Source organism: Pinus tabuliformis, chromosome Q, assembly GCF_031772625.1.
Source record: "Pinus tabuliformis cultivar Carrire ecotype Pingquan chromosome Q, CPIR1, whole genome shotgun sequence".
Taxonomy (NCBI): Eukaryota; Viridiplantae; Streptophyta; class Pinopsida; order Pinales; family Pinaceae; genus Pinus; species Pinus tabuliformis.
In genome coordinates, this window is record NC_142296.1 from 80,425,068 (window position 1) to 80,569,246 (window position 144,179).

A 144,179-nucleotide genomic window follows, 5' to 3' on the forward strand; every position below is an offset into this window, starting at 1 on the left:
CTCATTAAACTATTAAACGACATCGGATTTGTCATCATGATGAACATGAGCTTCTCCTTCCTAGGGCTCGTTAAACTTACCAGGTCAAATCCGTCTGAAGGATGAACTTACAGTGAAAGCTAATGCTATCCCCTTCAAGCTTATGATAAAAAATAATTGGGGTACTCGCCAGGAATGGTGGGGGGAAATTTGGAAATCTATCGAGTCGTGTCAGAAGCTCACTCTTGAACATGACACTCTTTGCTTCGTATCGGGTTGGGACATCCTCCTTTGCATCGTTGACCTTCCTGGGTTTGGGACGTTTGTTTTTTGCCTCGCATCTGATCCATGCTATGTCACCATGACCACCGATCCTATGGATCCAAAAGCTGCCAAACTTCCAGTTGTGTCGCTGATATGTTCAAGAGTTGTCCTTCTGTAGTTACACTTACCTCTGATTCTTTGTATCATCCAAAATCATTTTGCATCCTCTCGTCTCACGTCGATGATGTGGGATTCATTATGGCCCTCCTTTGACACAGTCACTTTCCATCGACATCAGCTCATTATCCGGGAAGTTGATCAAGAGACTCCCTTCCAGTACCTTAGAGCTTGCATGCCTCAATGGCAGGTTCTTCGCACTCGACGGCAAGTTCACATCATTGGCTTTCGATTGAGTGATTTCACGGATGTTCGACTTCAGTTCCTGTATTCACATTCCGTGAATTGTGCTAATAGTACCTTGAGGGCCATTGTCATTATTGGTGGTTTCTCTCGCGCTTGTTAACAGTTTACATCATTGACTGGTAATCAAGCGACTTTCTAGCATGTTCGACGTCAACACATCTATTCACATGTTAGGATCTGTACTTTGATCGGGTTGTGTTGGAGCGCAATACCCTGGACTCAGATTACAAAAGTTCAGGTTGCAAAGTGGTATGACATGGATTATGATGATATGCATGTCTCTATCAGATGGTTGGCTGCGACCAGACCATGAGTTACCATATGTGATCCTTCTCATTATTGGATGGTTGCGCCCATACCTGGATCCATTTACATGATCATTCTCTGGATGATTGCGTCCATGCCATGATTCATGTATCATTTGACAGATATCTCAGTGTATGTATATGTATCTATACTTTCTTGGAGGTTTTCCGACGGCAGACCGGTTCCCCGCACTGATTTATAAAGCATTTCACCCCTCCCTCTGGTTCAGCCTTCACACTTTAGGGGGCATCTATTACACAACATTTTGTCACTGTCCCTATACTCCCCATTCCTTGATCCTGGAGGACCTCTACAGTGAACCCCGCATGCTTTGCCTTCATGGAGAAACTCCCATTATGTCCCTCTTCATGAGCAGATCATTTCCCTTTTGTACCATTTCCCCTGAAACTTCTATTTTGCCCAATTTACAAGACCAGCGCTAATGGCCTTTGTCTCCCCCACACTGATGTGTAGAGATTAGCACTATTCCCCACGCTGATCAGTGCGACTGAGCTATGTCTTAGTCACGCCAGTCCTATTATGGAAAGTTTTTTAAATTAGAGCTGAAGCTTCCATCTCTAGAAGCTCCGTAACAGAAGTCTGGTAAATGGTTTGGCCGAATGGGGTCGAGGATGACAGTTTGGGCTCCTTTCCCCTATAATGATGGAACTACCTCAAGGGATAAGTCCTTCTCCCATGAGAAGAGGATCCATCTCCCATCCATCTTTCCTATATAAACCTCCCTTCTTCCCAAGCACAAACTAGTCACAGTGACATAGTTAGAGTGTTGGTTGAGTGTGAGTATGCTTTGATTTGACAAGAAAGATATTACTAGTTGTAGCCATCTAGTTGTGTGAGGGAGAAGTGTGTTTGGTTTGGAGTGAAGCCTAAAGGGAAGAGTCTTTAAACTATTGTTGTTTGAAGCCATCATGAAGTGCTAGCAGAAGTGTGTGGGAACCTGGTCTTGTCAGAGGAAGACTGCGACATCAAGACGAATGGTTGTAATCTCTCTTTGATATTAATATATGCAACTATCGATTGATTTCCTACATGTTTTGTAATATTACATATTCATGTCTTGATGCTTCTTGACTCATTAAGTAGGTTGGATTTCAATTTGTCTATTATTATGTTTATGTGTTGTTGTTGTTTACTTGTTTCAGGAGCTTGAATAAAGAAGCGAGAGATTGATGGAGTGCGCAAGCGAGGACATCATCAAGAAAGATAAGCGACTAAGAGGTAGGACCTCTTGATTGATCCTAACATAAGGAAATATTCCATAGAATGTAATTGTTGTGGCTAGACCCATTATTGGGCTAGAGGAATTCGTTCGTGTCCGCACTTATAATTTTACTTCACCACAGAGTACCGATCTCTTATTTCTGCTCATTCGATGTATTTATTAAGTTTATTGCCTATGGATTCTAAGGATTTAGGGTTCCAGCAGTGCAGAGGTAGATGGGGAAATTGCACCCAGACTGGAACAACTAAGGGCACATCTTGATTCAAATCGAATTGTGGTGTCCAATGATTCAGATACAGACCTTGAGGCCCCATGAAGTACGGGTCATTTCTGAATATGAGTTTCCTGTCTTCTTTTGCTTCAAATACGAATACAAAGAAGCCTTTACCGACGAAATGGCTTTTTATTCCTTCCTTGACCAGAGATCGCCAGTTCCTTTGCACCGAGGCATCTATAGCTTTAGGCGAGGACCATAAGCTTGTGAATTGTACAATAAGCCCTCGTTCTGCTAGGTTTAATCTCGCTTTGCAGGGTTCTTCAGTCAGCAGAGCAATTGTGGGGATGGATTCCATTTTTTTTACAAACTTCTACTGGTTTTTGAATGTTGGCCATTTATTACAGGCCGCAACCAGATCCCAGAATGTAGCTAGCTCAGGTGGAAAGGGCGGGTCCTTTTCACGACCCCCTCCTGGGGCCATGGCTTTGAAGTTGTGCGCAGTCTCATGGTTGAATGTGGCTCCTCTCGTGCTCCCCGAGCTTCCTCCTACCGGCCGAGGAGGCTACACTGGACTCCCGCTGTCTGGTTCCTGTTTGGACGCCCCTTGGTGCGTCTTAGTCGAGAAAAAATTCTTCATATAATTTATCTTATAGACATTTATTCACTTAAAAACCTTAATTCAGTATCAATTTCGTTTTTAATTCGCTATGAATTGTAATTTAATTAAGAGACTAAATCACAGAGTTGTTTGCCTCTACTATTTCCTCTTGAAAGTTAAATTGCATTAGGTTTCTATTATAATTTAGCTATATTATGTTGATCATTAAAACACAGTTTTAATGATTTCCTCTTGCAAATTATTAAGTATTATGTCTGAGTATATGATCATTTACATTTCCTTTTTCTTCTAAAATCCATCACACATAAAATTTTAAACTACTATGTGCAAATAAAAAAAATCCCTTCATTTATATTTAAGATATGTCTAAGTTTTGAAACACCTGATTTAATTAACTGTTCTTGGGTCATCCACAAAATCAAAAACTCTAAAACATTTTAGATTCTTTGGCATAACCAACTGACCTAGGTTTATCTCAAAGGACAACATCAGATTGGCGTCGTTGCCGGGGAGACGAGATTTTCCCTGGGACAACGAAATTCCTATTCCTTTAAGGTGACTAAAGGTTTAGGTAGGTCAAAATATTTCATCTGGCGACTCCATGGTACCAAACTGTCACCTTTTAAGCACACTAGATCCCATTCTGAATTTGACACAGTTAGTCCTTTGTCAGATCCAGAAAGACTTGTGAGAAAGGCCAGTTCTAGAAGAAGACATCAACCATCTTCTTCTACTTCAGCCTTGCAGTCCGAAAATATATTACAATTTGATCCCTATAGTAACATTCCATCCAATCCAGAGTACACTCACTTATCACCAAGGGTTGCTGAACTTTTAGATAGAGGAGTTGATTTCAAATCAACTGTCCTTATTCATTCACTTGAATCTCATCCAAAACCCCCACTTCAACCAGGATCACCTAAATCTGAGTCTGATCTCGGTGTTCATTTACCTGAATACAAACTTACAGAATTTATATCCCCCACCACTTATTCATTTCATTCCACTTCTGAACAACCTGAATCTTCTACTTCTAAACAACCTAAAGGAACCTTTGCTATATATTCAAATCCACTTTTTGAAACTGAAGAGGATATAAATTCTAAGGTCCACAAGTTGGTTATTAAGACTCCTTTAAAATCATTCAGGACATCTCCACCCTCTTTATCTCCTCCTTCTTCACCCCCACATAGTAATTCACCCCTACTATCACCATCTTCCTCTTCTCTATCATCATCTTCATTATCCACTCATACACCCCATACTCCTCCTGCTATCATGGCTTTTCAGTCTATTGCACAGGCAAGGTATGATGCACTAGTCCTTCCTTAGAATTTGGGTAATTTTCCTGATGGTTACCTTAAACATTTACCCAGGTTCAATGGAGAAACAGGCCCCTCAGCTGAAGATCACATTTCAACTTTCCTAGACTTCGCTGACAATATGAACATAGAGGAAGAAAATGTCTACATGAGACTTTTTGTACAATCCTTAGAGGGAAATTTTAGAGTTTGGTTTAGACAACTTGCTGCTAATTCTATTAGGAATTGGAATGAACTCATTTCCATCTTTAAAAAATGGGGGGTAAAGAAAGATGTTGTCTATTTTCTCACTGAATTTGAAGAACTAAAGAGGAATCCTGGTGAACCAGTTGCCGAATTTATTAAAATATTTAATAAACTCTACCACAAAATGCCTGCTGACTGCAAACCACCAGTAGCAGCTGCAAAAGTTAGATTTTCCAAAGCATTTGATGATGACTTTGCAGTTATGCTGAGGGAAATAGTTCTAATACATTCCAGGACATGCGGACAAATTCCATTGAGGTAGAAGCCAATATGTCAGCTTTTGGTAAAATTAAAGCTAAAGAAGAGAAAGAAAAGAGAAAATTAAAAGCTAAACTTGATGAATCATCCTCTTCTAAATCCAAACTTGAAGATTAGAAAATTGATGAAATTACATATTTACTTAGAAATTTGTCTAACAGGATCTCCAAAATTATAACACAACCCAAAACTTCTCAACAAGTAGCTGTCAGACCTCAAAATCAAAATCAAAATCAGCAGCGGAGATCCCCTCAACTTCAAATTCTTCAAAGACCAGATTCAAATATTCAGCCTCCTTTGTTGATTGATGACCAATAGCCACAGGATACAAGCCCTGTAATCACTGAAGATATCAATATTGTTTATTCTTCACTAGTACAAATGGCCATTGTCCCTTCATCTTCATCTCAATCTTTGGAACAAGAACAAGAAGGCACTCAACTCTCCAAATATCAAGCTTTCTCTGAATTCCTTATTGCAGAGTTAAATAAAATATATGATCTCAGACCAAGAGCAAGCCCTGGTAGAAATCCTAAGGTTGTTGCCACCATTGAACCTGCAGTAAAGTCAATTCAGACTCAAACCCCAACACCTCAAACTACATAATCCTCAACTGAAATTTTTCCATCTAATAAAACTATTTTGACTACTTTCAATATTGAAAAAGAATTGGAAAGAGTCAAGATTCCCATTCCCCTGGCTGAACTTTCTAAGAATCCTGGTTACAAAAATCAAGTGTCAAAATGGATCCAGTCTTCCAGTGTTGATGCTGAAGGAGATGTTATTAGTTTGCAGGATGAAAAACCTTCTGTGGTTTTTGGTCCTAGTTCTGACATAATTGATGAGATTGTTCCACCATTCTATGTGACTGTGAAAGCTCATGATTATTTTTTATATAACTATATGTTGGATTCTGGTGCATCACACAAACTTATGCCTAAGGTAATTATGGACCAGCTACAGTTACGGTCACACATTCTTATCATGACCTTTACACATTCAATTCCAAGAAAGTTCCTTGCTTAGGCTTGATTAAAGACCTAGTTGTCACCTTAGCTCAAATTCTTGTTAACAGTATAGTACTAGACATTGTTGTCACTAACATCCCACCCAAATTTTGCATGCTTCTTTCTAGATCATGTTGTTCCAAATTGGAGGATCTCTACAGATGGACATGTCTTATGCAACTATTCCAATTTTTGGTGGTGAACAATTAAGGTTATATAAGGAAGTTAGATTCCTTCATAATGTTTGTAGAGCTGATCAAGCAAGGAATTCCCCTATTTACGTTGTTGATCAAGACTTAAGTTGTTTTTTATTATCCTCACAAAATGCATCAAACTCTCAACTTGCTATTGAAAATATTGTTTCCAAACTAGAAATTGAAAAATCATATATTTTGAAACTTTACTTTGATGGTTCTTGCTCAAAGGATGGGGCAAGAGCAGGAATTGTTTTGATATCACCAAATAAAGAGAATATTACTCAGTCATGTAAACTAGAATTTGAAGTAACTAATAACGTGGCTAAGTATGAAGCTTTTCTGCTTGGTCTTCAGATGGCTAAAGATTTAAAGGTGAAAAACTTGGTTGTGTTTTCAGATTCTGAACTTATTGTAAAACAAGTTAGAAACCTTTGTCAAACCAAACACCCAAGACTAAGAGCCTATAGGAATGAAGTTTGGGATGTCATTGAACAATTTTTCTTTGGTTTTAACATTACTGCAATTCCTAGAGATCGAAACATGCATGCTGATTCACTTGTTGTTTCAGCTAGCTCTTTTAAAACTCCTCAGCCAACACTGTTAGAATATCAAACCCAAGTTAAATATAGACCATCAATACCTGACAATTTAAAATATTGGCAGATTTTTGAAGATGATGAGCAACTAAAATCCTTTCTGCAAGTCATTGAAGAATTTTCAAACATGCAGATTGAGGAAGATCAGAAAGAGGTCCATGAAACAATTCATCAAAATTCTGATAAACCATTTGAGTAAAAAATTCTTGATCATGAAATCATACAACTGTCTAATAATTTTATTCCTAAAGGATTGATTCCATTAGAGAATATTTTTGATGATAATGATGTGTTTAAGAAACCTATGTCTAAAACACTTAATGAAGAAATTGAAGAATGTAATATTGGGACAACAGATGATGTTAGAAATATCCAGCTATCATCAACCTTACCTTTGGATGTAAAAGCTAAATATCTTAATCTTCTTAAAAACTATAAAGATGTGTTTGCCTGGTCTTACAGTGAATTAAAAACCTATGACACAACCTTGATTGAACATAAAATTCCCTTAAAACCAGAGGCAAAACCCTTTCAGCAAAAATTAAGAAGAATCAATCCCATATTACTCCCAACTATTGAGAAAGAACTTAAGAAGCTACTTGATGCTCACATTATTCTACCTCTGAGGTATTCAAATTGGGTAGCTAACTTAGTTCCAGTCCGAAAGAAAAACAGTGAGATTAGGTTGTGTGTAGATTTCCGGAATCTGAATAAATCATCCCTAAAAGATAATTATCCATTACCCAAAATGGATCATTTACTTCAAAAAGTTTCAGGATCTAGTAGGATATCTATGCTTGATGGTTTTTTAGGTTATAACCAGATCATGGTGAGCAAAGCTGATCAAGATAAAACTGCATTCATCACTCCTTGGGGTACATTTATGTATGCCTGGATGCCATTTGGATTGACCAATGTTGGGGCCACTTTTCAAAGAGCCATGGACCTAGCATTTATGGGTAAGACTTTTGAATTCATTGTTATATATTTAGATGATTTAACTGTCTTTTCTGATTCTGATGAAAATCATCTAAAGCACTTGAGCAAGGTTTTTGACAGATGCAGGAAATTTAGTATCTCCCTTAATCCTAAGAAATCCTTATTTGCTATCAAGGAAGGAAAATTACTAGGGCATATAATCTCCAAGGATGGAGTTATAATTGACCCAAAAAGAGTATCAGCCATTCAAACATTGTCTCTACCAAGAAATAAGAAGGAAATACAGACTTTCCTTGGAAAAATTAATTTCCTTAGAAGGTTTATTCCTAATTATGCAAAGATAGTAAAGGATATAACTGACATGCTTAAGAAAAATAATGAAGTAAAATGGACAGTTTCTGCTAGGTTTTCTTTTGACCAAATCAAAAAGGCCATCTCTGAAGCCCCTACATTAGCTAGTCTTGATTATTCTCTACCTTTCAACATATTCTCTTTTGCATCCAAAACCACTTTAGCTATTGTGCTCCTATAGAAAAACATTAATGGTGATGATCAGCCCATAGCATTCTTTTCCAAAGTCATGAGGGATGTTGAACTTAAATATGATATCATGGAGAAACAAGCCTATGCCCTCATTCAAGCCCTCAAAGCTTTCAAAACTTATGTGTTGCATTCACACATTACTGCATATGTCCCTAATCATGTTGTAAAAACCGTTTTAACTCAGCCAAATACTGATGGGAAAAGGGGGAGATGGATTGCCAAAATCCTTGAATTTGACCTTGACATCAAAACCACAAAGCTTGTGAAGGGCCAAGGTTTAGCCAAACTGTTGGCTGAATCTAATTGCAAAGTACTGGGAATTAATTTGGTTGTTGAAATGTCACCTAGGAAGAATCCACAAGAACCTTCCTTCATATTAGAAGAGAATCCACAAGAACCTCCTTCTTACATAGAAAGGGAGAATCCACAAGAACCTCCTTCTCATATAGAAAGGGAGAATCCACAGGAACCTCCTTCTCATATAGAAATAGAAAATCCACAAGAACCTCTTCCTTCAGACCAGAATATTCTTGTTCATATAGATCAGAAATATCTTCTTTCTTATTGATATTCTAATATTGTTCAATTCCTCAGATATTTTCAATGTCCAGCTGATATTAGTTTGAAACAATGTAAAGCTTTAAAGCTGAAATCAATTAAACATTGCATCATCAATGCAAACCTGTATTGGAAAGATCCTTTAAACATCCCCCCTCTCTGTCTAACTGAAAATGAAACATAAGGAATAATAGATCAGTTCCATGCAGGGTTTTGTGGTGGACATTATGCTTGGAGAGCAACAGCCTACAAGATTTTGAAGGCAGGTTTTTATTGGCCTTCACTTTTCAAAGAAGTTGTAGCAAGGGTAAGAAGTTGTGTGCCATGCCAAATTTTTGTAGGAAAACAAAAGTTGTCATCACTTCCTTTAGTTCCAATATTAGTTGAAGCTCCTTTCCTACAATGGGGGTTATACTTCATTGGGGAAATCCATCCTCCATCAAGCAACCAACATAGATGGATTTTAACTGCTATTGATTACTTTACCAAGTGGGTAGAACCCATACCTGTAAAGAATGCTACTGATACTGTTGTAATTAAGTTTCTTGAGGAAAATATTTTATCAAGGTTTGGATGTCCTCAGCAAATTGTAACAGATAATGCAGCAGCTTTCAACAGTATAAAAATGATTGAATTTTGTCAAAAATATTCAATTTTATTGCATCATTCTTCACCATACTATCCACAGGGTAATGGGTTGGCAGAATCTTCCAACAAGAGCTTAGTCAAGGTTATAAAGAAGACTCTTGAAGATCACAAAAGGAGTTGGAACACACATTTGATCCATGCTATTTGGGCAAACAAAGTTTCTCCTAAAAGGTCAACAAGCAAGTCTCCTTTTCAGTTGGTTTATGGTAAGGAAGTTGTTTTTCCCACTCATTTAGCTTTACCTGTAATGAAATTTCTTCAAGAATCTTATGAGGAAAAGGATGATTTTTCAAGGAGAATTAATCAAATCATTGAGCTAAATGAAGATAGAGATGAAATTCATTATCGGCTGAAGAAGTATAAAAACAAGATGAAGGAGATTTTTGACAGAAAGGCAAGAGAAAGAAACTTCAGAAAGGGGGATCTTGTGCTTAGATGAGCTTCAAGGAGAGAAGACAAAGGCAAACATCAAAAATTTGAAAATCTTTGGTTTGGTCCATTCAACATTACAGAAGTAAAAGGAAACAACACATTTGCCTTCCAGAATCTAGAAGGAGAGTATTCTTCATTGCCAGTCAATGGGAAATACTTGAAACACTACATTCAGTATTAATTTTTCATTTTATTCGCCATCTATAAATATTCAGAAAGTTTATTTTCAAATCTATAAGTGAGTATCTTTTGCAGCAAAGACTCCATAGCCCGAGGTGAAGGGACTTGGATCTACTTGTTCTCTGCATCCCACAGGGGGAAGCAGTCCCCAGATGGAGTCGATGTTGTAACATATCTAGTTTTGATAAGTTATAATATTAGATATATAAATTTTAAAAAATGTTAAGGTAGGATATGGATGCAAAAGAAATAAAAATTTGTTTAAAAAATGTTAGAAAAAATTGATTATGATAGGCATCCATATCAATAAATTGTTAGGTGTTAGTTGCTTTAAACAAAGAAGGCAGAACAAAATGTTAGGGAAGCTAAAAGAAAAATGAAAAAACTTCATTTAAAGGTTTTGGAATGCATAAGGTTCCTGGCTCAAATATGCCATTATTATGTTGATCCTATGTTGCATGTGTTGATCCTTACATTATAATCCCCTATATATTCATTTCCCTAATTTGCCCCTTCATTACACACTCCCCTCATACTTGTTATCCTAAGTCTTAATTCCCAACACCCCATTCCGACCACACTTTATTTTTTTCCCTACCACCCTACCATATAACTTCCCTATGTTATATTCCTCACATTATTATTTTACCCCTAATATCCCGATTCATGTAAACATTGGATTAAAAGTGTTATGCGATTTCGGGCCCCACCATTAAACATTGACCATCTTTCCGCTTATCCCAGGCCGTTAATTTTAAATCGACACCTCTTATATGATTTTGGGCCCCCTCCGTTGTCTGACCTTTATCATCAGGGAGGTTTGAAATGGGTTGTATAACCATACCACCCGCCCACTACATGTCACCATCACATGATTTCGGAACACCCTCCATCAAAACCGTAAACAGTCTTAACCCCTCTCCGAAAGTTGTTTCCTAAAAACCACTTACCATTCACTGTTGATTACTCTGCCACCCTGTTGTTGCCATGTAGCCTCCCATTAACGAATTAAATCACCTCCCTCCATATTCTCATTATCCATTTCAACAGTTAAAATACTTTCTTATAAACTCATTTCAAACCCTCCGCCAACTTCCTGTTTTCATTCCACAGTCAGAAGAGCTTGAATTACTGTCAATCTTCAATCGCAGGATTCTTAAAGTACCATCGCCTGTCCAAGCAGCATCCAAAACTTCCCATCTTCATATATCGGTCAAAGAACCTTCTTTCCATTATAAACCCATGTTCTTCTATTTATAATTTAAAATATACTGTCAAATTATTGCTTGTATGCCTCCTAAAGAAAAGAAGACATAGGAAGATGTTAACCCTCTCATTTTTCCCTCTGTTGACATTCACCATACGCCTTTAGCCGATAGAGACTATATGATTCATGAAACCAATTGTGATATTGATATGTTTGAATTATATTTTTGGCTAGAAGATAAGAAAATTGACCACATCGATGAACTTCAACGATGGAAATCAAACCTTCCCTATTACATCTTACCTCTCACCTTCAGTGCTCTAGATTTTATCAGAAGATGTCAAGCTTATTATCTCCCAAATAAGAGAACTACTTTCAATCCTCAGGGCCAAATTCTGTTTACTATAACTCCTGAATCCATTGACCAGATGATGCAATCTCCAACTGTCAAAGATACCACCCCATTTTTTCATGAAGCCTTAGTTGACTTATATCAAAAACTAGATTTTGCCAAGCGAACTGAAACCCTCAAGTTATTCCTTTCAAAATATGCCCCCATGCCTAAAAAGAATCCTCCCTATCCTTCATCCATTTTTCCTGAAAGAGCCAAGCAAATTATCACTTTGATTTCTTACTTACTTGGCTATTACTCTGATTAATGGGTTACTGATGCCATTATTAGATTCTTGTCAATATTTTATAATGATGTCTAGCCCACCATTGTGTTTAATTTCAGTCAGTTTTTCGCAGAGTCCATTCACCAGCAGTTTTCGAACTTTGACACCCAAGATGTTTTTAAATATACTTCTGTTCTAATCTATATGTTCATATACTTCCAAGGAGATAATCTAAATCTCTCATTGTATAAGTTATATGATAAAGGAGAACAACAGTCAGTAATATTTTGGACTACCATGGTCAGGAAAGAACAAAATGAATATTCATTTAAACAATTCATAGACATATTTGTTCATCATGCCATGAATCTTTTGAGTGGCAGCAATGAGACCAGAATAAGTGAAGAAATTCAGAAAATTTTTCACCTTACATAGCAGGCATAGACTGGAGATTGGTATCTATATGAGAACTACACTGAGATTAGAGTTTTTGGTTGTGAATTACCACCTTTTAAGCTGCCTAAATACCTCTTGTTGGGTGTGGAGCCTGATTATCTTCTTTATTTAGAGGTATTGCCACATTGGACCCCAGTTCGTAATGTGGCACCAATGCCGCCCGTAAAATATACGCTGCAGGGGGGTCCGAGGGGGCGGCTGCAAACTTTGGGAGCCCCCCCCCTGGCTAGGGGAGCAGGGGCAGCGCCCCCAAAGCTAAAAATAGATGTAAAATTGCCTTGTAAAATTTTGTAATTTCGTAGTCATTCTGGGCCATTCATTAGGTGGAGATCTGACAGTAGAAGTTATGTTTAATTTAGGGTTTTTTTCCCTAGAAGGAAACCCCTCGCTGTATATGAGGGAATTGTATTGTGTCTATGGATATTTGTATTCTAAGTGAGGAAGAGAGAGGAGATTAAGAGCGAAGAGGGAATTACAGCGGATTTGTTGTAGGTTGTATCTCTTCAGTTTGTTGGATTATATAAAAGGAAGGATTGGCTGTTTCTCCGTGGACGTAGCCCAAATTGGGTGAACCACGTATATATGTGTCTCTCTTGTTCTATGTGTTTTCTATGTTTGTATTTTTGCAATATATTTAATGTGTTCCATTGCTCTATAATATATAATTTTCTAACAACTGGTATCAGAGCAAGGTTTATTTCGCTAATAAACTCGCAGGAGAGAAGGGTTCCTGGTTCGAGTGGGAGCAATGGCGGAAGATGGTAGGTTTAGCGTCAAAAAATTTAACGGCCAAAACTACCAGTTGTGGAAGATGCAGATGCAAGGTTATTTGTACCACAGAGATCTGTACCAACCATTGAGCGGAAAGGCAAAGAAGCCGACGAGTATGACAAACATAGAATGGGATATTCTCGACAGAAAAGCACTTGGAACAATACGGTTTTGCCTAGCGGCATCGGTAGTGTTTAATATTTCGAACGAAACAACAACAAAGGGTTTAATGTCGAAATTGGCCAAACTATATGAAAAACCCTCGGCCTCAAATAAGGTATTTCTTATGAAGCGTTTATTTAATATGAAAATGTCAGAAGGTGGATCTGTTGTTGATCATTTAAATGAATTTAATACAATTACCAGTCAGTTAAGTTCTATTGGGGTAACTTTTGATGATGAAGTCAGGGATCTGTTATTTTTGTGCTCATTGCCAGAACGTTGGAATGGTTTAGTTATGGCCATTAGTAACTTTGTCTCTGGATCTAGTACTTTAAAGTTTGATGATGTTGTTGTTGCAATCCTTAGCGAGGAAATGTGACGAAAAAGCTCTGGTGAGACATCAGGTAACACTTTGATTGCAGAGACTAGGGGAAGAAAAATTGAAAGAGGAAAGAGCCCAGGATATCGTAGTAAGTCAAGGAAAGGCAGATCCAAGTCCAGATCGGGGATAGTGTGCTAGAAATGCGGGAAAAAAGGACACCTTAAGAAAGACTACAAGTCTCGGAAGGGAAAAGAAGGAGACAAGAAACAAGAAAACAATCATGAAGCAAATGTGACAGGTGATGTGTTGCAAGATGCTTTGATTCTTTCTTTAGAAAATATTATTGATGCCTGGGTGGTAGATTCAAGGGCCTCATTCCATACCACACCTGATAGGAAACATTTTCATGATTATGTTCAAGGAGATTTTGGACATGTTCGATTGGGTGATGATAAACCCTGTAAAATCATTGGAATGGGTACAGTTTTCATAAAATAGTAGAATGGAAATCAATGGCTATTGAAGGAGGTAAGGCATGTTCCAGATCTGAAGAAAAATCTTATTTCAACAGGGCAGTTGGGAGGTGAAGGTTGTGTGACTACTTTTACAGATAAAACCTAGAAGGTCACTAAAGGATCCTTGGTAATAGCAAAAGGAGGGAAGGTTGGTACATTGTATTTATGCAATGGTATTTCTAATTCTGTTAATGCTTTAACCTCTACAGGAGAAGATATGGAATTGTGGCATCATAGGCTCGGGCACATGAGTGAGAAGGGGATGTAGATTCTTCACTCAAGAAATTTGTTGCCAGGTTTGAAGCATGTTGATTTAAAATACTGTGAGAATTGTGTTTATGGAAAACAGAAGAGAGTCAGATTCCTCAGAGTTAGGAAACAAAACAAGAGCGAAAAATTAGAGCTTGTGCATACAGATGTATGGGGACCTGCTCAGGTATCATCTCTTGGTGGCTCTCGTTATTATGTTACTTGTATTGATGATTCAACCAGAAAAACCTGGATTTATTGTATTCGAAATAAATCTGATGTATTTGATACTTTCAAGAAATGGAAAGATTTGGTTGAAAATGAGACAGGAAAAAGGTTGAAGTGTCTCAGATCAGACAATGGAGGTAAATATTGCAGCAAAGAGTTTGATAGGTATTGTTCAGAGAATGGAATTCGCAGAGAGAAGACAATTCCAGGAACACCACAAGAAAATGGGTGCTGCAAAACAAATCCTTGGTATGAGAATAACTAGAGATAGGAAGAATCACAAATTAACATTATCTCAAAGTGAGTACATAGAAAACGTGTTGAAAAGGTTTAATATGCAGAATGAAAAACCAGTTAGTATACCTTTGGCTAGCCATTTCAAATTAAGTAAGGAGGAGTGTCCCAAGGCTCAGGAAGAAATGGCTCATATGTCTAAAGTTCCATATGCATCAGCAGTTGGAAGCTTAATGTATGCAATGGTTTGCACAAGGCCTGATATTGCACATGCAGTGGGAGTTGTAAGTAGGTACATGAACAATCCAGGAAAAGAACATTGGATGGCGGTGAAGTGGATTCTTAGGTATTTGAGAGGTACCACAAATCAAGCATTATGCTTTGGTGGTTCAAACATTGTTGTACAAGGATATGTTGATGCAGATATGGCGGGTGATAGAGATAACAGGAGGAGCACAACAGGATATGTGTTTACTGTAGGTGGAACAGCTGTCAGTTGGGTCTCAAAACTGCAAAGTGTTGTTGCACTCTCAACAACAGAAGCAGAGTATGTTGCTGCTACAGAGCCTAGAAAAGAAATGATTTGGTTACAAAGGTTTCTGGATGAATTGGGTAAGAAGCGGGAGTTGGGCAGATTATACAGTGACAGCTAGAGTGCCATACATCTTGAAAACAACTCTACATTTCATTCCAAGACTAAACATATACAGCTCAAGTACCATTTCATACGGTCAGCATTGGAAGATGGACAGTTGAAGATGGAAAAGATACACACAAGCCAGAATCCTGCAGATATGTGAACAAAAGTTGTAACCAGGGAGAAACTGAGAGTCTGCACAATTTCAATTTGTCTTCAAGTATGATGAAGAAGATGAGAAACAGCTAGGTCCAAAGTGGAGTCATTTTCCAGCAAATGAAGCAGTGGTGGAGTTGCTATAATCAGTCTCCAAGTGGGAGATTGTTGGGTGTGGAGCTTGATTATCTTCTTTATTTAGAGGTATTGCCACATTGGACCCCAGTTCGTTTTGTGGCGGCAACGCCGCCCGTAAAATATATGCTGCAGGGGGGTCCAGGGGGGTGGCTGCGACCTTTGGGAGCCCCCCCCCTAGCGGGGGGATCGGGGACAGCACCCCCGAAGCTAAAAATAGATGTAAAATTTCCTTGTAAAATGTTGTAATTTCGTAGTCAATCTAGGTCATTCATTATGTAGAAATTTTGAATAATATGACACATATTCATAGAGAGTATCCTGATTATACACTTATAAGCGAAACATGCATAATACATAACCTCCTCTACGTTGATCATCAATTTACAGAAGCAGAAACATTCACAGGCGTACATAGAAGCACAATCACACATATCAACACAGTATTTTCCCGGGGAAAGCATCTCGCTAAAAACCCCAACTATCTATATATTATAGTGATTGAATCATGTAACAATACATAGTACAATACTCCTCACAAGTACTCAATACTATCTCCACATGCTACACACAGTACAGCTCAGATCTGATCTCCAAATCTCCCCCGCTGCTTGCCTGCCTCCACAGCTCAATACCTGCTCAAGAACTGATGAGAATGGTTTACCAAACTCGTATTTGACCTGCAAATAATCACTCACACTGTTTTGGACATGAGCATAGGCTACAATTCTTGGTATTGGCAAATTCATTGGCATACTCAATCCCTCTGATTGTGCAAATCATCATGCACAGTTATAGTCACAATTGATAGCAATCTGATCCTCTAACACCTGTCCCTGCTGAACTGAACATGCACTGACATGCAACTAAGTTAACTGATGTATTCTATAGTTGCATTATGAGTTAATAACTTGTGAATTTATTAATAACTAATTCACCCAACTCATCTCTAGTCTATTAATCAATTAGACTAAATACAACTAGTTTAACAAAGTTAAACTGAACACAACTCCATCAACTGCACCTCCAGTCCACTAAACTCAACTCACTTGAGTTCTAACTGAAGTCTTACATGCAAATATTAGTCATACCATAGGTAACCACGTATTTCCTTATGGGATCTGCATGTACCACATCCGTAGCTCATCCTGAAGTGCTCCAAGAGAATAAGACAAGGTTTATAGTCTAAATATTATTATGAGCTAATAATATTTGACTTTTCTATTTTTGACAACCAGTCTAAAAATATACTTTTATCACTCATACTGTGATCACTCATACTGTGATCACCCATACTGTGATCACCCATACTGTGATCACTCATACTGTGATCACCCATACTGTGATCATCCCTGCTGGGATCAAAAAATAGAACTTGCGCCATAATTTGCCTACGGGCCCACTTAGTGAAGGCGACTCCTTTCCACTAAGCTCCATCATCTTGTTGCAATCTCAACAAGAATTTCTTGTTGCACACTTTTCAACACATTAGGCGGAGATCTAACGATAGAAGTTATGTTTAATTTAGGGGCTTTTTCCCTAGAAGGCAACCCCTCGCTATATATGAGGGAATTGTATTGCGTCTATGGATATTTGTATTTTGAGTGAGGAAGAGAGAGGAGATTAAGAGCGAAGAGGGAATTACAGTGGATCTGTTGTAGGTTGTATCTCTTCAGTTTGTTGGATAATATAAAAGGAAGGACTGGTTGTTTCTCCGTTGATGTAGCCCAAATTGGGTGAAACACGTATATATGTGTCTCTCTTGTTTTATGCATTTTCTGTGTTTGTATTTATGCAATATATTTTATATGTTCCATTGCTCTGTAATATATAATTTTCTAACACCTCCCAATGAGAATTTTCGCACTTGAATATATCAGACAGATGATAAACACGGACTAGATTCACTTTACATCTACCAAAAAGAAATCACAATTCAGAATAAAGACACATGTTGGTCAGTTTATTTGTAATAACAGGGCAACGGGAGAAGAAGCAGAGAATATTTTGAAAACCATGCAATTTGATTTGAGTTTTATTTCGTCTTATGACCCATTAGGAATCATTTCTAAGTTAAGGGTAGACACCAAATCTACACCTTACTTTCATACAACAAGGCCAGAGATTGAACAATACAAAAATCAAATAGAGTGGCTACCAAATACTCTACAGGAACCAGAAGAGCAGCAAGTGTCTACTTCTGCAGTGCATACACCTTCCCTACAAGAAAAGAAGTCAGCAAAGAGAAACAGAGAGGAAGTCTCTCCCATGGAAACTGACATCATCAACTCAGGTTTTAAACTTATGTATAGGAAAAAGGCAAAACACAGTTCAAGGCTGAACCTCAACAAATATTCAGAATAGCAGTAGCCTAACACTTCAAAGGAAATTCCTGAAACTACATTAGGAGAAGAGAAATCAACAGATCCTCCTAATACTTCAGCACCTTCTCAAAATCAGCAGTTGCAGATCACACAGAAAGAAGCATCTTCATCAAGCGAGCCTGAGAAAAGCACAATGGACATCTACAAAGAAATCAAGCTAAAGAATGAAGCTTTAAAAATCAATATCTATAATCAATTCTAGAAGCAGACATCTAGCACACAGAGCAGATTGTTAACTGCCTTTGATTCAGAGAAAGGAAGAATGCACATGGCATTTCTCCAAGCTCAAGTACCTCAGCCTAAAGGAGAGGCAGATTACAAGAAAGCCACTCTTGAGTTTGATATTAAGGATGTGCATTTAATTGATCAAATGGAAATGCACAAACAGTCAGGAGAGATGATATTTTCCTCTGCTACTAATACTGCCATGACATTGTCTAGATTGCAGGCCACATTTTCCACCATTCGATCACAACTCAACATGGAGAAGATTTCTTCTCATGCCAAAGACTCTAGGATTAAAACACTAGAAGACTTGGTAATCAGATTGGGTTATGACCCTGCAAATGTTAAAGCTGCAGAGGAATTAATCAAAAAGAAGAATGCAGACATTGTTGCATTAAGGAAACAACTCAAACTCCTAGCAACTGAAGATCCTTTGGCTAAGGAAATGAATGAGACAGAGAACCAAAAGGCAGATATGATGAAGCTCATTATTGAGAAAAATTCACAAATAAGACAAATGGAAATCCAAGTAGAAAGACTCATTGAAGAAGCCAAGAAATCAGTTGTTCCTCTATAAGCACTTCCAATCATTGCTATTCCTTTAGCTATACCTACCACAGTCACTAAAGGAGATGCTATAGAACTGGCCCAAGCAGTTCAGAAGATGACAATTCAATCCGAAGAAATCCAAAAGTTGGAGAAAAAAGTGAAGCAACTGGAAGACATTAAAAGCAGGTCTGACACCAATCATTCAGTAGAACTCCAGAGAGCCCAAACTCAGATTGAGAATTGGAAGAAGTCAGCAAATGAAAATGCCATTGGCACTCCCCTTGCTCAGGTTAAACAAATCATTTGGGATAACATCATCAATGAAATGAAAGAAATTTGGCCCTGCATCCAGATTATGTTTGAATAGAAAGAACTGGTAGAAAAAGCCAACAAAGCTATTTCTGAAATAAAAGATCAGTTAGGAACAATGCCTACAACAGCAAACAAAATCATTAGATTTCTGAATTCCAAGGATAAATATGAGCTGGAAGAATTGGGAGTAGAAGACAGAACTGAAACAATCCTTGAAGTAAAAAAGGTTCTTACTAAGAAGAACTTAGTAACACAGCTAGAAGAAAAATGCCACACTCTAGAATTTGGCATTAACAGGTTTCTGTCAAGAATTGATGCATTGATTAAGAAAGGACTGCCTTCTATTTTTGTGTTGAATGACAAGTTGATGGACAGAACATATTATATTCAAAGACTGTAGGAAAAGATGAAAACCTCCATTGCTGCATCATCTTCAATCAAAGGATCAATCACTAGCAAAGCTTTGTATGAAGCAATTGAAAATATTTTTTTATTCAAAATGAGATTCAGCATGTTTTTCCAGTAAAACCTACCTTTACTAAACACACTGAGGTAGATGAAATCTACCGAAAGGCTATAAAGGTAATAATTCCAAATTCAGAACGTTGGGGGAAATTGGAAGAATACCAAAATGAATGAAGCTTGCTAGCATATTATTCCAGCACCTCCAGCACATCACTCAAGCACAACAGTCAATTGCCAGCATACCCAGGAAAAAGGGTGACTCAACAACAGATTTCAACAAAACAAGGCCAGAACGTAGATGCATTCTTCCTAGATCAAATTCATTAATTATGTTTTAGTTTTAGATATTTTAGCATGCCTAGTCAACGAGGCATTAATTGTAAAATTCTTTTTGTATAAATACCTCATTCTGATAGAGAATTAGGGGTTGCACCTTCTAATTAGTTTTTGAACAGAATTATACTAAGCTGGAGCTTTTTGAATGTCAATAAACGATTCTGACTTATCTGCACATGGCTTGTCTTCTAGTGAGTTATTCTTTGTGTTTATCATAATTGTTTTCTTCACATAATTTATCTTATAGACAGTTATCCAATTAAAAACCTTAATTAAGTATCAATTTCGTTTTTAATTCATTGTGAATTGTAATTTAATTAAGAGACTAAATCACGGAGATGTTTGCCTCTACCATTTCCTCTTGAAAGTTAAATTGCATTAGGTTTCTGTTATAATTTAGTTATATTATGTTGATCATTAAAACACAGTTTTAATGGTTTCCTCTTGCAAATGATTAAGTATTCTGTCTGAGTATATGATCATTTACATTTCCTTTTTCTTCTAAAATCCATCACACATAAAATTTTAAACTACTATGTGCAAATAAAAAATAGCCCTTCATTTATATTTAAGATCTTTCTAAGTTTTTGAAACACTTGATTTAATTAACTGTTCTTGGGTCACCCACAAAATAAAAAAACTCCAAAATAGTTTAGATGCTTTGGAATAACCAACTGACATAGGGTTATCTCAAAGGACAACAGGCTCCACCATAAATGAACTAAGTTGGTTCACTACAAAACAAATATCGAGCCTTGTGTTCACCAAGTACATCAAGGACCCCACCAACTATCTGTAGATAGTGCCATATACTGCCTCACCTATAGAAGCATCCTCTTTCCTCTAGTTAGTACCAAGAGGAGTGTCCATGGGTTTGCAATCTTGCATATGGAATCTTTGAAGGATTTCAGAGGTGTACTTCCCTTGTCCAAAAAATATCTCTCCATCTCCCTGCCACACCTCCAAGCCAAGGAAGTAGTGCATCAAACCCATATCCTTCATCTCAAACTCTCTTGCAAGGTCCTCCTTGCAAGACTGGATCAACCTGTCATCTCCTGTCAATATCAAATCATCCACATAAAGGACTAAGATGAGAAAATAACCATCTACCATAATGTAGTAGAGATTGGCATCTACTTCACTCTTAGTGAAGCCCAATCCATTGAGATAAGAATATATGCGAGTGTACCAAGCACGAGGTGTCTACTTGAGACCATAGAGGGCTCTCTTGAGCCTACACACATGTGTCCCTGCTAAAGGTCTTGAACCCCTCAGGTTGCTCAATGTAGATCTCTTCCTCAACCACTCCATTGAGGAAGGTAGTCTTAACATCCATTTGGTGGATCCTCCACCCAAACTGTGCTACCAATGCAAGTATGGTCCTAATAGATGAGTATCTTTCCACAAGGGAAAATGTCTCCTCATAATAATCCCCTCCACCTGTGAGAAGCCTTTGGCCACAAATATGGCCTTGTACTTCTCAACACTGTCATCAGTTGCATGTTTCACCTTATACACCCACCTGGAGCCAATAATATATTTTCCCTCAGGTATAGGCACAACCTCCCAAACTTCATTCTTCATGATGGAGTGATATTCCCTCGCCATGGAATCTACCCACACTTGGCGGGAAACAACCTCCTCAAAGGAAGATGTCCCAGAATCAATCAACTCTAACATGATTGAAATATATCCAATGTATCTTTCTAGTGATCTCCTCTATCTGTGTGAGGAACTAGGAGCTCCAACCTGCTTCTGATCTTCCTGCACCAACCTGTCAACCATCCTAGTCCTCTTCCTCCCTTCTCTGGAAGGCTCTGTGTCAGTGGGTGCTTCCACTTGGGCTGCTCTTTGCTCCTCCACATGTGGATACTCCACATCATCCTCCTGGAATTTCCTCTTTCCTTTGAGTAAGATCTAACTCTATGAATCTAATTGAGGCTCCTCCTTTGGAACTAGAAGGTCCTCCTCTAGTGGTATGCTAAACTTTCTCTCTAGAGAGCTCCTCGTGAATTCCTCCTCATCAAATCTCATATCCCTCCTCATCAAAATCATCCTGAGTGAGGGCATGTACACTTTGTAAATATGAGGTGTCTATGTGTATCCTACAAAGATCCCCCTCTTTGCATTGGGCTCCAACTTTTTCCTGCTATCTTTGGAGAAATGAAAATAGAATATGGATCCAAAAATACAAAAGTGGGAGACATATGGATTCCTCCTAGAGAAAGCCTCTTTAGGTGTAATCATTCCAATAATTTTTTGATGGCTCTCATTCTGCAAATAAACAATTGCGTTGAAAGCTTCTACCCACAAGGATAGTGGCAATCCCTGGTCATGCAACATTTCTCTAGCAACTCCTACAATACTTCTATTTTTCCTCTCTGCAACCCCATTTTGTTGTGGGTTGTGGGGTGCAATCAACTCCCTTCTAATACCCTCCTTGGCACATAATTCTTTGAAGGCATTAGACACATACTCTCCTCCATTATCACTTCTTAGGGATTTAATTTTCTTTCTAGTCTCATTTTTAACTAAGGCTTTAAATTCAACAAACTTTGAATAAACCTCATCTTTCTTGTTCATGAAATAGATCCAACATTTGTGGGAAAAAATATCAATTAAGATCACATAATACCCATGCTTTGGAGTTGAGACTATAGAAAATGGTTCACACACACTGAGTGAACTCACTCCAATATGGTTCCAGCTATGTTATCTCAACATTGGAATGTGGATTTAACATCTTTTCCAAGAGTGCATCCCTTGCAAACATCATGTTGATCAAGGATGCATTTTGGAAGTCCAGTGTCAATCTGCTACATTATTTTCAAAGCTCCATGGTGTAGGTGTCCCATGTGTCGATGCCAGAGCTCTCCAACATCTCAAACTTGAACATGGTCTGCCTTGCTATTCAATGCAACACATGCATCGACCTCTAGCTTGTAGATATTTTTAACTCTAACGCTAATTTGTTTTACTTTTCCAATAGCAACATGCTTCAGATATGCCTTCCCTCTACTAAACACAACATCAATCCTCTGTCTTCAAGTACAACTAGAAAAACTAGATTTTCTTCAGACCAGACACATACATTACATTATTTAGGTGAAGATGGAAGCTTGACTCCCTCTTAAAGGTGACAGTGCCAATCCCTTTGGTACTATACCTTCCATCATCTTCAATCTCTATGTGTAATTGTAGATCCTTCTCCTCTAAGCTACTGAATAAATCCTTATTTCCTGTCATAGGAAATGAAGCACTAGAGTCTAAGTATCATACACTACTTTGTATAATAATTTCCATGCAAGAAATGAGCGTGAAATCCAACTAAAATTATGATGTTATATCATCTCCTCCTACTCTTTATGCACACTTCTTATTGGATTTCTTGTGTGTACAATTGGTTTCATAGTTTCCATACTCATGTAGTGAAAGTAATTAATTTTACTGAGGTATTTCTTTTTGACATGGTTCTGGCTAGATTCTTCCTTGCCTTTTGCTTTCTTTCCTTTGCCATCTAAGGAAAAAATTTCCTCCTCATCAGTTATGGATGAGACTCCATCTATAGTGTTTCTTCAAATCTCCTCCCGCACCAAGTCAGAACAAAGTATCTCCCAATCTATGAGCTTGTCTCTTCCATTAACTGAATCCTAATAGCTATGCCAGGAAATTGGAAGACCAAGGAGTGCTAAGCTCACAAGTTTATATGGTGGCACAATCTCTCCATCTCCTCCAAGTTAATCTCTCACTTTAGTGAATCTAGATAGTTATTGAACAATAGTTTCATTTTTATTCATTCGAATGTTCCTGAGCTTATCTCTCAACTCCAACTTCCTGGAATCACTGTTTCATTTGAATAGGTATATGAGAGTTTTCCACATTGCAAAAGCAGTCTCCTTTCCATGAAAATTTGAAACCACATGGTCTCTGACTTCCTCTAGGATAATCCTCCTGGCTTTTGTAGTATCTTTCATCCACTAAGCCGACTGCTGTGCATTTGATGTTGTTGGTTTTGGAATATATGTTTTTTGTGTATTCTAATATTCCATTGTCATCCAACACAACTTTTGTTCTGTCTTTCCAAGCATAAAAATTTTAAGTTCCCTCCAATGCATACTCAAGTCTCAATCCATTGAAAGGCATTGTTGCCGCACTGAAGAAATACCTACACCACAAATCTGTTATTCGAAATTTATTTGAGAGATGATCAAGAACTTGGTTTCTATGTAGTTTTCAATAGCTCTGATATCATGTAGAAATAACTCAAAATTTGCAGTTGTTAATGAATTCAAGCTGAAAAAAAATAGACACAAATTTCTTCTACTTAATCCGTGGAAGGGGAAAAAATATAATAGAAACACATGCAATCATTCAATCACAATGAAAATAATTTTTACTAGGAAACCCAACTGGGAAAAACCCCTCCTCTATTTGTATTATATCAGATAGGATAAATGATATATTACAATGACAACTTCAATGCTTGAAGCTCAACCTACACTGCAATACTAATCTCCTCCTTAGTATGCTCTGGCCAATACTTAGCCAAAATAGGCCACTTGCTTCCTCCTATTTCCTTGCACAATTCCTACTCCTAAAGAATAGGTAAAATCCTATTTCCTTGCACAAATCCCAAGAGAAATGACTCACATGCTACGTGAAAACCCTATACACTCACTAGTATACAATAATGATTAGAATTATGCCTTTTTCCTCCACTTCACTAGGAAACTCGATTTGTGTGCATGCTTATGGATATTTCTAGTAAATTGACTAGTTAACTGAGAGATCAATGAGTTAACAATAGTTACAACTACTGAACTGAACTCATACTGAATCTATTCCAAACTATATCTCAAATAATTGACTTTCACTAAAAATAACACCTCTCGTTAGCTAGATCTTAGCCACCAACTTTCACACAACTCTACTTCTAGCCCATAAAATCGATTTGACTGACTTAACTAAGTGATTTAGCCATGTCACTCCTACTAACTTCCTTCCAACTCATCCTGCTGAAGTGGAAATTTGAATTTCCTCATTTGACTAAGGCATAAGTCAAATGAATCCTTTTCTTGCTACAATTTAACATTGAAGTAGAAGTTGTTTTCAAGAATAATAATTATAATAATTTAATTTTAAGGTCATGACCAAGCCAAACACCAAATATGTGTATGATACCCCCTTAATTGTGGGACAAAGGACCCCCTCTGCGTAATGATTTCACTGCTAAAGTCTACAGATTTGTACACATGATCTTGACTACTAAAGTTAAGCTCATAACCATTGATTATTGATAAAATTCCATTCCTCATTCATGGAAATTGTGTGAAGCTATAAGAGAATCCCAAATCCAAAAAATAGTTCATTTTAAATTACAATGTCACCAAGCTCTATGTGTGATTGAAGGCCTTTACATGAAAAGGTCTCTTTACCTTACATAAAGTGTAGAAATTATGGTGTACATTTGCAAATACTCATGAAGTTTTAATAAAAATCACAAGACACAAACCTAATCTATTTCTCTGCAGAATTCAATTCACAATTTATAATATCAATCACAAACATGCAATGAGAAATAACAGACATGCACACAATTTTTTTTTCTGGGGAAAGCAATCTGCTAAAAGCCCTAATGCCTACTTGCATTAATCTGATGAATAGAGATGTATTACAATTGCTTTGCTCAACTAAGCACAACCTGCAAGTGAATAACCTATGTCTCTGCTCACTAAGAATCTCTGACCTAGACTTAGTCAATTTCTTCCTCTACTTGAGCCCCTATTTCCTTGCGCAATTCCTTGAGAAATTAGGCCCCTATTATTTAGGAATTTCTCCAAAATGGATTGTGTAATTCCTAAGGTTGATCATCTAACTGTATGCAACACTTATATACTCAAGACTAGTCTACAACTGATGTTACATTTCCTTGGAGTCTCCACCACAACTGGGGAACTCGAATTCTTTGCATGCACTAGTTATTTTGGGATGATTTATCAGTTAACTAAATGAGCATTGAGTTTGAATGAAGTCCCACTGCACAACTCACCTTCCACCAGTTCCTCCAATAGTTGGAACTAGTTTAACTTAAACCAACTTGAGATAATTGACCTTGATTGCTACAAATTAATAATCACACATGCTTAACTGAACTCTAACTCCTCCAACTCGAATTTACTGAGTAAATTGGGTGACACAAGCCATGTCACATAATTTAACTGCATCCAAGTTTTTTGTTGATGTGGAAATTTGAATTTTCTCAATTTAATCAAGGCAAAATAAAATTGATAATTTCTTGCTGCATTTTTTGACACTCCCTCTCAGCAAGAAAGGGATTATCAACCAACGCTATCTTGCACCTTGGAACTCGAACTCCCCTCTTGACAATTCCTTTTTCAAAATGTCAGTATCTTGTTCCTCTGTCAGAATGTAGTATAGCAACATTATCTGCCTCTACACACAATCTCGTAAATGGTGATATTGAATATTTATATGCTTGGATCGATCGTGAAATATAAGATTCTCGGAGAGCTTGATGCAACTTTGATTAACATAGTAGACCAAATTTGGATCCATCATCTAACCAAATAGTCCAACAAGTATCTTTCTCATCCAGATCGCCTCACTTGCTACTTGACTTGTAGCCATGTATTCTGCTTCTACCGAGCTAAGCGCCACATATCTTTGCTTCCTGTTGTACCAGGAAAAAACTGCGGACACAATACTGGAAATTCCACATGATGCACTCTTTCGACTTGATGGACTTCCCGCCCATTCTGCATCTATGAATCCACACAACTTCACTCCTTCTATCATTTTGTACCATATTCTAAACTGGGTAGTTCCTATGAGGTACCATATAACATGCTTAGTTTCCTTCCAAAATAATTTGGTTGGCCTAACCATAGCTTGGCTTAGCCAGTTTACTGCATAGCACATATCTGGTTGTGTGTTCACAAGATACATGAGTGAACCCACTAACTACCAATAAATGGTAGCATCCACTTCTTCACCTGAAGTGGCATCCTCGTTCCACCAGTTAGTCGCTAGAGGTGTCTCCATGGGTTTACAATTCTCCATGTAGAATCTCTATAGTATGTCATTTGCATACTTTCCTTGAGACACAAATAGTTCCCCATCGCCTTTCCATACTTCTAACCTGAGGAAGTAGTGCATGAGACCCATGTCCTTCATTTCAAATTCCCTTGCAAGGTCCTCTTCGCAAGATATGATCAACTGATCATCACCAGTTAAAATCAAATCATCAACATATAAGACAATAATAAGAAATTTACCTTCTACCAAGATATGATATAGGTTTGCATCCGCTTCACTTTTGGTGAAGCCCAAACCAATGAGATAATTGTCAATCCTGGTGTACCAAGCATGGGTTGCTTGTTTGAAACCGTACATCACTTACTTGAGTATGCACACATGAGACTCTCGATCAAAGGTCTCAAAACCTTCTGGTTGCTCGTTGTACGCCTCCTCCTCAATAAATCCATTAATAAATGTTTTTTTTACATCCATTTGGTGGATATTCCACCCCATCTGCGCAACCAGTGAAATAATTTATCTAATGGATGAGTACCTTGCTACAGGAGTAAAGGTATCCTCATAGTCAATTCCCTAACCCTTGAGAGTACCCCTTGGTCAAAAATATGGCCTTATACTTCTCTATGCTTTTGTCTGTTGCCCACTTCACCTTGAATATCCATATTGAATCCACTACTGATTTATTGGAACACTTAGTTTGTTCACTCACGTTCACAATGCTCATAAACATTGATCTTTTTCTAAACACATATATGTATAAATTTTATTCAATAATGGATGATGGTTTACAAGGATATGGTGGTTATCCTTTATAGGGGTTGATTAGCCATGAGCCCAAAAGACATGTCCCTTTGGACTAATGCCTCCTCAAAACTAATTAACTTAGATTAATTTAAATTATCAACTTAATTATTAATTGATATTTATTTATTAGTATTTTATCATTTTATTATATATATAGTTATAAAATATTTAATTCATAACATGGCCTCTCCCTTAAAAATGCTTTGTCCTCAAAGCATAGGCAATATTGGGTGTTGCTGAAGAAAATGTTTTGTCTCCCATGATGAGTCTTCCTCAGGTAATTTTTACCATTTGATAAGGTACTCCTTAATAACCTTGGATCGTAGTACCTTCTCTCTGGTAACGAGTATGCCTTCAGGTTCTAAGATGATCCTTCCTTCTTCATCAATCTTGAGTATCTCTGTTTGAGCTGTTTGATTTTGCCCTAGTAATTTTTTTAGACTTGATATATGGAATGTGTTGTGGATTCGATAATTGTCTGGTAGCTTCAATCCATAGGCCATGCTACTTATTTTTATTATTATTTGGTATGGTCCATAATATTTAAGAGATAACTTATTCTTCCCTTGTTGTTTTAATGATAACTGCTTATAGGGTTGAAGTCTAACAAAGACCCAATCTCCTTCTTCGAACTCTCTTTCGGTGTAGTGCTAGTCAACTTGTTATTTCATTCTATTAGGTGCTACTGTTAGATTTTCTTTTAATAAGTTAATAATTATTTGGTTTTCTTCTAAGTGGTACTGTACTGCTTGTACCTTAGAATCAAGTAGTGCAAAATCCTTCTACCTGGGTGGTTCATAGCCATATAGGGCTTGGAAAGGAGTCATTTATGCTGAAGTATGATAGGTGGTATTGTACCACCATTCTGCCAGGTGTAGCCACTGAGACCATTTGTTTTGTTTGTCGGTGACGCAACAACGAAGATATGTTTCCAAAAGTTTATTTACAACTTCAGTTTGACCATCTGTCTAGGGGTGATAAGCCGAACTCATGTAGAGAGATATTCCTTCTTTGTGGAAGAAATCTTTCCAAAAATTTCCTTTAAATTTTGCATCTCTATCACTGACAATAACCATGGGAAAACAATGTAGGTTGTAATGTTTTTACAAAACACATCTTCAATTTGCTTAGTTGTGTCAGTTTTTTTTATTGTCATGAAGTGGGCATATTTGACGAGTCTCTTGACTACAACAAATATCTTGTCCTTACCATCAGACATAGGTAGTCCTTCAATGAAATCCATGGAGATTTCCTCCCATTTTTTATTTGGAATATGTAATGGGTGTAGTAAACTAGGGGTTGGGATATTTTCACTCTTATTTCTTTGAAAAACATCACATTTCATGACATATTTTTGGATTTCCTTACTCATACCCTTCTAATAGAATGATTGTCGAATGTTGTAGTAAGTTTTGAATAATCTAACATGCCCAACGACAAGAGAACTGTGAGATTCCCTTAGAATTTTCATTCTAAATTTGGATGATGGGATTAGGTAAATTCTACCTTTGTACCATAATATGTCATTTGTCCATTCAAAATTGGCATATTGACTGATATTTTCAATCATAAAGCCACATTCCAAATTTTTGGCATACTCAGCTCATATTTTGTCCATGAGAGTGCATCATCTATGACATTTTCCTTTCCTTTTTTGTGTATTATTTCTAGGTTGAATGCTGAAAGTTTCTCCATCCACTTTTGTTGTTGTGTTGACAATGTTTTTTTTTTATGTAGGAACTGAAGACTATTGTGATCAGTTCAGATTGAGAACTTACTTTGGAGAAGGTATTGTCTTCATTTAGTTAAATCATGCATGATGGAAAGCATCTCCTTTTGATAAGTTGATTAATATATTTCCCATTTGTTAAGTTTCCTGCTCTCGAAGGCTATAGGGTGGTTGTTTTTAACTAATACTGCTCCAATTCCAAACCATGAAGCATCACATTTGAATATGAATGGTTTGGAGAAGTCTTGAGTTTCAAGTACTGGTGCAGTTGGCATCACTTCTTTTAGATTTTCAAAGCATTCATCTGCCTGGTTATTCCATTGAAAAGCATTCTTTTTTAACAAGTTGGTCAGGGGTGTCGTCAAATGTGCATAGCTTTTTGTGAATCTTATGTAATACCCAATTAAACCTAGAAATCCTCTTAGTTTTGATATGTTCTTGGGTTTGGGCCATTCTTTAATTTATTTGATTTTGTTGGGGTCCACTTTGACTCCTTCCCTGGATATACCGTGTCCTAGGTATTCAAATTCTCTTTGCCCAAAGGTACATTTTGATAACTTGGCATAAAATTTATTCTTCTCTAATACGAAAAGCACTTCCTCCAGATGCTTGAGGTGCTCCTTCCACGTCTCACTGCAAATGATAATATCGCCAAAGAAGACTAATACAAATTTTCACAAGTATGGATGGAAGAGTCCATTCATGGTTGCCTGGAAGGTGGCTAGCTCATTTGTTAAACCAAATGGCATTACCTTAAATTCATAGTGCCCTTTGTGAGTTCTGAATACCATATTTTCGACATCTTCTAATCTCACTCGAATTTGATAGTAACATGATCTCATATCTAATTTTGAGAAATATTATGTGCCATGGAGCTTGTCTAGTATCTCATCAATGAATGGAATCAGAATTATTTATGTTTAATAGTAATTTTGTTTAATCCTATGTAATCTATACACAACTAGAAGGATCCATCTATGTTCCAAACTAATATTATTGGTGCAACGTATGGACTTCTAATTTTTGTAACGACAACATGCTTTAACAGATCTTGTATTAATTGTTCTATTTCATTTTATGATGATGGGGGTAGAGATATGGATTTACATTTACTAGTGTTGAATCTGGTTTTACTTCAATGATATGTTCAATTTTCCTTTCAAGGGGCAATTTCATCGATAGATCTTGAAAAAACCTTCTCATATTTATGGATTAGGGATGAAACTTCAGACTGTTGGTGAACCCCTTCCATCGATAATAACTCTAACTGTTGACATTGTGCAACAAATACTAGGGCTCCCTTGCGAATAATCTTTTTCATTTGTTGAGAAAAAATGACTTGGGTAGGTGGGGCTTGGAACCCAAACAACTTATACTTCCTTCCATCCATTTTGAACTTGATGAATTATTTTTGGTGATTTTCCAAATACGTCCCGAGTGTTTGCAACCATTTTATTCCTAAGATGGTGTCTACTCCTCCTAAAGGGACCGTATAAAAGTTGGACTCCATTTCGTATTCATTCAGTTGCATTTTAACTTTATGGCACTTTCTTACTCCATCTATTTGTTTTCCATCTGCCACCATAACTTTTAAATCTGCTACGGGGTAGGCAAAAATGTTCAGTCTTTTTGCGACATTGACATCTATAAAGTTGTGCGTACTTCTTGAATCTATTAAAACGATAACATTTTGTTTCTTGATATGTCCTTTAAGCTTCAGTGTTTGTGGTTGAGCTATCCCTGTGATGGCTGCCAGAGAAATTCTTGGCATATTCTCTTCTTTTGGATCTGGATTAGGGGTCTCGTTTTCTTCATTGTTTTCTTCGTTGGAGCTATCCTATGAAGATTCTTCTTCTTCTTATGCTTCCCAATTGTAAAAAAATTACATAGTGCCTCTGCACCCTCGGGAATATTTGTCTCCACATGTCCAACACTTTCCAACCCTTTTTCTCTCGACATTTGGTTGTTGTTTTCCTCAATTGAACATCGGTGGTGGAACATACTTATGAGTGTTTTTTTAAGACGATTTACTAGACTTCCCTTTTGGGTAGTTGTTTGATTTTTCATTACTGGCATATGGCGCTTTATGGAGTTTATATTTTTGCTCAATAATTATTGTTGCATGTCTATATTCTTCAATGGTTTGGGGTTTATATAGTTTTAGTTTTTCCCGAATATAATCCTTAAGGCCACATCGACACATTTTTAGCAGCTCTTTATCTGATAGTCCCCTTTGCCTTATAGCTGATACTTCCCACTTGTGGGTGTATTCTCTTACTGATCCTTTCTGTTTGAGGTGAACAATTTTTTCATAAAAATCGTCTTCTTCTTCATCATGGAACCTTTTTAGCAGGGCGTTTTTAAAATTTTCCTAATTGAACAAGCGAGCTGCACATTTGTTGGACCACCATAGGAACCAATCATATGCCTCCGCTTCCAGGTTGTTGGATGAAGTCATGACCTTCTCTTGTTCACCTATTCGCGAGTTTTCTCCGAAAATGGAGTCCATTTTATTTACCCATGCAATGGCACCTTTATGGTCCTTACCATCATATTTAGGTAATTCTATTTTAATTTTAAGGTAGTCTCTGTTGGGAAAATTTGTATGGTACTGAATTCCTTCGAACTGTATATGCAGTAGTCATGGATTTTTGTGCATCAACGAAAATTCATGACTTGGAAAAATTTCTCCTTCCAGATTCTTTGGACTTTGCATAGCTGAGGGATTAAAAGGTGGATTGGCTCCTCCCATAAACTGACTCATCATGCTCTTTATTGATTTGATATTCTCTTCCATTTGGTCTTGGCTCTTCCCGAATTCATCTTGCTTTCTTTTGACATTTTCAAGGAGCTTGCACATTTTGTCGAGTTGTTCTTGAAATTTCTTCAAATTGGAATCATTACTCCCCATGTTGTTCTTCTTTTCCTAGTAGACCCAAATTGTTTTTTGTTTTTTTTAATTAATTAGTTAGTTAATTAATTACTTTAAATAATAATGATATATATATATATATATATATAGCTATTTAATTAATTAAATTAATTAAACTTAGTTTATAATATAGCTACAATGTAACGAGTCGTATGTTTTTCACTCAATGTATACGTGTATTGAGCCCTGTTGTATATATGTTGATCATGGTGTATCCACGTATACATATATATATATATCGAGCCCACACTATATACGGTGTATCGCCACTTATATACATATCGAGCCCATGTTGTATACGGTGTATCACCACTTATATGTATATCGAGCTCGTATGAACCAACGCCCAGAATGGCAACCTCGCACCCATTGACCTTTCGACCAGGCACGCTACTTGACAGAAGGGAACAGTGACTTAACTAAGTGGAGTTCCTCATGGCATAGGTGTTTGATTGTGGGGGATGAACAACCATGTTTTTAATGGAATGTGGTAATGCATTGGCATGTACAACGCAATGGACGACAGGCTCGACAGAGAGCAGTGAATGCGGTGTCGAGTAGTGGTGGAAGGGTTGGTGTCGAGCAGTGTAGGGAATGCGTGGAAAATTGCAGTGGATGAATGGAACATGCAATATAGTGATATACACAATAAAGATGCGATGACATGGGAAGGATGGCGCCGAGCTAGCAGAATAGTGGCTCTGATACCACTAGAACACTTAGTTTTTTCACTCACGTTTACAATGCTCATAAACATTGATATTTTTTTAAACACACATATATATAGATATAGATATAAATTTTATTCAATAATGGATGATGGTTTACAAGGCTAGGGTGGTTCTCCTTTATAGGAGTTGAATGGCCACAAGCCTAAAAGACACATCCCTTTGGATTTATGCCTCCTCAAAACTAATTGAGTAACTTAACTTAATTTAAATTATTAACTTAATTATTAATTGATATTTATTTATTATTATTTTATCATTTAATTTTATATATAGTTATGAAATATTTAATTCATAACATTTATCTATTGGTCTTGGGACCACTTCCCAAACATTTTTGTTTACAATGGATTCATATTCCTCCTCCATTGCATCAACCCATACAGGTTTCTCTATTGCTTCCTCAAAAGACGATGGCTTAGTCTCTACAAGCTCAGTCGTTAGAGCTGTGTAGCCAGTGTACCGTTCAGGTGACCTCCTCTTCTTGCGCAAATTTGAAGGATCTCCCACATTCTCCCTCACATCCTACACAAGTCTATCAACTTCCTTATTTCTTTTTCTGCCTTTTTTGGATGGTTCTACTTGAGTGGATTTCTCCACTCTATGCCTCATTTTTTTGCTGCTCCACAACTTCTCGAGGCTCCTTTCTTGAAGATAAAAGCTCCTCCTCTAATGGGATCTCAAGCCCCCTCTCAAGGGAGCACCACTTTGCTTTCTCCTCATCAAACTTTACATCCCTTTGCACAACTGTCATACTAAGGGATGAAAAGTACACAAGGTACTTGTGGGTAGTTTTTGTGTAACCCACAAATACCCCCAACTCTGCTATTGACTCAAGCTTCTTTCTTGATTCGTTGGAGTCATGGTAGTAAACAGAGCTTCCAAAAATCCTGAAGTGTGACACATTTGGCTTTCTCCCTGAGAAATCCTCCTCCGATGTAATCATACCAAGAATCTGATGAGGACTCTGATTGTGTAAATAGACTATTGTGTTGCATGCCTCAACCCACAAATGCAGAGGTAGGCCTTGGTCATGTAACATCACCCTCACTGCTCCAACAATTCTACAATTCTTTCTCTCATCCACCCCATTCTATTGTGGGTTGTGGGGTCCTGTCAAATCTCGTCGAATGCCTTCTTTCGCACAAAAATTATTGAATTCATTCGACACATACTCACCTCCATTTTAGAACCAGCACCCATCCCAAGTGCACTCCGTAAAAAATGATGTCATCGGGGAGCAGAAGAGTCTACAGAGAGCTCTTGCTCTCATCTAGGTCCTTTGGCACCCTTGCTTTCCCCTTACACGGAGGAACATACACGGGCAGCCTGGTTAGAGGGTCTGCACCCTGGGTTTCTTCCTCCATTTCTTCGTCCTCCTCCTCTACTAGGATTTCTTCAAAGTCTTCTTCCTCCTCATCGGCTTCCAAATTGACCGTCTTCCCCTTTTCTTCCATGGTGAGCCTCGTCCTTAACGAATTCCTGAGGGACACGCGCACGGTACCATAGGCTGCTTATATTTCTTGGGTCTCGATGTGCGCAACGATTTAGGGATTTCTACGACTATCCCGACGCTTTCTAGGGCTTCTCCTACTGTTATGGCCTACACGGCCTCCTCAGTGGTCATCTCTCCAATATCCATGGCTTCCTCTGGCGCGGCCATACTGATGTTCCACAATTCTCTCAACAGCTCAGGTAAGTGCTCAAACAATGCCTTCAATTTCAAAAGATCGAACAAATCAGGGTTCATGAATCTCTAGGCACGCAATAGCTCAATTCTCAAATGGCCAAGTGTTGTTTGATGGGCAGCCCTTTGCAATTTCTAGTGCCTTTTGAATTCGAATTCGATCATTCCCCCCAAATCTGATCCATTAATGCTCCCTTGGCAGCAGATTTTCCCAAATCTAGCCCATAAATTTTGCCTTAAATGCCTGTCACCCGCTCCATTTGGTCTCAAACCAAGGATCACATCGTGAATAGTGACTGTAACAGTCACTTTCCATCCAACCCGCATGGCAGCGTAGCTACCCTTGCGCTGTCGCGGACCTTGTGACACTTCGCTATTGTGCGCAGTTCTGACATCGTGCAGCTCCTGGGCATAGTAGTTTATAGTCTCGCGCCTCCTTTCAGCTGCCTGGAGCGCTAAGACTATGCTTCCCTCGGCTAGTCAGATGGCCAGGCCACCTATGTATGGCTTCAAACAACTACCATTTACTTTTCCTGGGAAGAGTTCGCCATTTAATTTCACCAACTGCACCACGCCACCATCTGTGATTTCCTTAATAACATACGGTCCCATCCAATGCATTTGGAGCTTCCTCAGGAATTTATCAAACTTACTATCATATAACAACACCAAATCATTCGCCTTGAAGGTGCGCAACTTAATATGTCGATCGTGCCAATCCTTTTCGAGTTGCTTTTGTACCTATTGGTGGAATCTAGCCAAAAATTGTTCTTCTTCGAGCTCTTCCAACTGCGTGAGCCTCTTCTCCACGGCTCCATGATCCGTCATACCTGTGAGCACTGCTATGCGCAAACTATGCATGATATATTCCATCAACATACGGCTTCCACTCCATAGACAAGCCTAAAAGGTGTTTGTCCCGTCAGTTTCTTGTATGTCGCCCTATAAGCCCATAATACTGCGGGTACGCGCAGGTCCCAATCAGTTTGTTGCGCGTTTCATACTTTCGTCAGCGTGGTCTCCAATACTTTGTTAAACACTTCTATGATCACGTTAGCTTATGGATGATACGGTGCACTTTTCTAATGATACACTTGAAACTCTTCCGTTAGCGCGCTGATCGTTTCATTCAGGAAATGTGTACTGTGATCGCTCATCAAGATCTTTGGACAACCGAATCGCATCAGTATGTGTTCAACCAAAAACTTCGTGGTCGTTGCGGTCGTGCAATCCTTTACCAGTTGCGCTTCTGCCCAACGAGTCAGGTACTTTGTCGCGAAGATAATATATCTCGCGCTTGTCTTTCCTTGAGGTTTGATAGGTCCTACAAAGTCGATCGCCCACTTTTCGAAGGGCTGCAACGTCATTTATGGATTCAAAGGCATCTCGTCCCTTCGCGATGGCTTACCCATTCTTTGGCATACATCGCATGCCTTGCAATGTGCTTTTGAATCCTGATGAAGGGTTGGCCACCACAACCCTGCGCGAGGATCTTCTACGTGATTGCTCTCCCTGCATAATGACCTCCTGCAGGGCCCCCATGAGCGTCCGCAAGGATGCTACTTCATTCAAACTCAGGTACATACCTTCACAGTATCTCATCATTCCCCATCTTGTATAGATGCCCTGCAATGACAGAAAATTCTGTCGCGCGCACCACTAGTTCCTTCTTCTGCTAGACAGAGTAACCTTCTGGTGTAGTTCCAGTTGTTATAAAGTGAATTATATCTTCAAAATGTCCATCCACTACGTGCATAGTGAAAATATACACGTCAGGTAGTCCTTCCTCCAAACTAGTAGGTTCCTCCCTTGTCTCAATGCGCGACAGGTGATTAGGTCTCGCGTTTAGTCATTTAGGTTTCACAACAACTTCAAAATCATATTCTTGCAACAATAAAAGCCACCTGCATATGCACCCCCTCAACACAGGCTTATTGACCAAGTATTTCAACGTGGAATGATTTGTATACATCTTAAAGTGTCCCCCTAGCAAGTAGTGCTGATATTTTTGGAGCACATACACCATAGCCAGTCCCTCGCATTTAGTGGTGGAATAGTTCTTCTCTGCTTTAGATAATCTGCGACTCGCAAACGCGATAGGGTGATCCAAGCCCTCTCTGCCATCCTCTGTGAGTACTGCCCCCAGCGCTATACACGACATGTCAACATGAACATGAAATTATTTATTCCAATGCGGGAAGACAAGAATCGGCGCAATAACCATCTTCTCCTTCAATATATCCAGGCTTTTCTTACAGTCATCTTCCCAGCAGAACGTGACATCCTTCTTCAACAACTTTTCCATCGGCACAGTGATCTGAGCATAACTTTTGATAAACTTTTGTAGTACCCCATATGTCCCAAGGTAGCGCGCAGCTATTTCACACTGTGCAGTGCTTCAAAATTCCAAATCACCGCGATTTTCACGGGGTCTACCATCAGCCCTTGTTTACAAACCACATGCCCCAACAGGTTCCCAAAAGGAACGAGGAACATACATTTCTTGAGGTTGAGCGTGATTTGGTATCTTCGTCATGTATCCAAGATCAAGTGCAGGTTTGATACATGGCACTAACTAGCCCAAATAAACCCCAGTCATCAAAATAGACCTCCAAGAACTTATGAATATATTCCCTGAAAGTTGCAACAACTACGCACGGAAAAATGGTCGGCGCATTCTTCAATCCAAATGGCCTGATAGTGTATTGAAAGCAACCCCACTCAGTCATGAAGGTTGTCTTGCACCTATCCTCTGGCGCAATTCCAATCTGGTGGTACCCTGAGAACCCGTCAGTGAAAGAATATGCTTCCTGACCGCCTACGTTGTCCAACACCTCGTCTGTGAATGGAGTTGGGAATGGATAATGTACACATACATCATTCAACTTTCCGAGATCCACGCATATTCTTATTTCATCCTTCTACTTCTTCTCTTCTACGACCATCGGACTTACCCAATCGGATTCCTCCATAGGCTCGATGATGCATGCCGCGAGAATCTTGTCTAATTCTACACGGACCTTCTCCTTGTATTTAGGATTTAAGCGATATGGTCTCTGCTTAACTGGCTTCGCGTCGGGCTTTAACATGATATTCATTACCCCTAAGTCTTTTATTATTCCCTTTAAGTCCATAAACTTAGTCGGGAATAAGTCTTGATATTCGCAGAGTAGTTCAGCAACCTTGTCCACCGTCGCGTCATCCCAGTAGTCTCCAATCTTCGTGAATTTAGGTTCTGCCTCTGTACCAATATTCACCTGCTTAGTCTTCACTAGCGCGGTCATGTCAAGATTCTCGATTTGGGGTCCTTGAACCTCGCGCTGGCCTTCTGTCTCAAGAACATTAATTTTCTACGGATCTTCATCCTCTTCCTCAGTAGTGACATTATAACACTACAGCGCACAACTTAACTTAGCAGCCCATTCAGGCTGAATGAACTCTATCATCTCTTATGGCATCCTAAAGATGGCTGCTTTTACTTCTTGTAGGGCTTCATCAATACTATACCACCCATCCTCAAAATTGCAGGTCATCACGAACCCTTCGCGCAGAACATCCCATTCACATGCCCCATGGCGGAGCTCTGTTTCTATATACCAGTTCATTGGTATAACATCCAAGGTGTGGCATAACAGGTGCACCCACTCGAGTTGTGGCTTTTCCCCATAGGCCTACGTCCATTTAGCCAAATGCATGTGTGGATCATCATGCCCATTGTATTTATCTGTCAATCATACTCTAGGCTTCCCAAACCGTGTGCACATCATTCTTCTACATTCGGGCCAGTCGTCAAATCTTACTTTGTGCATACCCCATCACCTCGCGGGCATAACACGCAGTACCTAGTTCAAGGCCTGGAAGCGTTTCTTTTCCGACACTTTCCTTTCAAATTTGTCCAAGAAGGCATCTACCTCACTTAACCCATCATAAGTAGGGAGATCTCTCACTTCTGTCGATACGTAGTGCAGTGACCTTGTCATCATATTACAATTAAGCGTGGTTACCTCGTGTAACCGGTTCTACCATAGCTCTATCTCCTTATCAAAATCCGATGTACAGGAGCTTTCACGCTACCATGAAATTTGCCCATCCACGGTGGGATTTACCCAGTCTTGCTCTCGTGTGGTTATCTTGTAGATGCAGTCCAAGTCATCGTTGCTTTCATAGTCACGTGTCGACTCTGTATAGTGCGATCCTTCAGCAGGGTCCAAGGGTATAACTATGCGTAGAGACTTCTTCTCAAAAATCATCTTGCACTTCTTCAAATTAATCACCCCATTCATGTCAGTGGCCCAATCAATTCCTAAGAGCGCAGGGTAGGGATTATTGTCATCAACAATCTCTATTATTTCAAAGTCTGTTAGTGTGCTTACTCCCTCAATATCCACGGTGATTCCCTGCAATCACCCCATGGGTATTATTTTCTGTTGGTTCGCCATTCGCAACTGAATAGGAGACCATTGCAGCGTAGGTCTCCCCATTCTCTCCCATGTCTGCTTCAGCAAAATGTTCGCATCTGATCCTAAATCCATAATTACTTGGTCCATCTCATATTCTCCAATCTATGTGGTTAGCCTCATTTCTCTTCCCATTCTTGTCTTATTCTTTCCAATCTTTCGGACTACGGGTGGTTCTCCTGGCGCGGTCCCAGTGCATCTGTTAATGAGTTCCTATAATCTTTTTACAGCCTTACTGCCGCGCAGTAACTTCATGCATGTTTCCAGGAACGTTGTGAGCATAGATGGGTCCATCTCCTGCTCCGGTCTATCTTTGCTCAAGTGGAGGCATCAGCGAAGCTCTTCTTAGCTTCCATGAAGGTTTCCCGAGCGTGCTCCAAATCAAACTTCGCTTCCTTTACCAGAGCTTTGCGAACCCAGGTACTATCTTCTGGTTGTTTTCTTTTTTCATCTCCCATCGCGATTCCACTTCGGAGCACAATGTTCACATTTGGATCTTCCTCGTGCGGCTCAAACCTCATCATCTGCAGGTTCTAGTCAGGGGAGGCGGTAGCACTCCTTTGTCATGAATCCTAGCTATCAGCGTAGGACAATCTTTTGTCTCATGATCAAACAAGGTACAATACAAACACAACGGACAAATTGGGTTCATACAATTGTGGGCATAATTTCCTGGCCCTCCGCAATTGTAGCATATCAACTGACGGCGACCTCTTCCAGGTCCTCCTCCGCCTTGGCCTCGTCGCGCCCCTGAAATACGGTTCACGCCACTCCTGCATTCTAGGGGCTATGATTCGGCCTAAACTCTATAGGTGGGAGTTTTATCCATCATCAACTCATGGCTTCTACAAGTGCGCTCATCGTGTCCCACCGACCTACAAAAGTTACAAAACAACTGTTGCGAATTCTACGTGTACTTCTGTAACAAATGGCAGTTGTCTGTAGCATGCTTTCCACCTATTTGATAAATCGCGCACCACAAAGTAGGCGTCGCGCTAGGTCCTACTTGTGCTTTCGGCCTTAATGGAATCAGTCCTCCTACTGTGAGGTAATTTGCAAACACCGGGCAGTGGTCCTTATCATGAACCTGACCCTTGCATTTTATGCACCACACCTCTTCGCGCACTTCTAGTCGAGTTGTCCTATCTTGTTTCAGACTTTGCATCTCAAGGCATAAGTTTTTCAACTGCATGTGGATCTACTAAACTCCTAAGTTGGGATCCTGCATTAGGGTTTCATGTAGCCTCATCGCGATCCCTAAGGCCTCTGCCTGAGTCGTCAGCTTCTGTTGTGATAGCGCACTCCTCAAATGTGGCGTTAGCGACGCTGCAAACCATTCGCAGCGTTGTCCATCCATCAGAGTCATGTTACTTCGCGAATCATACACTTCAACCTCTAATCCAACTCCCAAGGAGTCTCGCCTGGTAGCATCATGATCTCTTTGAATCCAATGATCGACTGTGCTTCAGACTTCGGCCTACTAAATTCCTTATTTAGTGCAATTTGGATATTCGTGATTCCCGCATTCAGATTATCATTTGAATGCTTAAAGTTCCAAGTCAGCGCGCGATCCTCCAAAGTGCTAACCAACGTTGCTTTCTTTATATTTTCATCTGTAACTCCCTGCGCTTTCCATACGGCTCTTACCACAAAACAAAATTGGTCCAGATCTTCATCTCCCAATCCTTTGAACACAAGAAACTTTATTGTGCTTGCCATATTGAATCGGGGTGGTGGCAGAGGTGGTACAGGCGAAGATGGAGGTGATGGCAGTGAAGTTGGTGGTGGTGTGGGGGGGGGTGGGGGGGTTGTATTCGTGGAATTCTTTGCCTTATCAAATGGATCGCACTTCGCGGAGAGACCTTTGCGATTTATTCCTCACCCCCTCGCGAATGTGAAATCAAGGGGCTATTCTCTGGTCCCATACTCCCTTTGTTTTTGTAAGTTTTTCCAATTCGCGTAGCCCTGAACATAAATGTAACTGCATACTCTGTTTTTTGCACAATAGCATTTTAATCCAAGTATTGAGAGACTTTATGTACTTACCTCTCGGTCCTTTGAGAAAGTGTCGCTCTACCTCGCTATAGCTGACTAAAGTGTCTACCGCGAACTCATTAATGAATACTCCTATAATCCGATCGAGCCAGTGATCAACAGTGCACGCGATCTTATCCTCTGATGCTTCTAATTTGTGCACCAACTCTGGGGTCCACACAATAGGACCGTCGAGCTTCCACCTTCCTTGGCTATCCGCTAGCTTCGCTATCCACTCGTACAGCTCAGCAGGGAAAGATGCGAAGAAGATTTCATGGATCTCTATGTACAGGTAGCAGTCTAACCACTCTTCTTTTGTCAGTCGCAAATTCTTGTTCTCTTGTGCCGTGAATTCTCTTGTCCAACCAGCCTTCAATTTCCTTCTTAGTTGGATTCCAATGATATGATATCAAACATCTCTATGCAGATTCTGGTCCCGACAACAGAACCATTTGTTGGCTTGATGGGGCTTGACCCAGGTTTGAAGTTAATAAGCCAAACAAATCCCTACACTACTGGCCCTTTCAGAATTAGCTCGCGGTGCACGAACTAAAGTCTCACCCGAAGCAATATGGGGGGATGTTGGAACAAAGTTTCCACACCCTTGAGATGTCTGATGTGTCGATTTAGTCCAACTGTGCCTACCTTCGCGCAGGTCACTTCGCACACTGTTCTAACCTATGAGACCCTCGCAATCTGTTATGATCGTCTTTCACGCAACCCTAACCAGGGTTGAGATGCTTTCGCGCTACTAAGGCAGCGATCTGTGCTATTTCCCCAAGTTACGTCGTGTATCTTACTTATCTTCTTACAAATGTTAGTTAACTTCGCGTAAACAGATACTTTATCTCACATTCCCTTAATCTACACAGTTATGTATGTTCGCGCATCATATAAACAACATAAATGCAATTTATACCCAATATATTCAATGCAGAAAACAGGAAATAATTACACAGAATTGATACGAAAACTTCTCTTTATTAATGCTCCACTGGTTACAGACTCGACTCGCCCTGTGCACTCAGCTGCAGGGGTCCACGCACTCAGCTACGGACTACTAGGCCTTTGCGCACTAAGCTACAGAGCCTTCTCCTACTCTACAACCCAAAGACTCGACTTTACACTTAGACCTTCTGCTATGCTTCTATTCCATGATCATTACTTGAATTAGATGTCTCAACTACTTAGAGCCTTGCTCTATTTATACAATCCCATGGTCCGCGGACCATGGGTAGATCTCTAAAGCCGACATTACATTACAAAATTGAGGGTGGACAAACCCATGATTCATTTACAACTTCGCACTCCGCGCCCACAAAATGCGGAGTCTTTACATCGAATTAATAATTTTTAGCCAAAATCTGGGCTTTAAGCCCTAAAACTTTCCTTGGGGGATCCCGCGCCCAATAGGCCCCCAACACAAACATCGTGACTCGCCCTCGAGTCACTCTGTCGGTGCAAAGATCTTCACGCAGAGACCTCCCAACTCTACCTGGACTACTGCAAGATCGGCAGCACACTGAGTAGCTGCCTGCTGCACTTCTTGGACACGTTGTTCAGAGACCACGGTAGTTGAACTGCTGCCCTGAATCTGTTCCTGTGTACCTTGCATATGTGCGAGCTTTGCTTCGATGGAGGCTATAATGACGAAGGCCTCATCGATCCATGGTTGTACACGCACCTTCAAGACAACTTCCTTGTGTCGAGCAGCGTCCACCTGCTCCTTGAGTGCTTTCACCTGCTGCATCCGCACAAGACTTTGTGTAAGGGACACTATCTACGCGGTCCCTTTTATTTCGTCATACTGTTGTTGTAGCTCGTGCACCTCTATTTCTAGGCATTGTATATTCAGGTCCTCCTACAGAGTGGTGAGGACCTCGAATGACTCTTCAAATAGCTTGGTACAGTCCTTCACTGCACTGTTGACCTCTGTTATTCCTACTGTAATGGTGCTGGTGTGTTGTTCCTTCACCTCTGGTAGAGTTGAAGGTTGCGCCTTCAATTTCAGCTTAGCTATCTGAAGGTTTAGCTCCAGCTGAACCTTAGCCATCTCTTCCTTTGCCTCGCACACCCCTGCTGCTAGTTTCTGGATGCGCACCTCCGCTGGTTCCTCTGCTTGGATGGCCAGCTCCGGGACCATATGGCAGGCTTCATCGACTACCTACACTAGCTGTCTGTTCTGTTTCACGACCTCGTCAGGCTGCAAGCTCAATTTTTCAATATTAATTCACTGCACGCTCATCACTTGGAGCGCGCAACCCTCCCTGGCCTGCAATTTTGCAGTCACTCCATCCTGCAGAACATAGAGCATCTCCCAAGGGAGCATAGCCATGTTTATTCCAACTCCCTTCAGCGCACTTACCGTAGGCATTTCGGCCTCATTTTCTGTAACAAGTGCTCCCTCTGGCAGCACTATAGTGTTGGTAATGTGGCCGCGCAACATTTCCTCAATCGCGGTCGTGCCTACTGTGAGGCTGGTCGACAGAGTACCAGCCTGAGAAGTACGCACCTGCAACTCCTGTATCTATGCCCGGAGGGCCCCCAACACCATCTGGTTTTCCTCCACGAACTATTGGAGGGCCTCCACGGTGACATCCCACACTGTTTCCCCTATGTCATGGAGATCCCCCTCAATGAGGGTGATCGGGTCGAAAGAACTCTTAGAAGCCTTCGACTTCTTCCGCGGCCCCACCTGCTCTCTCGGGTGTTATCGCTTCAGCTGTGTGGATGTTGTCAGTGGGTCTGTGCCACCTTCCTCTATTTATGTTTCTTGTTCAAGCGAAGGCAACTTTCCTCCCTCGTGCTCCTTCTCTAATGCCTTTTGTTGTTCTTCTGCTTCCTTCGCAGTGTCATGTGCCTCCTGTGCCTTCGCCACTGCTGCTTCGTTCCATCGCTTCTCTGCCAACTACACCATCCACAGTTTTGCCTCCTCCTTCTTCCTCTGTGTGGTGGACTTCTCTGCTTCCACCGCAGAGCTGGTTAGAGCGCGCCACTCCGGCGGCCACGACTCAAGCACGGTGAATATGACATCATCCATCGCCAGTTAAGGTAGGTCATTTCATTTCTTCACGGGGTCCTTGTGCACCCTGATATACACATGATGAAATTCCGCCTTGAATTCTGCAAAGCTCTGCAGATGTTATAGACAGTGGGTGATAACCGCGGCTTGCAATTAATCCCCATTCTGATGTTCATCTCCATGAACACCCAGAATATTTCGTTGTCTCTGATCCTCTGCGCGTCTTTAGTTGCCCACAACGAAACGTACTTCGTTGCCTCCGAAAGATCCTGCGCAATCGTTCGGAATTGGTTGTCCTCGGGCAATTCCCAAGCCATTAGCACTATGGACAGCAGAGCCATGCACAGTGGAAAGTCTTCCCCTGCTCTTGTGCCTCGCAGCAGTTTTCCAGGAACTCTTTGAACAAGTAATCCACCCAGTTAAACTAGACCCCCTCTGCGCATTGTGCGGCAAGTGCAACCACTAGCGCGGGCACCTGATCCGTGCGGCACTTACGCATAACCTTCCCAGCTAGTATCTGCGTCACGACTCTGATCGCAGTGTTGTTTATGTTGGAGATCGTATCCTCTCTTCTTCTTCTCCACCTTGAATTTCTTCTTCATGGCCTTCGCGATGGCCAAATTTTCACTTTTACCTTCCGAGATATTCACTGGGTCCTCCCCCTTGCAAAGGAGTTGTGTAATTCTATGAATTAGATGATTTGTGATGGGGATAGGCTCCTCCAGCCACAAACACCCAACATGCACTAGGCAGAGCAGCTGCCTAATGACAAAAATAGTCACTGGGGCGCGATGGTAATGCGGTACCCAGATCAGGGTTAACAATCCTGCTCTCTCTACTCCTCGTAACCACTTGTGTGGTTCCAACTCTATGACTCCCGCCAGTGTGTTTTTCTTCTGGTGCATTAGCTACGCGGTTGCCAAATGTGGGAATTTCTCGTGGTGCGCGAGATCCCAGTCTTCAAATTTAGAACCGGCACCGGTCCCAAGTGCTTTGTCAAAAATGATGTCATCTTTGAGCAGCAGAGTCTGCAAAGAGCTCTTTCTCTCATCTAGGTCCTTGGGCACCCTTGCTTTCCCCTTCCGCGAAGGAACATACGCAAGGAGCCTGGTCAGAGGGTCCGCACCCTGGGTTTCTTCCTCCATTTCTTCATCCTCCTCCTCTACCAGGATTTCTTCAAAGTCTTCTTCCTCCTCATCGACTTCCAAATTGATCGCCTTCCCCTTTTCTTCCATGGTGAGCCTCGTCCTTAACAGATTCCTGGGGGACACACGCACCGGTACCATAGGCTGCTTATCTTTCTTGGGTCTCGATGTGCGCAGCGATTTAGGGATTTCTGTGACTATCCCAGCGCTTTCTGGGGCTTCTCCTACTGTTATGGCCTACTCAGCCTCCTCAGCAGTCATCTCTCCTGTAGAAATTCTCACTGTAGATCACCTAATCAAAATACTTGATCTACTTCTACAAACAAACTTACGGAAGCTTAATCAATTTTGAGCAAGATCAAATAGAACACATATAACAAAGAATGAGAAATCAATCACACATGAACACAGAAGAATACTCTGGGGAAAGCCTCCGCTAAAAACCCCGCTATCTGTATTATCATACAAGTGGAAATATCTCTGGATTACACAAAGCTATAGCTCACAAGCTATCCAACTCTCAGTACAATTCCTTAATGTTGCTCATAGACTGAATAGACACAACATATGCCTTCTCTCAATCCTCCAAGCCTCCTATTTCCTTGTGTAGTTTCTCCTAGGTCCTCTGGCTGCCACCTGTGTGAATTCACCTCTCACACGACTCACCAAACTCAGAAATAACTGCGCAATCCTGAAGGAGATAATTCCTTCTGCATGGATGAGTTTCCTATATAGGAAAGTTCCTCCAATTGGTAGTACATTGTCCCTTCATGTGATCTCAACTGGGTCTCTGACTGAACTGAAATGCATGAGTTATTTATGAGAGAATATTCAGTTATCTGAAGTACACTAGTTACATGCATGCATGCATTAACTAACTGAACTCACAATCAGTTCCACAAACTGTTGGAACTAATCTAATTGGACTTAACTTAGTTAATTGAGCTAACTAATTACAACTCATCCTTATCTCCTTAATTAATGGATAACTTCCTCAATCAAAGGGATAATTGTTGCATGTCTTCACATAGGCTTCATGTTTGATTTTCTCCAACTAATTAACTCAAGATGAATTAATTAACTATTCTTCAAATAGTTGTTAAGATTAATTCGAATTTTAATTCTCAATTTTAGTTCAGGGACTAACTAAAATTGGAATGTATCCCGAAATGCTATTTATATCAATTCTATTTTTAGCATTTCTATTTTATCATTCCTTGTTGCTATATCCAACACTGGTACCTGAAATGCTATTTATAACATTACTATTTTTAGCATTTCTTATTGCCATTTTCAACACTCCCTCTCAACAAGAAAGGCATTCAACTCGAACCCGATCCTAAACCTTTTGAATGTTTTGCATGCAACAGTTCTCCCTAGTTTTGTTGCTCTAGCAACTCTAGAAACAAAAAAATATCCATCCTGAATCAAAATGATGCCTCTGTCATCAAAGTATCTGACTATTATTGCCTCTGTCGACTGAAAACTCTACACCTTTGTGCTCTTCAGTATCTGACTGCTCAAGCCTCTGTCACTTTGATCGCTGACTACATCAATCACATTGATTCCTTATTTTGCATCCATGTTGCTGCTGGTCCTATCTCCCAGCACTGCATCTGCACTGCACCTCCTCTCATCATGTTGCATCGTGCTACCCACTGCTGCACTGCAACTCAGTTATTGAGAAGTAAGTAACTGATCTCCCAACTAACCTCCCTGTTGGGCTAGAAACACCCTCTGATGTTGAAGCTTCCTCTGTCGCTCCATCCGCATCTGTCTCTACCCACTTAGCCAGTCCTGCTACTCCTCATCGGGGCTCCCGTAGCAAGGTCTAATCAAAGAGGTTGGGTACCTCAAAGATCCTACCCCTATTTCAGCCTTCTTGGGATTGTCAGTCCACATCGCCTCACCTCCTACCTGGAGGTATGGATGCATGTGATCCCTCTACCCACTTGGCTCGAAATTTCCCCCTACTGGAGGTCTTTGCATGAGTGGATGCCTCCACTCGATCTCCTCTTAGCTTCTCCAGTTGTGGCTATTCCACAACCTCCTGAAGCTGCTTCACCAATTGTGGCTCCTCCACAATTCTTTGAGACTTCCTCTAGTGCTGCATGTTGAGAGGTAATGTACTCTCCCTCTCAACCACCAAGTCACCAACAGTTTCCTTGCTCCTCAAGGCTTTGCATGCATCTTGAACCTCAAGAGCATACAGGTTCTTGATTCGTGAACCAATCTACTTCACCTGTCTCGTGGTGATGTGTCTAAGGAAAACCTTTCCCTTACTGAAGACTACATCATAGCCTTTGTCTTCCAGCATCGTGATCGATACCAAGTTCTTCTTCAGTCCTGGCACATACTTCACATCTGTCAAGGTAATGTGAGCTCCATGCTCCCTCTGAAAAGAAACCGTGCCCACACCTGAAACACTATACTTTTCATCATTACCCATTGCTATGAGTATCTGAAGGTCTTTCTCCTCCAAGGTACTGAACAAACTCTTATTGTCAGTCATGTGGAATGAGGCTCCACTGTCAAGAAACCAACCACAACCCATCATCGATGAAACCATGCATGCAATGAGGGTAAAATCTAATTCGAACTGAGAGGCCAATGCCTCACCTTCAGATCCTTCCTTGGATCCCATCTTGGATTTCTTCAATGGACAATTTGTTGCATAATGGCCCACCTCATGACAATGAAAGCATCGCACTTTTGATTTGTCAATCTTCTTCCCACCATGGGAAGAAATTTATTTGGGATGAGAATCCTTCTCCTTCCCTTTCTTTGCCTTACTCGCTAAGGCACAATTTTCTTCATCCTCCTTGGATGAAGAACCATCTCTAGTGCTTCTCCTGATCTCCTCCTGCATCAGATCTGACCACAGTCATTCCCAATCTGGCAGTTTCTCTCTTCCATTTACTGAGTCTTGGTAGCTATGCCAGCGCTTAGGAAGACCAAGGAGAGCAAGGCTCACCATGTCATCATCGGCTGTCGTGATTCCTACACTTCCAAGCTGATCCCTGCAGGTGGTGAGCTTGTTCAGATATGTAGAGATTGTGTTGCCCTTTTCACACTTGAATTTCCGAAGCTTTCCTTTCAATGCCAGCGTTCTCTGATCATTGTTGTTCTGATATAGATCCTTCAATGTTTTCCACATTGAAAACAGTGTCTCCTTCCCATGGAGACTCAAGATAATGTGGTCTCAAACTCCCTCCAGAAGAATCCTCCTCGCTCTAGCCACACATTTCTTCCATTCTGCCAATTCTTGGGCATTAGTAGCTGTTGGCTTAGGGACTTCTTTATCAATGAAGTCCTTCAAACCATTGTCCTCTAATACCGCTTCCATGCGATCCTTCCAGGCTATATAATTCGAGTTGCCATCAAGGGCATACTCGAGTCTCAAACCCTTGAACGCCATTGGTGAAATTTGAGATGTGAGAAGAATTTGAAATTTATAATCAGGGACTTCAAACTTCGAACTTTTGTATACTTTTCTTCACTTTGATCACCTTTCCTCCTATACCATGTGGAAATTCTCACTGTATATCACCTGATAATGCAATATACTAAAGCAAAATACTTGATCTACTTCTACAAACAAACTTGCGGAAGCTTAATCGATTTTGAGCAAGATCAAATAGAACACATATAACAGAGAATGAGAAATCAATCACACATGAACACAAAAGAATACTCTGGGGAAAGCCTCAGCTAAAAACCCTGCTATTTGTATTATCATACAAGTGGAAATATCTCCAGATTACACAAAGCTCTAGCTCACAAGCTATCCAGCTCTAAGTACAATCCCTCAATGTTGCTCATAGACTGAATAGACACAACATATACCTTCCCTCAGTCCTCCAAGCCTCCTATTTCCTTGTGCAGTTTCTCCTGGGTCCTCTGGCTACCACCTGTGTGAATTCACCTCTCACACAACTCACCAAACTCATAAATAACTGCGCAATCCTAAAGGAGATAATTCCTTCTGCATGGATGAGTTTCCTATATAGGAAAATTCCTCCAACTGATAGTACATTGTCCATTCAACTGATCTCAACTGGGTCTCTAACTGAACTGACATGCATGAATTATTTATGAGAGAATATTTAGTTATCTGAAGTACACTAGTTACATGCATGCATGCATTAACTAACTGAACTCACAATTAGTTCCACAAACTATTGGAACTAATCTAACTGGACTTAACTCAGTTAACTGAGCTAACTAATTACAACTCAAATACAACTCATCCTTATCTCCTTAATTAATGGATAACTTCCTCAATCAAAGGGATAACTGTTGCATGTCTTCACATAGACTTCATGTTTGATTTTCTCCAACTAATTAACTCAAGATGAATTAATTAATTATTTTCCAAACAGTTGTTAAGATTAAATTCGAATTTTAATTCTCAATTTTAGTTTAGGGACTAACTAAAATTGGAATGTATCCCGAAATGCTATTTATAGCAATACTATTTTTAGCATTTCTATTTTATCATTCCTTATTTCTATATCCAACATTGGTACCTGAAATGCTATTTATAGTCATGAAATTTATAGCATTTCTATTTTAAGCATTTCTTGTTGCCATTTTCAATACTCCCTCTCAACAAGAAAGGCATTTAACTCGAACCCGATCATGAACCTTTGGAATGTTCTGCATGCAACACTTCTCCCTAGTGTTGTTGCTCCAGCAACTCTAGAAACAAAAAAATATCAATCCTAAATCATAATAATGCCTCTGTCATCAAAGTCTCTGACTGCTATTGCCTCTGTCGATTGAAAACTCTGCACCTCTGTGCTCTTCAGTATCTGACTACTCAAGCCTCTGTCACTTTGATCTCTACATCAATCACACTGATTCCTCCTGTTGCATCCGTGTTGCTGCTGGTCCTATCTCCCACCGCTGCATCCGCATTGCACCTCCTCTCATCATGTTGCATCGTGCTACCCACTGTTGCACTGCAACTCAGTTACTGAGAAGTAAGTAACTGATCTCCCAACTAACCTCCCTGTTGGGCTAGAAACACCCTCTGATGCTGAAGCTTCCTCTGCCGCTCCATCTGCATTTGTCTCTACCCACTTAGCCAGTCCTGCTACTCCTCGTTGGGGCTCCCGTAGTAAGGTGTAACCAAAGAGGTTTTGTACCTCAAAGATCCTACCCCTATTTCAGCCTTCTTGGGACTGTCACTCCACATCGCCCCACCTCCTACATGGAAGTATGGATGCATGTGATCCCTCTACCCACTTGGCTTGAAATTTCCCCCTACTAGAGTCTTTGCATGAGTGGATGCCTCCACTCGATCTCCTCTCAGCTTCTCCAGTTGTGGCTGCTCCACAACCTCCTGAAGCTGCTTCACCAATTGTGGCTCCTCCACAATTCTTTGAGACTTCTTCTGGTGTTACATGTTGAGAGGTAATGTACTCTCCCTCTCAACCACCAAGTCTCCAACAGTTGCCTTGCTCCTCAAGGCTTTACATGCATCTTGAACCTCAAAAGCATACAGGTTCTTGACTCGTGAACTGATCTGCTTCCCCTGTCTCGTGTTGATGTGTCTAAGGAAAACCTTTCCCTTACTAAAGACTACATCATAGCCTTTGTCTTCCAGCATCGCGATCGATACCAAGTTCTTCTTCAGTCCTAGCACATACTTCACATATGTCAATGTAATGCGAGCTCCATGCTCCCTCTGAAAAGAAACCGTGCCCACACCTGAAACACTATACTTTTCATCATTCCCCATTGCTATGAGTATCTGAAGGTCTTTCTCCTCCAAGGTACTGAACAAAATCTTATCGCCGGTCATGTGGAATGAGGCTCCACTGTCAAGAAACCAACCACAACCCATCATCGATGAAACCATGCATGTGATGAGGGTAAAATCCAATTCGAACTGAGAGGCCAATGCCTCACCTTCAAGTCCTTCCTTGGATCCCATCTTGGATTTCTTCAATGGACAATTTGGTGCATAATGGCCCACCTCATGACAATGAAAGCATCGCACTTTCGATTTGTCAATCTTCTTCCCACCATGGGAAGAACTCGATTTGGGATGAGAATTCTTCTCCTTCCCTTTCTTTGCCTTACTCGCTAAGGCGCAATTTTCTTCATCCTCCTTGGATGAAGAACCATCTCTGGTGCTTCTCCTGATCTCCTCCTGCATCAGATCTGACCACACTCGTTCCCAATCTGGCATTTTCTCTCTTCCATTTACCGATTCTTGGTAGCTATGCCAGCTCTTAGGAAGACCGAGGAGAGCAAGACTCACCATGTCATCATCGGCTGTCATGATTCCTACACTTCCAAGCTCATCCCTGTAGGTGGTGAGCTTGTTCAGATATGTAGAGATCGTGTCGCCCTTTTCAAACTTGATTTTCCGAAGCTTGCCTTTCAACACCAGCATCCTCTGATCATTGTTGTTCTGATATAGATCCTTCATTGTTTTCCACATTGAAAACGGTGTCTCCTTCCCATGGAGACTCGAGACAATGTGGTCTGAACTCCCTCCAGAAGAATCCTCCTCACTCTAACCACACATTTCTTCCATTCTACCAATTCTTAGGCATTAGCATCTGCTGGTATGGGGACTTCTTTATCAATGAAGTCCTTCAAACCATTGTCCTCTAATACTGCTTCCATGCGATCCTTCCAGGCTATATAATTCGAGTTTCCATCAAGGGCATACTCGAGTCTCAAACCGTTGAATGCCATTGGTGAAATTTGAGATGTGAGAAGAATTCGAATTTTATAATCAGGGAATTCAAACTTCGAACTTCTCCTTTCTTTGTATACTTTTCTTCGCTTTGATCACCGCTCCGATTCCATGTAGAAATTCTTATTGTAGATCACCTGATAACGCAATATACTAAAGCAAAATACTTGATCTACTACTACAAACATACTTGCGCAAGCTTAATCGATTTTGAGCAAGATCAAATAGAACAAATATAACAGAGAATGAGAAATCAATCACACATGAACACAGAAGAATAATCTGGGGAAAGCCTCAGCTAAAAACCCTGCTATATGTATTATCATACAAGTGGAAATATCTCCGGATTACACAAAGCTTTAGCTCACAAGCTATCCAGCTCTAAGTACAATCCCTCAATGTTGCTTATAGACTGAATAGACACAACATATGCCTTCCCTCAGTCCTCCAAGCCTCCTATTTCCTTGCGCAGTTTCTCCTGGGTCCTCTGGCTGCCACCTGTGTGAATTCACCTCTCACACAACTCACCAAACTCAGAAATAACTGCGTAATCTTGAAGGAGATAATTCCTTCTACATGGATGAGTTTCCTATATAGGAAAATTCCTCCAACTGATAGTACATTGTCCCTTCATCTGATCTTAACTAGGTCTCTGACTGAACTGACATGCATGAATTATTTATGAGAGAATATTCAGTTATCTGAAGTACACTAGTTACATGCATGCATGCATTAACTAACTGAACTCACAATCAGTTCCACAAACTATTGGAACTAATCTAACTGGACTTAAATCAGTTAACTGAGCTAACTAATTACAACTCATTTGTATCTCCTTAATTAATGGATAACTCTCTCAATCAAAGGGATAATTGTTGCATGTTTGCACATAGACTTCATGTTTGATTTTCTCCAACTAATTAACTCAAGATGAATTAATTAATTATTTTTCAAACAGTTGTTAAGATTAAATTCGAATTTTAATTCTCAATTTTAGTTTAGGGATTAACTAAAATTGGAATGTATCCCGAAATGCTATTTATAGCAATGCTATTTTTAGCATTTCTATTTTATCATTCCTTGTTGCTATATCCAACACTGGTACCTGAAATGCTATTTATAATAATGCAATTTATAGCATTTCTTGTAGCCATTTTCAATACTCCCTCTCAACAAGAAAGGCATTCAACTCGAACCTGATCATGAACCTTTGGAATGTTCTGCATGCAACACTTCTCCCTAGTGTTGTTGCTCCAGCAACTCTAGAAACAAAAAAATATCCATCCTGAATCAGAATGATGCCTTTGTCATCAAAGTCTCTGACTGCTATTGCCTCTGTCGACTAAAAACTCTGCACCTTTGTGCTCTTTAGTATCTAACTGCTCAAGCCTCTGTCACTTCGATCTCTGACTACATCAATCACATTGATTCCTCCTGCTACATGTGTGTTGCTGCTGGTCCTATCTCCCAGCACTGCATCCACACTGCACCTCCTCTCATCATGTTGCATCGTGCTACCCACTGCTGCACTGCAACTCAGTTACTAAGAAGTAAGTAATTGATCTCCCAACTGACCTCCTTGTTGGGCTAGAAACACCCTCTGATGCTGAAGCTTCCTCTGCCACTCCATCTGCATCTGTCTCTACCCACTTAGCCAGTCCTGCTACTCCTCGTTGGGGCTCCCGTAGCAAGGTATAATCAAAGAGGTTGGGTACCTCAAAGATCCTACCCCTATTTCAGCTTTCTTGGGACTGTCACTCCACATCGCCCCACCTCCTACCTGGAGGTATGGATGCATGTGATCCCTCTGCACACTTGAATCGAAATTTTCCCCTACTAGAGGTCTTTTCATGAGTGGATGCCTCCACTCAATCTCCTCTCAGCTTCTCCAGTTGTGGCTTCTCCACAACCACTTGAAGTTGCTTCACCAATTGTGGCTCCTCCACAATTGTCTGAGACTTCTTCTGGCGCTGCATGTTGAGAGGTAATGTACTCTCCCTCTCAACCACCAAGTCTCCAATGGTTGCCTTGCTCCTCAAGGCTTTGCATGAATCTTGAACCTCAAGAGCATACAGGTTCTTGACTCGTGAACCGATCTGCTTCATCTGTCTCTTGGTGATGTGTCTAAGGAAAATCTTTCCCTTACCGAAGACTACATCATAGCCTTTGTCTTCCAGCATCGTGATCAATACTAAGGTCTTCTTTAGTCCTGGCACATACTTCACATCTGTCAAGGTAATGCAAGCTCCATGCTCCCTCTGAAAAGAAACCGTGCCCGAACTTGAAATACTATACTTTTTATCATTACCCATCGCAATGAGTATCTAAAGGTCTTTTTCCTCTAAGGTAATGAACAAACTCTTATCGTTGGTCACGTGGAATGAGGCTCCACTACCAAGAAACCAACCACAACCCATCATTGATGAAACCATGCATGTGATGAGGGTAAAATCCAATTCAAACTGAGGGGCCAATGCCTCACCTTATATCCTTCCTTGCATCCCATCTTGGATTTCTTCAATGGACAATTTGTTGCATAATGGCCCACCTCATGACAATGAAAGCATCACACTTTCGATTTGTCAATCTTCTTCCCACCATGGGAAGAACTCGATTTGGGATGAGAATCCTTCTCCTTCCCTTTCTTTGCCTTACTCGCTAAGGCACAATTTTCTTCATCCTTCTTGGATGAAGAACCATCTCTAGTGCTTCTCCTAATCTCCTCCTGCATCAGATCCTACCACAGTCATTCCCAATTTGGTAGTTTCTCTCTTCCATTTACCGAGTCTTGGTAGCTATGCCAGCTCTTAGGAAGACCAAGGAGAGCAAGACTCGCCATGTCATCATCGACTGTCGTGATTCCTACACTTCCAAGCTCATCCCTGCAGGTGGTGAGCTTGTTCAGAAATGTAGAGATCATGTCGCCCTTTTCACACTTGATTTTCCGAAGCTTGTCTTTCAGCGCCAGCTTCCTCTAATCGATATTGTTCTGATATAGATCCTTCAATGTTTTCCACATTGAAAATGGCGTCTCATTCTCATGGAGTCTCGAGACAATGTGGTCTCGAAATCCCTCCAGAAGAATCCTCCTCACTCTAGCCACACATTTCTTCCATTCCGCCAATTCTTGGGCATTAGCAGCTACTGGATTGGGGACTTCTTTACCAATGAAGTCATTCAAACTGTTGTCCTCTAATACCGTTTCCATGCCATCCTTCCAGGCTATATAATTCGAGCTGCCGTCAAGGGCATACTCGAGTCTCAAATCGTTGAACGCCATTGGTGAAATTTGAGATGCGATAAGAATTCAAATTCTATAATCAGGAACTTCAAACTTCAAACTTCTCCCTTCTTTGTATATTATTCTTCGCTTTGATCACCTTTGCTCCGATACCCTGTAGAAATTCTCACTGTATATCACCTGATAATCCAATATGGTAAAGCAAAATACTTGATCTACTTCTACAAACAAACTTTCGGAAGCTTAATCGATTTTGAGCAAGATCAAATAGAACACATATAACAAAGAATGAGAAATCAATCACACATGAACATAGAGGAATACTCTAGGGAAATCCTCAGCTAAAAACCCTGCAATCTGTATTATCATACAAGTGGAAATATATCTGGATTACACAAAGCTTTAGTTCACAAGCTATCCAGCTCTCAGTACAATCCCTCAATGCTGCTTATAGACTGAATAGACACAACATATGCCTTCCCTCAGTCCTCCAAGCCTCCTATTTCCTTGTGCAGTTTCTCCTGGGTCCTCTGGCTTCCACCTGTGTGAATTCACCTCTCACACAACTCACCAAACTCAGAAATAACTGCGCAATCTTGAAGGAGATAATTCCTTCTGCATGGATGAGTTTCCTATATAGGAAAATTCCTCCAACTGATAGTACATTGTCGCTTCATCTAATATCAACTGGGTCTTTGATTGAACTGACATGCATGAGTTATTTATGAGAGAATATTCAGTTATCTGAAGTACAATAGTTACATGCATGCATGCATTAACTAACTAAACTCACAATCAGTTCCACAAACTGTTGGAACTAATCTAATTGGACTTAACTCAATTAACTGAGCTAACTAATTACAACTCATCCTTATCTCCTTAATTAAGGGATAACTTCCTCAATCAAAGGGATAACTGTTGCATGTCTTCACATAGACTTCATGTTTGATTTTTCCAAGTAATTAACTCAAGATGAATTAATTAATCATTTTTCAAACAACTCTTAAGATTAAATTCCAATTTTAGTTCAGGGACTAACTAAAATTAGAATGTATCCTGAAATGCTATTTATATCAATGCTATTTTTAGCATTTCCAATTTATCATTCCTTGTTGCTATATCCAACACTGGTACCTGAAATGCTATTTATAGCATTTCTATTTTTAGCATTTCTTGTTTCCATTTTCAACATCTCCAATATCCATGGCTTCCTCTGGGGCGGCCATACTGCTGTTCCACAATTCTCTCAATGGTTCAGGTAAGTGCTCAAACAATGCCTTTGATTTCAAAAGATCGAACAAATCAGGGTTGATGAATCTCTGGGCGAACAATAGCTCAATTCTCAAATGGCCAAGTGTTGTTTGTTGGGCAGCCCTTTGCAATTTATAGTGCCTTTTGAATTCGAATTCGACCGTTCCCCCCAAATCCGGTCCATTGATGCTCCCTTGGCGGCAGATTTTCCCAAATCTAGCTCCACTTGGTCTCAAACCAAGGATCACATCGTGAATAGTGACTATAAAGGTCACTTTCCAGCCAACCCGTGGGGCAGCGCAACTACCCTTGCGTTGTCACAGACCTTGTGACACCTCGCTACTGCGCACAGTTCTGACATCGTAGCTAAGATTGTGCTTCCCTCGGCTAGTCAGATGGTTGGGCCACCTATGTATGGATTCAAATGACTACCATTTACATTTCCATGGAAGAGTTCGCCATTTAATTTCACCAACTTCACCGTGCCACCATCTGTGATTTCCTTAATAACATACGATCCCATCCAATGCATTTGGAGCTTCCCCAGGAATTTATCAAACTTACTATTGTATAACAACACCAAATCATTCGCCTTGAAGGTGCACAACTTAATATGTCGATCGTGCTAAGCCTTTTCATGTTGCTTTTGTACCTGTTGGTGGAATCCAGCCAAAAACCATTCTTCTTCGAGCTCTTCCAACTACGCGACCCTCTCCTCAAGGGCTTCGCGGTGCGTCATACCTGTGAGCATTGTTATGCACAGACTAGGAACGATATATTCCATCAGCATTACGGCTTCCACTCCATAGACAAGCCTAAAAGGCATCTGTCCCATCAATTTCTTGCATGTCGTCCTATAAACCCATAATACTGCGAGTACGCATAGGTCCCAATCAATTCGATGCGCATTGCATACTTTCGTCAGCGCGGTCTCCAATACTTTGTTAAACACTTTTGCGGTCCCATTAGCCTATGGGTGATACGGTGTGCTTTTCTGATGATACACCTGAAACTCTTCCATCAGCGCGCTGATCGTTTCATTCAAGAAATGTGTACCGCGATCGCTCATTAAGATCTTTGAACAATCGAATCGCCTCAGTGCGTCTTCAAACAAAAACTTCGCGGCTGTCGCGGCCGTGCAATCCTTTAATGGTTGCGCTTTTGCCCAACAAGTCAGGTACTCTGTCGCGGTGATAATATATCTCACGCTTGTCTTTCCTTGAGGTTTGATAGGTCCTACAAAATCGATCACCCACTTTTTGAAGGGATGCAACGTAATTTGCAGAATCAGAGGCATCTCGTCCCTTCGTGATGGCTTACCTGTTATTTGGCATACATCGCATGCCTTGCAATGTGCTTTTGAATCCAAATGAAGGGTTGGCCACCACAACCTGCACAGAGGATCCTCTACGCAGTTGCTCCCTGCATAATGACCTCCCGCGGGGCCCCCATGAGCGTCCGCGAGGATGCTACTTCATTCAAATTCAAGTACATACCTTCACAGTATCTCATCATTCCCCATCTTGTATAAATGCCCCGCAATGACAAAAAAATCTGCCGCGCACACCACTAGTTCCTTCTTCTGCTGGACAGAGTAACCTTCCGGCGCAGTTCCAGTTGTTAGAAAGTGAATTATATCTTCAAAATGTCCATCTACTACACGCACAACGAAAAGCTACGCGTCAGGTAGTCCTTCCTCCAAACTAGTAGGTTCCTCCCTTGTCTCAATGCGCGATAGGTGATCAGGTCCCGCATTCAGTCGTCCAGGCTTCACAACAACTTCAAAATCATATTCTTGGAACAATAAAAGCCACCTGCATATGCACCCCCCCAACACAAGCTTATTGACCAAGTATTTCAGCGCGGAATGATCTATATAGATCTTGAAGTGTCCCCCTAACAAGTAGTGTCGATATTTCTGGAGCGCATACACCATAGCTAGTCCCTTGCATTCAGTGGTGGAATAGTTCTTCTCTACTTTGGATAATCTGTGACTCCTGAATGCAATAGAGTGATCCAAGCCCTCTCCGCCATCCTCTGTGAGTACTACCCCTAGCGCTATACACAACGCATCAACATGAACATGAAATTATTTCTTCCAGTTCAGGAAGACAAGAATCGGCACAGTAACCATCTTCTCGTTGAATTGAGGCTTATGTGATCCATATCAAGTTTATGAGAGATTTTTCGGCGTAAATCACATGATATTTCATTTGTCGATGCATTTCGAACCAACCAGTGTGGTTCATCGTCAGGACAAGTTGAATTAACAGATCACGCATTGCATGTTAAATAGATAGAGCAGAACCTCCAACGGCTATATCCTTGACCAGGTAACGGCTATATTGACAATGGCTAGATTTGACCAGTTAGTTAGGACAGGATTATAACCATTATTTAATTAAATAAGTTACCCCGTTAGTTATATTTTTATTAAAATAAAAGTAAATGGACCCTTTTTATACACTTCCAATTATAAATATATATTTAAAAAATAAAATTATAACATAAATCAATTTAAATTAATAGTTAGTTATCAAAGTTATTATATCTAAATATTAGAGTAACTAAAAGTTAGTTATAAAAGTTATTAAATATATCAATATTAGAGCAATATATAAATAGCTAGATATATTCTTATTAAAATATAAGTCAAAGGATTGTTTCATACACTTATTTAAAAATAACTATTAAAATAAATCAATTATAAACTAGATTAATTTTAAATTAATAGTTATTTATAAAAGTTAAATAAATATAGAGTAATTTAAGGGTATGATATTAGAGTAATTTAAATTATAATTATGATATTATAAATATATATTAAAATAAATTAATTAATTTAAATTAATGGTAACTGATCCAAGTTATTATATCTAAATATTAGAGTAGTTAGTTATAACAGATATAAATATTAGAATAATATATAAATATTTAGTTATATTTTTATTGAAAAGTAAGTTAAAGGGAATGTTTCATACACTAATAAATATATTTTAAAATGAATTAATTAAAAATTAATTAATTTTAATTTAATAGTTACAAAAGTTAATTAAATATATAAATATTAAAGTAATTTAAAGGTAAGAAAGAATATTTTAATATTTAAAATTAAAATTAATGGTTAATTTAAGGGTTAAAATTATCATAGATTATTTTCTTTATTAGCATAAATATCGTCAACTAAATCAATCTTAAAGAACAAAGGCCACAAGAAACAGTAAACCAGGGGACAAAATTTTTTAAAAACAACAAGAAAAAGCTATACAAAGGGAGGGGAAGACAAGAAGACAACGACTAGGAGGAGAGGGCTAGGACCCAGCAACTACTAATCTTTCAGCCATCCTCTCTATTGAGATTGTTCGGTCTTTTTTCAATCTCAAGCGCTTCCCTAAATTTCCGATGATGGAATTGGGACACTCTAGCAATAACACTAGCCTCCTCGATACGGACATGATGATTGGTTTTCTCAAAATATTCTTTCTTACCTTTAAATTAATTTAATATTTATATATTTAATTAACTTTTGTAACTATTAAATTAAAATTAATTTATTTTTAATTCATTCATTTTAAAATATATTTATTAGTGTATGAAACAGTTCCTTTAACTTACTTTTCAATAAAAATATAACTAAATATTTATATATTACTCTAATATTTATATCTTTTATAACTAGCTACTCTAATATTTAGATATAATAACTTTGATCACTTACCATTAATTTAAATTAATTTATTTTATAATTTATTTATTTTAATATATATTTATAATATCATAATTATAATTTAAATTACTCTCATATCATACCCTTAAATTACTCTATATTTATTTAACTTTTATAAATAACTATTAATTTAAAATTAATCTAGTTTATAATTGATTTATTTTAATAGTTATTTATAAATAAGTGTATGAAACATCCCTTTGACTTATATTTTAATAAGAATATATCTAGCTATTTATATATTGCTCTAATATTTATATATTTAATAACTTTTATAACTAACTTTTAGTTACTCTAATATTTAGATATAATAACTTTGATAACTAACTATTTGTTTAAATTGATTTATGCTATAATTTTATTTTTTAAATATATATTTATAATTGGAAGTGTATAAAAAGGGTCCATTTACTTTTATTTTAATAAAAATATAACTAATCGGGGTAACTTATTTAATTAAATAATGGTTATAATCTTGTCCTAACTAACTGGTCAAATCTAGCCGTTGTCAATATAGTCGTTACCTGGTCAAGGGATATAGCCGTTGGAGGTTCTGCTCTATCTATTTAACATGCAATGTGTGATCTGTTCATTCAACTTGTCCTGACGATGAACCACACTGGTTGGTTCGAAACGCATCGAAAAAAGAAATATCATGTGATTTACGCCGAAAATCCTCTCATAAACCATCTTCTCCTTCAATATATCTAGGCTTTTATTGAAGTCATCATCCCAGCAGAACGTGACATCCTTCTTCAACAGCTTTTCCATCGACGTGGTGATCTGGGCATAAATTTTGATAAACTTTCTGTAGTACCCCGTATGTCCCAAGGTAGCGTGCAGCTGTTTCACACTGCGCGGTGCTTCCAAATTCAAAATCACTGCAATTTTCACGGGGTCTACCATCAGCCCTTGTTTACAAACCACATGCCCCAACAGGTTCCCAAAAGGAACGAGGAACATACATTTCTTGAGGTTGAGTGCGATTTGGTATCTTCGGCATGTATCCAGCATCAAGCGCAGGTTCGCTACATGGCACCTAACCAGCCCAAATACAGTCCAGTCATCAAAATAGACCTCCAAGAACTTATGAATATATTCCCTGAACGCCGCAACAACTACGCATGGAAAAATGGCTGGCGCGTTCTTCAGTCCAAACGGCATGACAGTGTATTGAAAGAAACCCCACTCAGTCGCTAAGTTTGTCTTGCTCCTATCATCCGGCGCAATTCTGATCTGGTGGTACCCTGAGAACCCGTCAGTGAAAGAATATGTTTCGCGACTGCCTACATTATCCAACACCTCATTTGTGAACGGAGTTGGGAATGGATCATGTACACATGCGTCATTTAACTTACTGAGATCCACGCATATTCTTCTTTCATCCTTCTGCTTATTCTCTTCTACCACCATCAGACTTACCCAATCGGATTCCTCCAAAGGCTCATTGATGCCTGCCGCGAGCATCTTGTCTAATTCTACGCAGACCTTCTCCTTGTATTTCGGATTTAAGCGATACGGTCTCTACTTGACTAGCTTCGCGTCGGGCTTTAACGTGATCTTCATTACCCCTAAGTCTCTGATTATTCCCTTTAAGTCCGTAAACTTGGTCAGGAATAAGTCTTGATATTTGCAGAGTAGTTCAGCAACCTTGTCCACCGTCGTGTCGTCCCAGTAGTCTCCAATCTTCGCGAATTTAGGTTCCGCCTCTGTACCAATATTCACCTGCTTATTCTTTACTAGCGCGATGATGTCACCATTCTTGATTTGGGGTCCTTGAACCTCACGCTGGCCTTTTGTCTCAAGAATATTAATTTTTCGTGGATCTTCATCCTCTTCCTCAACAGTTACATTTTAACACTCCAGCGAACAACTTAACTTAGCAGCCCATTCAGGCTGAATCAACTCTATCGGCTCCTGTGCCATCCTAAAGATAACTACTTTTACTTCTTGTAGTGCTTCATCAATACTATCCCACCCATCCTCAAAATTAAAGGTCATCACGAACCCTTTGTGAAGAACATCCCATTCACCTGTCCCATGGTGGAGCTCTGTTTCTATATACCAGTTCATTGGTATAACATCCAAGGTGTGGCAGAACAAGTGCACCCACTCGGGTTGTGGCTTTTCCCCGTAGGCCTGCGTCCATTTAGCCATATGCGTGCGTGGATCATCCTACCCATTGTATTTATCTGTCAATCGTACTCTAGGCTTCCCAAACCATGTGCGCATCATTCTTCTACATTTGTGCCAGTGGTCAAAGCTTCCTTTGTGTGTACCCCACCACCTCGCGGGCATAGCGTGCAGTACCCAGTTCAAGGCCTGGAAGCGTTGCTTTTCTGGCACTTCCCTTTCAAATTTGTCCAAGAAGGCATCTACCTCACTTAACCCATCATAAGTAGGCAGATCTCTCACTTCTGTCGATACGCAGCGCAGTGACCTTGTCATCATATTACAATTAAGCATGGTTACCTCGTGTAACCGATTCTGCCATCGCTCTATCTCCTCATCAGAATCTGACATACAGGAGCTTTCGCACTCCCATGAAATCCGCCCATCCACGGTGGGATTTACCCAGTCTTTCTCTCGCGCGGTTATCTTGTAGATGCAGTCCAAGTCATCATCGCTTTCATAGTCGCATACCAGCTCTGTATAGCGCGATCCTTCAGTAGGGTCCAATGGTATAACTACGCGTAGAGACTTCCTCTCAAAAATCATCTTGCGCTTCTTCAGATTAATCACCCTGTTCATGTCAGTGGCCCAACCAATTCCTAAGAGCGCAGGGTAGGGATTTCTATCATCAACAATCTCTATTACTTCAAAGTCTGCTAGTGTGCTTGCTCCCTCAATATCCATGGTGATTCCCTGCAATCGCCCCATGGGTATTATTTTCTGCTAGTTCACCATTCGCAACTGAATAGGAGACCACTGCAGCGTAGGTCTCCCCATTCGCTCCCATGTCTGCTTCGGTAGAACGTTAGCATCCGATCCTAAATCTAGAATTACTTGGTCCATCTCATATTCTCCAATCTGCGCGGTTAGCCTCATTTCTCTTCTCGTTCTTGTCTTATGCTTTCCAATCTTTCGGACTACGCACAGTTCTCCTGGCGTGGTCCGAGCGCATCTATTAATGAGTTCCTGTAATCCTTTTACAGCCTTACTGTCGTGCAGTAACTTCATGCATGTTTCCAAGAACATTATGAGCATAGATGGGTCCATCTCCAGCTCCAGTCTATCTTTGCTTCCTCAAGTGGAGGCATCAACGAAGCTCTTCTTAGCTTCCATGAAGGTTTCCCGAGCGCGCTCCAAATCAAATTCCACTTCTTTTGCTAGAGCTTTGTGAACCCAGGTACTATCTTCTGGTTGTTTTCCTTTGTCATCTCCCATCGCGATTCCACTTCGAAGGTCAGACCTCATCATCTCCAAGTTCTGAGTCGGAGGAGGCAGTAATGCTCCTTTGTCGCGAATCCTAGCTATCAATGTAGGACAATCTTTTGTCTCATGATCAAACAAGGTACAATACAAACACGACGGATGCGTTGGGTTTGTACAATCACGGGCATAATGTCCTGGCCCTCCGCAATTGTAGCATATCAACTAACCGCGACCTCTTCCAGGTCCTCCTCTGCCTCGGCCTCGTCCGCGCCCCTGAAATCCGGTTCGCGCCACTCCTGTGTTTTGGTCTAGGGGCCGCAATTCGGCCTGAACTCTGTAGGTGGGAGTTCTATCCATCATCAACTCATAGCTTCTACAAGTGCGCTCATTGTGTCCCACCAACCTACAAAAGTTACAGAACAACTGTTGCGAATTATGTGTATACTTCTGTAACAAATGGCAGTTGTCCGTAGCATGCTTTCCACCTATTTGACAAATCACGCACCACAAAGTAGGTGTCGCACTAGATCTTACTTGTGTTTCCGACCTTAACAACATTGGTCCTCCTTCCGTGAGGTAATTTGCAAACACCGGGCAGTGGTCCTTATCATGAACCTGACCCTTGCATTTTATGCACCACACCTCTTTGTGCACTTCTGGTCAAGTTATCCTGTCCTGTTTCATACTCTGCATCTCAAGGCATAAGTATTTCAACTGCGCATGGATCTGTTGAACTCCTAAGTTGGGATCCTGCGTTGGGGTTTCATGTAGCCTCATCACGATCTCTAAGGCCTCTACCTGAGTCGTTAGCTTTTGTTGTGATAACGCACTCCTCAAATGTGGCGTTAGCGACAATACAAACCATTTGTGGTGTTGTCCATTCGTCAGATTCATGTTAGCTTCATGAATCATACACTTCAGCCTCTGATCCAACTCCCAAGGAGTCTCGCCTGGTAGCATCGTGATCTCTTTGAATCCAATGGTCGACTGTTCTTTAGACTTTAGCCTATTAAATTCCTTATTTAGCGCAATTTGGATATTTGCGATTCCCGCATTCGGATTATCATTTGAGTGCTTAATGTGCCAAGTCAGCGCGTGATCCTCCAAAGTGCTAACCAGCGTCGCTTTCTTTATTTTGTCATCTGTAACTCCCTGCGCTTCCCATACGGCTCTTACCACGAACCAAAATTGGTCCAAATCTTCATCTCATAATCCTTTGAACACAGGCAACTTTATTGTGATTTCCATATTGAATCGCGGTGGGTGGTGGGGGTGGTACGGGCGAAGATGGAGGTGATGGCAGCGAAGCTAGTGGTGGTGTGGGGGGGTGGTATTCGTGGAATTCTTTGCCTTATCAAATGGATCACACTTCACGGAGAGACTTTCATGAGTTATTCCTCGCCCCCTCATGGAGGTGAAATCAAGGGGTTATTCTCTAGTCCCTTGATACCTTCGTTTCTATAAGTTTTTCCACTTCGCGTAGCCCCGAACATCATTGTAACTGCATAATCTGCTTTTCGCACAATAGCATTTTAATCCAAGTATTGAGAGACTTTATGTACTTACCTCGCGGTCCTTTGAGAAAGCGTCGCTCTACCTCACTATAGTTGACTGAAGTGTTTACCGCGAACTCAGTAATAAATCCTCCTATAATCTGATCAAGCCAATGATCAATAGTGTGCGCGATCTTATCCTCCGATGCTTCCAATCTGCGCACCAACTCTGGGGTCCACACAATAGGACCGTCGAGCTTCCACCTTCCTTGGCTATCCGCTAGCTTCGCGATCCACTCGTACAGCTCAGTAGGGAAATATAAGAAGAAGATTTCATGGATCTCTATGTACAGGTAGTAGTCTAACCACTCTTCTTTTGTTAATCAGATATTCTTGTTCTCTTACGCCGCAAACTCGTGAATTCTCCTGTCCAACCAGCCATCAATTTCCTTCTTAGTTGGATTCCAATGATACGACATTAGACATCTCTATGCAGATTCTAGTCCCGACAACGGAACCATTTGTTGGCTTGATGGGGCCTGACCCAAGTACGGAGCTAATTAGCCAAACAAATCCCTACACTACTGGCCCTTTCGGCATCAGCCCGCAATGCGCGGACTGAAGTCTCACTCGAATCAGTATGGGGGGATGTTGGAACCAAGTTTATGCACCCTTAAGATGTCTGATGTGTCGATTTAGTCCAACTGTGCCTACCTTCACGCAAGTCACTTCATGCACTGGTCTAACCTGCGAGACCCTCGCGATCTGTTATGATCATCTTTTGTGTAGCCTTAACCAAGGCTAAGATGTTTTCGTGCTACTAAGGTAGCGATCTGCGCTATTTCCCCAAGTTACGCCGCGTATCTTACTTATCTTCTTACAAATGTTAGTTAACTTCACATAAACAAATAATTTATCTCACATTCCCTTAATCTACACAGTTATGTATTTTCGCGCATCATATAAACAACAGAAATGCAATTTATACCCAATATATTCAATGCAGAAAGCAAGAAATAATTACACAGAATTGATACGAAAACTTCTCTTTATTAATGCTTCACTGGTTATAGACTCAACTCGCCCTGCGCACTCAGTTGTGAACTACTAGGCCTCTGCGCACTCAGTTGCAGAGCCTTCCCCTACTCTACGACCCAAAGACTCGACTTTACACTTAGACCTTCTGCTATGCTTCTACTCCATGATCATTACTTGAATAAGATGTCTCAACTACTTAGAGCCTCGCTCTATTTATATAATCCCATGGTCCGCGGACCATGGGTAGATCTCTAAAACTAACATTACATTACAAAATTGAGGGCGAACAACCCTATGATTTATTTACAACTTCACGCTCTGCGCCCACAATATGCGGAGTCTTTACATCGGATTTACAATTTTTAGCCAAAATCTGGGATTTAAGACCCAAAACTTTCCTTAGGGATCCCGCGCCCAACATCATACTCTAGCCTCAACCTGTTGAGGTCATCTTCTCAACTCTGAAATCTTGCTACACTGAACTACAAATTCGAACCTCCTAAAAAACAACTTTGATATTCTTTCTCTAATGTGAATCCTACTCTGATACCATGTATCAATTATGGTGTATATTTTCAACTGCTCATGAAGTTTTAATCAAAATCAAAAGACACAAACCTACTCTACTACTCTACGTACTTCAATTCACAATTTAGAACATCAATCACAAAGATGCAATTAGAAATAACACACATGGACACAATATTTTTTCCGAGGAAAGAAATTTGCTAAAAACCATAATGTCTACTTGAACTAATCTAATGAATAGAGATGTATTACAATTTCTTTGATCAACTGAGCATAACCTACAAGTGAATAACCTATCTCTTTGGTCACTGAGAAGCTCTAATCGATACTTAGTCAATTTTTGCCTCTACTTGAGCCCCTATTTCCTTGCATAATTCCTTGAGAAATTAGGCCCCTATTATTTATGAATTTCTCCAAAATGGATTGTGAAATTCCCAAGGGTGATCATTTGACTACATGAAACACGTGTACACTCGAGACTAGTCTACAACTGATGTTACACTGCCTTGGAAAATCCACCACAACCGAGGAACTCGAATTTTGTGCATGCACTAGATATTTTGGGATGATTGATTAGTTAAGTGGACGATCATTGAGTTTGAATGAAGTTCCATTGCACAACTGACCTTCCACTAGTTCCTCCTATTGAAGAATCTAGGGCAATGTAGGTTAATGAGATTCTTCTAGTCATGATAACTATTTTTGAGGTGTTTTTATTTTTTTCTTCTTAGCACAATCTTCACTTGTTATTATTAGAGTTTGTCTTCTTAGTTCATCAAATAGCTATCAAAAATGTTAATCTAGGTTGTCATTGATGTCAATACGGTATTGGTCAGGATGACAAATATTCTTGAGATGCCAAATGGTGTCATAACTCTTGAAGATATCAAGACACTAATGAAGAAGTGCTAATAATGTACCTTAGATGATCTTAATGATGAAGCCATAACCTTAGATGTTCTTACCTCGGATGATCTTGATGATGGAAGACTTTATGATGACATGGAAAAGTCAATGCTACATATGATTAATGGCATATCACTATCTTGATGACATTATAAGCCTATGATGAAGAAGCCTAACAAGAAGCCAAACCATGAAGAAGCCTAATTGCCCTACCTCAAATTCTGCACTAATAAATGACCAGTCACATTAAAAAAAAATTTTTCACTACCTTAGAGGAAACATTTCATTATGACACCTACACCATCTTTTAGAGCACATTTTTGCCTTTCCAACGAGCTATTACTTGGCCCGAAACTCCAAGCGGTTTGGGAGAAATGGATTTTTGAAGTTAAGAAATTTATTTATGACAATGAGTCGACCTATACTGGCCTCTCATGTCGGCCTACCTATGAGACATGTCTCTTTGCTTGTTCAACTATGAAAAAAACTATAAATATGGGATGTTTGTTAGAAATTATATATTATAGAGCAATGGAACACATAACATATTGCAGAAATATAAACACATAAAACAAGAGAGACACAGATATACGTGGTTCACCCAGTTTGGGCTACGTCCACCCCGAACAGCCATTCCTTCCTTTTTATTATCCAGCAAAATGAAGAGACACAACCTACAGCAGATCCGCTGTAATATTCTATGTTTTCTCTCACAGTCTCAGCTATCTGTTTCTCGCTCTGAGAATACACATCTATATCACAGCCTCAATACAATACCCTCATACAAAGATATGGGTTGCCTTCTAGGGCAAAAAACCCTAAACTAAACATAAATTCTACCGTCAGATCATCTGCCTAATGGACGGCTCAGATTGACTAGAAATTACTATACTTTTACAAGGCAATTTTACATTTGTTTTTAGCTTCAGGGGCGCTGCCCCCAAAACCCCTGCCGGGGGACCGCTGGCCCGAACCCTCCCGATTTGAGGGGTGTACAATCTTCCTGGGGTATACATCTGGCTGAAACAAAGACCTCTAAATTAGGATGATAATCATGCTCCACACCCAACAATCTCCCACTTAGAGAATGATTGTAGCAACTCCACCACTCTTCATTTGTTCGACAATGACTCCTCTTTGGACCTGGCTATTTCTCATCTTCATCGTCATCCTTGAAGACCAATTAAAACTGAGCATATTCTTAGTTTCTCCCTGGTTACAACTTTTGTTAGCATATCTGCATGATTCTGGCTAGTGTGTATCTTTTCCAGCTTCAACTCTCCATCTTCCAACACTGATCGTATGAAATGGTACTTGAGCTATATGTGTTTAGTCCTGGAATGAAATGCTGAGTTCTTTGTAAGATGAATGGCACTTTGGCTATCGCTGTATAACGTGCCCATATCATGCTTCTTACCCAATTCATCCATAAACCTTTGTAACCAAATCATTTCATTACTAGCCTCTGTAGCAGCAACATACTCTGCTTATGTTGTTGAAAGTGCAACAGCACTTTGGATTTTTGAAACCCAACTGGCAGTTGGTCCACCTATAGTAAATACATATCCTGTAGTGCTCCTCCCATTATCTCTGTCACCTGCCATATCTGCATCAACATATCCCTATAGAGAAATCTTTGAACCACCAAAGCATAATGCTTGATTTGTGGTACCTCTCAAATATCTGAGAATCCATTTCACTGCCATCCAACGTTATTTTCCTGGATTGTTCATGTACCTGCTTACAACTCCCACTGCATGTGCAATATCAGGCCTTGTGCAGACCATTGCATACATTAAGCTTCCAATTGCTGATGCATATGGAACTTTAGATATATAATCCATGTCTTCTTGGGTCTTTGGGCACATCTCCTTACTAAGTTTGAAATGGCTAGCAAAAGGTGTACAAACTGGTTTTCCATTGTGCATATTAAATCTTTTCAACACCTTTTGTATGTACTCATTCTGAGACAATGTTAATTTGCGATTTTTCCTGTCTCTAGTTATTCTCATACCAAGGATTTGTTTTGCAGCTCCCAAATCCTTCATTGCAAATGAATTTGCCAATTTTCTTTTGAGCACATTTATTTCCTGCATGTTAGACCCTACAACAAGCATGTCATCTACATACAATAACAATATAATATAGCTGGCATCATTTTGCTTTTTCAGATAAACACAATGATCAAAGTGACATCTAGTATAACCTTGTTCACACATAAACTTGTCAAATTTTAGATACCACTGCCTTGGAGCCTGTTTTAAGCCATACAAGCTCTTCTTCAGCCTGTACACTAGTTTCTCCTTCCCTTTTACCTCATATCCTTGTGGCTGCTGCATATATATCTCTTCCTCCAAATCCCATGGAGAAAGGTTGTCTTTACATCTAACTGCTCAAGATGAAAATCTTCAACTGCTACTAGACTTAAAATAGTTCTGATTGAAGTCATTTTAACAACAGGAGAAAATATTTCATCAAAATCAATACCTTTCTTTTTTGAAAACCCCTTCACCACAAGTCTAGCTTTGTACCTCTGTTTTCCTCCATCTTCTTCCTTCAGCCTATAAACCCATTTATTCTGCAATGTAGTTTTACCTGCAGGCAACCTGACTAAGTCCCAAGTCTGGTTATGCATTAAGGAGTCCATCTCTTCTTCCATGGCTAGCTCCCACTTCTTCCTGCTTTCAACCTACATTGCTTCTTCATAACATTCGGGTTCACCAGAATCAGTCAACAATAAATAATATAATGAAGGAGAGTATCGTTCAGGGGGTATACTTATTGATTCGAATTGGATCCTAAAACAGTCTCTAAGTTTTCATGACTGTTTCAAATTATGCTAAAAGATTCAAGTCTTAGAAAAATCAAAGCTATCAGAAGGAATCCTCGTAACAGTTACAGTTGTGGCCAGAGCGGAGCAACGAGGACCCTCGGTCGAGCGCGCAGACCGTTGGCCCATGGTAACGCGCGCTGGCGCAAACTGGCAAAACCGAAGGCCAAATCAAGAAACAGGGGTGGTTTTTGATATGCGATTAGCGCTAGCAATAACGTATCGCAGGGCGTCCCCCTCAGTGAAGGGAAGCCCCAAAGCGCCCGAACCCGAAATCGCTATAAAATTCGGAAAAAGTAACGCATTCAGTTTCGTAGCACAGGATTCCACAAACCAGTAGGATATCGGAAGGCCTCGAGGTGTGTTGTGGGGAAAAATGCCTATGCAGGACGATCCTATCCACCTAAGGTGTGACAGTGCCTTAGCAACAAACAGAGACAGCTATTCTAGTATTCTTCCTTTATGAATTAAGAATGAAGAGAGAGATAGATGGACTAACCGGTGTCTTCCGTTTGTCCCTCGATCCAGCTTCTCTTCTCTTGGAGAGTTCCCAGCTACTTGCCTTCTCGCTCGCCCAGCTTCAAGAAGTTTCTGCAAGATCACAAGAAGAGAACACTACACAAGACATGGGTTCATGTTCATAACTAGTTCAGGATTAGAAATAAACCAAATACACTAATGCAATCATACATCAAGAATACATCAGCATATAGGAGAAACCAAGATAGCTTTATTGATGAATAACAAGGTTCAGGAAGAGATACAACCCAGAGGGCTCCAATCCAGCATCTCCTTCCCAGCAAATGGAATTCCTATCTTCACCCCTTTCAAAGCATTAAGCAACCAATGATTCCAATCTCAAACCAACAGCAATTCTTTGCAATAACAAAATTCCAGCCCCCAGATCTCATGGAGGAGAGATCCATATATAGATGTTTGGAGAGAGGATGAGTTAGCTTGAGATCTTACTAGTGTCCTCTCCCTCTGTCAGTTCTTGAGTCCACTTGGAGGTTCTTGCTTCCACTTGGAGATTTGGAACCTCTTACTCATCACCAGTCGAATTCCCTGAGGCAAGTGTCATTTTGGAAGCTTCCTGGGTCTTGACACCTTAAGAAATGAGCCTGCCACTTGTCCACTCTCGTTCAGCGCAGGTAGCCAGTGTTCTAGTTGACATTCAACGCAGGTAGCCAGTGTTGGCTTTGACATTCAGCGCAAACAGCTAGTGTAGCCACTAAAATGATCCTGAATTGACTTGTTTTGAGCAGTTTTTGGTGGAGAACTTCTGTGAATTGTTGTGGTTTGTTAGCCTTGTTCCTCTAGGGGTAGGAACAACATGTTTAGGGACTTTGGATCCCTTAGATTATGGACATTTCATGCTCAATGCTGTAAGGCACAAAAATGTCTATAACAGTTGCCCCCTAAAGTATGAGGCTGTTTATCGGGCGAAATGCTTTATCAAGGGGATCCAAAGTTCATCCAATGCTGGGAGGAGACCTGTAATAAGATACAATACAATACATTATTTTTCATACTGCTTTCATGATCTAGCTGAGGCGGGCATTCCCATGCTCAGCTTTATAAATTCATTTTTCTGTACATAGAACAGACAATCGTCTGGTGGTAGACTGATAATTTTGATGAAATTATCATCCTTTGAGTAGGATGATTATCTGCTGCAATGATGTACATGTCAATGTCTTTATTTTTCCTGAATATATATCGCAACCCGGATGGATGAGACTAGATCCGAGGTCTTCAAACTCGTTCGATCTTCACTCTAAGTACAAGTCGATCCATGTGAGAAATTTTCTGAAGTCGAACATGGAAAGACATCGCTTGATTACCGGTCAATGATGAAAACCGTTAACAAGCGCAAGAGGAATCACCGATAATGATAATGACCCTCAAGGTACTACAGTACAATTCACGTGGTGTGAATAAAGGACTTGGCGTCGAACACCACGTAAAATCTTTCGGTCGAAGGTCATTGATGTATACCTGTCGCCGGAAGTGAGAAACTTGCCATTGTGGCATGCAAGCTTCAAAGTACTGAAGGGGTTGTTCCTAGATCAACTTCTTGGATAATGAGATGTCGACAAGAAGCGATCCATCACAGGAGGGCCTTAATGAATCCCACATCAGTGACACGGAACGGAGCTAATGATTTTAATGGAGGTGAAAACGATCTGTGACATATGATTCAGGGTGGCGGTCATGAAAAGATGAAGGATAATGTATGGCAGTGGATGGGACACGGTTGACTTTTCTGAACGACTTCTCTTGAACATATGGCGACACTGATACGATGGATCGGTAGCATTACCCCAAATATGGATGGTATGGCGAGACCATGGATGTGACCGGTGAATGAAACAACCCAACCCGATTGTGGTACGGAGGAAAAGTGTCATGTTCAAGAGCGACTTGCTACCATCAAAGTTTTCTTTAGTTTCTCCCAATTTTTCCCCAGTCATTGCTGACCAGTACCTCTTTATTTTTGTCAAGCTTGAGGAGGATAACATATGCTTGTTCTATAACCTACCCTTCGGGCAAGCCCATCGCTATGTTTTAACGAGCCTAGCGATAGTGAAACTCGTTCTCGTCTAAAGACAAGTTTGTCGCTATTTAATGATTTTAACGAGTCTAACGACAAGGATAACTCGGTCCTTTTCATTTTTAGAGAGTCTGAAAAGGTACATAAAGTTAACTCCAAAAGTCCTTTTTCGCCATCTAATCCCTTAAGTCCGAAAAAGTATAAAACAATACAGAAGGGATGAGTTTTCGATAGTTTTAACGAGCCGAACAAAACAAGTGCTCGATCTTTTTGTGCAATAATCCCTCAGGTCCAAAAAGATTAAAATCTAGAGGAGGGATAGCTCTTCAGGTCGCTTTAACGAGCTGGAAGGCCAAAACTCGGCAATCTTTTCATATTTTACGAGTCAGTTGAAAAGAGCTTAAAGAAGACTCGTCTTTTGAGGAACGAGTGATAAACAGGGATAGCAACTGATTCCAGGTACAGGTTGGAATTTTCCAATCACGGCAGTGTCACAAGGATGGCTAGGTGAAATCACTCTTCGCAGCTGTTCCTCAAAATGGGTAAACAATCATATGGAGGTGAACGATTGACCAAATGAATAGTGGAGGTGACGGTGCAAACACGACCAAGGCTTTAATGGCTGATGATATTACATTCACAGTGGTTATTTACCGGGATAGTTCATTTTTTAACGAGCTTAAACGCGGGTGGAAACATTTGCTCGATCTTACGTTTATTTTTTAACGAGCATGAATTACGTGCTAAAACTGCTCGGATCTTGCGTTTATTTTTTAACGAGCATGAACTTTGTGCTAAAACTGCTCGATTAACCCAGTCATATGATAAGAATGTCTCATTGAAGATGCTATTTTTTATGGAGCTTCATCTTACAAAGCTTTGCTCCGGATCCTTTCGTTATGCAAGTTCGGAAACGACTAATCCTACGAGTTTAAAGGGTTAGACCTACAGGTTTAAAGGGAGGACCTAAAAATTTAAAAAAATAAATAGCCGCCCCTTGCTTGCACTTCAAAAGGTTTTCATGCCCCCGGGCATAAAGTATGATTTCAAGGTTACCCCTCAATTTGCAGATAAAACATTTGTTTTATCGGGAAGGGCCTACCTCTTTCAGGTTACCCAAAGATTGTCTCGTTAATCTTTCAAACAAAACACTTCTTCGGCGATATCTACCGAGATAGACAAAGGTGAGTGACAACGAGCGCCAAACACACAACTTTGACAAGAGAATCTTATTCTAGAATAACCCTCTTCCAACATGGGCGGGGTACAGACTAGTCATATTCTCCCGCGGAAACCTACTCTATACCCAAAGTTTTCCTGCCGAAGCAGACCAGGATGCATGCCCCCTGGGTTCCAGTCATATCCTCCCGGATTACTCGCGCTCATCAGGAGGACGGACCGTGGGTTGAGACATTTCTTGCGTGAAGAGACCATTTAGGGATGGTATATGACTATTTGCGATGCGTGATCCGGGAAATGAAAGCTGGTCCACGAGCTTGACCACTCTTCCTTCGTGCGGAAAACACATTACTCTAAAGAGTGAGGAGACGATGGCTCCCATGCAATATATATACTCTCGTCCAAGGAGTAGGTTATAATCCAAGGGTCCTTGAATGACCATCACGTTCATTTGAACGGTCTTCCTTTCCAATGTAATAGGCACATTGGGGAGGATCCCTAAAGGTCGACTGGTTCCTTTATCAAAACCTGATAGATTTCTCATTTCAGGTAAAAGCGCTGGCGAACCAAGCGCTTTCCAAGCAATAGAGGAAAGGATACTCACAGATGCCCCCTCATCAATGATAGTGCCAGCCATCACCATTCTGTATATTTGAATGATAATTCTAAATGGTATGTTTGCTGGCAATCGGGGTCTGCCTAGTTGGTTCCAGTCAAAGGACACAACCAGGTTGCTTGGTGGTGGGACCGAATAGATGGCCGGATATCACTCTGACGAACTTCCTTCCTGCGATAAAGGAATGGGGGCATTACCCCCTTGTTCATCAGAGTCAGTGTTGATGAAGAGAATCTGGACGGTGTCGTCTTTATTCTCCTCTGTGATGGTATCATTCGAAGATAGAGCCTCTGAAGGCAAAACCGGGTCAATTGTCGTCTCAACCTTTTGACTTTCGTCAGGCATGGATCCAGACGGTTCATCTTCAATGATAGGTGCTTCGGCTGACCACCTGGGCGGGCCAGCCGAGTTCTCAACTAGTGAAGGACTTGGCAGGAGTTTTTGATATCCAGGAGGAAGTTGCGCTCGTAAAATCGGGCGATCTTCCAAAACTCTTTTAGCCTCGTCTAAGAAGGGACAACGATGGATGGCGTGATCGCCTTCACACAGTTTGCAGGGAAATCTAGCTTTCCCTCTCTGTCCTGGGACTTCACTTTCACTAGTCGACGGTGAGCAGTCAACATGGCTATCAGAGGTTGATGCTACCGAATTGTGCAAACGGGGAGACCAGTCCCTTAGTATTCGAGGGATACAGGGACAATCTCTGTGGAAATGGTCTCCCTTGCATATGACACATGGCGATTTAGGCCTTGTCAGTGCTGTGTGTGGATTTTTGTCAGACGACACTTGTTTGCCCCCAGTCGCCTTTGGCTCCTTCTTCTTCTTTTCTTTCTTCTTCTTTTCCTTCTTCTCCTTAGGAACCTGGTTTTTTGTTTTACCAGTTCCGTCAAGTGAAGAGGAAGGAGGAGAGGAAGAGTTAGATGAAGTAGAAGGTTGGTTGGCAACTCTTGTCTGGTCTAACTGTTGACTCGACTGTTCAGGAATGGTGGTGTTCTGAACGACATTGGTTGAAAAGAGCCAGACTGGCAGGCCAATTGTCAGTCCTGGAAGCGACAATGTGGCCATGTGGGGCGCACCAACATCTCCCCAAGAGGAGAAGGGACTAGGATTTCCACCAAGGGGAATTCCTTGGTTGGTGTGCTCCATCTTTCAACCTAAAGATCAACGCAGGAAATAAAGGGTGATTGTTCCGTTTAAAATAAATTTTTAACGACGCTTAGACACAACTTGCTTTTTCAGTTTTAAAGAGTCGAGAAAAAGCTAAAGATGACTCTAGTCTCCTTCGATGTTTTAACGAGCCCGAAGTGACAAATGCTCGGATGGACTTTTTCTGTTATAGAGTCTGAAAAAGGCCAAAAGGAACTGCTCTGGATTTCTAGGCAGAGGGTGTGCCAAACTTTTCGCAAAACCGCAGAATACTTTTTAGGGTACGGGCGGTCGATCTTCCTGAATGCTGTGTTCAGTGCATTGCGATCAGTAGGGCGGCCGACACGGCTTCCTAAGGATAAAGGTTTTATGCCTATAGGGGTCTCCCAATATATACGCGACGGTACGTGGGAGCACAATCCGTACTGGCGCTATCGTCCCTCAGGAGGAATCACCCACCATCCACGAGATCGACAGTCACCAGGCTTAACGATGCCGGAACACGTCTCTAGCCTAGACCTCTATGTTGTGCGTTATGTTGCAAAGCGTTGTTAAGTTCATTCAATTTATTTTAGGTTGATCTTTTTTTAAAGTTTGCCTTTCAAGGTTCACCACGAGATGTATGATACAAATTCCTAAATGCGGTCTAAAGATGATAAGCAAGCTTTATATCTTTTCAACTTTGAAAATCCTAGCTACTAAGGGAAAAGAAAGACACCATCTTTTCTCAAAGAGCAATCAGCACACTCTAATGCACTTTTCCTAAATCCAACATGCAAACTATCAAGATGCAAATGCACAATGCAGGTGTTTGTTTTCCGCTTTCTTAGTATTGATGCCTACAAAGAAAGCTTTTTGTACAACTTTGAATTTGCTTTTAAATGATCAATACAAACAAGTTTACTTTTTCAAAATCAGAGAGGTTAGAAGAGATTACAACTTAACGATTTTCGAAATGAATACTTGTTTCGACACTTAAAAGAGACAAACTCAAACCAATAAGCAAGAGTAAACGTATAATCAATCTGCAAACAGCCAATGAACTCTCTTCTAAGATCACAATCAATAGATCTGAATCAAGGGCTACAGGATGACTATTTCACTCATGCAAAGGAAAACTGTAAATGACGCCACAAACACATAAAAACACTCACAGTCTTTTTGTACAAAAGGAGGCGGAATCTAAGCAAAGAAAAGGAGTTATCAGACTGGTACCTATGCTGGTTACAGGCTGCAAAAATCAGAGATCAAAACAAGGCAAAACAGAGCAGAGAACCCCAGCTGCACAAGGACAAACTGGTTCAGCGCAACCTCAACACAGGGGTTTTGACATTCAGCGCAAGTAGCCTTCACGGGACCTACGTTGAAATGCAGAATCCCTTCACTGGGTCTGCGCTGAAGGAGAAACTCTCGTTTCCCATAGGTTTTGGGTCACATATTGCTATTTAATCAACTGTTTCAGGCCAAATAAAAGCAACAAGCAAGGTGTAATCAAAGGGATGCTTTGAAGGGCTACTAAGATCTATCACAAGGATCATCAAATCATTTGTGAATCCATTGTTCAGATTATAGACAAGTCCAGCAATTGGATCAAAGCAGCAACTGTCTACTTTGCATCCAGGAAAAGCAGATGCAGTTCGATTGTTGCTGTCAAGTCTATGAAACAAACAACGATAGAAACACAAATAAAATGACTAAACAAATTTCCCCAGCGGAGTCGCCAATTTTGTGGGGAAAAATGCCTATGCAGGACGATCCTATCCACCTAAGGTGTGACAGTGCCTTAGCAACAAACAGAGACAGCTATTCTAGTATTCTTCCTTTATGAATTAAGAATGAAGAGAGAGATAGATGGACTAACCAATGTCTTTCGTTTGTCCCTCGATCTAGCTTCTCTTCTCTTGGAGAGTTCCCAGCTACTTGCCTTCTCGCTCGCCCAGCTTCAAGAAGTTTCTGCAAGATCACAAGAAGAGAACACTACACAAGACATGGGTTCATGTTCATAACTAGTTCAGGATTAGAAATAAACCAAATACACTAATGCAATCATACATCAAGAATACATCAGCATATAGGAGAAACCAAGATAGCTTTATTGATGAATAACAAGGTTCAGGAAGAGATACAACCCAGAGGGCTCCAATCCAGCATCTCCTTCCCAGCAAATGGAATTCCTATCTTCACCCCTTTCAAAGCATTAAGCACCCAATGATTCCAATCTCAAACCAACAGCAATTCTTTGCAATAACAAAATTCCAGCCCCCAGATCTCATGGAGGAGAGATCCATATATAGATGTTTGGAGAGAGGATGAGTCAGCTTGAGATCTGACTAGTGTCCTCTCCCTCTGTCAGTTCTTGAGTCCACTTGGAGGTTCTTGCTTCCACTTGGAGATTTGGAACCTCTTACTCATCACCAGTCGAATTCCCTGAGGCAAGTGTCATTTTGGAAGCTTCCTGGGTCTTGACACCTTGAGAAATGAGCCTGCCACTTGTCCACTCTCGTTCAGCGCAGGTAGCCAGTGTTCCAGTTGACATTCAACGCAGGTAGCCAGTGTTGGCTTTGACATTCAGTACAAACAGCTAGTGTAGCCACTGAAATGATCCTGAATTGACTTGTTTTGAGCAGTTTTTGGTGGAGAACTTCTGTGAATTGCTGTGGTTTGTTAGCCTTGTTCCTCTAGGGGTAGGAACAACATGTTTAGGGACTTTGGATCCCTTAGATTATGGACATTTCATGCTCAATGCTGTAAGGCACAAAAATGTCTATAACAAGGTGGTAAGCAGTTTTGACTGAGTCCCGCCCGATGCCACACATCGAGCGACATGCGTCCAGCGGATGAGAGAGAAAACCGCCCGTATCGGACGGGTAAACATCGTGCAACTTTTCCGCTCGATATGAAGGACAACCATGGGATCTAGGGGGGCCCAGATCAACGGCAGAGATGCATCCCGATGACTGACCGGATTTGACAAGTCAAAAAGCAAGATGACAGGGGATTTGAAGTCCGACGTGGATGATGAGTTGGCAAACGATTCATGTTTCGCAGGCGATCTTGAAGCAAATGGAATTAACGGCCATTCAAAAATGATTCAAGGAATCTGAAACCCAGTTTGTTAGGAAACACGTGGCCACCTCCCTGTGAGGTGTTACCCAATAATGATGACGCAGAGCAGAGGAATTTGAACGGACAAAGGTAAGGAAACCAGAAGGCTGGGAAGCGAAAACGAACAGTCAAAAGAACAGATTGGCTTTAAATCCATGACATGACAGAAGCAGACAAAAACACACAAGAGGGCAGATAGCTAAGAGCAGAAAACAGAGAGTAGAAGCCGAGCTGACCTAAAGGCAACATCGAGCCAGACAGAGCCAGAGAGAGTCAGAGAGTCTGTGTACTCCATAGAAGGCTTGAGAGGTTCAAGCAAACTCCTCAGCATAGGCCTGTCATACTACTGTGACCATCAGAGGTCGAATTTCAGTAAGGAGAGTCTGTGCACTCCATTCCTACTGACTTTTATCTGTTTAGTGAGACTCGAATTGAGCTCACTGTTGTAAAAACCCTACTTAAAAACATAATAGAGAGGCCACCACTGAGAGCTGGACCAGGAGACGTAGCCTAGGAGCATTGGGTGAACTCCTTATTAAACTTGTTGTCTTACATGTTTTCCTGTTATGTTTTCTCTAACTGCCTCAGTGTCTGTGTATTTTGCAATCTTATCGATCCATTGCATAAAGTAACATAGGCACATCCATGCACATGAGTCTGTAATACCTTTAATTCTTTGTCCTGGATAAATTCCAGATCAAGTGGTATCAGAGCTCTAGGTTACTAAGGTTAGACAAGCTTGTGATGGATTTTGTTGTTCAATGCTAACTAGATCAAAGCTTAAATTATGAGAAGGAGAGTTGGCTGAAACAAACCTAAAAATTGGAAGAGTCTATTCTAAGAGGAAACTATCAGAAGAATATCCCTTGGAATCAGACCCCCAATTCATGGATATTTTTATGACCATGAGATCCATGGTGGAGGAAATGTATAGGGAATTTAAGAAAAATAGAGATGAAGATTCATCAAACTCCAAACAAGACAAAGGAGTAGAAGAATCTCTCCTCCATGACCACTCTAAAGGCAAAGGGAAAGAAGAAAAATTTCTCACACCTCCTAATAGCCCTAAAAATAAAAAGAAGACATCTTTGATTAAATTAGATGTTAAATTTGATTTACCAATATATGATGGAAAGTTGAATGCAGAGAAGCTGGATAATTGGATTAGACAGATTGATGTTTATTGCAGAGTGCAGAGCATTGATTCAGACAAGAGTAAGATTCAGTTGGCCAGCCTACGCCTAGGAGGCACTACCTTGGTATGGTGGGAAGACAAGACACAAGCTGACATGAAGAAACATGGTAAGATTCTTTCTATCTGGAGTGAATTTGTTTCTGCAATTAAAAAGCAATTCTATCCACTAGCCTACATGCAGCAAGCCATGATGAGCTGGCAAACTCTTCGACAACTAAAAGGGCAAAGTGTACAAGGTTACACCCAAGAATTTAGGAAAAGAGCTTTGATTCTAGGAATTTCTTTAGACTCACCTGAGACTCTGTTGAAGTATATAGGTGGTCTACACAGCTACATGAAGCACACTATCCTCATTTTTAATCGCTAGCATAGATGAGGTATACGTTCAGGCTACGAATCTAGAAGCTAGAGGTAAGAATGGGAACCCAGAAGTTGGGGGATCATCCAAACCCACCGCAAGAAAAAATAAGGAGAAAAGAAAACAGAAATGGAAAGAGAGGAAGACAAACACTGTACAAAAAAGCAAGTCTTCATGCACTCACTGTAAGAAGGATGGGCATGATGATGAACACTGTTGGATTCTACATCCGAAGTTGAAACCTAAGAAGTTCAAGGGCAAGAAGAAGAAGACTACTGCAGCTATTCAAAAGGATTTGGGGTCAGACTCAGGAGATGAAGCAACAATTGCAGCCATAGGTATAAAAGGTAAAAATTTTGAAGCATCTACTAGTAATTCTGCACAATCTACTGATAATGAAGAAAATGAGAGAAAGAGATTTGAGCTTTTTCATATTCGAGTTATTTCCAATCATCAAAAGATTGATACTTTGTTTGATAGTGGCTCACAAGTAAATTTAATTTCTGAAGCAATTGTAAAGAAGTTGGGATTACTAACCACACCTCACAAGAAACCATATCCATTAGGTTGGTTATGTGATAAAGCAAAGCTACAAGTGACTAGACAATGTAAACTTAAGTTTTCTTTTCGATCAGCATTTGTAGATGAGGTTGAGTTAGATATAGTTACTTTGGATATATGTGGAATTGTTTTAGGATGTCCTTACTTGTATGATAGAAAAGCTATTTTCTATAGAGCTGAGAACAAGTATCTACTCGTTAAAGATGGAATCGAATATATTGTAAGAGCTCATAAGCTCAAGAATAATTATACTCTCATAAACCCAGGGCAGATGAAACGAATTGTAAATTCATGCAAACAATTTTTCCTGATGGTTGTAAAGGAAAAGAAACCTGATAAAACCAATGTATTTGAGGGCTATGATGCTAAACAGCAAGCTCATTTAGAAAAAGTTGTTTTAGAATGTGATATATTGTTTCAAGAACCTAAAGGTCTGCCGCCCAAAAAGGAAATAGTGCATGATATTGATTTGCAGCAAGATGCTCCATTGCCTAACATCAAAATGTACAGGTTGTCTGCTTTAGAGAATGCAGAAATCAAGAAGCAAGTACAGGAGCTGCTCAAGAAGGGGTTCATCAGACCTAGCACATCACCATGTGGGTCTCCAATTGTTTTGGTGAGAAAGAAAGATGGCTCGTGGAGAATGTGCATTGATTACCGAGCACTGAATAAGATAACGATAAAAAATCGTTATCCCCTTCCTCGCATAGATGATCTATTAGATTAGTTAAAAGAAGTTGTTTATTTTTCCAAGTTAGACTTGCATAGTGGTTATCATCGGGTCAGATTTGCAGAGCAAGATGCATGGAAGACTGCTTTCAAAACAAAGCATGGATTGTATGAGTGGCTAGTTATGCCTTTTGGCTTAACTAATGCTCCTGCTACTTTCATGAGAGTAATGAATGATGTACTCAGACCTTTTCTTAATGATTTTGTTATTGTATATCTGGATGACATTCTTATATTCAGCAAAACGTGGGAAGAACATTTAAAGCATGTTAAGCAGACTCTAGATGTTTTGAAAAGAGAAAATCTTTATGTTAAACTCTCAAAATGTGAATTTGGCAAAACATCTTTGAATTATTTGGGACATATAGTATGGGGTGGTGAATTGAAGATAGATCCCTCTAAGGTTGCAGTCATTGTAAACAGGCCTAAACCCAAGTCTGCTACAAAATTTAGAAGCTTCCTAGGAGCAGCACAATATTGGAGAAAGTTTATTTCTAACTTTTCCTTAATTATAGCTCCCTTACATGCTTTAACAGGATTGAACAAGGTGTTTCAATGGGGAAGCAAACAGCAGAAAGCCTTCAACACCTTGAAAGAAAAGATTAGTACAGCACGAGTACTAGCATTGCCCGATCTTCAAAGACCATTTGAGATTGAAACAGATGCCAGTGACTATGCCATGGGAGCAGTGTTGATGCAGCACAGTAAACCCATATGTTATCATTCTGAGACATTTAATTCTGCAGTAGTTAACTATCCCACATATGATAAAGAATTGTATGCATTAGTATAGAGTGTGAAAAAGTGGAAACATTACTTAATGGGCAAAGAGACAGTTATACATACTGATCATCAACCACTTCAATATCTACACTCCCAAACTAAGTTGCAGCAATCAAGACACTATAGATGGATGGGTTTTCTACAACAGTTTCATTTAGTCATCAGATATAAAAAGGGCATACACAATAAAGTTGCAGATATGTTGTCGAGGCCAATTATAAATGCATATAATTAAGCATAATTCGGTATTGCATGAGAGCTACATTGAACAATATGCTCAAGATATAGATTTTAAAGATGTATATGCAACTTTAAGTCAAGGCAAACGAGTAGAAGAATTGGATTATCATGTTAAGGACCAACTCTTGTATCATTTTGGGAAGCTATGCATTCCACAAACTGAAAGAGTAAAGATAATTCGAGAAGCACACACTTCTCTAATATCAGGTCACTTTGGTGTAAGTAAAACAGTTGCACAGCTGTAAAGATTTTGTTATTAGCCAAAAATGAATGAGACGGTTTCTAGATATGTAAGAGGGTGTACCATGTGTGCTAAAAGTAAGCCCAACAATAGAAAACTATGCTTGTACACTCCACTACTAGTTCCTTCTCATCCTTGGGAAAGTGTTTCCATGGACTTTGTTGGAGGACTGCCTAAATCTAGGAAAGGTCATGACTATTTATATGTTGTTGTGGATAGGTTCAGCAAAATGTGTATTTTAATACCTTGTAACAAACAGACTACAACTGAAAAAACTGCAAATTTGTTCTTCCAACATGTATGGGTTCATTTTGGATTACCCACTTCCATAATATCTGATCGAGATACCCGATTGTTGGGAAATTTTGGTCAATTTTGTGGGAAATTATGGACACCAGGCTGAAGACGAGCACAGATTTTCATCTGCAAACAGATGGCCAAACAAAAGTGGTCAACAGGAGAGTGATCCAGTTGCTCAGAGGCTATTGCAGCAAGCATCCCAAACTTTGGGATGAACATTTATGTTATGTGCAGCATGCTTACAACCGAGCTAAACATTCTTCTACACAGAGATCTCCTTTCGAGACCTGTTTTGGTGTCACACCAAGGTCTCCCTTGGATTTTGTCTTTGGTAAAGACATAGCAGTTGATGGAAACAGTGATGAGGACAAGGCAACCAAGCTCATTGAAAAAATCCAAGAGATTCACCAGGCAGTATAGGAACGGCTGGAAAAGAGCCAAGCCAAGTACAAGGCAAGGCATGACAAGCATCATATGGAGCATAGTTTCCAAGTTGGTGATCAAGTCTGGCTGTATATCAGCAAAGACAGAATGCAAGGTGAAGGTAAGAAGCTGAAGCTAATAAGGTATGGACCTTTCAAGATACTTGAGAAAATCGGTGAGAATGTTTTTCGCCTTGACCTACCAGCTTACATGCACATCTACTTAGTTGTTAATGCGGACGGCTTGAGACTATTTGAACCTTCATTAATCGAAGATCCCGAAGAGTAGAGTCAATTGCCTTCTATTAATGATCTGTTGCCTGAATATCTTAATGAATTGCAGGAAGATACAGTTCTAGACAAGAAGGTAAGAACTACGTGCAGAGGGGATGTTGAATACCTCAGGATTGGACTCAAAGGTTCAAAGCCAAGCAGTGCGAAATGGATAGAAATTGAGCAAGTGAGGAAGCAACACCCTCACTTGATTGATGTTTAAAAGAAAAACCAACTTTTGGTGGTCCAAAAGCTTTTTCAATGGGAAGGTCGTGATCCGAATTGGATCCTAAAACACTCTCTAAGTTTTCATGACTGTTTCAAATTATGCCAAAAGATTCAAGTCTTAAAAAAATCAAAGCTATCAGAAGGAATCCTCGTAACAGTTAAAGTTGTAGCCAGAGCGGAGCAATGAGGACCCTCGGTCGAGCATGCAGACCCTTGGCCCATGGTAACGCGCACTGGCGCAAACTGGAAACCGGAGGCCAAATCAAGAAACGGGGGTGGTTTCTGATAAGCGCTAATTGTGTATCGCAAGGCGTCCCCCTCAGTGAAGGAAAGCCCCGAAGCGCCCGGACCCGAAATCGCTATAAAATTCGGAAAAAGTAACGCATTCGATTTCATAGCGCGGGATTCTATAAACCGATAGGATATCGGAAGGCCTCGAGGCGGTAAGCAGTTTTGACTGAGTCCCGCCCGATGCCACACATCGAGCGACACGCATCCAGCGGATGAGAGAGAAAACCGCCCACATCGAACGGGTAAACATCATGCAACTTGTCCGCCCGATATGAAGGACGACCATAGGATCTGGGGGGCCCAGATCAACGGCAGAGATGCGTCTCGATGACTGACTGGATTTGACAAGTCAAAAAGCAAGATGACAAGGGATTTGAAGTCTGACGTGGATGATGAGTTGGCAAACAATTCATGTTTCGCGGGCGATCTTGAAGCAAATGGAATTAATGGCCATTCAAAAATGATTCAAGGAATCTAACACCCAGTTCGTTAGGAAACAGGTGGCCACCTCCCTGCGAGGTGTTACCCAGTAATGATGACGCAGAGCAGAGGAATTTGAACGGACAGAGGTAAGGAAACCAGAAGGTCGGGAAGCGGAAACGAATAGTCAAAAGAACAGACTGGATTTAAAGCCATGACCTGATAGAAGCAGAAAAAACACACAAGAGGGCAGATAGCTAAGAGCAGAAAATAGAGAGTAGAAGTCGAGTTGACCTGAAGGCAGCATCGAGCCAGACAGAGCCAGAGAGAGTCAGAGAGTCTGTGTACTCCATAGAAGGCTTGAGAGGTTCAAGCAAACTCCTCGGCATAGGCTTGTCATACTACTGTGACCATCAGAGGTCGAATTTCAGTAAGGAAAGTCTGTGCACTCCATTCCTACTGACCTTTATCTGTTTAGTGAGACTCGAATTGAGCTCACTGTTGTAAAAACCCTGCTTAAAAACATAATAGAGAGGCCACCACTGAGAGCTGGACCAGGAGACATAGCCCAGGAGCATTGGGTGAACTCCTTATTAAACTTGTTGTCTTACATGTTTTCTTGTTATGTTTTCTCTAACTGCCTCAGTGTCTGTGTATTTTGAAATCTTATCGATCCATTACATAAAGTAACATAGGCACATCCATGCACATGAGTCTCTAATACCTTTAATTCTTTGTCCTGGATAAATTCCAGATCACTTATCCTAGTAGATCTTCTAACACCACTTTCAAGTGTTTGGGGTGCCTGTTGTTGTTGTGGTGGTTGCTGTTGTGGTGGTTGTTGTTGTTGTGGTTGTTGATTATTATTATTTTCAGGCACCTTTACTTTTTCAGTGATCCCATCAAGAACTGTGTATTCCTTGGTTTCTTTTTCCTGCAACTGGTTCTTATACAAGACCTTTTCATTGAATATTACATCTCTGCTCCTAATGATTTTGTGATTTTCATAATCATATAAGCGATAACCAAAATCATTAACACCATATCCAATAAAGGTACATTTCTTTGATTTTTCCTCAAGCTTTGTTGTATTTTCTTTATTAATATGGACAAAGGCCTCACAACCAAAAGGCTTTAAAAAGGAGTAGTTTACCTTTTTACCTGTCCATGCTTCCTCTGGAATACCACCATCCAAGGAATTTGAAGGCCCTATGTTTATTAGATAAACAACAGTATCTACAACATCTTCCCAAAATTGTAAAGGCAATCCTGCATGCAATCTCATGCACCTTGCACGCTCCATGATTGTTCTGTTCATCCTTTCTGACACACCATTTTCTTGTGGTGTTCTTGGAACTGTTTTCTCTCTGCGAATTCCATGCTCTGAACAATACCTATCAAACTCTTTGCTGCAATATTCACCTCCATTGTCTGATCTGAGACACTTCAATTTCTTTCCTGTCTTAATCTCAGCCAAAGCTTTCCATTTCTTGAAAGTATCAAATACATTAGATTTATTCTGAATACAATAAATCCAAGTTTTTCTAGTTGCATCATCAATAAAAGTAACATAATAATGAAATCCACCAAGAGATGATACCTGAGCAGGTCCCCATACATCTGTATGCACAAGCTCTAATTTTTTGCTCTTCTTTTCTTTCCCAACTCTGAGAAATCTAACTCTCTTTTGTTTTCCATAAATGAAATTCTCACAGAAGTCCAAATCAACATTCTTCAAACCTGGCAACAAATTCCTTCAGTGAAGAATCTTCATCCCCTTCTCACTCATGTGTCCGAGCCTATGATGCCATAATGTTGCATCTGCTCCTTTTGAAGTTAAAGCATTAACAGAGTTAGAAATACCATTGCATAAATACAATGTACCAACTTTTTCGCCTTTTGCTATTACCAGGGCTCCTTTGGTGACCTTCCAAGCTTTATCTGTGAAAGTTGTCACACAACCTTCATTGCCTAACTGCCCTATTGAAATCATATTTTTCTTCAGATCTAGAACATGCCTTACCTCCTTTAGTAGCCATTAGTTTCCATTCTACTGTTTTACAAGAACCTTACCCATTCCAACAATTTTACAGGGTTTATCATCACCCAAACGGACTTGTCCAACATCTCCTTGAACATAGTCATGAAAATATTTCTTATCAGGTGTGGCATGGAATGAGGCCCCTGAATCTACCACCCAGGAATCAGTAATATTTTCGAAAGAAAGAATCAAAGCATCTTGTAACACCTCACCTTTCACATTTGCTTCATGATTGTTTTCTTGTTGTGCATCTCCTTCTTTTCCCTTCCTAGATCTACAGTCTTTCTTTAGGTGTCCCTTCTTTCCACATTTCCAGCACACTATCCCCGATCTAGACTTGGATCTGCCTTTCCTTGATTTACTGTGATATCCTGAGCTCTTTCCTCTTTCCATTCTTCTTCCCCTAGACTTTGCACTCAAAGCATTACCCAATGTATCACGGGAGCTTTTCCATCACATTTCCTCGCTAGGGATAGCACCGACAACATCATCAAACTTTAAAGTACTAGATCCAGAAATAGAGTTACTAATGGCCATTACTAAACCATTCCAACTTTCTGGCAATGAGCACAAGAATAACAAAGCTCTAACTTCATCATCAAAGTTTACCCCTACAGAACTTAACTGACTTGTAACTGTATTAAAATCATTTAAATGGTTTGCAACAGATCCATCTTCCAACATATTCATATTAAATAATTGTTTCATAAGAAATACCTTGTTTGAGGATGAGGGTTTTTCATATAGTTTCTCCAACGCCTGAATCAAACCCTCTATCGTTGTTTCCTTAGAAATTTTGAAGGCGACTGATGCTGCGAGGCACAACCGTACTGTTCGAAGTGCCTTTCTATTGAGAATCTTCCATTTTGCATCTGTCATAGCCGTCGGCTTCTTTGTTTTTCCGCTCAATGGTAGGTACAGATCTTTCTGATATAGATAATCTTCCATCTGCATCTTCCACAGCGGGAAGTTTTGGCCGTTAAATTTCTCGACCCTAAACTTACCATCTTCCGCCATTGCTCCCACTCGAACTAGGAACCCTTCTCTCCTGCGAGTTTGTCAGCCAAATAGACCTTCAGCTCTGATACCAGTTGTTAGAAATTATATATTACAGAGCAATGGAACACATAAAATATTGCAGAAATATAAACACAGAAAACGCATAAAACAAGAGAGACACAGATATACGTGGTTCACCCAGTTTGGCATACGTCCACCCCGAACAGCCAGTCCTTCCTTTTTATTATTCAGCAAAATGAAGAGACACAACCTACAGCAAATCCACTATAATATCCTCTGTTTTCTCACACAGTCTCACCTATCTGTTTCTCGCTTTGAGAATACACATCTATATCACAGCCTCAATACAATACTCTCATACAAAGAGGGGGGTTGCTTTCTAGGGCCAAAACCCTAAACTAAACATAAATTCTACCATTAGATCATCCGCCTAATGAATGGCCCAGATTGACTAGAAATTACTATACTTTTACAAGGCAATTTTACATTTGTTTTTAGCGCGGGGGGGACAAGTCCCCCCTGCACCCCCCGCATTGAGGGGTGTACAATCTTCCTGGGGTATACATCTGGCTGAAACAAAGACCTCTAAATTAGGATGATAATCATGCTCCACACCCAACAATGTTCAACCTCATTTTGATCCAAAACTTCGACACACAATCATAGAACAATCAAAGAAGGTTCACATCTCGTGAACACTGATTAAGAAGGGTTAAAGATCTCAAAAAAAGGTTATACTTCTGGACCTCGGGCTTCAAGACAGAACTGTGCCTTTTGTACCTTCGCTTGACTCTGCCTCTCTATGATACAACTCAGGAGTGCAAGATATTCTCAGGCTAAGTGCAGTCATAGCTTATGAATGTGGCAGGGTGTTAGCTTTTAGAGGCATACAACTGTGGCTTGATTGAATAAAAATACCTCTCGAACAACAGTACCTTTAAAACGTTGAACAAAAGACTCTCGGTGATAGCTTCAGTACTCTTGACATAATACAATGGACTGCTTCTCGGATTGGTGTCAAGCTGGGTTTTGGTGGACTGTCTCTCAGATTAGCTTTGTTGGAAGACTGTCTTTCACACCTCATTACAAGACCATTACAATGACAAGGTAGGATCTGTACCTCGGGTCTATGGTTCTATACCTTGGGTTTGTAGCTCTATACCTCGACTCTATACTTCATGTCTTCCTCTATACTTTCAGATTGTGGCTCCTATACTCCCGTATTGTGTCTACAACTTCAGATTGGGAATCTATTTCTACTCAGAGTGGTGGTTATACCTCACCAACAAAACTCATATTTTTGACTGAGATAGAGAACTGTAACTCAGATCATCATTTAGCGACTCTAGACCTCGGCTCTAGGGTTGTGGCTCAAGCTTCAAATGCAACATTCAAACTTCATAATAATTAGCAACAAAGTCGTCTCTCATTATTCGGATTAAGTGACAGTAGATCTCTTTGGACTGTAAACGACCAGGCTGTAGTGACACTTGAACAATGGCACAACGATTTTGTAGAACCCACCTTTGGACAGTGAAGAGCTCTCTCTTGGACAGTGGATAGTGAAGTAAATCAAGGATGAGTACAAAGTAAAGCCAAAGTGTTTTTTGTTTTGAAGTGGTGAAGACCGTGAAGAATATGCCAAGAACATTCAAGTAAGTACTTTACACATTCTCTATTAAACAACAAGATTGGTGTCCTTGGAGTTGGTGCTCCTAAACACAAGGTTGGAGCCTTGGATAAGATAGGGTCAAAGCCCTAGAGGTCGGAGCCTCACCAAAGACCAAGTAGGTGCTTGGAAATAGGTTGGTGCCTAAATTTTTGAAGGGTTGGAACCCTCACATCTTATTGTACTCTTTCATTTGATAAAATGATTTTTATCCTCCTTGTTTCTATAATAAGATTATTCATTTCTATGATTTTAAATTGTGTAGAATCTAACTGGACATAATAAAAATTGAAAAGAAATACTGATTCACCCCCCTCTCAGTATTTCCAACAAGAAAAGAGACAAGGACACAAGATGTTGGCTTTATTCTAGGGCCAAAACCTCTCACTCTTTGAGAGGAAAACCCACACAAATTCTTCTTGTAAAGATTCCAATTGACGAATACCAAGACCATGACCCTTGACCTATTAGGCCACTCCAAGACCAAGACACCAATCCTCTTCTTTGTCACTACTGAGATCATCATCGTTTCTGCACCATTGAGGCCACCACTACTGCACCATCGAGATCTTCATTACTACTATTTCACCGAGATCATCATATAGTACCATAGAGGTCATTATAGTTGCACCATTGTTGTACCTTCACCTAGATTATTGTTGCACTCTTACTAAGATTGTCACCATGTCAACGAGGTCTCTATATGTATGAGAGCTATACCGAGATATTGATCATGACCTTGTCTTCATTATGAACGAGACCATGATTGCCACTTTACCAAGATCATGACTATGTATAGTATGCCAAGAATGCATCACTATGGGATCACCGAGCTCCTTCTTAATACAATTATGTCGAGACTGTGAGAGTATGCTGAGAATGTGTAACTAAGACATCACCTAGATCTTCTTCATCACAAAGACAATGATCATCAAGGAGGTCGAGACTGTAATTATATCACCTCTGTCATACCCATTCGAAAACCATAGGGATCCTTCTACATCCGAAACACTGAACAACTGTCCTCATCCGAGATTCCTGAACCACTGTTCTTTTTCTAGATTTCAGAGAGGCATGTGGAGATCTCACTGTGAAAATGTGAGGGTACAAGCTCCTTTAAATAGTTTTTTTTCCCTATATTTGGGACGACATGTCCATTGAAAGGGTGTGTCTCCATATGTGAGCCGACTTGATATTTATATACATTTTAAAGCTGATAGGACTGCTTTTTACATCGTTTTGTGGGTCAACTTCTTCAAGAGGATTGTGCTTGTCTTGGAGGGTTGATCTAGACACTAGGTTGACTCATATACATTTTATATATGCTCAAGAAGAGCTCTTCATACATGAATTTGACTCTTTGACTTAATAATAAATTCTAAGGCTCTCAATGGGAGCCATTAATAAATAAACCTCTTGCTCATGAAACCCATGCAACAAGGCATACAAAAATAATTTTGTTCTCTTTATTACATCATTTACATCAGTCATAATTACATGTCATTATGAAGACCGAACCTAGTTACACTTTCTTCAACACTCCCTCTTAACTAGGGAGGTATTCATAATGGTACTTGGTCATTCTCAATCTGAAGAATTTCTCATAAGAAGAATCATATTGATAATCCCATCTTTATAGCATCATAGTAACCAACATTATTTCCACAGTAAGGCCTTGACTGACAACTTTATCTCTCATCATATCAGAGCACAATGTTGGCAAGATCAATGACTATAGATACCTTTATCATTGTCTCTCAAGTTGCATACCCACCCAGTTGTTCACTGAGTATGACCTTCTAGGACTATTCTTATATTGGGTTCCTAGCCCTCAAATAATATTGGTCCTCTTTCCTACTCTTATCTTGGATGCCATACACATCCTCAAAGAGCATCAAATGCCAGATGATTACCCAATCCTTCCATTATTTCTTCCCAGTTGAATACAATAATGTTGTGTCTATCTCTCCCTCTCATTTAGGGAGGATACATCCATCATGTGTCTACATTTCTCTTCATGGCCTTCACTAAGACTTACGGTTGTTAGTCATGGTCTAGTGTGTGACACATGAAATAGAAAAACACAATTGTCACTCCTTTTTAATCAAGGGTGACCCAATCCAAACTCCCTCTTGATCAGGTACCTGTCAGAGCTCCTTCTTAACAAGGGACTCTCCTTTTTCATCAACAACTTCTTCTTCGTGGGTCGTTTAGTTGCTTGATCAACTTATTTCCTTGATGTCATGAAATTCAGTTGAGCTTCTTCCTTATAGGGCATTAGTCATCGATCACTTTCCTTCTTGGTTTGTCATGTCATTTCTTTCTTCATGGAAAGTGGCCTTCTTGATACATATCTGGAGCCTTCATCATGTGGCTACTTCTTCCTCATCTTGTTTCTTTCAGGAGTTTCCATCCACCACATGAATGCTATTTTTACTTGTACTTACAATTCTTATTCCAGTAGCCCTGCATGAACTCATCTAGATATTATTCAAGAAATCATAACATTAAATCAAGTCATACATTTCAAGATGGCTCTTCATGTAGAAATTCCCACTGTAGATCAACAGATTATGCAATACACTAAAGCAAAATACCAGATCTACTTCTACAACAAACTTGTGGAAGCTTAATCAATTTTGAGCAAGATCAAATAGAACACATATAACTGAGAATGAGAAAGCAATCACACATGAACATAGAAGAATACTCTGGGTAAAGCCTCAGCTAAAAACTTTGATCTCTGTATTATCATACAAGTGGAAATATGTTCAGACTACACAAAACTTTAGCTCACAAGCTATCCAGCTCTCAGTACAATCCCTTTGCTGCTCATAGACAGTCAAAGGCTTCTCACAAACCTTCTCCTCTGCCCTCCAATCCTCCTATTTTCTTGCGCATTTTCTCCTGGGGTCCAATGCTGCCACCTGTGTGAATTCACCTCTCACACTGCTCACTAAACTCATAAGTAACTGCCCAATCCTGAAGGAGATAATTCCTTCTGCATGGATGAGTTTCCTATACAGGAAAAATCCTCCAACTGATAGTACACTGTCCCTTCTTCTGATCTCAACTGGGTCTCTGACTGAACTGACATGCATGAGTTATTTATGAGAGAATATTCAGTTATCTGAAGTGCAGCAGTTACATGCATGCATGCATTAACTAAATGAACTCACAATTAATTCCGTAAATTGTTGGAACTAATCTAACTGGACTTAACTCAGTTAACTAAGCTAACTAATTACAACTCAAAGTACAACTCATCCTGATCTCCTTTAATCAAGGGATAACTTCCTCAATCAACGGAGAAATTGTTGTATGTCTTCACATAGACTTCATGTTTGATTTCGTACAACTAACTAACTCAAGATCAATTTAATTAATTTTTTTCAAACAGCTACAGAGACCAAATTTGAATTTTAATTCTCAATTTTAATTCAGGGACTAATTAAAATTGGAATCTATCCCGAAATGCTATTTATAGCAATTCTATTTTTAGCATTTCTTGTTGCCATTTTCAACACTCCCTCTCAACAAGAAAGGCATTCAACTCAAACCTGATCCTGAACCTTTGGAATGTTCTGCATGCAACACTTCTCTCAAGTGTTGTTGCTCCAGCAACTCCAGAAACAAAAAATATCCAACTTGAATCAGAATGATGCCTCTGTCATCAAGGTCTTTGACTACTATTGCCTCTGTTGACTGAAAAATCTACACCTCTGTGTCCTTCAGTATCTGACTGCTCTAGCCTCTGTCACTTTGATCTCTAACTGCATCAATCACACTGATTCCTCCTGCTTCATCCGTGTTGTTGTTGGTCCTATCTCCCAGCACTACATCCACACTACACATCCTCTCATCATGTTGCATCGTGCTACCCAAAGCTGCACTGCAACTTAGTTACTGAGAAGTAAGTAACTTATGTCCCAACTGACCTCCTTGTTGGGCTAGAAACACCCTCTGATGTTGAAGCTCCCTCTGATGCTGAAGCTCCCTCTGCTACTGACAAGTTCTCCCTCTCTGACCTCTAGACTGCTGCAACAACTCCCTGCATCTTGCACCATTGCACACCTCTCTGTGCCATCCTGCACTGGTGCAACACTCTTGTGCCTCTCGCATTGCTGCAGCCTGCTAGCTCTACATTGTCTTAGGACTCCTGCATTGTAACTCTCCTTGCCACTCCATCCACATCCGTCTCTACCCACTCAGCCAGTCCTGCTACTCCTCGTCAGGGCTCCCGTAGCAAGGTCTAATCAAAGAGTTTGGGTACCTCAAGGATCCTACCCCTCTTTCAGCTTTCTTGGGACTACCACTCCACGTCGCCCCACCTCCCACCTGGAGGTATGGATGCATGTGATCTCGCTACCCACTTGGCTCGAAATTTCCCCCTATTGGAGGTCTCTGCATGAGTGGATGCCTCCACTCAGTCTCCTCTCAGTATCTCCAATTGTGGCTCCTCCACAATTGTTTGAGACTTCTTCTGCGATTGCATGTTGGGAGGTAATTTACTCTCCCTCTCAACCACCAAGTCTCTAACCTTTTCCTTGCTCCTCAAGGCTTTTCATACATCTTGAACCTCAAGAGTATATAGGTTCTTGGCTAGCACACCAATCTGTTTCATTTGTCCCGCCGTCACGAAATTTTCTAGAAAAAGAGCTGATTTTAAATCAGCGATATCTCTCGAACTCCGAACTCCGATTCAACCGATTTTTTTTTTGAATTTGGGTATTTTTCCGCAAGGAATCCAGATCTGCTATTTGTTTCTGAAAATTTTGCACAAAAAATTTCAGATCTGCTCTGAAAACTCGCGGCCCAATTTCTTCTTCTTCTTCTTCTTCTTCTTCTTCTTCTTCTTCTTCTTCTTCTCCTTCTTTTTACTTTGAATTCTCTTCTTCGTATATTGTTCACTACTTCGATCACCTTTGCTCCGATACCATGTAGAAATTCCCACTGTAGGTCAAAAGATTATTCAATATACTAAATCAAAATACCAGATCTACTTCTACAACAAACTTGCAGAATCTTAATCAATTTTGAGCAAGATCAAATAGAACACATATAACTGAGAATGAGAAAGCAATCACACATGAACACAGAAGAATACTCTGGGGAAAGCCTCAACTAAAAACCTCGATCTCTGTATTATCATACAAGTGGAAATATGTTCATATTACACAAAACTTTAGCTCACAAGCTATCCAGCTCTCAGTACAATCCCTCTGCTGCTCATAGACAGTCAAAGGCTTCTCACAAACCTTCTCCTCTACCCTCCAAGCCTCCTATTTTCTTGCGCAGTTTCTCCTGGGGTCCAATGTTGCCACCTGTGTGAATTCACCTCTCACACTGCTCACTAAACTCATAAGTAACTACGCAATCCTAAAGGAGATAATTCCTTCTGCATGGATGAGTTTCCTATATAGGAAAAATCCTCCAACTGATAGTACATTGTCCCTTCCTCTGATCTCAACTAGGTCTCTGATTGAACTGACATGCATGAGTTATTTATGAGAGAATATTTAGTTATCCGAAATGCAGAAGTTACATGCATGCATGCATTAAGTAACTGAACTCACAATTAATTCCACAAATTGTTGGAACTAATGTAACTAGACTTAACTCAGTTAACTAAGCTAACTAATTACAACTCAAAGTACAACTCATCCTGATCTCCTTTAATCAAGGATAACTTCCTCAATCAGTGGAGAAACTGTTGCATGTCTTCACATAGACTTCATGTTTAATTTCCTACAAATAATTAACTCAAAATGAATTAATTAATTATTTTTCAAACAACTACTGAGACCAAATTCGAATTTTAATTCAGGGACTAATTAAAATTGGAATCTATCTCGAAATGCTATTTATAGCAATTCTATTTTTAGCATTTCTTGTTGCCATTTTCAACACTTCATAATGACATATTCTTGTAGGTATCAACATCTTGCATACATGTTGACACATCTCCCAAAGATATCCATTGTCAAGAGTCTTCATCTTTTCAGAATTTTATCAGTCTTCATATCCTTCTGGGAGATTTCCTAGTCAAATTTTCTTGGTCTTTTGGATATTGATCGCCTTCATCATGGTTGCATATCTCACGATCTCTTCCTTCCTCACAAATTCCATTCCCAAGAGCTTTCAATCAGAGTTTCTTAATTGTATTCAACCTCCTCATACTTCATATGAGGACATATTATGTTGATTTCATCGAGTGCGGCTTTATGCCTTCCTGCATCCTTTTAGAGGAGGAGACCCTTTTTCTCTTGATCATGCTTCTTAAGATAGAAGTATTGTTCCATGTTACCTGCAACCATGCACCATGAAATCACAATATTAAATACAAACATACATACCTAATTTTACCTTTAGGTCATCTAGGCTTCTTCCAACAACTTCCTTGATTGAAAAGATATTCAACCCCTTGATCTGCTTCATCTCTTATGCCATCGTACCATCATCCCATGAGTTCCAAAATTTGGAGTTCCTGATGAAACACTTGCTTCCTTTCTATATTAGTGAACCCTCCGATGAGGATTTCTTCAGAGAATATTGAGGATCTTGAATATCCCCATCTGGAAAATGTTTCCTTTTTGTATGATGAGCTTTGTTCTGGATGACTTCTTCCTTTCCTTCAATGTCTAATGAGGTTCCCGAGAGCTATATCCTTTACGTTTGACTGTCATGGATTTTTTCCTTCATGATTCCCATGGTGATGTTCCGAGCTCTTGTTTCTAATGATTCCATGATGCCACGATGCATCTAATTATCATGGTAATGTCTATAACAAAAGTTTACAGTAGGACCCTTTTGTGAGGGATACCATTTTAATCATAGTAGAGATTTGTTACTCCCTCCTTCCTTGGCCCCTTTTATTCATCTTCTTCCATATTTCCAATGATATGAGATTCTTTCCATCATCTTTCCATAGCATTGAATCTTAGCTATACAATTCTATCTTGTTTGAAGACCAACCTTCCCTTTCCTTTCTGCACATATTTGAGTCATGTAACCTTCAACACTTTTGTCCACAACTTGTCCTTTTCTATCTAACATAGAGACCACAAGTTGTCGAATGAGGTAACCTTGTTGTTCATGGGCATTTGTTACCTTGCTTATTAGTTAATGATGATTATCTTCTTATCATCTCTCCCAGATCTCCCAATTGAGAGCTTATGGAGATATTCCTTTATCCTTTGATACCTTCAATCAGGTCTAAGTGTTATGACCTTCTTCACTATATTTTAGAGAGTATATCTTCTAGTATTTCATATATCTATTTTATGTCTCCTTTCTTGCTACATAGGGAGGATAGGACCGTAAGAGTTCCCTAACATGAATTCAAAGGAGACCTTGATATGTTCACTGACTTCTCTTATCTATGAGGATTATGACAATCCTCCTTATTTCATGCAAGGACCTTTGATGACCCATCCAACCTATAGATCTCCTTGTAATCATGAAGTCATTTTATCAAATTGATTAATGAAAATACTTACTTGACATGTGAAGATACAATCTTCACCTTGATCATGTTGAAGATGCACTGGTGATCTTCCAGTTGATGTGATTTTATTGTATATCCTTGTGGTCTTGTTGTGATGTTCCTTGCTGGTGTAGAATATTGTAGATCCTTGCTTGAGTTGACTAGAATGAACAATTGAAATCCCTTTTTCAAAGATCTCCTTTGAGACCTTCTAGCAATGTCCAGCACCAAGCATCGAAACTGCTCCAGACTATAAGTTATTGAGATCTTTGTGGTGTGACAGAGATTGTAATGACACCCAATTTGTGGCTAGCACCAAAAATGTGAGAGGTATTGTGTTTTCTTCTTTTGACTATGATTCGAGTTCTGAGCACTAGCATTGAGACTTCACTTTGACTAAGATTACTTGATCCTGGCACCGAAATTATCCTGAATTGTCTTGCCGTTATAGACTGTCTCCTTGATTATATAGACAAAAACCCTGGTTGTTGTAGTCTGATCCTTCAATTTTGACAAAGCCCTTCAAGTTGCTTTGATTCCCTTCTTGATGTTGATCCTTGAATGCCTCTTTTTTCTGCCCTTCCTTTGAATTCAACACCTTAGCTCTGATACCATGTTGAAGAATATAGGGCAATGTAGGTTAATGAGATTCTTCTAGTCATGATAACTATTTGTGAGTTGTTTTTATTTTTTTCTTCTTAGCACAATCTTCACTTGTTATTATTAGAGTGTGTCTTCTTAGTTCATCAAATAGCTATCAAAACAAAAGAGACAAGGACAAAAGATGTTGGCTTTCTTCCAAGGCCAAAATCTCTCACTCTTTGAGAGGAAAACCCACACAAATTCTTCTTATAGAGATTCCAATTGATGAATACCAAGACCATGACCCTTGACCTATTAGGCCAGTCCAAGACCAAGACACCAATCCTGTTCTTTGTCATTGCTGAGATCATCATCATTGCTGCACCATTGAGGCCACCACTACTACACCACTAAGATATTCATTACTGTTGCTTCACCGATATCATCATCATAGTACCACAGACATCATTATAGTTGCACCATTGTTGTACCTTGACCTAGATTATTGCTGCACTCTTACTGAGATCATCACCATGTCAACGAGGTCTCTATATGTATGAGATTTGTACCGAGATATTGATCATGACCTTATCTTCATTATGACTGAGACCATGATTTCCACTTTACCGAGATAATGACTGTGTCCAGTATGCTAAGAATGCATCACTTGGGATCATCAAGCTCCTTCTTAATGCAATTATGCCGAGACTGTGAGAGTATGTTGAGAATGTGTAACTAAGACATCACCTAAATCTTCTTCATCACAAATACAAAGATCATCAAGGAGGTCGAGACTATAATTATATCACCTCTGCCATACCCATCCGAAAACCATAGGGATCCTTCTCCATTCGAAACACTGAACCACTGTCCTCATTCGATATTCCTTAACCACTGTTCTTTTCTGAGATTTGAGAGAGGCATGTGAAGATCTCACTGTGAAAATGTGAGGGTACAGGCTCCTTTATATAGTTGTTTGTCCCTATATTTGAGCCGACATGTCCATTGAAAGGATGTGTCTTCATATGTGAGCCGACTTGATATTTATATACATTCTAAGGCCGATATGACTACTTTTTACATCGTTTTGCTGACCAACTTCTTCAAGATGATTGTGCTTGCCTTGGAGGGATGATATAGGCACTAGGTTGACTCATATACATGTTATGTATGCTCAAGAAGAGCTCTTCATACATGAATTTGACTCTTTGAATTAATAATAAATCCTAAGGCTCTCAATGGGAGCAATTAATAAATAAACCCCTTGCTCATGAAACCCATGCAATAAGGCATACAAAAATAATTTTGTTCTCTTTATTACATCATTTACATCAATCATAATTACATGTCATTATGAAGATCGAACCTAGTTACACTTTCTTCAACACCTTCAACAGTTGGAACTAGTTTAACTGAAAACAACTTGACATAATTGAGCTTGATTTCTACAAATTACCATTCACACATGCTTAACTAAAATCCAACTCCTACAACTTGAATTTAATGAGTAAAATAGGTGACACAAGCCATGTCACACAAGTTAAATACATCCAAGTTGTCTATTGATGTGGAAATTCGATTTTTCTCAATTTAATCAAGGCAAAATCAAATTGAGAATTTCTTGATGCATTTGTCAACATCAAATTGCTAACAGGAACTCCGTAGACCTGTGGAAATTAGGTTGGATATCCATATGAGATATAGGCTTGGACAATGATCATTATATTATGTAGGACTCTTATCTTAAAGAGTTAAAGAAATGACCATATTAGGTTAAAGGAAGAGGTTGAAATTTGGGTTGGTCTATGAATAAGATAGGTGGCTCATACATTGCCAAATTGTGTTATATTTCTTTAAGAGTTGAAGAGAGTCAAGATCAAATGGTGGTGATTCAAACTTTGTAAAGTCCCCCCAAAATCCATCATTCTCACATGGCTAGTAATGAGGTTGTTGTTAGGTATGTGTTATATTCTTTGAACTACTACCCCCACGTGTTGTCTGTTTGACGAGTGCTGTAGGGGGGTCACCTGTTGGGTGGATTGGGGGAAACACCCTCAAAAATGTCTTTTGGGGAAAGTTTTTACATCTATTTTTTGTGATTTTCATCACACAATTTTTAACTTTAGTAGTTTTGTGCCACATGGTAGTTTAGCCCATGGTTTTATAGTTTCAGTTAATGAACTATAGTTTTATTCTAATCCAGGGTAAATGGATTGGTAGTTTGTGAATTCCAAAAGATATATATATATTGTATTTTAATATTGTAAAGAATAATACACTGAAAAATATTTATGGTTTCCTAATTTTGGGTTTCCAAGGCAAAATCTCTATGTTAATTTGTGTATTTTCCATTGCATATTTTATTAATGAAGAGTTTGTTTGCATCAATTAATTATACAAGGTTCAAACATATATTTCGTATCAAAGTAGTTTTGGCTTCAAGGGATTTTGTGGCTAAGGGGATTTTCTTGGGCTTGTGGTAGACCCTGTTGCAGTGTGAGATCTATGAAGTTGATTCTTGTGGTGAAAGGAAATGGTGAGTAGTTTAAAGATAGAGATAAAAAAAAATCAATGGAAAAAGTTTTGTGTTGTGGAAGCTCAAAATGGAAGATCTATTGGCGAACAAAGATTAGTGGATTCTTGTGGATCCGGATACTACACCAATAAGGATGTAAATAGAAGACTAGACCAAGTTGGATCGAAAGGAAAAGAGCACAATACGATTGTATCCCTTAGATTAAGTTTTACTAAATGTTTCAAGAGAACCTACAACAAAGGCATCACAAAACAAGTTAGGGACTTTGAATCAATTTAAATCTGTGGTGAACAAATTGTTCCTATGAAAAAAGTTGGATCACCTCATGAAAAATGCATTCAATAATGTGGAAAATTAGTTATTATCTATTGATACTAAGAGGTTGACATAGGGTCTTATTTCAAGGATATTTCGTTTATTATCTCTGAGATCTTGTTCTTAGCCTCAATCATAGTAGTCCTTCCCATTGTGTTGGTCTCTACTCATCCTTTCTTATCAACATGGATTGGATTTATTCAATGAATTCATCCTTTATGTTGAATTTATGATACCATTCCTATTCTTATTGTTCCTTTTCCTATTGTTGATTTTATATTTCGTTTTCCAACTCAATGATTTTAATTTCACAAAGCTTTACCTTATTGGGATTAATATTCCCTGTTGCATCCTATTGAAGGGCATTCTCTACAGTAGTTTTGTATTCTTCCAACTTATTGATATACCCCTTGTCTTTTCAACAATTTCTTAATCAATTTATCAAATATTTCCTTTAGATCTTTCAATTAATATTCCCTCATGGTCAAGGTTTTTTATATTTCCTGCAATTGTTTTTCTTCATTCTCCTTTTGCTGAACTGCCTCATTTAAGTTTGTTACTTGAAAAGAAGGAGCTTTCAGGGCCAACTTAAAATCTCTTATTTCCTTGTCTTTAGCTTCTTGGAACTTTTTTGTGATGGCCTGTCCTGTGGAATACCTGACAAATTAATATTTTTTTCCTCTAGATCCTTAATCTTGTTGGTTTTAGATTTGACTGCCACCTTTGCATGACTCAATTGTGCTTCCATTCTAGTCACAATGGTTTGTAATTTTGTTTTTGTTGGAAGTTGATTACAATAACCTCCTCGCCACCACTTCACCTATCTGTTTATGCCATCCCACCATATTTGTGTCAGTGGCCTTGGTCAAATTAAGGCTAATGGAAGTAGACCTTAAATTAATCAATTCTATTGCAATATTGTTCTCTAGCTAGATAACAGTCAAATTGAAGATATTCTGATCAAAATCAATTATGGATAAAAACCTAGGACCTATGTAGGAATTCAATTTCCCAGCTATACTTATTTGTGTAGTCTGTGCTTTCCTTGGTTTTTGTAAGTTTTTCTGCAACAACACTATTAGCAATTGCCATCACTTGCCTTCTAGAATATTTGGGTTGTGTTTCCTCTAAAACACTCTATACCTGCTTAGATAATTATTCAGTAGCCTTCTAAAAGGCCATGTCCTCATCATCATCATCACCCTTTGCTTTCATAAGGAACTTTGTTTCATCAAGGCTCATTTCACTTACTTTCCTCTTCGATTAACCACCCTAAGGGTTGTTTTCTACATTATCTGTCACTTGCTCAATAACTTTTCCTGCTTATTGAATTATATGAGGTGAATTCTCCTAAACTGAGTTCATTTCTATTTGCATTGGCTTCGTCATAACTTCCTCATATATTTGTACATCAACTGGATCTTTATCAATTTGAAACAAATAATCAACGTTAGCCAGTTGTTCTATTTCAGGTTTTGGCTCATGTGTATAGATTGAAAACCCTACTTGTTTCCTTAAATAAGATATTGTTTGGATGGGATCGTATCCCCAAGCAGTGTCTTTTTCTAAGCCTTATGACATCAATTCTCTCTCAATAATCTCTAATGTTGAATTATGTGTAAGTTTCACGAATAATATTTCATAGGGCATAAAAATGATTGCATTTTTACTCTTAGAAAGAAAGTGGAGGTAACTAACATGCATTCTTTGTCTCGCAACCTCTAAGGTAAACAACTGGGCAATAATAAATTTAGGGAGACAATAGGGTTCCCCCTCAAAACCATATAGCCTAATGACAAAGTACCCATTAAAGAGATATCAGTCCCCTATTCAAGTCTCCTTAGTCAATTGTAGGATTCTTTTGAACTATTTTGATATCCTTTTAGGCACATTTTTTAACAAATTAAACTCGAAGGTAAAATTAGAAGCGATCTATATACTTAGAATAATCTCCTGGAGTCTTTCTAGGGTATAATATATGGGTCCACCTATCAATATATGTTTTCTTTAAGCCCCAAGGGTTAGCTCAACCGGTCAAATCAGTGCCTCACCATACAGGAGGTCACAGGGTCGATTCTACCCCAAAGCCCTTGGGGTCAGGTTAATACATAGGCCGAGGGGATGTGATCCCCCTTCAGGGTCGATCTACCCAGAATTACTGTGGACGTAGCAGCTACCCAATGACCAAGGGTACTCGTGAACCACCTGGATATATATATATATATATATATATATATATATATATTTTTTTTTTTTTTTTTTTTTTTTTTTTTTTCTTTCACCTTTTATCCTTTATCTCTTCTACTAATCTTGCATGGGTAAAGTACTCTGGGTAATTGAATAAAATTAGATGCATGAAATATATGCAATGTCAAAAGAGATGAAAGGTGAGAGTAGTATTGAAGTCCAAATAAATACTTCAAGCCATGTAAGTTGGGAAAGTAATCTTAATCTCTTTGGGATTCATCATTATTTCTCTAAAAAACATAAACATTACTTCATCCATATTTGAAGCATTAGTACATCCAAAAATAATGGCCAAAAGTGAGGTCATAGTTTGATACAAAGGTCTAAGTAATTTAGTTGATAAAATAATTTCAACCTTTGACACCTTACTGGGGTTTTCAAATAAACCTCCTAGAAATTTTAACTTCTCATCTTCAGTCCATGTAATAAATTCACGACTTAAACCATTATCGGTAATATTTTTTCCAGAGACGGGTAGCTTCAGCATTTTACCTAAAGCTTTCTACGATATTTCTAAGAAGACTTGGCCATTTTTGGGACAAACAATATTTCCAGTAAGCTAGTTAAAATTTTATGCCAACAAAAAAATAGTGTTTGGGTTGAATTGCACGGTGGGTAAAGAAGCTTAGAGTAATTTGGTTTCCAACAAATAGGTATCTGAGTTAAATTTCTCAACAATAGGTTCCAATTTGGATCTAAGGCTAAGTATATCTATATTTTCTACATGGGTATCACATATTTGAGCCAATATATTGATAAAAACTGTCTGAGTGGTCAACACCCTTTTTTATTCTAAAAACTTTGTAAGAAACTGCTACAAGATGAGATTGAAGTGTAATGGTAGAGCTTTGGGACTTACCTGCTTCTTTGGACGTGAGATAACTCAATCCTTCTTCCTGACCTAAAATCTCGTGAGGTGTGAGCAACAATCTTAACTGGAATAATTTATTGTAAGGTGAAAAATGAGGGTTTAAAATGGAAATTTTGTTAATAATGTTAGATTATGGTGCATTCAATTCAACAATATGTTTAACCAAAGAGTAATTTAAACTTGAGCCATTAAACTAGACTAATGTTGACTATCATATTCATTATATGTTGAAGATAGGTTAACTAGTGCGTATGTTGGCATTTGAGGTGGCATATATGTTGTTTATTATCCTGCAACTTAGTGTTTGGATCCCATCAAATCGCAAGGGGGTCGCTAATGATTCCCCATGTTGCAATACAATATTTCATATCATCCATCAAACCTATGATGGTCATTCGATCCCATTAGATCGCAAAGTTTTGTCTAAGTATCGTGTAAGTTGTCATCCGATGGCCTTTTGTGATCATTGGATCAAATGAAAGTCGATCATATGATCACATTGAATGAAACAACTTGTATTGAATTAAGCACTTCCTTAGATCTAATAGTCAACTGGATAAAATGTTTTTTAGTCATTGGATATGTTTGGGTGGAAAACGAATATTGAAATGAATTTAAGATATTTCTTTGTTATGATCAATCGAATTAACCACATGAAAAACAATAATTATTTAAATTAAGAAACGATCATATAAAATGACTTTGAATTAATGAAATATTTTAGGATTTGAAGGGTTCTTCATGTAGATTATGTAGAAATTATATATTTGCGACTAATTTTCAAAGGAAAATCAAGAATGAGATGAAAATTTAAAGATTTCGAGAGGAAAAATTGGAAGGTTCAAATCTAGCTACAACAAACACACCCAATGCATTCATGATATCAATTAGTACGTAGATGAATCTTTGAAAACTAATTCATTCAAGTCTGTCCTTCTTTGTAGTCACACACCTTCCAAGTTCAGGCATTCCCTTCTCTACGACCCCAGTACCACGACTAATCCATTCCTTGGCAAGTCTTCCTCACACAGAAAGAGTCTCAAAACTTATGGAGTTTTATAGCCAAGGCATCCCTCTGGGTTGCTCTAAATAGCACAACACATTTGTCATAACATAACTCAAGGCAATCAATGTATGTCATCGGGTTCTAGTGTCACCACAATGGCCATGTCCCTAGGAGATTCAACTTCACAACCATCATCTTGTTGAATTTTGTAGCTATGGTCGATCTTCATAATTTATAATTTAGCCCTTGTAATGTATAAAGAATTTGTAAGACATGTTCTTCATGTCATTTTTATTATTTTCACTTGAAAGAATTATTGTAAGACATGTTTTTCATGTTGGATTTAAAAGAGAAAATTTCGAATTTTGAATTTTGAATTTTTGGCTCCAAGATAGTCAAGTTATCCCTCCCTCAAGTCAAGTCATCCCCACTGAAGAGACATGGCCATTCGCGAAGGAAACACTCTATAAATGCATTCGACCTCCTCCACAAAGGCATAATTCAACCTCACATAAGAAAGATAGTTTCTACACATCCAAGTGAAGGACAAGAAGCATGAAGATCATTTCTCTCTCTCTCTCTCTTTCTAGCTCACATCTCTCTTATCTCGCACGTGTGAATTCTGGATAGTTGCAGGGACAAGCTATAGGGCTAGAGTTGCAAGGTCAAAGTTGTAAGACCAAGTTACAGGTTCAAGCTACAAGGCCGAAGTTGCAAGGCCGAGTTGCAAGGCCAAGTTGCAAGGCCAAGTTGCAAGCTTGCAGTTTGAAGGATTGAATTGAGGGTTGTGGACATGTTTGACCATTATCTTTGTTGGTCAATTTGACCTCATAGTTGACTAGATCCATTAGATGTGTATAAATTCCTTGTAGATTCAAACTACTAATTGTAATTTGCTAAAACAATATATTTGAATCTACTCTACTCATCAACAGAAATAATTAAACGGTCACGAAATCACGAAGCATACAAGAGAAAGAATTCAATCAACACATTAGACAATGATTTCCTAGGGAAAGCCACAACTAAAAACCCTTGCTATATGTATATTGCATTAGTCAGAAAATATGACAAGATTACAATGCTTTTCTTAAGCCCGAGAAACCTCTGCACTATCTCTATCTGTCTTACTACTTCCTAGACAAGCCTAGGCCAATACTTAACCAATTTCTCACTTACACAAATCCCTATTTCCTTGCACTGCTTCCTTGGGAATTAACCCCCTATTAATTAGGGAAATTCCTCAATTGGAATTGCACAATCCTCATAGGCCTTCCTATAACTACATGCACCACATTCAGATGATTATACAAATGATAGTACATTGTCTCTGAACTCTAATCTAAACTGGGTAACTCTCAGATCTGACATGCATGAGTTATTTATGAGTGAATCATCAATTAACTGGTTGATCACTGCAGGGAGCACCACACTACTAGACCTCCCACTAGTTCCTCCAACAATTGGAACTAGTTTAACTAACTTTAACTTAGTTAAACTGAATTAATTAATTACAACTCAAAATAAACTCAACCAGGGCTCCTATAATGTAGGAGACACTCTACATGACTCAAGTTAGACCCTCAAATCTAATTAACTAAGGAAACTTAGTTAACTAATACAAGTTTTCATTTGATGTGGAATTATAATTTTATTCCTAATTTAATTCAAGGAAAAAAATTAAAATAGGATTTTCTTGTTTCATTTTCAACACTTCCTCTCAACAAGAAAAGGGATTATCTGTTACCCCGATCCAGCCTCTATGAAACTCGAATTTTCATCTTGACAATGCCTTTGTCAAAATATATGCATCATGTTCTTCAGTAGGAATGTACTCCAACAACATGATTCTCCTCTGCACACAATATTGTAGATGGTGATACTGGATTTCGATATGCTTGGACCTATCATGAGAAACTGGATTCTCAGAGATTTTGATACAACTCTGATTGTCACAGTCAATCATTGTAGGATCCATCTGCTGACCAAATAACCCAACAAGGATCTTCCTCATCCAAATATCCTCACAAACTGCTTGACTAGCAGTCATGTACTCTACTTCTCACGAAGTTATTGCGATTGATCTCTAATTCCTTGTGTACAAAGAAATTGCTACTGAACCAATATTGAAGATTCCCCCTGATGTGCTCTTCTTGTCGAATGGACTTCCTGCCCAATATGCAGCTGTGAAGCCTTGAAGCTTCACTCCCTTTGTCCATCTTTATGAAATACCAAACTTAGTGGTGCCTCTAAGGTATCTCAACACATGTTTAGCTTCCTTCCAATACAGTTTGGTTAGCTTAACCATTGCTTTACTAAGTTGGTTAACTGCAAAACATATGTTCGGTTGTGTGTTCACCAAATACATAAATGAAACCACAAGGTGTCTGTAAATAGTAGCCTCCGCTACTTCACCTGAAGTAGCATCTTCCTTCCTCCAGTTTCCTTCTAGAGGAGTCTCCATGGGTTTGTTGCTCTCCATGTGGAAATTCTTTAATATCTCATTGGCATACTTTCCCTAAGAGACAGACAGTTCCCCATCTCCTTGCCATACTTCCATACCAATGAAATAATGCATGAGCCCTAGGTCCTTCATCTTGAATTCTATTTCAAGATCCTCTTTGCAAGATTTTACTAGCTTCTCATCGCCTGTTAGAATTAAATCATTGACATATAATACTATAATAAAAAATTTACCCTTAACCATAATATGGTAAAGGTTCGCATCTGCTTCACTTTTGGTGAAGCCCAACCTGGTGAAATAGTTGGCAATCCTAGTGTACCAAGCACAGGGTTCTTGTTTCAATCCATACAACGCTCGCTTGAGTTTGCACACATGCGACTCTCTGTTGAAGGTTTCAAATTCTTCTGGATGCTAAATGTACACCTCTTCCTCAATCACTCTATTTAGAAATGTTGTCTTCACATCCATCTGATGTATCTTCCATCCCATGTGTGTTGAAAGTGCTAGAATATATCTGAATGAAGAGACCTTGCTTCTGGAGCAAAGGTCTCCTTGTAATCAATTCCCTCCACCTCAGAGAACCCTCTGGCCACAAATCTGGCCTTATGTTTCTCCACACTCCCATATGTTACTTGCTTTACCTTGTAAAGACATTTGGAACTCATCACTGACTTGTTTTTTGGTCTTGGAACCACTTCCCAAACACTATTTTTCTTAATGGAGTCATACTCATCTACCATGGCATCAACCCATACTGGTTTTTTGCATTGCTTCCAGGAATGAGTGTTGGCTTGAGGGGGCCTAACCCAGGTTCAGCGTTACTTAGCCAAACAAATCCCTACACTACTGGCCCTTTCGGCATCAGCCCGTAGAGCGTGGACTGAAGTCTCACCCGAAGTAGTGTGGGGGGATGCTGGAACCAAGTTTCTGCACCCTTGAGATGGTTGTGATGTCAGTCTATTCCAGCTATACTTGCCTTTGCGCAGGTTTCTTAGCCCTCTGTTCCACCCTTCAGTACCTTCGCGAAAGGGTACAATTGGTTTTCGCGCAGCCCTAACCTGCGGCTCAGGGACTTTCGCGCTGCTAGGGCAACGAACTGCAATATCTCCCAAACTAGGCTAAGTGTTTTACTTATCTTATTAACCGATCTTAGTTAGCTTCATGTAAACAAATGTTCTTACTTGCGTTCACTTAAACAACACATTTACATACATTCATGCATCATATAAGCATTATAAGTGAAATTCATACCCAACATAACAATATGCATAAACAGGGAATAAAGACATAGAAACTATAGAATACTTCTCTTTATTGATAATTCCAGACGATTACAGACTCGACCCGCCCTACGCCCACTCAGCTGCGGACTTCTAGGCCTCTGCGCACTTAGTTGTGGACTTCTAGGCCTCTACGCACTTAGCTACAGAGCCTCTACCTATGCTACAACCCAAGACTTAGACTTCTTGCTCTAAAGCTATGACTCTATTACATGTTCCCTGTCTTGCCTATCAAACTACTTAGAGCTTAGCTCTATTTATACAATCCCATGGTCTGCGGACCATGGGTAGATCTCTTACAGCCAATATTACATTTCCAAAATAAGGGTAGACAACCCTATGACTCTTTAAAATCTACGCACTCCGCGACCACAAAATGCGGAGTCTTTACACTTGGATTACAAAATTTGACCAAAATATGGGCTTTTAGCCCCAAAACTACCCTTGGGGGATCCCACGCCCAATAAGCCCCCAACACAAACATCGTGACTCGCCCTCAAGTCACTCTGCAGGTGCGGAGATCTTAGCACGAAGACCTCCCAGCTCTATTTGGATGACCACAACCTTGGCAGCGCACTGAGCGGCCGCCTGCTAGACTTCTTCCACTCTCTGCTCGGTGACTGCCGCTGAACTACCACCCTGAATCTTCTGCTGAGTTTCCTGCAATGTCACGAGCTTTCCTTCAATGGAGGCTATGATCAAATATGCCTCATCTATCTATGGTTGTAGGCGCGCTTTTAAGACTACTTCTTTGTGCCGAGCGGCATCCACCTGTTCCTTAAGTGCCCTTGCTTCCTGCATCTGTGCGAACCTCTGTGTAAGGGAGACTGTCTGCGCGGTCCCTTTCACCTCACCATACATTTGTTGGAGCTCGCACGCCTTTGTCTCCAGGCGCTCTACATTCAGGTCCTCCTGCAGGGTGGTCAGGACCTCGAATGACTACTCAAAAAGTCTCATGCAGTCTGCTACTGAACCATCGACCACTGCTATTATTGTTGCAACAGTGGTGCCACGTTGTTCCCTGATTTCCAACGGAGTTGAAGGCTAAGCCCTCAACTACAATTCTGCGATCTACAAGTTCAACTCCAACTGAATCTTGGCCATCTCTGTCTGAGCGTTGCGCACCCCTATGGCCAACTTGCAGATGCATTCCTCAACCTGTTCTTCTACCTGAATGTCCAACTCTGGGACAATTAGGAAGGCTTCCTCCACAACCTGCATGATCTGCTTATTTCGTTCCACTGCCTCGTTGCACTGCAAGCAAAACTGCTCAATCTTGACGCATTGCTCGCTCATCACCTGCAGAGCGTGACTCTCCTGGACCCTAAGTTCCATAGTGACTCCATCTTGCAAGAGGTGGAGCGTCTCTCAAGGGAGCGCAGCCATATTCAATCCCACCCCTTTTAGGTTGTTGATGGTGGATCTATTGACCTCATTTTCTGTAGTAAGTGCCCCATCTGGTAGCACTATCATGTCGGTCACCTTTGTGCGCAACATCTCCGCGGCAGCTGAAGTGTCGATCGCGAGGCTAGTGGACACTGTGCCATCTTGTGGAGTACAAGCCTGCAACTCCTGCAACTCTACCCGGAGAGCCCTTAATACCAATTATTGCTGCTCTTCGAACTATTGGAGGGCCTCTGTGGTGACATCCCTCACCATTTCTCCGATATCGTGCAAATCCCCCTCAGTGAGGGTGATTGGGTCCAAGGATGTATTTTAAGCCTTGGTTTTCTTCTGTGACGCTACCTTCTCTTGCGTTCGCTGACGCATGAGTTGGGTGGATGTCATCCGTGGGTTTGCACCACCTCTTTCTTTCGGCTCCTTTGTTTCTGCCTCAGCCTCAGGCGAAGGTGGCTTCTGTCCTTCGCGCTCCTCTCCTCCTGTCACCTGTTGTTTCGCCAATTTTCTGGCGTCACGCACTGCCTAGGCCTTAGCCTCAACTTCCTCCTTTATACGCTTCTCAGCCAGGTGCACCATTCAAAGCTTTATTTCTTCCTTCTTACGCTGCGCGGCGGACTTGTCCGTTTCCACTGCGGAGCCTGTTGCAGCGCGCCACTCTAGCGGCCAAGACTCAAGGACTACAAAAATAACATCATCAGTTGCCAAATATGGTAAGTTATGCCATGTCTTCGTAGGGTCCTGTTAGCCTCCTGCTGCAGCAGGTTAATCATCTTTCATGATCGACATTTTTACATGCCAAACATGTCATACTTTGCTTGCTGCAATGCTCCATATTTGCTACAGATGGCCAGAGAAGTATCCATGAGAGTGTGCTAGTCTAAATGCCACTGTTGTGTTCCATTTTTGATGGGTTGATCCATTTTTGATGAGTTTTCAGCTAAGGGAGGTCCAAACAGCTTAATCTTGGCTTCCCTAGGTTTCAATTTCCTGTTGTAGAATATAGAGAATGAACATCTGTCCAAACAGCTTAATCTTGGCAGATTTGTAGATAGGTAGAGAAACAAGGGTGCTCAACAGCTTAATCTGAGCCCCTGGATGCAATAAGTGTAGTTGTAGATAGGAGGACAGCAAGAAGAAAAGAAAAAAAAGCTGGGTATGCTAGTTCAAGTGCACCCAAACCAAAAAGAAGAGAAAAAGCTAGGTGAATAGGCCGGGTAGGTAGCTTTGTGGTTGCAGAATCATGGCTTGTGATCCATTTCATATTGTCAAGTGTTATATCTATCATATCACAAGTTGAAGGTGATTTTTCAGTTGGAGGACTTCAAGAAATGCATGTCTAACTTCCCCCTTCTCCCTCTTTCCCAAATCACTCACTAACTTCCCCTAAAGAGGTCAAGATCTGCTTGATACCTCTTAGATTCATCATTCTCCATATCATCTGCCTTGGTGAAGATCTGCTTCACTAAAGGAATGTTCACACTTCTTCTATCAGTCATTTTCCCCCATTGATAGCCTAAGACTTCATTCTTAGCGCTTTTTCTCATCATTATCATATTAACTACTAACTTTATTATGTAACTCCCTATCTCTTTTCCCTTCCCCTACTAAAACTATCTCTATAACTCCCCTATATACTTATCCCCTCCCCTTGGTTGAAAAATAACCATATACATCCTTGGGAATTGCTAAGTTTATCTGAAACTCAGCAAGAACCCTCATTGACCCCTCTGACCATCTTCCAAATGCATAAGGACTCATTCCTTTGCATAGTTTCCCTTCATATGTATAAAAATCATCTCTTTGGCCTTGGTTTGCCTTTATAAGGCATGAAACCCTCTTTGGCCACTAAACCCCTCTCAAAATCACATCACTTTCCCCCTAAGTGCCTTTGGACTCCTTCCAAGGCATAAGAATACAAAAACCATGCAAAAACCATGAAAAACCTTCAAAAAAGGATAAAATCCTCCCTTTTTTGGCTATCGGACCCCTTCCGATGCATTAGAATCCATGCCAAACTATAAAGGAACCCTTCCGATTTCCCAAAAGGCTTGGCAGTTCACAAAAACATGGGTCTGATATAATAAAGTTTCATTTGGACCCCCTCCGATGCGATATCGCTATCGGGAGGGGGCAATCATATGTTTAAAACATCATATATAACCCCTCCGAATTCATTTGCCTTGCCTTTTCATAAAAAGCGTGCTCCGATGAGATAAAGATATGTTTGATCCCCCTCCGATGCGATATCGCTATCGGGAGGGGGTAGTGGCATATATAAGCGAAAATGGCTAAGTCTCAAGGCATGGGGCATAGCGCCGATGGGCCGGACCCGAAAACATATAAAGTGGACCGGTAATAGTATATCGGGTCCACGCAGTTCGGCGATCACATATATGTCAACCCTCTGCCCCGCCGATTGCCGAAGTCCCGATATAATCGCAGCCATCCATTTTTGGGCCCCGGATCTGACGGCCCAGATCTTGTCGCACGGTCCCCCACTTCGCATCGCCCCATATACTGCTCTGATTTGGCGGAGCCGATGAGTTATCAAATGCAGTGTTAAGGGTTTTCGGGTCCGCGGACCCATTCCACTGTTAAAACCGCCGATTTGGGTCCCGCCGATGGGTCGGACCCGAAATAAAATAAAGAGGGCCTGTATAACTTATCGGGTCCGATGGATTTCGGCGTTTTTATGTGGCAACCCCATGACCCCGCCGATAACGAATTGCCGAGTTAATCTCAGCCGCCCATTCAGGCCCAGAGATCAACGGCCCATATTTAATCGCATCACTCCTATATGGCTCCGACCAGCGGAGCCGAAAAGTAATAAAGCGCGGCATAAAGGTATATCGGGTCCGAAAGGGTCCGCACTGTGTGCTCCTATATCCCGGAGCCGAAAAATATTAAAGGGCAGTTTTAAAGGATTTCGGGTCCGCATATTGATTTTGTTAAAAATTGCCGATATGAAATCGCCGATGGGCCGGACCCGATCTCCATAAAGAAAGGGCATATAAGCATTTCGGGTCCGCGGCATTTCGGAGGTTTTATGTGTTGGGGCCAATGGTCCGCCCCGATGCGAGTTAGCGCCAGCCGTTGGATCTGCCTTCGCGCGATCCCACGGCCAGGATTTAATCTCCGCTACAGTGCCGCTCCTGCCTATGTTTTTCACGAATTTTACATAGAAATTGGTCTTTTTCTGCGTAAAAGAAAAGGCGGCATTTGTTCATATTTTCACATATATGCCCGCGCCTGGCTCCCGATAAGGGAATTCATGCATCCCTAAGCTTTCTGAGATCGCTCCAAGGCCCAGTTTTGCTTCAGATAGCCAGTTTCGGCCTCGGCACAGTCGGCAACACTTTTTCCTCCTGTTTGCACCATTTTTTAAAGTTTAAAGCTAGTTTTGATCGGCCAGAGCGCCGATAGCATTCCAATGGCCACGGAGGACATTAGCAGCAGTTATTTTTGCATTAAAAGGCAGAAGGGGGCGATGGGACAGTTTAAAAAGTATCAGCGGTGAGAAAAGGCCCAGATTCAGTGCCAAAGTGTATCAGGATGCGGCAAAGAGTATCAGTCCAGTTTTTCAAAGCAGATGAAAGCAAAGCAAGCCCAGCAAAGTCAACAAAGCATCATTCAGCCATTAAGGCTCACCAACACTTCTTTTGTTGCCTTAAAGCCACCTAAAGGCATAGATGAAGGCTTTCAAGGCAGAGTTATTGCAGAGACATTGTTCCCAGTCATATTTTTGGAGCAGCGCTGCTTCCTTAATTGCGTAGTTATCACACAGAGGACAGCGCGTGGCTCAAGGCACTCTTTCAGTCCATTTTTGAAGCTGCAGGACCCTTTGCAGCCCTAAAGAGCCATTTTGATTAGGCTGCTCCCTCATGTGCAGCTGTTTTAGATATTTTATTGCATTTATTTCCAGCACAACTTAGCATTCGAAGCAGTTATTGCACAGATCTCTTTTGGCTCTGTTTTGATAGATATTTTGAGATATTTTCTCCTTTGGCACCTGTTCAAGGGATGTTTGTAAATATTTTCTATTTAAACAACCCTCCATATTTATGTAAAGGGTTGGTTGGTCGATAACTTCCTCTCTAGACTTGCACTGTATTTTCTGAGTCTCTATAATCAAAGATCGCTGGAATGTTTGGGAGATGAACTGGCTGTTGTGTTTTAATGACTAAAGAGTGACTATGGAATCCTAATGCTTCTACATAGCCCAATAAGTGTTTCTTATCTCTGTTTACAGTTTATATGTTTTATGCCATCATTGTTTCACTATCTAAATAGCAGAAAGAAAGAATAGTTCAGAGCTCACTTAGTTGTATTCTGTTCTCAATTTCTGTGATTTATCTATGTTTTCCTCTGAATTAGTCCTGAATATGAATACTGATTGGCTCATATTTACACTAGTTCCTTCATATATGAATGTTGTTTAGGAATCCTTGATTGCTCCTATATAAATGTTCATTCACCTTCCCTCTGTTAGCATAATGAGAGCTACTTAGTTGCCTTTCATTCACTGACCTTCATTCCATCCTTATTCCAGCTTGATATTGTTTTATGTGTAGCTATCCTGCTCTGTATTCCTCTTGTGACCAAGAAAACGCAACAGCAAGCCTAATCCACGACTCCATGCCCAATGGTTTGAACTTCTCACACTATGCATCCCGACTCTGTTTGAAAGAATCCCCCATCCCACCAAACATAAACAAAACCCCCTTGAACTCATTAGCTAGCCTAATATCATCTTCAACAAAGCTAAATTATAAAGAGAGAGCCCTCTCTGATTGCAGGTAGGCTAGGACCTGCAGTCCAAAGATTGGTTTGTGGTTACCTCAGCTGTATCCTTTAAGGAGCTTTAAGGACAACCTGAGTGATAACATAATGGCGACTCAACTGGGGACCATCCTCAGTTAATTTCACAAATCAAGTTGGAAAGCTCCATTGGGAAGGAACCAGACCTTCAAAAGTTTCTTTCTAACCCTTATATTCTTAGAAAAATCCCCAAAAAACAAGCTAGAAGTTGGCTCCCAAAAAGAATTCACGTTATACAAGGTCAAATCCAGACCCAAATCCCCCAGCAGCTTTTGAAAATCCCAATATAATCCCAAGGAACCTCAGGAAGCTAGAGCGAAGAGAGGATTTTGCTGATAATAGTCCTGAAGCAGTTCACCCACGTTGTGGCCCAACCCCTGTCAAAGTTTTATTTCGTTCAACCCCTAGTTCCCCTTGTTCTTCATCCACCTCTCAAAGCACTCCTTCCACACCTCCATTCACTGCACATACTACCACTACTACTCCTATTATCCCAGTTGTTCCTATTGTCCCTCTTATCCCTGTGAATATGGCTAACAGATATGCACCTTTGCAATTACCTGCTAATCCTGGAGCTATGCCTTAGGATTACCAAACTAAAATCACATATTTTGATGGCACAAGTGCCTGCACAGCCCTTCAGCATACAAAGAAAATGCAGGATTACTTTGAAAGCTATGAGATTGACGATGATGGTGTGAGAATGAAGATTTTTGTCCAAAGCTTGTCAGGTGATGTCAGGACTTGGTTTAGAGCACTTCCAGCCAATTCCATAGCAGACCCAGAAGCCTTATACCAGTCATTTATCAACAGATGGGAGAAAAAGAAAGACCCTTTGCACATACTAGCTGAATATGATACAATCAAAAGAGGTCCACAAGAAACAGTCTTGGACTATTGTGCAAGGTTCAATAGCGTTTATAATGCTATCCCACAAAACTTAAGGCCCCCACTTGACCTTGCCTTATATAAATTCCCTGATGGATTCGACCCAGATATGGCCTACCAATTAAAAGAAAGAGCCCCTAACAGCCTTGCAGACATGCAAAATGTGGCTGTCACTGTGGAGGCAAATTTAATTGCCAAAAGGAACAGAGCTAGAACTGAGAGAAGAACCACCTTCAAGGAAGAGCCCTCAGCCTTGGATCAAAAGCTAGATGCTATTATCAATGGCATGCACAGGATGGGAGACAGAGTAGAGAGTGTTGAGAGGAAATCATCATGGGAAGGACAACAACCCAATACCATAAGGAACCCAAATTTCAAGAACACTCAGAACTCAAACGCTGGTAGATCTAGCCCAGACCGTGATATAAGGCCTCCTTTCCAAGAAAATTATATAGAAGCATCCACATCTAGTGATGCCATAGAGGACACTCACATGAACTTGGTGGATTTGAAGGGCGAGCAACAAATTTTCCTAACTCAAGAAGACCAAGATGACCATGAGATAAGTCAATTTAAGACTAACTCTGGTGAGTCTTTTGACTTTAAACAAGGTTATGATTCAGCTATTTATGAAGTCCACAAACAGTATAAGCTGAGGACAAGAACCATAGATGTGCCAGAAAAAGTTAAACCAAAGGAGGGCAAATAGCCCAACCAGATTAGAGGCAAGGCTATTATAACAGAAACAGCTGATATAACTGTCCCAAACCCGCACCAAGTGACTGTAGAGGACATAACAGACATACAACTTTCTGTTGATCAGCCTCTGCCACCTTCTCCCTCGAAAGAGAACTTGAACAACACTCCTAAAAGCCTTCCCAAAATAGAAATACCGCAAGGTATCACTCACCATAACACTGATAATCAAGAGAAAAACGCAGAAAATACACTTGAAAAGGAGAAATCTGCTATTGCCAACACAAAGACTCCATTGGAGAAACCATTCAACTTAGAAGCATAAATAAGCAAACTTAAGATTTCCATCCCCTTATCTGAACTTGCAAAGCATGATGTGTATAGGCAACAAATCCAAAGATCACTGCAAATGCCAGAGAATAGGGATGATGTGAATGTTTTAGATGATACACCTGAGTTGCTTTTTGGTCCAGAAGTTGATGGCAAATCAGCACATGGAGCTGTTCTACCCTTTTATGTCAGTCTGCACATACATGATAAAATTTTACATAATGCAATGTTTGACTCAGGTGCCTCACACAACCTTATGCCCAAAGCTGTAATGGAGAAGCTAAACCTTGATGTAACAAGACCCTACAAAGATCTATTCTCCTTTGACTCAAGTCAGGTCAAGTGTTTAGGCTTAATCAAAGACTTATGTGTCTCCTTAGTCCAATTTCCCAACAAGACAATCCTAATGGATGTGGTGGTTGCTGACATACCACCAAAGTATGGCATGTTGTTGTCAAGATCTTGGGGAGCAAAACTCCAAGGATCTCTCTAATTAGACCTCTCCTATGCCACTATTTCAGTCTTTGGGCAACCAAAGAGGCTGTATAGAGAAACACTGATGAAGTATGTGGTAAGTAGTGAGGAAAAGCCCCAGAATTTCCCTATCTATTCAATCCATTCTGATATGGATTCTTTTATTTTGTTTAATGATGAAACAAGTCCTCCAACTGATGATAAGCCTATGGCTTTAGTACAACAAGCATACATCAATGAAGAATCGGTTGCACATACCCATGAGACTGTCACAACAGCCAATGCAACTAGTACACAAGAAAAACCTCCCAAAACACAAGACTCGGGTCTGCCCAATCCTAAAATGACTGAAACTCTTAATACTAACCACAAGCAAGAAATCACATGGTATTTAGAGTTTGATGGCTCTGTTAACAAGTTAGGAGCAGGGGCAGGAATATGGATTCACAATACACATAACAACCATGCAGAGGGTCATGCTTATAGACTGAATTTCATATGCACCAACAACATGGCAGAGTATGAAGCTCTCCTTTTAGGCCTTAAGCTGCTCAAAGCTTTAGGAGCTGTCAAAGTTTCCATTCTAGGTGACTCAGACCTAGTAATCCAACAAATGAAAGGCAACTTTGTTACCAATGATAGAAGGCTAAGAGCTTACAGGACTGCTGCCACTACAATACTTGATACCTTCACTGAATCCAAACTTGCTAAGATTTCTAGAAGCAATAACATGCATGCTCACAGCCTAGCTACTTTTGCTAGCACTTGCAAGCTTCCTTTTGAGCCCAATCACCACTTTACTGCTAAGATAAAACACAGGCCTGCTGTCCCTAACAATGTTAAAGATTGGCAAGTGTTTGAGAATGATGCTCAAATCAACAATTTTCTTACCTTACAGCATGAGTTTTCAGGCCTAAACATTGATATGGATGCTATGGATGATCCACTGCAAGCAATAAACCAAATCCAGCAAACTGTAACAACTGAAACAACTAGAAAATTGCTACAGCCAACAATCTTTGATGAAGAAAACATAGAAGAGCTGAAACAGATGCATTTGGAGGAAATAGCCAAAACAGAGGCCAAAATCATTGATCTAAAGGACAATTTTCTCCCGGTTGGCCTCACTCCACTAGAAGACATGTTTGATGCAAATGATGTGCCCAAAAAGCCAAAAATGCAACCTATAAACACTGCCATAGAGGAATATAACATTGGGACAGTAGAAAGGCCAAAAAAGATCAAACTATCTCAATCTTTGCCACCCGATCAAAAGCCCAAATATGTTGATTTGTTCAAATAATTCCGAGATGTATTTGCTTGGAGTTATGAGGACTTGAAGTCCTATGACACCTCAATTATTCAACATACCATTCCCTTAAAGCCAAATCAAAAGCCCTTCAAAAAGAAACTGAGGAGAATCAAACCTGTGCTTCTCCCTTTAATTGAGAAAGAAGTGAAAAGAATGTTTGAAGCAGGTATCATAGCACCCATTAGATTTTCTGAATGGGTATCCAATCTTGTTCCCACAAGAAAGAAAACAGGTGAGATTAGGCTTTGTGTAGATTTGAAAACTTAAACCAAGTCTCCCTTAAAGACCACTACCCATTGCCCAAAATGGACCACATCCTACAAAGAGTAGTAGGGTCATCTAGAATCTCTTTGCTAGATGGCTTTTCAGGTTTTAATCAGATACTGGTTCACCCAGATGATCAAGACAAGACAGCCTTTACAACACCGTGGGGAACATTTAAATATGTGAAAATGCCTTTCGGCCTAAAGAACGCAGGTGCCACCTTTCAAAGGGCCATGGACATTGCATTTGCCAAGGAAATCCATGATTTCTTGGTTGTCTATCTTGATGATCTTACCCCTTTCTCTAAATCTGATCAAGAGCACCTAAGACATTTGAGACAAGTGTTCCTGACATGTAGGAAATATGGCATTTCCTTGAACCCCAAGAAGTCTTTATTTGGCCTTGAAGAAGGCAAATTACTTGGACATATCATTTCAAAAGACGGGATTAGAATTGATCCGGAAAGGATCCAAGCCATATTGCAAATCCCATATCCAAGAAACATAAAAGAGTTGCAAGCATTCCTAGGAAAGATCAATTTCCTAAGGAGATTTATCCCAAATCTAGCCGAGCTGATAAGACTGTTGAGCAACATGTTAAAGAAGGATGCCAAGGTAAAATGGTCTCTTGAAACCAAGCAAGCATTTGAGAGTATCAAAGTTGCCTTAACTCAAGCCCCAGTCCTCACAAGTCCTCAATTTGATAGGGACTTTATCATATTTTCATTTGCATCTGATAATACCATAGCTGTTGTCCTATTGCAAAAGGATGACCAAGGAAATGAAAAGCCAATTGCTTTTTTCAGCCGAGCCTTAAGAGATGCACCCCTGAAGTACCAAATCATGGAGAAGCAGGCCTATGCCCTTGTTAAAGCAATCAAAGACTTCATAATTTACATTTTATATTCACACGTGATTGCCTATGTCCCAAATGCTGTTGTAAAAGACATATTAACTCAAGAAGGGTTAGAAGGAAAAAGAGGCAAGTGGATTGCTAACATTCTTGAGTATGACATAGAAATAAAACCAACCAAGCTAATAAAGGGACAAGGTTTAGCCAAACTGATGTCTGAAACAAACTTCCAAGCCTTAGACATCAACCAACTGGACAATGAACAGGAGTTGGCGACTCCACAGATCAGTGACACCTTTCTACAATCCCCATGGTATGCTGATATATGCTTTGTATTGTTAAACCTGTTTGCTCCCCCAGGATTGTCCAAGACCAAGAAGAGATTTTTAAGAATGAAGGCTTTGAAATTTTGTGTCTTAGATGGTGCTTTATTTTGGAAGAATCATGAAGGCATATTGCTTAATTGTTTGACCATGAATGAAACTAATAATGTCATGAAAGAATTCCATGCAGGGGACTGTGGAGGACATCTATATTGGAAGTCCACTGCTAATAAAATTTTAAGGGCTGGTTTCTATTGGCCCTCTTTGTTTGCAGATGTAAAGAAGTTTGCTATTTCATGTCACAAATGCCAAATCTTTGAGGGCAAAAAAAAGTTGTTGCCCTTGCCTCTTAAGCCCATCTCAACCGAAAAGCCTTTTCAACAATGGGGTCTTGACTTCATTGGAGAAATCCATCCCTCTTCCTCAGGCCAGCATAAGTGGATTCTAGCTGCCACCGACTATTTCACCAAGTGGATTGAAGCCATTCCATGCAGGCAGGCCAATGACACCACCATTATCCAATTCCTTGAGTGCAATATCCTGTCTAGATTTGGTTGCCCTGAGAAGATCATCACTGACAATGCCGTTGCTTTCAAATCCAAAAAGATGAACAATTTTTGCCATAAATTCCATATCACTTTAGGCCATTCCACAGCCTATTACCCTCAAGGTAATGGCTTAGCCGAGTCATCTAATAAGAGCCTGATCAATATCATTAAGAAGACCTTGGAAGAAAGCAAGAAGAACTGGCATAGAAAGCTCACAAATGCCCTATGGGCAGACAGATTATCAACCAAGAAATCCATTGGGATGAGCCCTTATGAGCTAGTATATGGCATGGAGGCCAGATTTCCTTCATCACTGGGCATTCCTATAATCAAGCTGCTGCAAGAGATTCAAGCTGAGCCAAATGATATACAAAGGAGGATAAACCAAACAATCCATTTGCAGCAGACAAGAGAGCAGGTCTATGACAGAGCTCAAATTATGCAAGAAAAACTCAAAAGGATGTTTGATAAGAGAACTAAGGCTGAGAATTTCTGTGTTGGCAACAAAGTTCTAAGGTGGGACTCACGAAGAGAAGACAAGGGAAAACATGCAAAATTCGATTTCCTTTGGAGAGGGCCATTTGTTATTTCTGTTGTTCAGGGAAATAACACATATTTCCTCAAATCTGTAGAGGGCAGCACTGCTGAAGAAGGCCCTGTAAATGGCCGTATGCTGAAGCATTATCATGATCCCTTTTGTTGAACATAACGCAGCTTTGTATATATCTCTTTGTACATTGATATTTGTATATATCAGCACTTTTGTCTTTATTTTTATAAACAGTCCGATTGTTAGAGGAGCAGCAACAAAGTTTGTGAAGACACAACCAATGCAAGTCCTCTATTTTTAAATCTCTGTCTCTGCAGTAATCTCAGCAAAACAGCAAGAGCAGCGCTGTCATATCACAGTGATTTATGTTAAAGAGAAGCTGTTTGCAGCTTGTAGTCTTCAAGTCAACAGTATCAAAAAGAAAGGAGGATTTTCAGTTACTTCAGCACCCTTTCAAAGACAAGAAAAGAAGAGCTCCAGTTTTATTCCCTTTTTGTGTTTATTTCACAAGGCAGTGCTCAAGCAAAAGCGTATGCAATATCAAGCACACAGAAGAAAGCAGGCGATGCTTTATTTTTCATAGTGTTTCAGATAAGGAGGAGTGCTGCATTCAGAAGTTAAAGTTCTAGTCATTCAGCAGTTAGCACAGAAGAAACTTTCAAATAACAGCAACTACAAAAGATCAAGGCATTTTGACCTGCTGTTCTTGGCTTGTCACAAGGAAAAGCCATCCCCAAGTGGAGCCACTGTTAGCCTCCTGCTGCAGCAGGTTAATCATCTTTCATGATCGACATTTTTACATGCCAAATATGTCATACTTTGCTTGCTACAATGCTCCATATTTGCTACAGATGGCCAGAGAAGTATCCATGAGAGTGTGCTAGTCTAAATGCCACTGCTGTGTTCCATTTTTGATGGGTTGATCCATTTTTGATGAGTTTTCAGCTAAGGGAGGTCCAAACAGCTTAATCTTGGCTTCCCTAGGTTTCAATTTCCTGTTGTAGAATATAGAGAATGAACATCTGTCCAAACAGCTTAATCTTGGCAGATTTGTAGATAGGTAGAGAAACAAGGGTGCTCAACAGCTTAATCTGAGCCCCTGGATGCAATAAGTGTAGTTGTAGATAGGAGGACAGCAAGAAGAAAAGAACAAAAAGCTGGGTATGCTAGTTCAAGTGCACCCAAACCAAAAAGAAGAGAAAAAGCTAGGTGAATAGGCCGAGTAGGTAGCTTTGTGGTTGCAGAATCATGGCTTGTGATCCATTTCATATTGTCAAGTGTTATATCTATCATATCACAAGTTGAAGGTGATTTTTCAGTTGGAGGACTTCAAGAAATGCATGTCTAACTTCCCCCTTCTCCCTCTTTCCCAAATCACTCACTAACTTCCCCTAAAGAGGTCAAGATCTGCTTGATACCTCTTAGATTCATCATTCTCCATATCATCTGCCTTGGTGAAGATCTGCTTCACTAAAGGAATGTTCACACTTCTTCTATCAGTCATTTTCCCCCATTGATAGCCTAAGACTTCATTCTTAGCGCTTTTTCTCATCATTATCATATTAACTACTAACTTTATTATGTAACTCCCTATCTCTTTTCCCTTCCCCTACTAAAACTATCTCTATAACTCCCCTATATACTTATCCCCTCCCCTTGGTTGAAAAATAACCATATACATCCTTGGGAATTGCTAAGTTTATCTGAAACTCAGCAAGAACCCTCATTGACCCCTTTGACCATCTTCCAAATGCATAAGGACTCATTCCTTTGCATAGTTTCCCTTCATATGTATAAAAATCATCTCTTTGGCCTTGGTTTGCCTTTATAAGGCATGAAACCCTCTTTGGCCACTAAACCCCTCTCAAAATCACATCACTTTCCCCCTAAGTGCCTTTGGACTCCTTCCAAGGCATAAGAATACAAAAACCATGCAAAAACCATGAAAAACCTTCCAAAAAGGATAAAATCCTCCCTTTTTTGGCTATCGGACCCCTTCCGATGCATTAGAATCCATGCCAAACTAGAAAGGAACCCTTCCGATTTCCCAAAAGGCTTGGCAGTTCACAAAAACATGGGTCCGATATAATAAAGTTTCATTTGGACCCCCTCTGATGCGATATCGCTATCGGGAGGGGGCAATCATATGTTTAAAACATCATATATAACCCCTCCGAATTCATTTGCCTTGCCTTTTCATAAAAAGCGTGCTCTGATGAGATAAAGATCTGTTTGATCCCCCTCCGATGCAATATCACTATCGGGAGGGGGCAGTGGCATATATAAGCGAAAATGGCTAAGTCTCAAGGCATGGGGCATAGCGTCGATGGGCCGGACCCGAAAACATATAAAGTGGACCGGTAATAGTATATCGGGTCCGCGCAGTTCGGCGATCACATATATGTCAACCCTCTGCCCCGCCGATTGCCGAAGTCCCGATATAATCGCAGCCATCCATTTTTGGGCCCCAGATCTGACGGCCCAGATCTTGTCGCGCGGTCCCCCACTTCGCATCGCCCCATATACTGCTCCGATTTGGCGGAGCCGATGAGTTATCAAATGCAGTGTTAAGGGTTTTCGGGTCCGCGGACCCATTCCACTGTTAAAACCGCCGATTTGGGTCCCGCCGATGGGTCGGACCCGAAATAAAATAAAGAGGGCCTGTATAACTTATCGGGTCCGATGGGTTTCGGCGTTTTTATGTGGCAACCCCATGACCCCGCCGATAGCGAATTGCCGAGTTAATCTCAGCCACCCATTCAGGCCCAGAGATCAACGGCCCATATTTAATCGCATCACTCCTATATGGCTCCGACCAGCGGAGCCGAAAAGTAATAAAGCGCGGCATAAAGGCATATCGGGTCCGAAAGGGTCCGCACTGTGTGCTCCTATATCCCGGAGCCGAAAAATATTAAAGGGCAGTTTTAAAGGATTTCGGGTCCGCATATTGATTTTGTTAAAAACCGCCGATATGAAATCGTCGATGGGCCGGACCCGATCTCCATAAAGAAAGGGCATATAAGCATTTCGGGTCCGCGGCATTTCGGAGGTTTTATGTGTTGGGGCCAATGGTCCGCCCCGATGCGAGTTAGCGCCAGCCGTTGGATCTGCCTTCGCGCGATCCCACGGCCAGGATTTAATCTCCGCTACAGTGCCGCTCCCGCCTATGTTTTTCACGAATTTTACATAGAAATTGGTCTTTTTCTGTGTAAAAGAAAAGGCGGCATTTGTTCATATTTTCACATATATGCCCGCGCCCGGCTCCCGATAAGGGAATTCATGCATCCCTAAGCTTTCTGAGATCGCTCCAAGGCCCAGTTTTGCTTCAGATAGCCAGTTTCGGCCTCGGCACAGTCAGCAACACTTTTTCCTCCTGTTTGCACCATTTTTTAAAGTTTAAAGCTAGTTTTGATCGGCCAGAGCGCCGATAGCATTCCAATGGCCACGGAGGACATTAGCAGCAGTTATTTTTGCATTAAAAGGCAGAAGGGGGCGATGGGACAGTTTAAAAAGTCTCAGCGGTGAGAAAAGGCCCAGATTCAGTGCCAAAGTGTATCAGGATGCGGCAAAGAGTATCAGCCCAGTTTTTCAAAGCAGATGAAAGCAAAGCAAGCCCAGCAAAGTCAACAAGGCATCATTCAGCCATTAAGGCTCACCAACACTTCTTTTGTTGCCTTAAAGCCACCTAAAGGCATAGATGAAGGCTTTCAAGGCAGAGTTATTGCAGAGACATTGTTCCCAGTCATATTTTTGGAGCAGCGCTGCTTCCTTAATTGCGCAGTTATCACACAGAGGACACCGCGTGGCTCAAGGCACTCTTTCAGTCCATTTTTGAAGCTGCAGGACCCTGTGCAGCCCTAAAGAGCCATTTTGATGAGGCTGCTCCCTCATGTGCAGCTGTTTTAGATATTTTATTGCATTTATTTCCAGCACAACTTAGCATTCGAAGCAGTTATTGCACAGATCTCTTTTGGCTCTGTTTTGATAGATATTTTGAGATATTTTCTCCTTTGGCACCTGTTCAAGGGATGTTTGTAAATATTTTCTATTTAAACAACCCTCTGTATTTATGTAAAGGGTTGGTTGGTCGATAACTTCCTCTCTAGACTTGCATTGTATTTTCTGAGAGTCTCTATAATCAAAGATCGCTGGAATGTTTGGGAGATCAACTAGCTGTTGTGTTTTAATGACTAAAGAGTGACTATGGAATCCTAACGCTTCTACATAGCCCAATAAGTGTTTCTTATCTCTGTTTACAGTTTATATGTTTTATGCCATCATTGTTTCACTATCTAAATAGCAGAAAGAAAGAATAGTTCAGAGCTCACTTAGTTGTATTCTGTTCTCAATTTCTGTGATTTATCTATGTTTTCCTCTGAATTAGTCCTGAATATGAATAATGATTGGCTCATATTTACACTAGTTCCTTCATATATGAATGTTGTTTAGGAATCCTTGATTGCTCCTATATAAATGTTCATTCACCTTCCCTCTGTTAGCATAATGAGAGCTACTTAGTTGCCTTTCATTCACTGACCTTCATTCCATCCTTATTCCAGCTTGATATTGTTTTATGTGTAGCTATCCTGCTCTGTATTCCTCTTGTGACCAAGAAAACGCAACAGCAAGCCTAATCCACGACTCCATGCCCAATGGTTTGAACTTCTCACACTATGCATCCCAACTCTGTTTGAAAGAATCCCCCATCCCACCAAACATAAACAAAACCCCCTTGAACTCATTAGCTAGCCTAATATCATCTTCAACAAAGCTAAATTATAAAGAGAGAGCCCTCTCTGATTGCAGGTAGGCTAGGACTTGCGGTCCAAAGATTGGTTTGTGGTTACCTCGGCCGTATCCTTTAAGGAGCTTTAAGGACAACCTGAGTGATAACAGGTCCTTCCACACCCTGATAAAGACATGGTGGAAATCCGCTTTGAACTCTGCAAAGCTCTACAAACAAGTGTATACTGTGGGCGACAACCGTGGCTTGCGATTGATCCCCATTCGGATCCTCATCTCCATCAAGATCTAAAAGATCTTGCTTTCTTTTAAGCGATGCATGTCCTTGGTCGCCCACAACGAAGCATACTTCACTACCACTGGAAGGTCTGGCATGACCGAAGGGAATTAGCTGTCTTCTGGCAACTCCCATGCCACCAATATGATCGACATCAAGAGCCATGTGTAGTGAAATGTCTTGCCCTGCTCCTGTGCCTCGTGAAAGTTCGCAAGGAACCCGTCGCACAGATAATTCACCCAGTTGAACTGGACTCCCTTAGCGCATTGGGCTGCTAATGCAATCACATGCGCAAGCACCTCATCTGTGCGGTACTTCCGCATCACCTTCCTTGCTAAAATTTGCATTGCTACCTTGACTGCAGGGTTGTTAATGCTAGAGATGGCATATCCCCGCTTCTTCTTCTCCAACTTGAATTTCTTCTTCATAGCTTCCGCAAGGGCTAACTCACCACCTTTTCCTTCTGATATATTAGTTAGATCCTCCCCTGAGTAAGGCAGTCGTGTGATCAAATGGATCAAGTGGTCTGTGATGGGAATGGGCTCCTCCAGCCACAAACTCCCATCATTCACCAAGCAAATCAACTGCCTGATGACAAAGACGGTTACTGGGGCGCGGTGGTAATGCGACACCCAGAGCAGGTTGAGCAACTCGGCTTTCTCTACACCCTTGAGCCATGTCCGTGGCTCCAATTCAATCATTACAGCAGTCGCGTCAATCCATTGGTGCATTCACTGCTAAGTCACTAAATGCGGGAATTTCTCGTGATCTGCGAGGTCCCAATCTTCGAACTTTAGTATAGGAACCCACGCTAAGTGAGGCCCCTAAAAAACAATGTCATCTAGGAGAAATGGAGTTTGCAGGGATCTCTTGCTCTCGTCTATGTTCTTGGGCACCTTAGCTTTGCCCTTGCGCGTTCGAACGTATTCGGGTAACCTGGTAATAGGGTTCGCACCCTGGGTTTCAACTTCCATTTTCAAATCCTCCTCATCCACCAGGATTTCTTTAGATTCTTCCTCATCTGGTTCCAGGTTAATGGCCTTCCCCTTCTTCTGCAAGGTGACCTTGGTCCTCTATGGGTTTCTTGGTGAGATGCGCAACGGTAGCATAGGTTGCTTCTGCTTATCCATCTTTGGTCTCGGTGTCTTGGGTGATTTAGGGACTTTGACAACCACTCCAACACTCTCTGGGGCAACTTCTACCACCTCAATTTCCTACGCGGCTTCCTCGGGTATCAACATAATTCTATTCAGGAGGTCCTGTGTCTCTTTCAGCAATCTCTCAAACGTTGAACTTGCTCTCAAAGCCTCAAAATTCGCACGGTCCATACAAACCTGATAGCGCAAAAACTTAATTTTCAAAATGCCAAGTGTTTTTCGCTGGACAACCACTTGTAATTTATAGGGCCTTTTGAATTCAAATCCGACCGTTCCCCCCACATTTGGCCCCTTAATGTTAGATTGGCGGCAGATTTTCAAGAATCTAATCCATAAAGTTTGTCTTAAATGCTTATCGCCCCCTCTATTTGGCCACAATCATACCATCAAATCATGAACAATGACTTTAACGGTCACTTTCTGGCAGACCTACGCTATGTTTCCATGAGTAGCGCAACTGCCTTCGCACTATCGTGGACCCTGTGACACTTCCCTGCTTCGCGTAGTTTGAAATCGTGCAGCTCCCCAACCCAGGCAGTGTAGTTTATAGTCCGCACCTCCTTTCAGCTGCCTGGAGCACTAAGACTATGCTACTTTCATTTAGTCACATGGCCAGACTTCCAGTGTATGGCTTCAAGCAACTGCCATTCACTTTTCTGGGAAGGGTTCTCCATTTAACTTGACCAGTTGTACCGCGCCTCCGTCGGTAATCTCCTTAATAACATAAGGCCCTAACCAGTGCATCGTGAACATTCCAGGGAATTTATCAAACTTACTATCATACAACAAAACTAGATCGTTTACCTTGAATGTGTGCAGCTTGATGTGTCGATCGTGCCATGCCTTTTCACGTTACTTTTGGACCTGCTGGTGAAATTTTTCTTTTGAGAACACAAATCAATGAAATGCTCTTCTTTTCATTAACTATTGAATGCAAAAGACATTAGTTTGATCCCTTTTTCAATGGCACTGTGCACTTTAAAATGAATTTTGAGAGACAGCAACACCGAGAAAAAAGAAGTAAAATCACTCAATGAAAAGCACAACAAGCGTGAAAAGAGCTGATTGAACCCTAGCAACCGTAATCTGTGTCTGGGTAGTGAAACAATCCGAGGATCGGTTCAACAACAATCACCTCAAGCAAACAAGCAAAGATAGCAAAAAGAGGAAGGTTTCCGCAATAGCAAAGGCAAGTAGCAACGAACTTTTGTGAACGAGTGAACAAGTGAATAAAACAAGGTCAATCCAGTGGAAACGGGATGATGGCACTAGGTCACGGGACACAAAAATGAAATTCGTCCGACAAGACTTCGCAAGCAAGTGTGTAACAGTTCAAACAATAAATATCAAGTCATAAATCGAGTAGAAAAAGCTGGAGATAGTCAAACCAACAGGCTCAGGAGGCAAAATTGAAATAAATTCAATTTTACAGGATCAGCGCGGGTAGCGCTCAGCAACTGTGCGCTGACAAGAGGTCACGCGTAGCAACTTGGCGCTGTCAGCGCGGAAGGACACGACTTAAGCGCGCTGGATCGATTTCAGAACCGTTGCGACTGTTTTACGTACAAGCGCGATGACAACGGGTTTAAAGAAACAGCTATGCGTTATCAGCGCAATTGTTTTGATATAAACCGCGCTGAGGCTAAAAAAGAGGCAGAATCAAGCCAAAAACTCCCAAACCAAGGCCAGAACTCTTTAAACAATTTATACACCTCCCAGACTGAACCAGGAAGTCTTAAAAGCAGAGAACTAATCCCCAATTTCAAAAAAAGAGAACAATCAAACTCAAACACAAAGATGGACAAAAGAGACAAAAGGCCAGCTCCCCAGTGGAGTCGCCAAATTGTTGGAGAGGTAAATCCCCTCTACGGATAGAGGCGATCCCTACTAGCCCAGAATGGGACTAGCAACAATCAATCAATGCTACTGTGCAAGTTCCTAATTGCAATTAAAAGAGAGGCAATGAACACCTACTTGGATTCCAACGTTATTGTTTGATGAAGAGATGTCGCTCTCGCTCCTTCGCTCTGGCCAGTCACGATCCTCCACGATCTTCGTGAATAGATACCTGCACACACGAAGAGAAAGACAAACACAAGCGTGAAATCTAATAAAAACAATTATACATCAGTCAGAAAGGATGTAATTCACATTAACCATTACAAAGACGAATGAGAATGGAACCATAACAATAGTCATCTATTATTAAATCAATAACAGAGAAAGGTACAACCAAAGTTCTGACGCTGAGTCCTTCTCTAGAGGGTCCAGCCAGCAAGTCTCTTAAGCATTCACCCTTGGAGGTAGATTCTCCCAACACAAAAGCTCTCTCTCACACAAGCAATACTCACAACCTTCCTTAAGCTTCTTCTAGCAAAACCACACTTCTCACACCAACTAACTACTAGCAGCAGCAATCCAAGCACTATAAATTCCACACTATCCAAACTAGCTGCTCATGGCAATGGTGGAGGTTTAAATAGAGAAGGAGTCTCCATGAATGGTGGGAGGACAAGCTTATCTTCAAGGAAGGTGGTTCCAAATGACGAACAGACATGCCATAGAAGGGAGGGCGATACTCACAAGGCCAACAACCAAGTCTGGAACCATCTGGAAGGCTGGTTGTTGGAACAAATTCGCCCAAACTGGATCAGCGCGGGTGTAACACTGAACTGACGCGCTGACAGCGCATCACAGTAACAGAGAAGGCTGTGTCAACGCGGCTTAATATTTTCATAGGATGCGCTGGCGCATAAAATTCGACCAGCGCGGGAAACCCGTGTGCTTCCGCGCTGGCAGCGCATCAAATACACTATCAGCCGCCTGTCAGCGCGGTTATTTTAATAACAGACGCGCTCATGCAATAAACTTTGGCAAAGTGGGTCATTTGGCCAATTAAGAGAGCATGAGCATGGTGTATTTGATTTCATGAGACAGTAGGGAGACTGACAGGGAGACAGTGACAAATTACTGCGTAACAAGCGCAGTGATCTGGGCATAGCTTTTGATAAACTTCCTGTAATATCGCTTATGTCTTAGAGTAGCACACAACTATTTCACAATCCTCGGCGCCTCCGAGTTCAGAATCACCGCGATCTTCGTGGGGTCTACCATCAGTCCTTGTCTGCAAAACCACATGCCCTAGTAGGTTCCAAAAAGGAATTCAAAACAGACACTTCTTGAGGTTGAGCGTGATCTGGTATCTTCGACAGGTATCTAGCATCAAGCGCAAGCTCGCTACATGGCGCTTAACCAGCCCAAATACAGTCCAATCATCAAAATATACCTCCAAGAACTTATGAATAAATTCCTTGAATGCCGCAACAACCACGTGAGAAAAGATTGCAGGTGCATTCTTCAGCCCAAACGGCATTATAGTATATTGAAAGCAACCCCACTCAGTCGCGAAGGTTGTCTTTCCCCTATCCTCCGATGCAACTTTGATTTGGTGGTACCCAGAGAACCCATTAGTGAAAGAATATGCTTCCTGGCCACCTACATTGTCCAACACTTCATCCATGCATATCCTTATCTCATCCTTCTACTTCTTCTCTGGCACCACCATTGGGCTTACCCATTGGGACTCTTCCACAGGCTCAATGATTCTTGTTGCTAGCATTTTGTCTAGCTCTAAGCAAACCTTCTCCTTGTATTTCGGATTTAGATGGTAAGGCCTCTACTTTACTGGATTCGCGTCGGGTTTTAACGTGATCTTCATCACTCCTAGATCTCTGATTATTCCTTTCGCATCCGTAAACTTGGTAGGGAATAAGTCTTGATATTCATGAAGTCATTCAATGACCTTGTCCATCGTCACGTCGTCCCAGTAGTCTCCAGTCTTCGCGAATTTGGGTTCTATCTCCGTACCAATGTTCACCTACTTAGTTTTCACCGGCGCGGTTATATCAGGGTTCTCAATCTGTGATCCTTGAACCTCGTGGTGGCCTTCTATTTCTGGAATGTTAATCTTCTACAGATCCCCGTCCTCCTCTTCAGCAATTACATTATAACATTCTAGTGCGCGACTCAGCTGAGTAGCCCATTCAGGCTGAATCAGGTCTAAAGGATCCTGTGGTATCCTAAAGATGGTTGCTTTCACCTCTTGCAGTGCTTCATCAATACTGTCAAACCTGTCCTTAAAACTAAATGTCATCATGAATCCTTTGCACAGGATATCCCATTCGCCTATCCATGGCGGAGCTCCATTTCTATATACCAATTCATTGGGATAACGTCCAGGGTATGACAGAATAGGTGCACCCACTCAATTTGTGGCTTTTCTCTATAAGCCTGCGTCCATTTGGCCAGATGCGCACGTGGATCATTCTATCCATCGTACTTGTCTGTCAGTCACATCTTAGGCTTCCTAAATCGTGTTCTCATCATTCTCCTACATTTGCACCAATCATCAAAGCTTCCCTTGTGCGTACCCCACCATCTTGCAGGCATAGCGCGCAGTGCCCAGTCCAAGGCCTGGAAGCATTGCTTTTCTGGCACCTCTCTTTCAAATGCATCCAAAAAGGTATCTACCTCATTTAGACCATCATAAATAGGCATATTTATTATCTCTGATGACATACAATGCAGCGACCGGGTCATCATGTTGCAATTCAACGTAGTTACTTCGTGTAACCGATTCTGTCAGTGCTCTATTTCTTCGTCGGAGTCCGAAGTGTAGGAAGTCTCACGATCCCATGTAATTCGTCCATCCGCGGTGGGATTCACCCAATCTTGGTCTCACTCTATTATCTTATAGATGCAGTCCAGATCATCATCACTCTCATCATCGCGGACAAGTTTCGTACAGCGCGATCCTTCAGCAGGGTCCAGCGGTATTATTATGCGCAGTGATTTCTTTTCAAAGATCATCTTTCGCTTCTTCAGATTGATTATCCCATTCATATCAGTAGCCCAGTTAATTCCCAGGAGCGCAGGGTAAGGATTGCTATCATCCACTATCTCTATTACTTCAAAATCCACCAGCGCGCTCGCTCCCTCAATGTCCACGATCACCCCATGGGGATGATTTTCTGTTGATTCACCACCCTTAGCTGAATCAAAGACCATTGCAACGTAGGTCTCCCCATTCGCTCCCATGTTCGTTTCGGTAGAACATTCACATCTGACCCCAAATCCAGAATTACTTGATCCATTTCATATTCTCCGATTTGCGCAGTGAGTCTCATTTCACGCCCCATCCTTGTCTTATGCTTACCGATCTTTCGGACTACGCACGGTTCACCTGGCATGGCCCCATCACATCTATTGATGAGTTCTTGTAGCCCATTCACAGCCTTATTGTCGCACAGTAACTTCATACAGGTTTCCAAGAAAATTGTGAGCATAGAGGGGTCCATCTCCGGCTCCTGTTTGTCCTTACTTCCTGAGGTGGAGGCCTCACCTAAGCTCTTCTTAGCTTCCATGAAGGTTTCACGAGCGCGTGCCAAATCAAACTCAGCCTCATTTGTCGGGGCTTTGTGAACCCATGTACTGTCTTCTGGCTATTTCCCTTTGTCATCCCCTGTCGTGATCCCACTCCTGAGCACTATATTTACATTCGGATCTTCCTCGCGTGGCACAGACCTCATCATCTGAAGGTTCTGAGTCGATGGAGGTGGTAGTGCTCCTTTGTCACATATCCTAGCTATCAGCATAGGATAGTCTTATCTTTCATGACCAAACAGCGTGCAATACTTGCATGACGAATGTGTTGGATTAGTACAATCACGGGCATAGTGTCCTGGTCCTCCGCAATTGTAGCAAATCAACTGTCCTCGACCTCTACCAAGTCCTCCCCTTCCTTGGCCTCATCCGCGCCCCTTAAATCCTGTCTGCGCCATCCCTGCATTCTAGTAAAGGGGGTGTGTTTCAGCCTGAACCCGGTAGGCGAGAGTTTTGTCCATCATCAATTCATATCTCCTGCAAGTACGCTCATCATGTCCTACCGACCTACAAAAGTTGCAGAACAATTGTTGCAGTGCTTGCACATACTTCTCTAGCAAGTGACGGTTATCTGTGGGATGTTTTCTGTCTACCTTACAGATACCGCACCATAAAGCAGGCGTCACGCTAGGTCCTTCTTGAGCTTCCGGCCTTAAAGGCATCGGTCCTCCTCCTGCAAGGTAATTTGTAAAGACCGGGCAGTGGTCTTTGTCATGACCCTGACTCTTGCATTTCAAACACCATACCTCTTCGCGTACCTCTAGCCAAACCATCCTGTCCTGCTTCAGACTTTGCATCTCAGGGCACAAATTCTTTAGTTGCGCATGGATCTGTTGGAATCCTAGATTAGGATCTTGCATCGGAGTCTCATGTAGTCTCATGCAAATCTACAAGGCCTCTACATGAGTTGTTATCTTTTGTTGTGACAACGCACTCCTTAAGTGTGGTAGTAGCGAAGCCAAAAACCACTCGCGATGTTGTTCATCTATCAAATTCGTATTGGCTTCGTGGATTTGACACTTCAATCTTTGATCCAATTCCCAAGGTATCTCGCCTAGTCGCATCGCAATCTCTTTGAATCCCACAATCGACTGCACCTCAAATTTAGGCATGCTAAATTCCCTATTTAGTGTTGTCTGGATGTCTGCTACTCCAACATTCGGGTTATCGTTAGAGTACTTAATATACCAGGTTAGCGCACGATATTGCAGAGCACTAACCAGTGTCACCTTCTTTATGTGGTCATCTATAACACCTTGAGCCTCCCATAAAGCCCTCACAACGAACCAGAATTGGTCCAGGTCCTCATTTCCCAAGCCTTTGAACAAAGGAAACTTCACTGTATTTTCCATACTGAACCACGGTAGAGGTGGAGCTGGTACGGGTGAAGTTGGTGGCAATGGCGGTGAAGTAGGAGGTGGTGTGGGCAGAGGTGGTATTCACGAGAATCCTTGTCTTATTAATTGAATAGCGCTTCGCGGAGAAAACTTCGTTATCGCTTCTTCGTCCCTTCGCGGAGGTGAAATTAGGGGGCTATACTCTGGACCCTTATTTCCTTCGTTTCTGTAACTTTTTCCCTTTCATGTAATCCCGAACATCAATGTAGCTGCATAACCCATTTTTTGCACAACAACATTTTAATCCAAGTATTCAAATATTTTACGTACCTACCTCGCGGTCCTTTGAAAAAACGTCGCTTTGCCTCGCTATAGCTGACTGAGGTGTCAACCACGAATTCAGTAACAAATCCTCCTATGACGCGATCAAGCCAATGATCGATAGCATGCGTGATCTTATTCTCTGATGCTTCCAACCTTCGCACTAGCTCTGGGGTCCACACAATAGGACCGTCAAGTTTCCACCTTCCTTGGCTATCTTCTAGCTTCGTGATCCACTCATACAACTCAACTGGAAAGGAGGCAAAAAAGATTTCATGGATCTCCGTATACAGGTACCTATCTAGCCACTGTTCTTTTGTTAGTCGCGGATTTTTGTTCTCTTGTGCCGTGAACTCGTGGATCCTTCTGTCCAACCAGCCTTCGATTTCTTTCTTAGTTGGATTCCAATGATACAATATCAGACATCTCTTATGCAAATTCCGGTCCCGGAAACGGAACCATTTGTTGGCTTGAGGGGGCATGACCCAGGTTCAACGTTAGTTAGCCAAACAAATCCCTACACTACTGGCCCTTTCGGCATCAACCCTAGGAGCGCAGACAGAAGTCTCACCAAAAGCAGTATGGGGGGATGCTGGAACCAAGTTTCCACACCCTTGAGATGGTTGTGCTATTAGTCTAGTCCAGTTATACCTGCCTTAGTGCAAGTTTCTTAGCCCTCTATTCCACCCTTCAGTACCTTCGCGAAAGGGTACAATTGGTTTTCGCACAGCCCTAACCTGCGGCTCAGGGACTTTCGCGCTGCTAGGGCAGCGAACTGCGATATCTCCCAAACTAGGCTAAGTGTTTTACTTATCTTATTAACTGATCTTAGTTAGCTTCGCGTAAACAGATGTTCTTACTTGCATTCACTTAACCAACACATTTACATACATTTGCACATCATATAAGCATTATAAGTGAAATTCATACCCAACATAACAAGATGCATAAACAGGAAATAAAGATGCAGAAATTGTAGAATACTTCTCTTTATTGATAATTCCAGACGATTACAAACTCAACCCGCCCTGTGCACTTAGCTGCAAGGGTCCACGCACTCAGCTGCGGACTTCTAGGCCTCTGTGCACTCAGCTGCAGAGCCTATACCTATGCTACAACCCAATACTTAGACTTCTTGCTCTAAAGTTATGACTCTTTAACATCTACGTGCTCTGCGACCACAAAATGCGGAGTATTTACACTTGGATTACAAAATTTGACCAAAATATGGGCTTTTAGCCCCAAAACTACCCTTGGGGGATCCCACGCCCAACAATGAGGATGGCTCAATCTCTACACTCTTGCTCATTAGAGCCATGTAGCTATTGTATCGATCTGGTGACCTCCTATACCTGCGTTGTGATTTGGGTGCTCCCACATTCTCTCTAGCATCATGCATCAGTCTGTCATCCTCTCTAGTGCGCTTCCTTCCATGGAAGTCTTTGCATGAGTGGGTGCTTCCACTCTCTACTCTGCCTCTGGATGCTTCACATCATCCTGAGGTTCTTCCTTTGGAGCTAAAAGCTCCTCTTCTCCATGCAATTGAAGATACCTCTCAAGGGAACATCTAATGGCCTTCTCTTCATTGAACTTCACATATCTACGAACCACTGTCATCCTGTGAGATGGCAGGTACACCTGATAGTTGTATGGTGTATCAGTGTACCCCAAAAATATGCCCAACTCAGATGTTGGTGTAGCGTTTTCCTTGCATCCTTGGTAACATGACAATAAAATTATGAACCAAAGATCCTGAAGTGTACCACATATGGTTTCTTAACTGAAAAATATTCTTTTGGTGTACAAATCCTGATAATACGATGAGGACTCTTATTCTACACATATATAATTGCGTTGCATGCTTCATCCCACAAGTGAAATGGTAGGCCCTGATCATGTAACATTGCCCGTGAAACTCCCACAATACTTATGTTCTTTCTTTCAGCCACCCCATTTTGTTGTGGGTTACGGGGTGCTATTAAATCTCGTCGAATTCCTTTTGATGCACAAAATTTCTTGAATTTATGTGACACATATTCTCCATCGTTATCGCTCCTAAGAGCCTTCACTTTCCTGCCAATGTCTTTCTCAATAAGTTCTTTAAATTAACAAAATTTAGATAACGTCTGATATTTCTTCTGCATGAAGAAAATCCAGCACTTACGTGAGAAATCATCTGCAAATATTACTTATGATTGTCTATGGAGGCTATCGAGAATGGTCCACACACATTTGAGTGAACTCTTTCAAGGATCACTTGCGCTCGATTGTCCTTATCATGAAAGGTGGCTTTGGTGTACTTCCCCAATGTACACCCTTTGCATGTATCTCTTTGCTCTAGTGTACCCTTAGGAGGTCCTGTAGAAATCTGCTGCATGATCTTCAAAGCTCCATGGTCTAAGTGACCCAATCTTCTATTCCACAACTCACTGATGTCTTGGCTCTGCAACTTCGCTTCTTTTGTGCTCAAAGAAACACAGTATTCTACATCCAATTTGTAGAGGTTCTTCACTCAAACCCCGATACGCTTCACTTGTCTTGAGGTCATGTGATGAAGGAAAGCATTTCCTTTGCTAAATATCACATGGTCACCATGGTCCTCGAACATAGCAACTGAAACCAATTTCTTCTTCAGGCTTGGAACATACATGACATCTTTTAATGTAAGAGGAGAACCAGACTCCCTCTGAAAAGTAAAAATATCGATCTCGATCGCACTATACCTTCCATCATATCCCATTTCAATGTGCATCTAGAGGTCCTTATCCTCCAAGTCATTGAAGAATTATTTGTTGCCAATCATATGGAATGAGGCTCCACTATCCAGATACCACACACTACCCATAACCGATGTCACCATGCAGGAAATGAGGGTGAAATCCAACTCGAATTGTGAAGCAAGAGCTTCACCTGCTGCTCCTCCTGAGGGCTTCTTGTGCGGACACTTTGTGGCATAGTGTCCCAACTAATGACAGTGTAAACAATTAATCTTCGACAACTCCTTCTTATTGCCTCCCTAACTGCAATCTGATTTGGAATGGGATGACTTCCCTTTCCATTTCTTTGTCTTTCTAGCTAAGGAAAAGTTATCCTCATCATCATGCTTGGATGAGGATCCATCTCTAGTGTTCAGTCGAATCTCTTCTTGCACCGAGTCAGACCTCATACACTCCCACTTTGGTAGCTTCTCCCTCCATACCAAATCCTAGTAGTTGTGCCAACTCTTGGGAAGGCCTAGAAGTTCTAGGCTAACCAGATCATATTCAACAACTGTAACACCAATAATTGCAAGCTCATCCCAACATTGAGTGAACTTGGTCAAGTACTTTAGTATTGTGTCACCCTTTTCCATCTTGATTTTGTTGAGCTTTTCCTTCAGTGCCAACTTCTTATGGTCACTACTGTTTTGAAACAGTTTTGTCAAGGCCTTCCACATTGCATATGGATTCTCCTTACCGTGGAGGTTTGACACAATATGATGTCGAACTCCTTCTAGGATAATCCTTCTCGCCTTTGAAACACATTTTCTCCACTTTGCCAGATCTTGAGCATCAGTTGTTGGAGTCTTAGGAATATCTTTGTCTATGAATTCCTTAAGCCCATTTTCTTCCAATGCTTCCTCCACCTTGTCCTTCCAAGCAATATAGTTTGAACTACCCTTAAGGGAATATTCAAGTCTCAATCCGTAGAACGACATCTTGTTGGCTCTGAAGTATGATACTGCAAATTCAATTTCACTTGCAAAAGACAAACTCATATTCTCCTCTTCTAGAGTGATTTATGCTATGATACCATGTAGAAATTCCTTGTAGATTCAAACTGCTAATTGTAATTTTCTAAAACAATAGACTTGAATCTACTCTACTCATCAGCAGAAACAATTAAACAATTGCAAAATCACGAAGCATACAAGAGAAATAATTCAATCAACACATTACGCAACGATTTCCTAAGGAAATCCACAGCTAAAAACCCTTACTATCTGTATATTACATTAGTTAGAAAATATGAGAAGATTACAATGCTTTGCTCAAGCCCTAGCAACCTCTGCACTATCTCTATCTGTCTCACTGCTTCCTAGATAAGCCTAAGCCAATACTTAACCAATTTCTCGCATGCCCAAGTCCCTATTTCCTTGCATTGTTTCCTTGGGAATTAGCCCCCTATTAATTAGGGAAATTCCTCAATTGGAATTGTGCAATCCTCATAGGCCTTCCTCTGACTGCATGCACCACCTGTATGATTCATATGATTACACAATTGATAGTACACTGTCCTTGAACTCCAATATCAATTGGGTAACTCTCAAATCTGACATGCATGAGTTATTTATGAGTGAATCATTAGTTAACCGGTTGATCATTGTAGGCATCACCACACTACTAGACCTCCCACTATTTCCACCAATAGTTGGAACTAGTTTAATTGAATTTAACTCAGTTAAACTGAATTAATTAATTACAACTCAAAATAAACTCATCCAGGGCTCCTATAATGTAGGAGGCACTCTACATGACTCAAGTTAGACCCTCAACTCGAATTAACTGAGTCAAATAAGTCAAATAAATTTATTTAACTAATACAATTTGTCATGTGATGTGGAATTATAGTTTTATTCCTAATTTAATTCAAGGACAAAATTAAATTTGGATTTTCTTGTTTCATTTTCAACAAGATGTATATCTTGTTGAACGGGATAATTTCTTTAAAAAGAAGGTTGTTGGGTTTTCCCCCAAGTGGGGTTTCCTAGTGTAATCATGTGTTCTCTTTGTGCATTGTGATATCTATTGTCTTTATGTTTATGGTTGAATTTTTGAAGTGTAATTGCTTAATGATAAACTATAATTATTAAAAGAAGATATATATCATTAGAAGCAATTACCGGTATTTGAGAAATATTGTGCTTGTATATTTTGCACTTGAAAACTCAACATGGTATCAGAACTTAGGTGATGAAAAGGACATTGAGATCACTCTTGAAGAATCTTTGGTAAGAGATCCTCTTGAGAAAAACCATATACGTACAATCTATTTTCTTGTCTATATCTATGGGTTCCCACATGAAGGCAAAAAACAAATTAGAAGGATCTACAAGATTTAGGGTTTGGAAAACAAGGATTGATCTTTTTCTTGCAAAGGAGGATCTCTTGGGTATTGTGAAAGGAAAGGTTAGTGAACCCGAAAAGGATGAAGAGAACTTAAACTTTGAGAAAGATGTTGTTACAACTATAAGTGTCATTGTAGATTTTTTAGAGATCATTTGATCTCATATATTGCAAATCTTGACTCCTCAAAGAAAATGTATGATGCCCTAATTGGTTTGTACACTACTAATAATATTGGTCAAGCAATGAGTTTAAAGAATAAGCAATGTTAGAATGGCAAGGAATCATATTATAGCCTCATACTTCGTGAGGATTTCTCAATTGAGAGATCAACTTCAAGCAATTGATGAAATCATCCTTGAAAAGGAACAAGCGACTACAACTCTTAATCACCTACCTAAATCATGGGACTCATTTGTAGTAGGAATATGTGCAAGAAAAGATATTCCAAAGTTTGATTAGCTATGGATTGTGTGTAGTCAAGATGAATTAAGACTCACATCAAGAGGACAAATTCAGAGATTCGTTGATGTGGGCTTTTGCACACCTAGTCAACAAAGGAGAAACGACCTAGACCAAGGCTCTTCATATAATCCCAACTATTTGGTATGATAGTTCTCAACAGGTTTTAAGGCTTTCGTGGCCTTTGGCATCCTCCTCTTATGAAGAAGAGAAACTGTAAAATACTAACCTAAACTGAACTAGACCTATGGCTTTACTACTTTATATAATTCCTAAATATGTTATGTTAAAAAGAGTAAAGTTAGAGTAAACTAATTTAATATAACTTAACAAATATTAGCAATAATCTAACCTATATAATATGTACAAAAAGAATAAATTATTATCTTATCGTTACAAAGTAATAATACATTACAACAATTTACAATGATATAATACACGAAAAAAATAGACCTAGGAAAAAAATGAAACTAGCTTAGGAGAAAGAAAGTGACTTTTGAAAAAGATAAACAATTCTCCTTGAAGCAGAATAAAGTATTACTCCTAATAAAATAAAACAAAAAAATCTGTATCCCTTTCCTTAACGAAATTAAAGACAGAATGGGAAATTGTAACAATACAAGGGACTCATTATGTATGCTTAACATAACACAAATATATTTTCCTTATGCTTAACATAACACAAATATATTTTCCTTTATAGATTTACTTCAAAATAAGAAAATAAATAAATATAACATTTTTTCCTATACCCTAATCTACGCTTGGCCAAGAGTCTTTTGAACGAAAGAGGAGTAGGAAACAATGATAACTTACAAGATGATTCTCACGCTTTCATTAATGATTAACGAATCAAATCAATCAAAAATTGACTTATTATCAAGATAAAAGGAATAAATATCATTTACCAAAATAACACTGCAACAAATTCATACAAGGAACTGATATTAAACTAACTTGATAATAGTCCAAGTAATTCAAGATCAGTGATGACACGATTCTCCCTAGAATACAAATCACTAAAGAAGAATAATCAATTTGTTTAAATTAGAATTACAAATCTGAATGTGTGTAAAAGAATCAACAAAGGAATGCAAATGAGACAATTGTTTACTCGAGAATCAACTCATCAAGCAAACAACATAGTATTTCGCTAATCAACAGATATACCGAAATGAAATAATGACCATTGAATCATAATAAAACAATAAGTAGATGTAATCAAACCACACCTAACACTTGTATTGCAAATTAAGTCCATAGTCACAGTTAAAAGCAATATTTTTTTTAGAAAGTATAGTCCTCTCTCACTCTCCTAGCAATCCCTCCTCTCTTCAAAATGTGGAGTTTGTATAATCATTGTTTTTCCTAAATAATAAACACACTATAATTATACTATTGTCTTTTCCAAAAAAATAGTAACCATTATCAACTTTACTTTAGGCCTAATGGCCACTCAACAGAAAACAAAAGATCCACTGAATAATTGAGAAAATAACCTTGCTAACATCTTCACAGATTGAAGGAAACACGGTAAGTCTGTCCCGAAATCATGGACATAACATGTTGAACTGACAAAATCAATTGTAATCAATTATATAAGAAAAAGTTACAACAAGAATTAATCGGAAAAGAGGGTCGTTACAAAATATTTCATTCTATAACACCATTTTAAATTTAGAAAAAGATACATCAAATGAAATTTTACCTCAATAAGTTGAAATATATTAACAATTTTTTTTATTTAAGACCTTTATTTAACAAAAACCTTTATTTCACACCTTTATTTAACACCTTGATTTTATTACAATTTCGACATTATATACATGTGAATTTTTTACGGAACTGAAAACATTATGTTGAGATGGGGTCCCCTGGGTCAGTTTTTGGGCAAAAGCCCAAGTTTTGATGTAAAAAGATGTAAAGTATCCACAAATTGTGGTAGCGGAGCGCAGAGCGCGTAGCTAGTTAAAGAGTCAAAAAGTGTTTTACCCTTCTTTTATGTAACTTGAGTCGGCTTTGAAGATATACTGGGATTGTACAAATAGGTGTGTCTTAGAGAGTCTAAGGGACGATGAGAGATGACAAATGTAATGGATCAAGAGAAGGAAGATCGAGATAGAAGTCTTAGAGGAGGAAAAGGCTCTGCAACTAAGTGCGTAGAGCCCTAGCGTAGTGTTTGCAGCTGAGTGCACAGACCCCTGCAGTTGAGTGCACAGGGAAGTTTTGAGTCTGTAAACCTTTGCTAAATATCAATAAAAAAGATTGTTACAGAAATTCCTATGTTTGGTCTCTTTACTTCTGCTATGTATGATTGTGATAAACGTTGTGATGAATGATGGGTTTATGAAATAATGATGTATTGATGCGCGACTTTACTTGATCTATATTGTTATCTGAACACAATTAATGTTAAGTGGTTATGCGAAGATCCTAACACTTTGTTAAAGTTATCGAACACTTGGGTAATTCCGAGTAATTACTGATCTAAGGGTAATCTAAAGCGCGCGTAAGTAGCTAATTGACCTATTTAGGGTCCGCAAAAGCCAGTCATAGACCTTCGCAAAGGACTAGAGGCTGATTAAAGGAAGTTACAACAATAGGTTGTACGGGCATAGGGATCTACGTGGAGGCAAATCTAGGTTACAAAAGGACATCACACTGATCTCTGGGTGCAAAAACTTGGTTCCAACATCCCCCCATGCTGCTTCTTGTGAGACTTCAATCCGTGCACTGCAGATTGATGCCGAAAGGGCCAGTGGTGTAGGTATTTGTTTAGCGGTACTAACTCTGAACCTGGGCCAAGACCCCCTAAGCCAACAAATGGTTCCATTGTCGAGACTTGAATTTGCTAAATTTCCATGAAAGTTTCAGATGCACTAGTTGGGACCATATGTCATCAAAGAAATCACAGATGGGGGCGTTGTTCAGCTCGCAAAGCTTAATGGAGAACCTTTCCCGAGTAAAGTGAATGGGAGTCAGTTGAAGCCCTATTCAGGAGACTCGGCTCAATGACTACATGACGACAATAAAGTCTTAGTGCTCTAGGCAGCTGCAAGGGAGCGCGAGACTATAAACTACACTGCCTGGTTTGTGGAGCTACGTGACAGAGGAGCTGTGTGAAAAAGGGTGATGTCATAGTACCAGAAGGCGCACAAAAAAGGGTGATGTCATAGTATCAGAAGGCGCGAGAAGGGAGCTACACTGTAGAGGAAGATGGTGCGCAACACAACCAGAAAATGATCGTTACAGTCATTGTCCATGATTTGACAGCCGGGAGATGGTTAAGAGGAGCGGGGGGGGTGGCTGAAATCTTTGAAGATCTGTCGCCAAATCACCATTTATGGATGAATTTTGGGGCGAACGGTCAGATTTGAATTCAAATTCACCTATAAATTACACGTGGTTGTCCAGTAGAGAACACTTTGCATCCTTAGAATTTTTGAGCTATGTTGTTTGTCGTTTATGAATCCTCAGTTTTTCACAGATTTGGTCACAATCTCTGTGTTTGATACTTTACCTAAGGATACCCAACAGTTTATTCTCAGCACTATGTCAGGACCAGGTGAGACTGCAAGCACTGAAGGAATTATTGCCTCCGAAGGAGCGGCTCCAGAAGTTGTGAGCATGGAGGCAGACGAGGTTCCGATGCCGGTGATCTCTTTAGCCGCATAGTGCGCGAAGGGCGTGTAGTTTAATTAATCGCGGTACCTCTGCAGCGAGTTCCTTGCAAATTGTCGGGAGGCTCAGGACAAGAGCAAGACCTTCCACTATGCGTGGCTGCGACTCTCTATTGTGCTAGTTGCTTGGGAGCTGTTGAAGGACAGTTAGTTTAATCCCTTGGAGAAAGGATTGCCAGAGGCTGCACAGTTTGCCTCCCTTTGGGCCACGAAGGACTTCACACAGGTCAGGGAGACAAAAAATTATCTGGGTTTTGATGGAGGCGAGCATTCGCATGGCCCCAACCAGCAGCCTTGGTTGTCACCGACTGTGTATGAGCAGTTGTCAAAGTACGTGGAGTTCAAGGCAGACTTTCACCGTGTGTATATCAGGGCACGGAAGGATCTGCAACAAAAGTGGTTTGAT